Source organism: Arabidopsis lyrata (assembly GCF_000004255.2).
Source record: "Arabidopsis lyrata subsp. lyrata unplaced genomic scaffold ARALYscaffold_1, whole genome shotgun sequence".
NCBI lineage: Eukaryota > Viridiplantae > Streptophyta > Magnoliopsida > Brassicales > Brassicaceae > Arabidopsis > Arabidopsis lyrata.
Genome location: NW_003302555.1, coordinates 100,323 through 223,721, shown reverse-complemented (window position 1 = coordinate 223,721; position 123,399 = coordinate 100,323). Strand labels below are relative to the sequence as shown.

Sequence of the window (123,399 nt, the reverse complement as noted above, 5' to 3'; positions counted from 1 at the left end):
TCCAACAGCACCACAAGTGAAGGTCTTTCCTGCTTTCCATGTCTTTGTTCTTTAAGCTACATTTCAGAAATTAATGTATCCTTTGTTAAATATCAGGCTAAGGAAAACCTGCCTGAGCAGCGTGGTCAAGCAGCCAAGGTAACTCTAAATTCTCTACCTTGTAGAATTATAGGAAATGTAATGCTTTGATTCCCACTACCAAATCTCTTATAGGTTTTTACTAACTTGAAGATGCCTGAGCCAAGAGTTCAGGTTCCAGCAGCACCCCAAGTGAGAGTCTCTTACTTTTCATGTCTTATGCTCTTTAAGCTGCAAATTTCAGCAATTAATGTGACTTTTTGTTAAACAATAGGCTAAGGAAACATTGCCTGAGCAGCGCGGTACAGCAGCCAAGGTAACTCTAACTCTATTGCAGGGAATATCTCCGCTCTTCATTTTGCTTACAAAGATCAGCTTTCACTAACACATGTGTAAAATCAAATGCAGAGCAATTCCCTTTGTAATACTACACTGAGAACTAAACAACCGCAGCTTCCAAGAAAGTAGGTCAAACATTGGTTTGGTACTTCTACCCTTTTTTTTATATACCACAGATAGATTATATAAATGTTTATCTTTCATTGACAGTCCAAATAACGCATCAGCCAGAGCTGTAAAACCATATTTATCCCCAAAGATACAAGTGGGATGTTGGAAGACGGTGAAGCCAGAAAAAAGCAATTTCAAGAAAAGAGCAACAAGAAAGCCAGTGAAATCCGAAAGCACTCGTACGCAGGTGACTGGGTTGGATTTTAGCACTGGTCAGCTATAATAAGAACAAATGTTTTAACTTCCTCAAAATCTAAGCAATGTGCAACTCAATTCATGCAGTTTGAGCAATGTAGTGTTGTGATAGACTCCGATGAAGAAGATATTGATGGAGGTTTTTCATGCCTGATCAACGAGAACACCAAAGGTATGTAACTTTCTAAACTCGAAACAGTGGACAACTCAAAATTCCATCTTGTGGTAGATTGAAGTAATAAGATGTTCATATCTTAGATTACAAAGCTGTGTATTGTTACTTCAGGAGCTAACTTCGAATGGGACGCAGAGAAGGAAACTGAAAGGATTCTGAGGACAGCGAGGAGGACAAAGAGGAAGTTCGGTAACCCCATAATTATTAACTGAAAATTGAGGTAACTTAGAAGTAAGAGCGTAGCCTCCTCTGTTTTACATTTCTATATCTAAAGCATGTTTAAGATTATTTTAAATTGGGATAGATTTTCAAAGTTGTGACTCTATAGTTTTATTGAATTGGGATAGATTTTCACAGTAATTGAGAAAAAATCCAACAAAAAGTTATAAGAACCACTTAGGGTTTTTTTTGTACTCTAGTTCTAATGTAAATCAAAGAGGTGTACATTCAAATTTGGATGTTACTTTACATTTTATTATTCTTAATACAAAGAAACAAATCTTACCATAGTTGTTCAATTAACTACCAAAAGCTTTGAGTTATCTTGATATTTTTATATTGAATTTGAATAGATTACTTTCTTTTTGGAGTTTGAATAGATTACTTAATGAATTAAACTGGTACTAAATCATTAAATATTTTCAACCATAAATGATAAATGCAAGAACCAATAATACGTTATTTTTGGAAGATGTTAAATAACAGTAGATTGTATTTAGATTTGTTCTATAAACAAAAACGATGATACAATGACCAATCAATCCGTTGGTAAAAAGATTCACCAGTCAGTCAGAAATAATATTTTCCTCTCTTTCTTAGTGAAGAGTCTCACCGTCGAAAACTTTTGGCTTTTAAATCTTTTGTTGTTTGTTTGTAAGAAATCCGAGATTGTAAAGTATACGCGTATTGTATATCAGAACTCGTTGGTCAGTTGGTATATCTGAAATGTCGATCGAAAACCATGTCGAAGAAAAGCTTCGCTCAAATAGACAAGAGAGAGATCAGTTAGGCTGGATATCTGTTTTTTTCAGAAGGAAGAAGAGATCACCACAAGAAGTTGATAATGAACATAACTCATCTAAAGATTCTCGTTTGATGGGAAGAAACAAAGCCAAGAATTTGCATTTGTTTCTCTCTGAGATCATGAGAAAACTGAAACATGCAATCAGAAAGGAGAAACCGCGGTACGACAGGAGATTGTTAGGGAAGGAAAAAAGCTTTCAGAAGTATTCGTCAACTAAAGATCATTTCTTTCTCGAGCGCATGACTTCAATATCTCAAAAGAGATTTAACCAAGGACACTATGGGTCTAAGATGTTAAAGAATGGAGATTATGATCCAAACATGGCAACGAGCAAACAGGTTCAAAGAAATCAAGAAAGGACTTTATGGCTTCCCGAGTATTCGTCTCCTTTTAGCAGCCCGGGAAGAATATGGAAACAGAATTCAAAAACCGTGCTTTCGAGATCTTCTTCAGACGATTTCATGAAGTCTGAAACAATTGCAGGTAGTTTATCTTTTCTCTCAATTGAGAGTTAAAAGTTGTTATTGACTATCCAATGATTCTTTGAGACTCTGCAGATGATTCAATAACTATGAAAGAGGTAGGAACTGCTTCATCAAGTGAAGGTAGTAGTAGCCCTCTTGTATCCAAAAACAACCAGATTGTTGATGAGATGTCAAAAGTTGCAGCTTATGGTGCAGAGAATGAAGGTGAAATCTTGGAAGAGGCAAGTTCACTTATGATTTCTATGCAAATTTTTACATGAAAAACAAAAAAACAGAGAATAACTATAAACTTATTTGGTTGCTTTTGTTTCTTCTAACAGACACTGTCTCTTCCCTCTGTGGGCTCACCATCTCACTGTATATCCAAAACTGAGGAATATGACTTAGTTCTTGAACCACTATTCATTGAATATGAGATAAGTCCAGCAAGAGGTATGAAAAGAAAGGTCCAATTATACTTACTGGAGTTAGATTTTAGAACTCTTAAATTATGAATTAACATTGACTCATCGTTAACACTACTCAGGTGAAGCAAAGATACAACCTTTGAGTAACCAATTGCAAGAAAAGAATCGTCCTATGGATGACAAAGAATCAGTGTTTAAGTACGTAAAAGCGGTGTTGGATGCAATAGACTCAAACTGGGAAGAGCTGTATCTGAAAACAGAATTCTCTGACCAGCTTCTATATCCGGCATTGATCAGCAACATACCATTCTATCCAAATCAGCTTTGTGTTGAACATGAGCTCCTCTTCGACTGCATCAATGAAGTTCTCTTCGAATTCTGCAGGTTTCCTCAATGGGTTTCCTTTATTGAAACCAGAACCCAAGTCTTGTCGTTTAGTGTTGAAAGCATTGTTCCCGAGGTTCAAGAAAAGGTTTACCGTCATCTCTTGCCAATGCAACTCCGTCGATCGTTGGAACAAAGAGTTAGAGAAGACATGGCTAAACACAGGAGCTGGATAGACATTAGATGTGAACTTGAGTGCATTGGCTTTGAGACTAGCGAATTGATTCTGAATGAACTATTGGAACAACTCATGGTTGAGCTTGACTTATGAAGAGAATACATCACAAATGGTGAAATTGCATTAAGATATGTAAACTGTAAAGTAACAGAGATTTTAGAGGTTAAATGTTATTATTATCCAAAATACCCCAAGTCTTGGAGGTTAAATTAAAATGTTAACTTTAAAATGGGTATTTTGGGAATTTCATCTAACCCATATTGATTTCCTTTTTTGTGTTTAGTAATTTCCATTCTTAAAGCAAACCAAACTCAGACGTGTTTATAAATATAGCAGTAACCCCAGAGACCATCTATTCGATCGCAATTTCCTCTCTTTCCCATCAACTGCAAACGATCTTTGATTTTTTTTTTTCTCTTTCTCTTGTAATTCTTTTTTACTCAGATTACTCGTGATCTTTAATCCACTCTTCAAATCAAGTAATCTAATTGAGTGTGTATGTTCGATTTCTGAAGCAAAACAACAAAATCGATTTTCGTTTTTCGGGGAGGTTATGATCAGAAAGGTAAAGTGAAGACTCGCCGACAAAGACTCTCTGATTTCAAAAGGTAGTTTTCTTTCCTTATATGTTTCATTTTTGAATTGATGTTTGAATTACTTCCAGAAGATTCCTAATCCAATTCTTCTTCTCCTTATGTAGATTTGCCATCATCTCTCCTCCGGCTTTTCGTCGTGGTTGTTGCTGCTCTGTTTTGTGTCGTAACCATTAGAGAGACGATCACAGTTTCTCATTCACCGCCATGTCATCGAAGCTCTTTCAGCCCAACAAAGCCCAACAAGAATAAAGAAGTCCAGCCCATGACGATAATCGTCTCACATTCCAACTTATCGGCAAGGTCAATTTCTATCCCATGTTTTTGTTTTTTTAACACTTGTTTTATTTTTTTATTTTTTTATAAGTGTTAAATTTTTAATTTTGTGTAAACTAATTGGATACAACATCCAAACCCCTAAGAGGTGTTCTAGGTTCAATATGGTTTACACATAATTAAATTTTTTAACACTTATTTTTTTTTTTAATGTTTTTTTTTCTTTTTTTTTTATAAGTGTTAAAGTTTTTAATTTTGTGTAAACTAATTGGATACATCATCCAAACCCCTAAGAGGTGTTCTAGGTTCAATATGGTTTACACATAATTAAATTTTTTAACACTTATTTTTTTTTAAATGTTTTTTTTTTCTTTTTTTTATAAGTGTTAAATTTTTAATTTTGTGTAAACCAATTGGATACATCATCCAAACCCCTAAGAGGTGTTCTAGGTTCAATATGGTTTACACATAATTAAATTTTTTAACACTTATTTTTTTTTAAATGTTTTATTTTTCTTTTTTTTTTATAAGTGTTAAAGTTTTTAATTTTGTGTAAATTAATTGGATACAACATCCAAACCCCTAAGAGGTGTTCTAGGTTCAATATGGTTTACATAATTAAATTTTTTAACACTTATTTTTTTTTAAATGTTTTTTTTTTCTTTTTTTTTTATAAGTGTTAAAGTTTTTAATTTTGTGTAAACTAATTGGATACAACATCCAAACCCCTAAGAGGTGTTCTAGGTTCAATATGGTTTACACATAATTAAATTTTTTAACACTTATTTTTTTTTTAAATGTTTTTTTTTTCTTTTTTTTATAAGTGTTAAATTTTTAATTTTGTGTAAACCAATTGGATACATCATCCAAACCCCTAAGAGGTGTTCTAGGTTCAATATGGTTTACACATAATTAAATTTTTTAACACTTATTTTTTTTTTAAATGTTTTTTTTTTCTTTTTTTTATAAGTGTTAAATTTTTAATTTTGTGTAAACTAATTGGATACAACATCCAAACCTCTAAGAGGTGTTCTAGGTTCAATATGGTTTACACATAATTAAATTTTTTAACACTTATTTTTTTTTTAAATGTTTTTTTTTCTTTTTTTTATAAGTGTTAAAGTTTTTAATTTTGTGTAAACCAATTGGATACATCATCCAAATCCCTAAGAGGTGTTCTAGGTTCAATATGGTTTACACATAATTAAATTTTTAACAATTATTTTTTTTTAATGTTTTGTTTTTTTTTTGTTTTTTTGTAAGTGTTAAATTTTTAATATTTGTGTAAACTAATTAGACACAACATCCAAACCCCTAAGAGGTGTTATAGGTTTAATATGTTTTACACATAATTAAATTTTTAACACTTTTTTTTTAAATGTTTTGTTTTTCTTTTTTTTTGAAAGTGTTAAAAGTTTTAATTTTGTGTAAACCATATTAGACACAACATCCAAACCCCTAAGAGGTGTTCTAGGTTTAATATGATTTACACATAATTAAATTTTTAACACTTATTTTTTAAAAAATGTTTTGTTTTTTTTTTGTTTTTTTTATAAGTGTTAAATTTTTTTAATTTTGTGTAAACTAATTAGACCCAACATCCAAATCCCTAAGAGGTATTCTAGGTTTAATATGGTTTACACATAATTAAATTTTTAACACTTGTTTTTTTTTGTTATTTTATAAGTATTAAATTTTTTAATTTTTTATAAACTAATTGGATACAACATCCAAACCTCTAAGAAGTGTTTTAGGTTCAATATGGTTTACACATAATTAAATTTTTAAGACTTGTTTTTGTTTTTTAAATGTTTTTTTTTTTTTATATAAGCGTTAAATTTTTAAATTATGTGTAAACTAGTTGGACATGGTTTACACATAATTAAATTTTTAACACTTGTTTTTTTAATGTTTTTTTTTTTTTTTAAAGTATTAAAAATTTTAAGTTTGTGTAAACTAATTGGATACAACATCCAAATCTTTAGTTTTAAGTTCGATTTTTTTACACTAATAAGGAATTTTTCAAATAACCACTCTATAGAAGGTGACAGGGATGACATCGGAGACTCAATTGAATAAGCCAGAAACAGGTTGTATCGCGTCCGTTGTTGTAGGCGGGTCAGATCCCAAGAGAGGACATCATTCACCTGATTGGATATGATCATCATTGTAGCCCGCATGTGCTGTCTGTTTTAGTCAAAGGCAAAAGATTTATTCAGCTATTAATGATCCAACTATTAACGTATCGTTTGCTTAAGATAATCCGGTTTATTATCTTTGTAAATTGGTTAAGTAAACATTAAATCTAATAAAACCAATGGCTATGGATAATTAGATGAGAACTATTATTTTAGGGAGATTTTAGGAGATATAAGGTTAAAACAATCGATTCAGAGAGATATAGATCGAGAAGTATCGTTTCAGAGACATCTGGACCGGGGTTATAGTTTGGGCTCTATCTGGTATGATGTGATAGTTTTCGTAGGGAAATAGACCGTTTTTCCGCAAAAAGTTTATGTATAGTTTTGTTTGTGGAAATTTTAATCTCTCAATTCCAGGGATCGATAAACCGGATTTGGTATGTACAACACAGCGAAGTGGAAGAGAGACATCGCAGGAGGTCAACAGAGGTGTGTGTTTGGTCGCCATAGGCAGTAATGGAGACAGGACCAGAGTAGCCAAGTTTTTTGAATGCCGCTTCTAAACTCGGACGGACCCGACGAGCATCAAATCCCTCGGGTATCGGACACTCAACCATGTCCCACCACACCGCTATTTTAGCAGCCTTCGCCGCTTCCTCCCCCCCACCACCGCATCCTCTCAACCTAAACATATCCTAATGGGCCTAAATGATTTTCCTAATAAAAAAAATATAAAAATTTAGTCATATTTATAAATTATCGTTAACCAAAAAACAATTATTTTCCCACAATTTAGTCATATTAAGGCGATTACTGTACAAGCCGTTAAAGAAAATTCAAATAACAGCGTTTTTTGCTGTGCGGAGAAAGCGGTATTATAGTGCGGTACGGTTCAACTGCGGTACGTGCGGAAGAAAAGTATTTGTGGGACAAGTGCGGTTTGTACAAAATAAGCAGTGCGGAATAATGTTTGATTGGTGAAAAAAGTAATTGCGGTACATAATAAAATGTTTGAATGGTAAAAAAGCAAAAAACGATATGTATTACTGATTATAGATAAAAATGTTATAAATAAATATATTAATAATTATAAATTAGTTTTTTTTTTTTGTGAAAATGAAGAAACATTTTGATAGATTTATGAATCTTAAATATTCTAATTAATCTAAAATAAAAAGTTACTTTTGATATAATTATTGCTAAATCTTTTAAAAGTATCAATTATTGAAAAGCACAATAAAATAAAATAAAAAACTGTTGTGGCTAATATAATAAATAATAGTAAACTAATATTATGGAGACAAAATTATGAAAAAATATTTCACAATTACACTCATGCCCATGGTTGAAAATGTGATTATAGAACAAATTACAAAAATATTACCTGAAATTTGTGGAGAGAAAAGATAAGGTCAAAAAGACAAAAAAAAAAAAAAAAAGAGAGAAGGAGAGGTGTTACGATGGAGTGAAAGAATGTTTAGACATGTATAACAACACATATATTGTTGTTTAAAATATTTAAAAAATAAAAAATAAAATTATATGGATGTGCGGATTTGGATGGACCACAACATAAAAGAGGTATCCCAAATTGAAAAGCGGTCCATGTGTTTTTACTTTTTTCTGAAAAACGCAATATGTTTTTTTTTTTGTTTTAAAAAAACGCAAATATATAACAGTAAATGCTGATTGGTAAATAAGGTGCGGTTTTCGAAAACAAATATTGAAAAACGCGATCTCAATGCTGCCATTCACAACCTAAGAAATAAGGATCAGCACCGACATAGTCCTCCTCCTAATGTAGAAAACCAAAAGGTCCCACATCGACAGTAGCATGAATCAGCTGTTAGTATATATGTTCTATAAAATAATCAGTACCTCGGCGATAAATATTCACTTAAAGATTATTGGGCCTTTGATTAATGTCAGGCCCGAGATCGTTAATACCGAAACATTTTTCGGTTAAGTTTAATCTTTTTATTTTGTTTGCTTTTTTTTTCAACTCTTTTTTTTTTTGTTTTGTTTAGATTTTGTCTTTTAAAAAGTTTTTATAAATACAATACTAAATTAACATAAAGTTGTGAAAACTAACCAGATTTTGGATCCCATCATTTAACCGTGATCGTTAGCGATTCCACAAATTCAACATGCTTTTCACATTTTAATGTAAATTTAGTATTTATTTGAACTCTTGTTTTCAAAAAATTTCAACTCTTTTTTTTTAAAAAACAACTTTTTGTTTTGATTTTTTTAACTTAAAAAATACTAAATTAACATAAGTTGTGAAAACTAACCGAATTTTAGATCCGGTCATTTAACCGTGATCGTTAGCGATTCCACAAATTCAACATGATTTTCACATTTTAATGTAAATTTAGTATTTATTTGAACTTCTTTTTTCAAAAGTTTTCAACTCTTTTTTTTAAAAAAAAACTTTTGTTTTGATTTTTTTCTTTATTTTTTTTTAAGTTTTAAAAAATACTAAATTAACATTAAGTTGTGAAAACCGGATTTTGGATCCCATCATTTAACCGTGATCGTTAGCGATTCCACAAATTTAACATGCTTTTCACATTTTAATGCAAATTTAGTATTTATTTGAACTTTTTTTTTTCAAAAGTTTTCAACTCTTTTTTTAAAAAAAAACTTTTTGCTTTGATTTTTTTTTTATTTTTTAAGTTTTTTAAAATATTAAATTAACATTATTGGAAGGATTTGGTGGAGTTTCCATATTTTATTTTGAGAGATTTGAGTAATTTTTAAGGATATTTGGGTTGATTTGTTAGTTTTTTAATTTTTTAAAAAGAAAATAATTGGTAATTTGGTGAGATTTATTGGAGTGATTTATTAACAAAAAAAAAAAAGAAGAAGCCAACGATTTGAAACCCCCCAAGACTTCGTATCTTGTTAGCAAAACCCTCACAAATTATATAACATCATAAGTTGAAACTCGGATGAGAGTGGAGTAAAATCAGAAGTTGGTTGCTAGCTCAGTTTTCTGAATAATTGATGGAACGGTGCAACTGCAATTGGTATCACAAAAGTAAAGAGAAATCACTAGTTTGTATATTTCTTCACATGTTCGGCTATGTCTTGTTACTAATGGAGATCATTCACTTTGGATCAAGGATACAAATAATGTAATATGTCGTATTAAATTAGAGGATTGTGCTTAAAATTCATAAACAATTACTTGTGTTTTTTTTCTTTCTAGTTTCTTATTTTTACTATTGCAGGTACAAACTACAGAGGAAGATAAGCTTCAGTTTTAACCAAACTTATGGTTCTCTCTCTACCTACAGAAACATTGATCTTTGATTTCAAGGTAAATGAGATAATAAGACTAAGGCAATTGATACGATGAAACGTGGAGATTAGAGAGTAGTATTAAGGTTTCGACATGGCTGATCTCTATTGCTTATATATGGTTAACTTCGTGACAGTGTGTGTGTGGATTAAGAAATGATCATCTTAAAAGTGTCTATAACTACGAGATGAACACTTTTAAATGAATACGAGATAGACACTTTTAAAGTGTCTATAACTACGAGATGAAGTTTTTCCTTTGAAAGCCTTGATCCGCAATCTGTATACAACCCACACATTCCTCAACATGAAACCAAAATTTCAGTTAATTTCAAATGAATGGAAATAAGAAAACGAGTATAAAGAAGCTTACCAACGTGAATCTATAGACGAACCACCAAGCACAAAGGTCAAAACCGATAAAATCTTCTCAGAAACTAAACCAATATAATAGTGATGAGACTCAGCCATATTTTTCCTTCGTGGACTAGGTACATGACTCATGTACGGACTCGTTGGTGCACTCATGACTAAAATCTTGATATGACGAATTCTCCGTAACTCTCCTCGAGTCACGGGCAAAGCTATTGACGCTAATTAACACATACATAAAAACATTTGAATTGGGATCAAAATCTCCAAACCCTAATTGATAACGAAATTATTAGCCATGTGTTTTTTTAATCAAATACCACCTCTAGAGGTGGTATTTGTTTTCTTCTTATTTTTGAACTAAAAAGGTAGCTAAAGTCTCTCCAAATCAGTTTTTAGTATTTTCTTAAAAAAAATTTGTAAAGTTTGAATAACAGTGGATTTGATATGATTTTTATAAATTCTTAATTGAATAACAAGAGATTTAGAATTATTTGGAATGATTTTACATAAATTTCAGTTTCAATAACATAGAATTTGGGAAGAGATTGTAAAATGACTAATTGAATAACAGCTGATTTTAACAAAAAGCCAAAATTTTCTAAAATCATTGTTTCAATACACCCCCCTTAATGTAAATTTAGCATTTATTTTTACTTTTTTTTTTCAAAAGTTTTCAACTCTTTTAAAAAAAAAACTTTTTGTTTTGATTTTTTTCTTCATTTTTAAGTTTTTAAAAATACTATATTAACATTACGTTGTGAAAACTAACCGGATTTTGGATCCCGTCATTTAACCGTGATCGTTAGCGATTCCACAAATCCAACATGCTTTTCACATCTTAATGTAAATTTAGCATTTATTATACGTTAGATGCCCTGTTCTAAAAATCCCCGCCTAGCCCCGATTACTCCCCGCTTAATCGCTAGGCCCACCCTATCCGCCTCGATTAATGACTAATCCCCTAAAAAATCAGTAACCCGATTATTCTCCGCCTAATCCGATTACTTCCCGCCTAATCTTATATACCCCGATTACTTTTTAGATTGAAAGTATAAAATTTTTTTTATTTTTGTTATTCAATTATTTGAACGGAGAGTTTGTGATGTTTTACAATAACTTGTGTTCAAATTTTAATAAAAATCATAAATTTGTAATAAAAATCATAAATTTTTACAATATTGGATTAATATATTTTAAAAATATTAAAATAACCCTAAAACTAATCCCCGATTAATCCCCGATTTTAATCCGATTTTCCGATTAATCGCTAGGCCTATACCGAGCGCCCGACTAGCGCCTAGCAATTTTTCAAACAAGGGTTAGATGCATAATACATATCATCAGTGGAATGCTTTGTCAAAATGTTCAGCTATTGCAAACTTATCCAAGGGACAAGACAGAGGCAACTCATCAGTGGCAATCCAGGTACCGCAAGCCCTTAATTTTTTGGGAGGCCTAAAAAATGTTATAGTAAATATTTTATGTTTAAAAAATGTTACACAACCTTTAATTACATCATTTCTTAAAATTTTTAAATATTAGTACCATAAATATTCTTTCTTTTTAACACGTGACAGAAATCAAATCGAATCGAGTCCACGTTAAACCGGAACTGGTAGCTGAGAATTAATATCACATATTTCTCACATCTTCTTCTTCTACACCAACCAACCATTTCACAGAATCCGTCCGCCATGAACACCGATTCAGGTAAGCCTATAACGTTGAAATTGAGGAATTATGTAGTGAGACTTTCGGCGAATTCCATGTTGTTGTTGTTGCTCTGTTTTTGTAGTTGTCGAGTTCCTTGGAAACGTCCCTTTACTCCAGAAATTACCGAGCTCTTCTCTGAAGAAAATTGCTCAAGTTGTTGTGCTGAAACGTTACGGTCGGTCCATTCTCAATTTCGGTTTTATTCTTCTCTTTGAATTCCCGCGATGGAGCTCTTTTTATTGGATTTTGAGAACCCTATTTCGCTGTGTTCTCTATTATTGAAGGGAAAGGGGATTATGTGGTTCGTGAAGAGCAAACTTGGGATGGATGTTATTTTATTTTGCAAGGAGAGGTTTTGTTTCTCTACTTTCCCCTTTTTGAGACTAGGTTTATCTATTATCGCCATCAAGCTTTACTTTGATTCTTGTTTTGCAGGCTCAGGTTTCCGGACCAGACGAAGAAGATAACCGCTCCGAATTCCTCTTGAAACAGTATGATTACTTCGGCCTTGGTGAGATGAATGATTTCTGTTAATGTTTTCGCTCAACCTTTGGTTTGGTCATATACTCAGCTTCCATCTCTTTTCTTCCTACAGGTTTATCTGGGAACGTTCATTCTGCAGACATTGTTGCTATGTCCCAGGTTCTTCCTGACTTTTTCGTATATCGCTTCAGTGTTTTTGAGCTGGAGATATATATTCGAACGACAAGAGTGTAAAGTTTCTTCCGCCACTTGTCATTGCAGCTTACATGTTTGGTGTTGCCCCGTGATCATTGTCATTTGCTTGAGACAAATTCAATCTGGCAATCGGATACGTCAGTTGACAAATGCTCTTTAGTGGAACGCATATTGCAACTCGATCCTTTAGAAGTACGGATATTCCACTGCTCTTCTTCTCAGTTTTTGTGCTTTCTGTTTAAACTATCCTTTTATACAATTCCCTAGAATCAACTTATTCTAAGCATTGTTGTTGTCAGCATTTCTACAGATCTATAATAGTTTCTTTGTATTACATCTAGGTTTATCACATTTTTTCGTACTGCTGGGAAATGAATTGCGGTGGATCTCTTATTCTGTGTGCTTCTTTCTTGTAGTTGAATATCTTCAGGGGGATCACACTACCTGATGCTCCCATATTTGGAAAGGTTTTTGGAGGACAATTTGTCGGACAGGTATGGCATTTTCTCTAGGAAGGTTACATTATGTCTCTATAAATCTTGCTGATCTGATTCATGTGCATATATATAGCTTGTTAACAGTGATAACCGTAACCACTACTAAGTCACTTTTACCAACATTTTACAGGCACTTGCTGCGGCATCAAAAACTGTTGATTTTCTGAAGATAGTCCACAGTTTACACTCCTATTTTCTTCTTGTTGGAGATATTGATAGTATGAACATAATCTCACTGTGCTCTTGCCAGCCACCAAAAAATGCTTTTCTCCCCTATTGAAACCCAGCCTGCTGTTAGATTCATCTAAGTATATAGTTTGTTACTCCTGCAGTCCCCATTATTTATCAAGTTCACCGCATACGTGATGGGAACAACTTTGCCACCCGAAGAGTAGATGCAGTACAGAAAGGAAATATCATATTCATCTTGTTGGCATCATTTCAGGTTTCCCATTTTATTCCTTACAAGATAGCTTATGAATCTCTACGTCCATCTGCCACCAATAGAGAATAGCCTTTCACAAAACTGGGGAAATTGTTTTTTTTTTTTTAATTTCTTCCTCGTTAATTTCATAGAAAGAACAACAAGGATTTGATCACCAGGAGTCAACCATGCCCTCTGTACCAGATCCTAATACGGTAAATCATTTCTCCAGATTTAATGGTTCCAATAAATTGTAAGTGTTTTCCATTTCACCATTATCTGCTGCAGCTTCTATCACTGGAGGAGTTGCGTGAACGCCGTATAACTGATCCTCATTTACCGAGGTAAGTGGTAGTGTTTTCCAAAGTATAAAAACTTATTTCAAAAGCTCAAGTTGGACCAATCTTTTAATTGTTTCTTTCTTTCAGGAGTTATCGAAACAAAGTTGCAACTAGAAACTTTGTTCCATGGCCTATAGAGATTCGATTTTGTGAGCCCAGCAATTCAACAAATCAGACAAAGTCTCCTCCGAGGTTAACAACTCGCTTAAATAAATCGTTTATATCATAGAGTACTCTTGAGTGTATATCTATATACTCATACATTCCACCAGGAGGGCGAGTAGACCTGATAAACTGTATGGCTCATGTGATTACACATGAAAATCATTACTTACCTCACTAAGTATTTCTTTTTAAAAAAAATTATCCTTACAATGCCTTCTTGCAGATTGAACTATTGGTTTAGAGCAAAGGGAAGGCTTTCTGATGACCAAGCTTTGCACCGGTAAGTAACCCCATCTATGTCAATAAAGGTAACCACCTAAAATTGATATTATTCATTTGGTAACAACCCTTTAATTTTTAAAAGCGATAATGATTGGAGACAAGTGAATAATGGTGTTTTAGTATCTCAAGTTGATGGATTTGAGACTCTTAAAAGGCCAAACGTTCTTAATAGCATTGAAAAACTGTTGGTGTACTGTTAATTCTGTAATTCGATTTATCATTCTTAGCAAACTAATCATTTTGCAAGCTATGTTGATATGCAGATGTGTCGTTGCATTTGCCTCGGATTTAATATTTTGTGGTGTCGGTTTGAACCCTCACCGCAGAAAAGGGCTGAGATCCGCTGCACTTAGCCTGGACCATGCGTAGGTTTTTTATTTTCTCTTGGTGACGTATGAGTTTTGTGTGTTTGGGTTACTTTTTAAATTACATTGAGAGGTTATTCCAGCAAGGATCTTTCCAGATAAGTAACTATTACTGCTCACTTTTCCTCATTTGGTTTGCAGGATGTGGTTTCACCGACCTCTAAGAGCCGATGACTGGTTGCTCTATGTGGTAGTTTCTTCTATCCTTGTTTCTTATGAACATTTCAGAGCTGTTTGTTAATGAAATACATCAAATGTTTGTTTAGAATAGATGAAAATTAAATTAAATTGCCTTTTAGAAAACTTTCCCATAGAAACTTTATTGTTAAGTAAGAAAAGGTTGTCACCATTGACAGGGATTGAATATGGTTTTTCTTTAGATAACCAACGGGAAGACTAACCACAATACTAGAATGACTTAAACTTGTTTATGAGCAAAATGATTTTGGTATAGAATTGTTTATAAACTTGTTTGCTGGTAGAGCTTCACCCACTTGCAATACCAAAAATGCTGCTTGCAGATTGTGAGTCCAAGTGCGCATGAGACCCGTGGTTTTGTGACTGGTGAAATGTTCAACAGAAAAGGAGAGGTACTCTCTCTAATCTTTTGCGTCCTTTAAACATGAACCCGGATTATACATATTTGGACATGATAGATGATAAAAGTTAGCAAGATAATAAAAAGAATTCCTTGTGTTTTTGTGTTTGAAAATGAGAAACAGCTGGTTGTATCATTAACGCAAGAGGCCCTATTAAGAGAGGCTAGACCTCCAAAACCGTCCGTCACGTCGAAGCTCTGAATGGCTGTCACCCTCTCCGTAAGTTAATAAGAAGTTACATTATTACGAGTACAAGGCGACGAATAAAAAAGATCAAAAACCAATCTGGTTGGTACTAAATAAAAGATTTTAGTAGACAAACTCATTATGTCAATGAATCACGCTGTATGTACATTGTTTGATTCCGGCCTTGTCACCTCTATCCAAAAATTCTCTCTGTTATTTTTTTTTCTAATATTTCACACAAAAACAGCTTTTGCTCGATTCGTGGGCCAGAACATTATGGGCCTAAGTATCAAAATAGTTTGGATCTATTTCGTACAACCCATTTGGATCCGCGGGAATATCTTTGATGGAACCGGTCAGTCACCTGCTTATCCGGCCGGTTTATATTTGTGAGTCTCCTCGCTTTTGTTCGTCTTGAAAAACCCTGGGTCTACTGTACACCTTTATCTGTTGGAGAAAATTTGGGTATCTCTGAGCACAAATTCTAGAGAGTCTCATGGCTTTCGCGGACAGAAATTCCTTGGATTCTGAAGAAGATCTGGAGAAACTGGAGTCAGAGGTGGAGCATATGTCGCGCAAGGTTTCCGAGTACAGGAAAAGCCTACCGAGTCATCTGAGCAACACTGTGATTTCTTCTCATAGATCCAATTTTCCCAACATCAGTTCCGGGTCTGATTCTTTGCTCTTCCGCACAACTACCACTGGTTCGTCATATATATATATATATATATATATATATATATATATATATATATATATATATATATATATATATATATATATATATATATATATATATTTAGTTAGATACCTTGTCGTTTGGTTTCAGCTGGAATTTTAGTCTCTTTTTTAAGATGTTGCAATAGGTTCTGCATTATTAGTGTGTTTAGCAGCAGACTTGCCTTTTGATTCTGATGTCATATTTTGCATTTACTTCTTTTTGAAGATGGAAGGTTAGTCTCATGCCATGCGTGTAGAATATTGTGATATTAGCTTACTATACCTTCTGGATGAGTAGTGGGATTATGTTCATGACTTACTACGCTTAATTCTGAGGTGATGATACATATCTTTTTCATTAAATAAAATGAGGGTCTGCTTTTAACAAAAAAATAATGATATATAGTCTGGTCATAAATCATGTATTTGTGGCTAAGAATCTACAAGCTTGAGACTATGTGATGATGATAGGTTTAGCTAAGCAGAGAGAAAATGATTGTTTTGTTTACAGCTACCACGAGATAAGTGGACACATAAGGTTCTTAAGAGACTGACACTATGATAAGGTTTCATAGCATTGTAATATACTCAAGTCTCCACTCTCATCAACTCATCAACTATTTTGTTCCTTGCAGACTGGGAAGAACTTGTACTCTCAAGAGATGGAGCACGTCTAGGAGGAATAGAGCAAGAGTCTCGAGATAACTTTATTCAGCTCAAAGAAAGAGTGTACGAGAACATTGCCACAGTGCCTCTAGTTGTAGAGAGAATGCGAGAGGGTAAAGAGAGAATCGACAAATCCAATTCTTTCAATGGAACTACTACTATACACCCGGCTTTCACAAGACGAAAAGCTAACTAACCAATCAGTTTCTAGTTCTCCATATTGGCTTTACCACTCAAACAAAGCTAATGCATTATGCATAGAAGATATGGCTAGTATTTCTTTATACTATATTAGTATCAACCAACATCCCTCGCATTTAGAATCTATATGTAAGAAGTTGCATAATTGTCAAGAACACCCAAATTCAAGCTTAAGAAACTTTTTTTTTTTTTTTTTTTAAAGCTCAACAACAACTTTCCAATTGATATAAGCTTTTTTTAGAACCATAATAAAACCAATTGATGTAAGCTGTTTTTTTGCAAAACCTAAAAATATGATAAACACCGTCGAAAATGGTGGAGGCTACTAGAGATAAACCTTATCACCGTTTAATAGTGGGATTTTGAAATGATATGAACCTTTTGCAAAAAGACAAAAAAATTATAAACGGAGGAACTAGGAAGTGGGACCAGAGATCCACCGACCGGAAACGAAGAATCCATAGTAAGATAGACCCCAGGGGTTCGGTCGTATCGGACCGGTCGGATTTGGATTCTAACGGCAAGTGAGTGGACCCCCGGAAACGACAGACGTAAGCAGTGACAACATCAAACTCATCGCCACGTCAGCAACTGAGTTCTCCTTGCGAAACGTGTCCCGGCAGCGTCATCCACCCACGTGTGTTCTAGAAGCTCTCTCTATTATCCCCTGCATCTCGACACGTGTCCTCTCCCTCTCCTTATATATTTGACTTTTCTCTCTTTCTTTCCAAGTTTCAAAAACGCCAAGTTTCAGAGGTAGATACTTCAAGATTAGGATAGGATCAGGATCATCCCAACAACCTCCTAATCTCCCCCATTCTTAGTAATAATAATAGCAATAAAAAAAAAAAAAGAGAGGGTAAATTAGTTATGTCAGAATTATTACAGTTGCCTCCAGGATTCCGATTCCACCCTACCGATGAAGAGCTTGTCATGCACTATCTCTGCCGCAAATGTGCTTCTCAGTCCATCGCTGTTCCTATCATCGCTGAGATCGATCTCTACAAGTACGATCCATGGGAGCTTCCTGGTAATTTACTAACTCTCTCTAATCTTTCTCGGATTCTAAATCTGAGATTTTCTGCTAACTCAAATCAATTCTCGTGTAAATCACAGGTTTAGCCTTGTATGGTGACAAGGAATGGTACTTCTTCTCTCCCAGAGACAGAAAATATCCCAACGGTTCGCGTCCTAACCGGTCTGCTGGTTCTGGTTACTGGAAAGCTACCGGAGCTGATAAACCGATCGGACTTCCTAAACCGGTCGGAATTAAGAAAGCTCTTGTTTTCTACGCCGGAAAAGCTCCAAAAGGAGAGAAAACCAATTGGATCATGCACGAGTACCGTCTCGCCGACGTTGACCGGTCGGTTCGCAAGAAGAAGAATAGTCTCAGGGTATGGAATCAGAGATCTAATTCACATCTTTGTTTCAATCTTTTGTTTGTTTGGATAATTGATCCGACGGTGTTGATTTTCCCCAGCTGGACGATTGGGTTCTTTGCCGGATTTACAACAAAAAAGGAGCTACCGAGAGGCGTGGACCACCGCCTCCGGCTGTTTACAGCGATGAAATCATGGAGGAGAAGCCGAAGGTGACGGAGATGGTTATGCCTCCGCCGCAGCAACAGGCGGCGGCGACGGCGACGGCGACGGCGAGCGAGTTCGTGTATTTCGACACGTCGGATTCGGTGCCGAAGCTGCATACGACGGATTCGAGCTGCTCGGAGCAGGTGGTGTCCCCGGAGTTCACGAGCGAGGTTCAGAGCGAGCCCAAGTGGAAGGATTGGTCGGCTGTAAGTAATGACAATAACACCCTTGATTTTGGGTTTAATTACATTGATGCCACCGTGGATAACGCGTTTGGAGGAGGGAGTAGTAATCAGATGTTTCCGCTACAGGATATGTTCATGTACATGCAGAAGCCTTACTAGGGGGGGGGGGGGGATTCCTTTCCTGCCGCCGAAACGCAACGCAAAACGCTCGTTTTTGCGTTTATGGCAACACGAGACCGTTTTATATGGTCAATGAGTGTGCCGACTCGGCCATTAGATTTGGAGACAGTGTTCGTCTTTTTTATAGACCTTCCGATTTCAGATAATCTCTCTAATCGGATGGTGGTCGTTGGATGTATCAGTGTATTACTGTGTTAGGTAGAAAAAACTCCACTTGTGCTTTGTGATTACCCTTTAACGGGCATAAAAGTCAAAAGCGAATATTTATTTCTGCCGCAATCAATTTAATAATATTTTCTGTCTACTTAAGTCGACGAGATTTTGTTGATCAATATATTTATTAAGCGTACGGATGGTATGTAGCATAACAAATCCAGCTTTCATAAGAACAAAAAAGCTATAATTGGTTTTGGTTTAACGAAAGATAATATAATCTACAGTTGATCTGACTTACAATAGTTGTGAACATATCTAACAAGTCTAGAAGAGTAATGGATACAAGTTTTATAGCCAGAGAAAAACGAGATGCTGAAAGATGAAGTATGATGTTGAGCTACATGTGACTTCACTTGTCGGATTTCTTTGATGGAAAGATGAGCTCTTTCACGGAATCCTGCGCTGAAAGTATCCTCTGTCTGATCTGCATATGCAAAATGTCATATACAAGTAAGACTCAAAGAGTCAATTGGCTACATCATAATAACCCCACGAACCATAAGCAATAGATTTGCTGTTTAAGAGAAAATGAGCATTCAGTACTTTCAACATAGAGATAGTAACAACAGACTAAACACTGAGCAAAAAAAAACAAAGTAGTCAGTAGTCACTACTCCAGGCAAACGCAAGAAAGCTGTATTGAATACAATATTTGATGATCAAACTCTTACGATTAACAAAAGAAAGTGTTTAACTCACAAACTCAATAGCCTTTATTACTTTAAGAAAATCTCTCAAAACTTAAACTCTCTCACAAATTAGGTCATGACTCAACCTCTCTATTTATACAAGTCTCTCAAATCCTAATCTCTCTAGGATTACACATATATTAGATAACTCCTAATATATTTGACTTTATCTTCTCTAAACCATAACTCGGTTTAGTTGCTTCCGGTTCAAGTAATCTTCAAGCTTAACCAACATTCTCCCTCTTAAGCTTGAATCCATCTTGTACCATATCTTTAACTCCAATGAGACTCCTCATTTCCTTGAACTTGATCCTACCAAGTGCCTTGGTTAATATGTCCGCCTTTTGCTCGTCTCCCGGAACATGTACAACTTCAATTAGCCCATTCTCAACGCATTCTCTTATGAAGTGATAACGTCTATGAATATGCTTGCTTCTACCATGGAAAACAGGGTTCTTTGTGAGTGCGATCGCTGATTGATTGTCAATAAGTATAGTAACCTTCTCACAAGATGATCCGGTGATTTCACTTAGTAGATCTTGAAGCCAAATGGCTTGTTTCGCAGCTTCTGTTCCGGCCATGAATTCTGCCTCGCATGATGACATTGCTACAACTTCTTGTTTCTGTGAGCACCACGATATTGGACTCTTCCCAAAGTAGAACACATGTCCCATAGTGCTTCTTCCGTCATCTGGATCAATGTTGTGGCTACTATCACTGTAACCTATTAGCTTCGATACCTCCTTAGTCCGGTTAAACACTAAGCCAAGAGTTGTTGTCCCCTTTAAATACCTCAAGCATTGTTTCAATGCTACTCCGTGTGACTCCTTTGGACTTTGCATATACCGGCTTAGCACACCTACACAATAAGACAAGTCTGGTCTTGTGTGTAGCAAGTAACGAAGACATCCTATATTCTTCCTATAGGTTGTAGCATCAATGTCTTTCTCTTCCAAAGCCTTAGACAACTTCAAGCCTGCTTCCATTGGTGTATGAACCGGGTTGCATTCTGCCATTCCTGCTTCTTCTAGTATCTTCAATGCATAGCGTTTTTGATTTAGAGTTATTCCTTCTCCAAGTTGACAAACTTCAATCCCAAGGTAGTAGGTCAGTTTGCCAAGGTCACTCATCTCAAATTTTGACGCCATTTCTTTCTTAAACTCCTCAATGAACTTCACAATTGTTCCCGATACAAAAAGATCATCAACATAAACTGCAACAAGAAGAGTATGTTGATCTACCTGTTTCCTATAAACCGATGGTTCTTTGGTGCATTTCTTGAATTGAAGCTCATTAAGGACTCGGTTTAACTTCTCATTCCATGCTCTTGGCGCCTGCCTTAGCCCATACAAAGCCTTATTAAGTCTGTAAATCTTGTCCTCTTGTCCTTTTACTACAAAGCCTTCTGGTTGCATGACATATACTATTTCTTTCAACTCCCCATGAAGGAATGCAGTTTTGACATCAAGGTGGTGGATCTCCCATCCACTTGATGCTGCGAGGCTTATGAGAAGACGAATTGTTTCAATTCGTGCTACCGGAGCAAACACATCCTCAAAGTCAATTCCATGTCTTTGTACGTATCCCTTTGCAACGAGCCTGGCCTTGTGTTTGCTTATGCTACCATCAGAATTCCTTTTGAGCTTGAAGACCCACTTTAAGCCTATCGGTTTTGCTTCTTGTGGTGGTGTCACAAGATCCCAAGTGTGATTCTTTTCTATTGAGTGATCTCATCTTACACGCATCCATCCACTCTTTCACTCCTTGCATCAGAAAGCTCCATGGTTCCTCAATCAAACATATTAACAATCGTTCTCCTTCTTCTTCACTTAGCAGTACATATTCTTGGAGATACTTAGGTCTTGTGACTATTCTCCCCGATTTAGTCACCACTCTTCCCGTAGCAGTTTGAGCTGTTTGCTCATTAGTATCAATGTTTTCATCTTCCTCCGATGATTCTCCATTGTTCTCTTCACCCGCAGACACGATTTCCTCTGTTCCGGTGACGACATTATCTCCAACTTCTCCTCGTTGCTCTGTTTCTTCACTGTGCTCTGTTTCGAAGATACCATGATTTCCAAAAACTCCAAACTCAATTCTGAGATTTCCGACAGCATCATTCTCTGTAGTAACTTTATTCCAGTTCCAGCCTGTTGTTTCATCAAAAACAACATCACGACTTACCACCGCCCTTCTATTTCTCGGGTCATACAAGCGATATGCCTTTGAACCAGGCTCCGTGCCTAGGTGAACTAAAACACGAGACCTGTCGTCTAACTTCTTCAAGTGTGGCATCTCTGTTTTAGCATATCCAATGCACCCGAAGACTCTAAGGTGATTAACATTTGGAACTTTTCCTCGTAACATCTCATATGGAGTTTTGTCCTTAAGTGACCTTGTAGCTATACGGTTTAAGAGATATGTTGAGTGCCTCACTGCTTCTCCCCAAAGCCAGTTTGGAACTTTCATGTGCTTTAAAATGCTTCGAGTCATTTCCATAAGAGTCCTGTTGCGTCTTTCAACAACTCCGTTTTGTTGGGGAGTGTATGGAGCTGTAAGATGCCTTCTTATTCCTGATTCTAGACAAAAATCATTAAACTCTTTGGACACAAACTCACCTCCTCTGTCAGTCCTAAAGGTTTGAACCTTTTCCCCTGTTTCTTGTTCAACTATGGACTTGAATTTCTTGAATTTTCCAAAAGTCTCACTCTTCTCTTTCAGCAACACAGTCCACATATATCTAGAATAGTCATCAATGAGCACGAAAACAAATTTATTTCCAGCCGCAGTGTTTGGTGTAATCGGTCCGCAGAGATCTCCGTGGATCAACTCAAGTGCTTTGGTAGCTCGGTACATTGTAGCTTGTGGAAATACTTGTCTTGTTTGCTTTCCAAGCAAACATGAGCCGCAAATTTTCTTCTCAAAGTCAACGTGTGAAATCCCAGTTACAAGTTCTCTCCTTACCATTGTTTTCATTGTTTCAAGATTGATATGCCCTAGCCTTGCATGCCATCTCTCAGAATCTATTTGAGTTCTTGAATGGAGACACATTGTATCTTTGATCCCCATATCCACTTTATAAAGACGATTTCTTGATATTACTGCCTTGACAAGTAACTTCCCCTCGCTATCGTGCATTGTTAGCTTTTCCCCTTTCAATCTCACATCACAACCAGATTCGGTGGCCTGTCCTAGGCTGATAATGTTACTCTTTAGTCCAGGAATGAAGTAAACATCAACCATCTTTCTTAGCTCACCGTTTCTGTCTATGAATTCTATGGATCCTTTCCCCTTAATATCTATCCGGGAGTCATCGCCGAACCTAACTTTCCCGGTGATGGTTGAATCTAAGCTTGTGAAATATCGCCTATCTCCGGTCATATGGTTACTAGCGCCGTTGTCAAGGTACCATACATTCTCTCCCCCTGAATTTGTTTCGTATTTGTTTGGTACAATTTTTCCTTCGTTTAAATACACTACCTCGTGTATCATGAGTTCATCTGCCTCTGTTGTGCTCTTGTTGTCTTGCTCTTGAACTTCTTGAAGCTTTAGAAGACGATCCGGACAACTGCTTGCAAAGTGACCAGTTTTGTCACACCGGTAGCAAACAACACTTGAAGTGTCTCTTCCTCCGCCAAAACGTCCTCTGCCTCTTCCTCTATAGAAGCGTCCTCCACGACCTCTGCCTCTATACTCACCATTAGATTCTTTGTTGTATTGAGATTCCGTGTTTGAATACATCAGCTTGCTTTGATCCTCTTGATCTTCTTCTTCATCACACACACGGTCTTCATAGGTTTTCAATCGGCCTACGATGTCTTCAAAACTTGTGGTTTTGAGATCCAAAACTTGTTCAAGTGCAGCAACAATATGAATATACTTCTTCCTAGGGAGACTTTTAAGGAACTTCTTGACAAGTTTAGGTCCTTCAATCTCTTCTCCTAAAGCCGACGATTTCGAAGCGATTTCTGATAACTTGTCGGCGAAGTCATCGATTTTCTCCGTGTCCTTCATCTTCAAACGATCGAAATCAGCCATCAACGTTTGTAACCTTGCTTCCTTAACCCTCTCAGCACCTACATGTCTCGTTCTTATCGCATCCCATACCTTCTTTGCAGTGTTATTTTCTCCTATCTGCAAGGTAAGAGTCTCGGGAATAGATTGAAACATTAAAGCCATGGCCATCACGTTTTTCTCTTCATCGTTTGATGGTGTTTCAATCACTTCCCAGACCTTGTGTACCCTGAGTAGAAGTTTCATTCTCATTGCCCAAACGGTGTAGTTGGTCATGTTAAGCATGGGGCACTTTATCGTCGACGAGCCTCCTCCTTCACTTATCTTGGCCACCTCCGCTTGTGCTCTTTCCGTGATCTCTCCCATGATCGCAAAGAGCTCTGATACCAAATATTGAATACAATATTTGATGATCAAACTCTTACGATTAACAAAAGAAAGTGTTTAACTCACAAACTCAATAGCCTTTATTAGTTTAAGAAAATCTCTCAAAACTTAAACTCTCTCACAAATTAGGTCATGACTCAACCTCTCTATTTATACAAGTCTCTCAAATCCTAATCTCTCTAGGATTACACATATATTAGATAACTCCTAATATATTTGACTTTATCTTCTCTAAACCATAACTCGGTTTAGTTGCTTCCGGTTCAAGTAATCTTCAAGCTTAACCAACAAGCTGAGCATAGAGATCAGGAACATTCATATCTCATTCAAAGTTTTCTAAGATCAAAATTCAATCCTAGCAAGTAACAACAACTAATCAAGGGATCTAACCAATATCAATTGAAACCAAGTGGATTGTAGCAAATATCGGTCATCTGACTACAAGCGATGATGATCGAGAAGCTTTGATTAAAAAAAAAGAAAAAAGAGAGAGGAAGAAATCGGAACTCACAGGATCGAGAGCGTTGGGCTCGGGACCGTAATCAGCGGTTAAGAGGAAGTAGGATACAACAGCAGTGGCCACCACACTCGTTACCCTCACCACCTTTTCTATTTGGGGATTCATCGCTCTCTCTTGCTGTTCCCAGAAAGAACAATTCCGGTGTTATACGTCTTTTTTTTTTAATTGGTAAAAACGACACACATTCCGATTTCCTGCCGTTTTTCATCCACTTCAAATATGGGCCTAGAAAGGCCCAAACATCTCATAAAGTCTTCACGGCGTCGTTTTGAGATCCTACTCGCTGCGCTGTTGATTTATGGTATGGAGATCTCTTTCGGCGGTTGAAAAACCTTTGAAAAATTGAAAATGGAGAAATCGACCTCGCCGGCGACTCAAGTCACCGAACCTCCTCCTACTTCATCTCTTCCAGCACAAGCTCCTCCGCTTCCTACATCTGCAGATCAGAGATCAGCTGAGTTACCTTCGCCAGCTCAGATGACTGCGCCTCCGTCGACAGTTACCACAGATCCGTCGTCCAGGGGAAGAAAGCGAGCGCTGGAAGCGAATCTTCAGATCGAGAGCTCCAACTACTACAAGATGCGTCTCCTTGTCAAAGATCTTCGCCCTCACGTTCTCGAGGTTGGCCCAAAATTGTGATGGAAACTCTATTGTCTGGGAAAGTAAACATAACAACTTGGATTTGTGCTGTTACAGGTTTTACGAACTCCAGATTTCAGCAACTCCAAGGCAGCTATCGAGATTCAAGAGAGTGAGAGCTCTGACACTCATTTCTTTTCTTATCTCAATTTTCACTTATCTCAACAAACTCTCAAAAGTCCCAACTTGTTTGATATCCCTTGGAATTATGCTGTCTGCAGAGATGAAGCTTATGCTTCAACTGTACCAAGAGATGATCGGAGAATCTCCCAAACGTGAGAAAACAGCTAAGAGCGAGTCTTTATCCAACGGAAAGGCCATTCATCAAACACCTCAGAGTACTACTACTAGTGTATTGAGATCATCTGAAACAAGCTATGTGAATTCTGATGGAGATGGCGACAAGGTGGTTGGAGGGTCTGCATTTGGCTGGAACTTCATAACCTCTGGAGGGCCAGGCACTGAACCTGTTTATTCTGGAATGTCAAAGGAAGAATACAGAAGCTCTCACCCAATTATCCAAGTGGAGGCAGCGGTTGAGTTGCACGACACATTCTAAGCTTTGTTAGTGGCGTTTGTATAATATTCACTTTGGTGTCCGTACATCCCCAATTGCCTTATTATATGTGTATCAACTGAAACCATGGATTAGCTTCTACTGATGAAGCCTTAATTTGTACACAATGCTTAACATCTAAACCTTCTTTTGCATCCAATGAGACAACACATTACCTTTGGATTGTTACACATAATATAACCAAAGCTTCTTCATCTTTTGCCAAAACCCAAAAAAAAATAAGTCTTTAGTTCTGTGTGGAAGCTGAAATCTTTCTGGCTTCAAGGATGGATCCTTCGGTAAGTGCGGTTTGAGATTCCTTCTCCATTCCCAGGACAGAAAGAGCAGCAGACTGGAGATACAGTGCAACATACCAAACAGGAGAAATGCCTTGAGCCTTCATTGCATCATCTAAAGCTTCTTTCGCCATGTTACTCATTAGGTAACTCAGACTTCGCCTCACAAAGACTGTTGCAGAGATCATTCCCAAATCAAGAAACTGGGACATTTTTTATAGACAGGGCATCGTCAACTAAAGGAGGAAGGTCTTGTTACCGATTCAATTGCGAAAGAAAGACAGACCTGCGTGTAAAAGTCAATGGCTTCACTAAAGTCTTTTCGTCTAAATGCAATATCGCCATTTTTCTTCGAGTTTATAGCTTCTTGCATCTGCTCCGTCCACAGAAACGAAAGCTGCGTTTAAACATGTCACGTAAAACCATGAAGAGGCCTTATGGGATGGGAAACTTTAAAGTGGTTTAACAGCTGATCTAACCGTAAAAACTGACGACTTACATCTTCATCGTCTTTGTAACCAATTTTTTCCAAGATCTCAACCATAGCGGTCAGGTCTTTTCTCGAGCAAGACTCAGCAAAAGGAGATGGAGGTGACGCAAAAGTACCAGTTTGAGGCAGACCCATTAGAACATGAGACAGAACCTCTGTGTCTTTCTGGAGAGATATCAGCGCAGTGACCAAAGATTTTATGTTTGGTCGCTCACGAGCTTCATACTGAAGACAACGAGATGCCAGGCGTACTAATTCCCTACCATCACTGTCTGAAAATTGTCCCTCCAAGCAGGAATCGGTTATACTCTGAAGATTTCTGTCTTGAATCAAATCAAGGGCCTAAACACACAGCAAAAGGCTGAAATAAGCAGTAAAGAGAATTCAAGAAACGATTAATGTAGCTACCAAGACACTTACTTACATGGCTAGGAGGAATATGCTTTCCGGTGAGAAGATCAAGCAGAAGGGTGCCAAAACTGTAAATCACACTCTCTGCTGTGATTCTCCCTGTATCAACACAACACACACTTAAGTCTCAAGTCGCACAAATTGTTGGAAATAATATGACTTATGAGAAGGGTGCAAATCAATTTCACCAGTTCGTAGACACTCAGGTGGGGTAAAAGCAAGATTTGTGCTATAACTTTTCCCATCCCGACTATTCTTCATCAACCCAAATGTTGAAAGTTTTGGATTGCATTCCTTATAAAGATCCATACACGCATCAGTGGAGGAATATCACATAAAACAAAACATGGTTTCTCAGAGAAGAGTTAAGTTTAAGTAATTACCTCGTCAAATAAAACTCTGTAAGCATTGAGGTCATGATATAGCGTGCGTCCATTGTTACTACAGTATTCAAGAGCTTCCGAAATGTATAAGACAACCCTTAGTCGCATCGCCCATTTCATTGGCTGTGTTTCCCCTGGTAGATAAAAAAGTGGTATGCAAATACTAAGACAAAATCTTAAAAGAGCATCAAAAGACAATTGATCAGAGGCATTTTCTGTTTACAGTGGAAAAGGTGTTTGGCTAGTGTCTCATTAGGCATAAACTCAGCCACAAGTAACCTCTCGCCGCCTTCACAGCAATAACCGAGTAAACTGGCAATTCTTTTGCTGCGTAGCTGACCAACCGATCTTGCTTCTTCCTGGAAACAGGCATATCCAAAGTTAAAGAGATATGAGAACTGTCAATTAGATGAACTGAAAGATGCATGTCATACCAGGAATTGGCGTGGATCAGGCCAGGCAGTTCCAGAAAAGCGCTTGATAGCAATCTTCATATGATTCTCCAGTTTCCCTTGATAGACAACATTTGGAGCTGTTTTTCCATGTTCAGACACAATATTCTCCAAAGCAAAACCAGAGGTGGCGATCTTAAGCTGTTCTAGTGTGTATCCACGAAAAGACAGTACACCAGTTACCTCACCATTCTCTTTGTTTTCTGTAATATTGTACAAAAGGGATTACGGGATCAGCCAAAAGAGGGCTTGTCGTTCTAGCAAGAGAGAAAAACAGAGACGTCACCAACATCTGGAGCTTCAAGAGCAGCAGTCTTGTGTGATGAATGCCAACAACATGTACCAATCTTTGAGCTTTGACCTCCCATGGATTCTTTCAATTATAAGGCAACTGAGGTAATGTCTGGAAACAAGGAGAAATTTCTCAATCTTATTACATACAGAGAGATATCAATCAGAGATCAAAACTGAAAATGACAGGATCTGGTACAGAAACAGGTCGTACCTTGTCAACTCACTACCATTCTGGTGAGCCAACTCGGCTAGTGACAGTGAGACCAGCACTAATTTGGTTCAGATGAAAGAAAGAAGCGAAACACAACTGAACTAAAAGCAGAAACCTTTTTTTTATCTCGATACACACTTGCTGGTTTTCGTATCGATGGGATCCTTACTTCTTGCATTAGCGAGTAGCTACGGTTCTAAATCCACGAAGTTCCATGTATAACATTCTCGATTTAATAAGAGGTAATAAAAAAAACACTCGAGAAGAAAAGGATACGTTGAAGTAACCAAAGCAGACCGGGAAGTGTCGATAGACAAATAGTATACCGACAAGTCTATAAATAATTAATTATTATGGTTGGAGAAGGCCACAAAGAAATCTAAGCCGCCACAAATTTTCTCAATTAAATTCAGTTCATTGATTGATCACGTACAAAAACATTGGGGGTTTAAATTAAATGTAAGCAAGTGGGTCTGTCTTTTCGTGGGATAAGCCCATGGGCTTCCCTCATTGACCAACATAACTTTTTTTCTTTCTTTTTTTGTCCTCGATAAACCAAAATAATATAAAACGTTTTAGATGATTTTATTAGTAGCTTATTTTGGCCAAATCCATTATTTGATAATATGATAATCAATGTCCGTAATTTCTCATAATGCCGTTTAAGAAAAATGACGAAATTGAAAGGCTAATTATTGTTTTTCGGTTTTTCCTACTAAATTCTAATTAAATCCGCACCCATACAATAAATTAGCAAAGTCAACGACCAATTGTGAGGAAAGAAAAAGTCAAAAATAATAATAAAAAGAAAGAAAACATGCACATCATGAAACCTCAACTCCCCAATGATGTCCGGAACAAACTTCACCACATGTGCTTGCATACACACATAGATACATGTGTATTATGCGAATGCGTGAATATTATATAGACTCCCTCTAATATATCTAATGAAGTAAATATGGCAACAACGTGACAGCATCAAAGTCTTCTTGGTTTTAAGACGTGACCAGCCTAACGATCCAACCAAACCTACTTGTCTATTCTTCTTCCCACCCTCTAAAACCCCCTACCTTCTCTACTTCCAGATCATCAAGCCCCAATTTCAAGCAGAGAACAATGGTATGTTCCTACCTTTCATTTTATCAATCTGGTATTGCAATTCATATAATGTATTGTGATCATATAATCAAACTGACTATGCATGTGTTTGATTGTGCAGGCTAATTCAGCGTCTGGGATGCACGTTAGCGATGACTGCAAGCTCAAGTTCTTGGAGTTGAAAGCAAAGAGGAACTATAGGTTCATTGTGTTCAAAATTGATGAGAAGGCTCAGCAAGTTATGATTGACAAGCTTGGGAATCCAGAAGAAACTTACGACGATTTCACCAGATCTATTCCCGAGGATGAGTGCCGATATGCTGTCTATGACTTTGATTTCACCACTCCTGAGAACTGCCAGAAGAGCAAAATCTTTTTCATCGCATGGTACAACTCCTTTCCCTTGTATTTTTAATGATTTGAAAAAGTAGATGTTATAATTGAGACATCGACTTGCTTCAGGTCACCTGATACATCAAGAGTGAGAAGTAAGATGTTGTATGCAAGCTCAAAGGACAGGTTCAAGAGGGAATTGGATGGGATTCAAGTTGAATTGCAAGCAACAGATCCTAGCGAGATGAGCCTCGACATCATCAAGGGACGAGTCAATCTCTGAATGGGACTTACCGCATCTTAATTCGTTTCAGTCAAAATTCATATTTTCTGCTTTCGTTTTCTTGGGTATTTTTCGTTTCACTTCTTTGCTATTTGTATTTTCTGTGATTCAAGGTAATATCAAGCAACTTGTGTTGACGCTAATGAACTAATGATGCAAAGAAAATAGGCTAAAACAGAGAGTAAATAGAATGACATACCCCACGTCTAATTTATCAGAAAATCCTCGTAATTCAAGGGTTTTCTTAGCCAATTGTTGAATGGATACTTTCCTTTAAAAATCCTTGACATCAAAGAATATTCCGTAGCTTTGTTCTGCATACAATTAAAACAAAAAAAACGTTAATCATCTCAGAATTAACCAGAGAACAATATCACAATCTTGCAGCATACATGTCAAAAACTCACTATTAGATTCATACACTTTAGCATGTTAGTTGTGCCAGTGGGAGTATGTTAACCCAAAATGAAGCAGCATAAAAGAATCAGCATCACACGCACCTTCAGTTCTCGGTACGATTTTTTTGACTTGGAAGATTCCCTTTCGTGTCCATGAGTTTCTTTCAAGAATAGCTCCAGTAACCGCTGTCTAGGAAAAGATATGACTACGATATCAACTACAAGTAAGTAAGGTCATGCTTGGATAGCAAGGCTCATCTCCTTACTTGCATATAGATGATTGAGTAGACGGATACAGAGCTCCTTTAGCTGATGTGCCTTGCTTTCTACCTGTTGTTCCAAGAATAACTTCGTGTAAGCCAGAATAGTTCCAACACAAGGAATACCTAAGAGACAACAAATAAATCACCACCTTGTCAGAAACAAAGAAAGGACACATATGTCATGTGATGAAGAGTTACGAGCATTGAAAACTAACCCGCATGTTAAGGTAGCTTGAGCAGTTTCTGAATGCTGAAATTCTGATGGTATTACTGGAGCTACAAAAAACAGTGGCTGGAAAGGAATTAGCACGATATATACAAGTAACTACTACAATTTACATGATACATTTGGTATAAAGCAGCTAATAAACCTTGTTCAACCGGAAGGAAGTCAGAAGGTCATCCGATAGTGGGAGGATCCTCTCATACAAAGATCTTCGCAAGTGATCAGCTAAAGAAAAATTGCCAGGAATGTGCAGAGATTGTCCAACGGTGATGGTAGAGATATAAACAGGCTGGAGGACTTGGCAAAGCAATGCCCCTGAAGTAAGAACACGCAAAGAGAGATAAATTCCCATACGCAAATCTTAAATAACACAACAAATTCTGTGTCAAAAATTCAGGTATAGAAACCTTGAACTCCAAGAACATTCCATCGAGCTATCTTATCTGAACAGCTAACAGAGAGTGTCGTTTCACCACGACCAGGCTTTCTTTGCACCATATCTGCTACTTGTGAGCCATTACCTGAAATGGAGACATCCAAAGTAAATTGATACCAACATCAGTCTAATCTGCTATCCTTCATATGGTAGATAACAGGAAGAGAACATTCTTGCAACAAACAATCAGGCAGGAGACTTCAATACCTGTGTGGCTATTACTACCTATCTGTGGAACATCAGAATGCCGAGACGAGCCAATGTCAGAAGCTTGAACTAAAAATGAGTCGTCTACTTGTGTTGATGGAATCTTTTTCAGGGCATAGAAGGGTGAACTAGTAGAAGCATAACCACCTACATATGACAAACATGTCAATGACAGTATTAAAGATATTTTTGAAGCCAAAAAAAGAGAGAAGAAAAACGAATTAAAGGTAAATTACATGGCAATTGAGAAATGTACATATGCAAGTGGCAGCCAGATTTGAGCTTATATTTCACTTCTCCAGGACAGCTTGAATCTGCTGACTCTAGTACTGAGCTTGTTTCGCAATCAAGTCTCTGACGCTTGGCTTCACTACTCTTATCTGAAGTCAATTGCATCCCCTGAATCTCGGAATAGAAGAACCTGATGAGAGCTCTTCTGGCGACAACTTCGGCATGAGAATCGTTAACAATGTCCCCGCGGGGACTCAGCAGCGACCGACTAACGCACTTGGTCCCCGTCCCTAACGCTATCACTTTCAAGTCTGCACACAAACCCTAATTAGCTCAAAAATCGGAAACCAAAAAATAAAGCAAAAGAATGAGAAGAGAGAGAGAGACCTTGGGAAGGAGAAGAGACAAGGAAAGCGGAGAGGACGGTGACTTCACGTCCCTGAGGTTTTCCCTTTTTCGGGAGAGACATGTAAGCCGAAACAACCTTCTCTGATACCCTCTCTCCCCAATCCTCCTCCATTGCTACGATTCCCGCAAACAACAAGTCCATTGATTGATTCTACACAAAAAAAAAACCTTAAAGCAGATTCAAGGAGAAGAACAGGGACCCGCCTGAAAATAGTTATAACTTTAGGGGCCGTTTTAGTAAATTTACTAATAAAGTAATCAAATCCGATGGGATAAGCATAAACTTTATAACTCACTCTCATCACTGCACTCGTTTCCTTCACGTCTCTCTCCCAAATTCAAAATTCCTCAGCGTAACGAATCTGTGATCGCCGTCGTCATAATTCAAAGCAATCCGTGATCCATTGCATGATCGTGATTTTGGGATTTCTACTCTCATGGCGAACCCAGACGTTAAAGAGATTCTCTGCGATTGTGTTATAAACTTGGTAAGAATTTTCATTTTGTTTTTCCGCTTTTATTCAATCCATTCTTGGATATGATGTGATTGATTTACAGAGAGAGAATCCGAAGAGGCGAAGGGAGACGGTTTACGTCGGATGTGGTGCTGGATTCGGCGGCGATAGGCCACTGGCCGCTCTCAAACTGCTTCAGAGTGTCGAAGACCTTAATTATCTTGTCCTTGAGTGCTTAGCCGAACGCACTTTGGCTGATCGCTGGCTTTCTATGGCATCTGGCGGTGTCGGCTACGATCCTCGTGGTATGTTTCAGGACTTTGGAGGTTTGATTTATGTTGAAAATGGTCATCGAGTTGCTAGGAATGGTTTTTAGGGATGTTTTATAATTTCACATTCAGCCATTTTTTTCTTGATTTTGTTCAGTTTCAGAGTGGATGCATTTGTTACTACCTGTGGCTCTGGACAAAGGCACTTGTATAATCACTAACATGGGTGCAAGTAAGTGCTTACAATCTATAACGGATGCCTTTTTTTTCTCTCTCTGTTTTTCTTTTTATCTGAATTATCGTGTTTTTTTTTCCTTGTAGTTGATCCCTCTGGGGCTCAGAAGAAAGTTCTCGAGGTAGCCAGTAAATTAGGTCTCACAATTTCCGTGGCTGTGGCTCATGAGGTGCACTTTGAAACAGGTAATGGAAGCTACTTTCATCCCTGGGAGGTATTGTTAGTGTTCTGGGTATTCAACACTGTTTGAAGCCATAATAAGTGTGAATCATTAACCCTTGTCTTTGAATCTTATTAAGGCTCGGGTTCATCTTTTGGCGGTCAATATTGCTCCGCAGGGGTATGATTCTGGTTTTCGAACTTCTGATCATATGTCTCAATGTGATATTATTAGCTATTGACAATAATTTTGATTGACTAGAAGATATGTAAAACATAGTTATGTGTAATGTGAAGGACTCTAGGTTATATGTTAGGAAGTACGAATTTGCCATGGCTTTCCTCCTTGTGATATTTGTCGTTGTCCTGAACTTTTATTCTCCTTGTTGAAGGGTACTAGCACTTATCTTGGTGCAGCTCCTATTGTTGAGTGCCTGGAGAAGTACCAACCAGACGTGATAATTACTTCAAGAGTGGCTGATGCCGCCTTATTTTTAGCACCAATGGTGAGGACTTCTTACCTGTCCAGTCATCTAATATCTGACAGTCGATCCAGTTTTTTTGTTGGACCAGATAGCCTCTCAGATTGAATGTCAGCTCAGTTTTGGAATCATAGTTACTCATTGTTTCATTTCCCTTTGGCTTGAATTCGATTCAAGAGACTTTCCTGTTTCGTGATTTAATCTGATCATTTTCTTGTTGTGTCATTAGGTCTATGAACTAGGTTGGAATTGGAATGACTTGGAGCTGCTAGCTCAGGGAACTCTTGCTGGCCACCTTCTAGAGTGCGGTTGTCAGCTCACTGGTGGATACTTCATGCATCCAGGTGCGTTTTACGCTTACTGGCTCAGGGAAGAAATAATGGACTGTTGTTTTTTCATTATCAGTATGGTCATTTCGTTCTTCAATGTTCTTTAGGTGACCAGTATAGAGACATGGCTTTCCCTCTTCTCCAGGGTTTGTCACTTCCTTATGCAGAAATTGGCTATGACGGTAAAGTATGTGTATCAAAGGCTGAAGGTAGTGGTGGAATTTTAAATACCAGTACTTGCGCCGAGCAACTTCTGTATGAAATTGCTGATCCTAGTGCCTACATTACACCTGATGTGGTAAGTTAGCGGTACAAAATCTAGAAGAAATAGCTGTAACAACAACGGAAATAGTTTATTTCTAAACCTTCTTTGCAGGTAATTGATATTCGAGGCGTTTCTTTCCTTCCCCTGTCAGACTGCAAAGTACAATGCAGTGGAGCAAAACCATCTGCTAACACTTCCGTGCCTGAGAAACTCTTGCGGTTAATTCCAAAGGTTGTTTATCCATAGAAAATGCTGGTGACATTTGATTGATACTAAAGAGCAACCTAGGTTCTATAATACGTACTTTCCTTGCAGGAATGTGGTTGGAAAGGTTGGGGAGAGATATCTTATGGAGGACATGGTTCTATTCAACGTGCTAAAGCTTCAGAGTTTCTGGTGTGCCTATGATTAATATTTCTATGATGTAGTAGCATTTTTTGGCCCTATCTTCGTTTGAAATGACTTATGGTGCCTTGAATTGGAGTTTCATTTCTTCTCAAACTTGTGTACGTATTTTACTTGTGTTTCTTCTTTCTTTCTTTCAGGTTCGATCTTGGATGGAAGAAACCATTCCTGGTGTTAACCACTGTATTCTTTCTTATGTGGTTGGGCTTGATAGCTTGAAGGCAACAAGCAACGGCACTGAATCTTGGCAGTCATGTGGAGATATTAGATTACGTATGGATGGTCTTTTCAAACTGAAGGAACATGCGGTCCAGTTAACGAAAGAGTTTACTGCTCTATACACAAATGGGCCAGCTGGTGGTGGTGGAATTAGGTAATTTCTTCACGTTGATGTTCGCTCCATATATCAATCCAATGCTAATTGTAGCATTACAGTAGTACCAAATCCTGTTGATTTGAGAATCTTATGACTAGGGACGTGCAGCACTTGATTGTCGACAAGTTCGAGAATGTTACTGTCTTGATATCTGATTGTGCTGACTGATTATCTTTTAGCTTGGCCATCTCAATGTATTGAAAGTAGTTATTTGTTAGAAGAGAGCATATGAGATTCGGGATGGTCTTTTTGGTTTGACAAAACTGCTTGTAATTATATGCAGTACCGGACACAAGATGGAAATTTTTCTTGAAAAGCTTTTGGTATGTCATCTCCATTATAAAAATTTAACTAATATAGCCTTGGATAAATCAATTTTACGGCTTCTGATGTTATATGTCTGGTTATCCAGGTTAGCCGTGAATCTGTAATGTGGAAAACTGGACTTCAGCACACCAACACTTCAGAGTCAGAGACCCCTGAACATCATTCTCCAGTTGCTCGAGAGAAAATCGGAAAGGTTAGTCAGAAAGTACTTACTAAACTAATTGTGATGACTGATAGATCATGGAAATAAACATGACCTGAATTCAAATTCCTTGGTCAATCAGTCTAGTTTGTTTGAACAGCAATTCTTTGATGAAGAGACACAGAAAAAGAATTTTAAGGCTCACATGTGGAAAGCTAAAAATGTGAAAGAACTCTAACATTTGCATTTGTATTAACACCATGGTATTACTTCCATTTGTAGATCCCTAAGGAAAGTCAAGATAACCTTACAATGAGAGGCTATCAATCTGGATTTCATCACTCTCCTGCTCCATCTGGCCAAAAGATCCCACTCTACTCTGTTGCTCATAGCCGGGCTGGTGATAAAGGAAACGACATAAACTTCTCAATAATCCCACATTATTCCCCAGATATTGAGCGTCTGAAACTCATAATCACTCCTCAATGGGTAAAGCATGTGATGTCAGTTCTGTTATCAACCTCTTCGTTTCTGGAAATTGATGCAAAACCAGTCGATGAAAATGTGTCAGTAGAGATATATGATGTTGAAGGCATTCATGCTATGAATGTTGTCGTAAGGAACATATTAGATGGTGGAGTCAACTGTTCCAGGAGGATCGATCGACACGGAAAGACAATCTCAGATCTCATCCTGTGTCAACAAGTTGTGTTGTAAGACTACTTTAACTTTGCATATCAGATTTTTCTATTCAAATATATTGTATGGTAATATGTTAATAAAAAGGGTGACTTGAACTACACTATAATTCTAAAAGATAATGGAAAAAGAATCGACTTAGTGGTGCTTCACTTTCTTCTATTCATTAAAATTGCTTTAATTTACAACTGGGTAACTTGATAGATACGCATACAGATAAGTATTAAAAGCATAGTTTTGATTAAGAAAGAATAATAGTATATATGTGAAATGTTGAGTTAATATTATATATTTGTAATGTTAGGTTGTTATATTCCTTTGCAGGATCTGACTGACATGGGTTGCACCACCTCAGAGACAGTTGGCTTAAAGTAACAATCCCTTATTGGGTTGAAATTGTCAGAAACCACAACCCTTCTTTTGCTCAAGTCCAATCACTTTGCCACCCAATTTTATCTCATTGATTTTGCAAAAAAGATCAAAGAGAGAGAGAGAGAGAGAGAGAAAAAAAAAAAAAGAAAGAAAAACTTCCTCCGTTACAACCTCACAACTCATATAAAAGAGGACAGAAATTTCGCAGGTTCCTCCTTTGTCTGAGGTAAAGGTTTCCTTCTTTAACTAATTCCTCAGATGACATCTTAATTGTTGGAAAAAAAGTTAAAAAAATCTGTTTCATACAGGATCTTGGAGAAGGAAGGAAACAACAGAAAAAAAAAAAAAAAAAAAAAAGACCCAACAAAAAAAATGTCTTTCACAGGAACTCTCGACAAATGCAACGTTTGTGATAAGACAGTCTATGTGGTGGACATGTTGTCCATTGAAGGAATGCCTTACCACAAGTCTTGCTTCAGGTGCACCCATTGCAAAGGAACCCTTGTGGTATGTTGCATTACTCATTTTCTTGTTAGATTTCGTGTTTAGATCTTCTATGATCATATTATATCAACAATATCTATGTGTTGATGGCAGATGAGCAACTATTCCTCCATGGACGGAGTTTTGTACTGCAAGACGCATTTTGAGCAGCTCTTCAAGGAATCTGGCAATTTCAGCAAAAACTTTCAACCAGGTTCATACTATAAATCTCTAACATCGAGTCTATCTATCTTTCTTCATTCTAATCATCATGATCGTAACAAGTTTCTTTCTTTTCTCAGGAAAAACTGAGAAGCCGGAGCTGGTAGGTTCATCATAACATGTCCTTCTATATGATTAGCGTGTCAATCTTTGGTTTTCATTCTTGTATGATTGACTAATAGGATCTGTGTATTGATTTAAACATTACAGACTAAGACTCCCAGCAAGATATCTTCCATCTTCTGTGGAACACAAGACAAGTGTGCCGCTTGCGAAAAAACTGTTTACCCTCTTGAAAAGGTTAGTATACGCATTTGCAAATGTTCTCTTGGCCTAAAATACCAATGAACTAGTCTTGTAGAGAAATTAATTTGCTCTATTCTATGAGTCGGGCATATCAGTTTTGTTTTTTTTCAATTTCCTTAAGAATTTTTTCGGTTTGGATAAATTCTTTACTAAGATAAAATGGAAATAAAATTTTGATTTTGGTTTGGTTTAGTTTACTTTTGGTTCGATTTTAGAACGTTATGTTGGTTTGGTCCAAGAAAATGTGGAATCAATCAGTTAAATATGAAATTTTGGCCTGATTCTAATACGATATGATTCGGTTATTTGGTAACAGATACAAATGGAAGGAGAATGCTTCCACAAGACATGTTTCCGATGCGCTCACGGTGGGTGTACGCTCACTCACTCCTCCTACGCCTCCCTGGATAGCGTTCTCTATTGCCGGCATCACTTTAACCAACTCTTCCTGGAGAAAGGAAACTACGCTCACGTCCTCCAAGCTGCCAACCACCGTCGCACAGCCTCAGGCAACACTCTTACACCGGAACCTACCGAAGACATCGCCGTCGAGGCCAAGGAAGAGAATGGCGTCTCACAGTCTTGAATATCTCTTACCTGAGTGTTTTTGAGTGAATGATTGAATGAATGTTGTTGCCGGGGAAAGATTTGATTTCATTTGTAATGAGTTGTTTCCATATGAAGACATGAATAATTTTGTTTTGATTCGTTCGTTATACATTATTATTACACACGAAAGCAGGCAAGAATTGATGTTTTGTCAATGTGTGATTATGTGATATGCTTGCTGATGGTGATGATATTCTTCGCATTCTAGTGTTATTTTGTACTCGTGAATTTTTAGAATTTCATAGACTCGTTGGTTTCCCATGAGAAACAATATCTGTTCGGTTAAAAAAAGAGGAAACTTGTATACCGGATCAAACCAACGGGTTGGTTATTGGGTGATGTGAATCATTCATTATTTGAGAGGGTGTTTTCGTAAAATTATCGAAAAACGGCCTTAGCAATGATGTCTGGTTGGCGAGAAACTCAAAAAAGAGGAGGAGAAAGAGAAAGTTTTTGACAGGGAAATTTTGAAGAGACGAGCCAAAAATATCTGTTTGAAACGGAATTGAAGACGAGAGCCACTCCCCACTGTTTCCACCTTTCTTTCCATGATTGGTTAGTCTCTCTATCTGTCCGTCCGTGCTTGGTCGTTCCAAGTCTGAATGTGTGGAATTTCGATATTCCTCCACAGGTGTTGTATATAAGGTTCGAGGAGCAAAGTAAGGCTACTTTTTTTTTTTAATCTGATTTTGACATGGATTTTGCGTCTACTTTTCAACGGCCGACTCTATTTCATGGTGGAGCCGGTGCGAGTTACTGCTTTCCAAATCGATTTATAAGTCCCAAAGGAATCAACATTACGTTTGGGGATTCTAAAGTGCACTCGTGTTTTCGATTGAATTTGAATGCGTGTTTCTCTGGAAGGTTTTATACTGGTCATTTGCATTCTACAAAATCTATACTTGGCAATGGCCGCCAAGCCAAAAGAATCCCTTTTGCCGATACTAGTAATGATCGAATCAGGGAATCTTCCGGAAGTAGTGATGAAAGTGATGCTACAGATTTGAAAGAAGAAAAAGATGTTAGAGTCGAAAACGAAACTGATAGTTTGGAGGAACTCAAGGAGTTACTTCAAAAGGCAATTAAAGAGTTGGAAGTTGCTAGACTCAATAGTACCATGTTTGAGGAAAAGGCTCAGAGAATCTCAGAAAGAGCCATAGCACTCAAGGATGACGCTGCTACTGCTTGGCATGACGTAAACAAAACCCTTGATGTCATTCGAGATACTGTTGATGAGGAATCTCTTGCTAAAGAAGCTGTTCAAAAGGCTACTATGGCGTTATCTCTTGCTGAAGCTAGGCTCCAGGTTATAGTGGAATCACTTGAAGCTGGTGCAGGGAATGATATTCCACATGTGTCTGAAGAGACTGAGAAAACAGATGATGTGAAAGATAAAGAAGAAGCTCTTTTAGCTGCCAAGGATGATATTAAAGAATGTCAATTCAATTTAGAAAATTGTGAGTCCCAACTAAGTTGTTTGCAGAGCAAAAAAGACGAGCTGCAGAAGGAACTGGACAAGTTGAATGAGTTCGCTGAGACAATACAGATCAGTGCGTTGAAAGCCGAGGAGGATGTCGCCAATATTATGAAATTGGCTGAACAAGCTGTAGCATTTGAGCTTGAGGCTACTCAACGTGTTAATGATGCAGAGATTGCTTTGCAGAGAGCAGAGAAGTTTCTCTCCATTTCTCAGACCCCAGAGGAAACTCAGGGCCAACTCTCGGACGAAGAAACTCACGACGAGGATGAGGTGGTACTTTCAGGTAACGTTGAAGATGTTAGCCATCAGGTTGAAAAAGAATCACCTATTGGTGGAGATCTATCAGTGGTACAGAACACATCTGATCTAGTACCTGATTTAGTTGGTCAGAAGATTCAAAAGCTAACTCAGCCTTATGAGTCAAGTGATAATGAGAATGGAAAGCCAAGTGTAGAGTCTTCTAAAGTGGTTGAAGCAGATTCTGAAAAGCCAAAGATTAATGTTCAGACGAAAAAACAGGAAACACAGAAAGATCTGCCAAAGGAGGGTTCCTCTCTTAATTCTCCCAAGGCATCGTTTAATAAATCCTCCCGTTTCTTTTCTGCATCTTTCTTCTCTTCCAATCCAGATGGGACCGCGACAGTCTTTGCTAGTCTGGTTGGTTCTGTCAAACAGCAATGGCCCAAGCTAGTACTTGGGTTTGCTCTTCTTGGAGCAGGGTCAGTTTGAAAAAATTTACTCTTCTTTTCGTCGAGTTTTGAATGTTCATTTTAGTACATAAAGTTTTTTCTTTTTGTTGATACGAGCTTCTTATTCGTTCCAGACTGACATTATACTCCAATGGAGTAGGGGGGAACAACCAGCTGCTTCAACAACCAGATGTTACCAGCACTAGTACAGAAGATATCTCTTCCAGTACAAAGCCATTGATCCGGCAAGTGCAGAAACTTCCCAAGAGATTTAAGAAACTACTTGAGATGCTCCCTCACCAGGAGGTATGAACAATTGTTCTTGTTCTTTTACATAAGTGCAAATTGTATGGAATGTACTTTGCAGGCTGAAACTTTCTGCAATTATTAGGTCAATGAGGAAGAAGCTTCCCTTTTTGATTTTTTGTGGTTACTGCTAGCAAGCGTTATATTTGTGCCTCTATTTCAGAAAATTCCTGGAGGTAAGTAGGATTCTTTTTTTTTTTCTTCTTTTGTTAATTCTATCCATTGCATTACTATTTGTTTCCCCTTTCCGTCAAAGTCCTACGATTTCCATGTTCTCATCAGTCAAAAACATTTTCAGTTCTGGTCTCGCAATCATGTTGCATAGAGATTTATGTGCCATCTTGATGGCTTCATCTGCTGCAATGTATAGGCAGTCCTGTTCTTGGGTATTTGGCAGCTGGAATTCTGATTGGTCCTTATGGTCTTTCGATAATCCGTAATGTGCACGGAACCAGGGCCATCGCAGAATTTGGAGTTGTTTTCTTGCTTTTCAACATCGGCCTTGAGGTATTATTTGATATATGTGTATGCTATCCTTTTGCTTTTGAACTGTGTTTGGTAGAATAGCCAATAGTTTGTTTATTTATTTGACAGCTATCTGTTGAAAGACTGAGTTCCATGAAGAAATATGTTTTTGGATTAGGCTCCGCTCAGGTGATTTGAAGATCCGCGTATCTCATTCCACATCATTTATCAACTACAATGCCTACATGCTTGATGTTTCTTTTTCCAACTACTCTAATCTATACTTCTTTTGATGTAATCTAGGTTCTGGTCACAGCAGCAGTAGTTGGATTGATTGCCCATTATGTTGCTGGTCAGGCTGGTCCAGCAGCAATAGTGATTGGAAATGGCCTGGCTCTGTCCTCCACTGCTGTTGTCCTTCAGGTAGCATTTTTGGTTGTATTCAAAAAGGGATCATAATGAAAGGAATTTTGTAGCATCCCCTTCATTTGTTTTTTTTTTTTTATGCAATTACGCTACCAATTGGTTGAACAAAGATAATGCACTTGGTTTTCAGGTTCTACAAGAACGAGGTGAGAGTACATCTAGACATGGAAGGGCTTCATTTTCCGTCTTGCTTTTCCAGGTCGGTTCAGATCTGAGTTAATTCTGTACTACAACTATGCTGGGCATTTCTCATTAGTTTGTTATTTTTCTTCACAGGATCTAGCTGTAGTTGTTTTACTGATTCTCATCCCACTTATTTCACCTAATTCATCGAAAGGAGGGGTAAGCTCATCTCTAGGGTTCCTTCTTTTTCTTGAGTATGGCTTGCTTTTCTGTTGGATGCCATGTGTTGGCAATTGTCTAAGTAAGAGGTTTGATAATGTCTTTGCTCTCTTAAGAAGAAACGTTGGGGTCATATGTTGCTAATACTGGTTGAAATCGCTGGTATGCCAGATATTTCTATATACTCAAGGAAGTCTAGGAAGTATCAGTGGTCGCAAAATGCTAAGTTACTAACTGCTCTTTTCAGATTGGATTCCAAGCCATTGCTGAAGCTCTTGGGCTTGCTGCAGTCAAAGCAGCAGTGGCTATTACTGCCATAATTGCTGGTGGCCGTCTTGTGAGTCTCAGATACTTTAACTTTTGAATCTAGATATCAAAATAAGTTAATTATTACCAAAGTTGTTTAGGTGAAATGTTTTAGATTTGCTACAAAAGGAAGAGGCACGTTTCCATGAACTAATCATGAAAGTTTACTGTGCTATCACTGCTACTTCCGGTACTCAATATATATGTTTCAATGGAGTTATAATCTAAGGCATTTACACTCTTGTGGCATACAGCTTCTTCGACCAATCTACAAGCAAATTGCAGAAAATCGAAACGCCGAGATATTCTCTGCCAACACGCTTCTCGTTATTCTTGGGACTAGTTTACTGACAGCTAGGGTATGGCCTTGACCTTGTTGGTATTTGGCCATTTTACCCTGTTGGCATTTGAGTAGTTTACTGACATGCCAGTATTTCCAGTCCGCTAATTTTTCCATTTCTATAAACCAGGCTGGACTTTCCATGGCATTAGGAGCGTTTTTGGCTGGTCTACTCCTTGCAGAGACAGAATTTTCGTTGCAAGTAGAATCAGATATTGCTCCATATCGTGGTCTTCTGCTGGGACTCTTCTTCATGACAGTAATATACGAGTTTCCTAATAACTTTATCCATAGTTTTATCATTTCTCAAAGAAAAATCAGGAATTATATAGATGGTAAAGGGAAACTTTTACTTGTGTTCTAGTAATATCCTGACATTGTTGTCAACTGTAGGCATAAAACTAACAAAAAGAGTTTCATTGATTTCAGGTTGGCATGTCAATTGATCCGAAATTACTTCTCTCCAACTTCCCTGTCATAGTGGGAACTTTGGGACTCTTGATTGTGGGAAAGACTATGTTAGTCGTGATTATGGGAAAAGTGTTTGGCATTTCAATTATATCTGCAATTCGAGTCGGTCTACTATTGGCCCCAGGCGGAGAATTTGCATTTGTTGCTTTCGGAGAAGCTGTTAATCAGGTTTGTTATCAACATTGCTTTTTTTTTTTTGCTTTTTTCCAATGAGGTGTATAATCAGCAATGTTCTTTCAATAGACATTATATATATTTGTGTCAACTGTTTGTTTTTTCCTAAAGGCCTAGTCTATGTTTCTTCCAGGGTATAATGTCTCCTCAGTTATCTTCGTTGCTATTTCTTGTCGTGGGAATCTCAATGGCTATCACACCCTGGTTAGCTGCTGGTGGCCAGTTAATTGCATCTCGATTTGAGTTGCATGATGTTCGAAGTTTATTGCCTGTTGAGAGTGAGGTAGGAATCTTGATGATTCGTTTATAGAGTATAACTCTGTTAGGCTCTCACACATTCTCTAGTTGAGGAAAATGTGACAAGGCCCACTGATGAGTATTTTTTTTTGTCTGAATGTATTTGCAGACGGATGATTTACAGGATCACATAATTATTTGCGGATTTGGTCGAGTTGGTCAGGTTTATACATTATCTGAACTTCTTCAGTTTATGCTCTTATATGAGAACACCTCTCTGTAGATAGTCTGCTTCACATGATAGCTCGAAGTTTCTAACCTCGTGACCATTTTCTGTTTGTTACTTGTAGATAATTGCTCAGCTTCTCTCGGAAAGACTTATCCCATTTGTTGCCCTCGATGTCAGCAGGTAACATTACATTGCTTATTATTTGCCTCTATTGTTGAAGAATCTGTGTAAAGTGGGTTTCAAATATTTTGTTCTCATATCGAACCGAAAATGTGGGGACTATCAGTAACTTCCACACACATTGATATTACATTTCAACCTGTTTGATTTATATAATGTCTGTTCTCATATAAGTCTTGTTTCAAGACTGTTTGTATTGCGCCAGCCAAGTTTCCATACCGCTTTCTCGCATTCCATGCTTCCCTGAAAACCTCATATTTTATTTACAGTGATAGAGTGACTATTGGGCGTTCTTTGGATCTTCCTGTTTATTTCGGAGACGCTGGTAGTAGAGAGGTAGGTGGTACACACAAAATCAGAAAGATACGCACGAGACAATTTACAGATTACACCAGCATTTTAATATTACTTCACTTGTGCAAACAAACAGGTTCTCCACAAAATTGGAGCTGAGAGAGCATGTGCTGCTGTGGTTGCCTTAGACGCACCAGGAGCAAACTACAGATGTGTCTGGGCTTTGAGCAAGTATTACCCCAATGTCAAAACTTTTGTCCGTGCACACGATGTTGTTCATGGTCTTAATCTAGAAAAAGCTGGTGCTACTGCGGTAATGTTCACAAACCCGTCACTCTCCTCTAGACAATAGACACGCTTTATCAATCGTACACTAATAATATCTCGATCACAAAAAAAATTAGGTTGTCCCGGAGACTCTGGAGCCTAGTCTACAGTTGGCAGCTGCTGTTCTTGCTCAGGTAAAACATAATGATTCCTTATTAGTGGAAGTAGTAATCCTACATACAGTGTATGATCCTTTTTAATGTTGAAACATCTCAGGCAAAATTACCGACATCGGAAATTGCAAACACGATTAACGAGTTCAGAACCCGTCACTTGTCTGAACTGACCGAGGTTTGTTTAGTTGTCAATATACAATCTATATTTATCAGATCTGGTTTGGTCTTATTGATTTGTATTGGGATATGGTGTAATGCTAATGGCAGCTATGTGAAGCAAGCGGAAGCTCTCTAGGCTATGGGTACTCGAGAACGAGTAAGCCTAAACCTCAACCGTCAGATGCATCTGGCGATAACCAGATAATCGAAGGAGGCACAGTCGCAATCTGAGACATTCTGGTGAGAAAAAGAAGAGTATTTCGCCTTCTTGTGGCGGCCATTTTTTGCTGGTAGTTTCTTTCATGGAAAATGGTATGTCCATTTAAACCACCATCACCAACTTGGGTTGCAGAGTATGGTGAAGTGATGGATCCATCATCCATCAGATGATGTGTAGTGTAACTATATATTCATCATGTTCAGTACATATCTCTCATTTAAGTCTTTGATCTCAGAACAAGTAGATTTGAACAAATCATAGCAATTCTCGGCGGCAGTAATAACAATTGAAACTACCTCCCGTTCTTGTACTACAGATGAGAACACCTTGCTGTTTGTGGTAAAAGACTGAATGGGCCTTGTTTTGACTTCGACTGAATGGGCCTCGATGTTGATAGTAAATTACTAACAATTGCCACCGCAAGCATTACCAAATTTGTCACTCATCTACTTTTTTCTTGGCGATCCTCTGATTTCGTCATGCGTCGTACGGTGGGATTATGTTGTTCAAATGTTCAATCTTGTCAGAGATCAATTTGCGCTTCCGATTTGCCAATTGAGCTCTCTCTGGTGCAAGATTGATCTCTTCGACAATGTAAGCTTTTTCTCATTCTCGTTTTGACCTAATAAACAATCATTTGTTTTGATCATATAGTAATTGGTTTGTGTGAATCATATAGTAGGTTGATTTGAACATGATAGCATTCCTCATACATTGTGAACAACACCTTGCCACAGTGAACCAAAGGGCTACTAGTTCTAAGAGCTGAGGAGACCAGTAAGTAAGTAGGATTAAGCAAGTGTCCCTCTCTCTTCTTATTGTTAAAGTGTCTCTACTAAATATCAATAAACTCCTTTCACTTATTTATTTTGTTTTGACAATAATGATCCCTTCTCCTTTGATTGAGATGCTTTGGAAATATTGGTTTTATCAAAATATTAAAAATGTGGCGGTGTCTTCCATTCCATGTGCACACTTGTTTATCCCCTTTTATTTTATTTTGAGTTGAAAGTTAGATGAAGATGATACAAGATAAATATAGAAGAAAAATACAAGAGAAACGTCCTTGTCAATGTGAACTGAAATCCTTTTTTTTTAGTTAACAGCACAAGGCTTGACTTTTCTCTGTCATTTCATCAAATCCAATGGCAAACACAAGGTTCATGCTTCCTCTCTCTCTCTCTCTCTCTCTATCTAACCTCGGCTTAAAATCTCTATTCAGATTTTGATTCTTCCTTTTCTCTTTTTCTGTTTGTCTCCAGAGTTGCAGTTGTTACTGGTTCCAACAAAGGGATCGGGTTTGAGACTTGCAGGCAACTAGCTAGAAATGGGATAACTGTGATTCTAACTGCCAGGGATGAGAACAAGGGTCTTGCTGCTGTCCAAAAGCTCAAGACTGAGAATGGTTTTTCTGATCAAGCCATCTCCTTTCACCCTCTTGATGTCTCCGACCCAGACACCATCGCTTCTCTTGCTGCTTTTCTTAAGACCCGCTTCGGGAAACTCGATATTCTGGCAAGTTTCTTTATTCTTGTCCTATATCATCCAATCTAGATCTACTAATCTTGGCTCTAATCAGTTTCACTGTTATTAGGTAGTTGCACACTCCTTTCCCAAGATTATATTTCTTAACTAAGATCTGATCCTTTTTATTTCAGCAAACTTCTTGTTTGTTGCGATTAGGATACATGTTAACTAACAAGGATCTAACTCTGCCATTATCTGAAAAATAGCAATTCTGTCTACTCTGTTCTGATTTCTTGTTTGGTATGTCTTCAGGTTAATAATGCCGGAGTTGGAGGGGCCAATGTTAATGTCGATGTTCTCAAAGCTCAGATTGCTGAGGTACACTTTCCTACTTTCTAAACTTGTCTTATGTTTGAAATATATATTTGAGAAACTGCACAAGCTTGAGAGGTAGTCTTACATATATAAATGATTACTAGTACAGGCTGGTGCACCAACCGATATTTCCAAGATAATGAGCGATACATATGAGATTGTCGAGGAGTGTATTAAAACAAACTACTATGGCGTAAAACGAATGTGCGAGGCCATGATTCCTCTCCTTCAATCTTCTGATTCCCCAAGAATCGTCAGCATCGCTTCAACCATGGGAAAGTTAGAGGTACGATCTTGATTTCTTCTAGTCAATAAACTTTTAGGTAGGGATGTTATAACGGGCCGGTTCTGTAGATGGCCGATTCAGATCGTGACATATTAGTTTTTAGCCTGGTCATATGCAGGCCAAAATAGAGCTGCTATGAAATTGGCCCTTGCCTGGTTAATCCTCGGATTTTGGTGTTGGATAAAAGGATGAATCTTGTTTTGTGTGTTTAACTGCAGAATGTTTCAAATGAATGGGCAAAAGGAGTGCTGAGTGATGCTGAGAACCTAACAGAAGAGAAAATAGATGAAGTGATCAATGAGTACCTCAAGGATTACAAAGAAGGTGCATTACAAGTCAAAGGTTGGCCAACAGTAATGTCCGGATACATACTATCAAAAGCTGCAGTGATTGCATTGACACGAGTATTGGCCAAGCGAAACAAATCGTTCATCATCAACAGTGTTTGTCCTGGTTTCGTAAACACAGAAATCAATTTCAACACTGGGATATTGAGCATTGAAGAAGGTGCAGCGAGTCCAGTGAATCTGGCTTTGGTCCCTAATGGAGACCCATCTGGCCTTTTCTTTGATCGCGCCAATGTCTCCAGCTTTTGACTTTTCGATCTTGTGTGTTCTGTTCTGTCTTGGTTTGTATATTTTATTATCTCGTCAATTTAGCAGAAAATAAAGTGAACCCGAAAGAAATATCAAACAAACATATATCAAACTTGCTTATGTTATAAGTTTTTCAAATATTTAAATGGTTTTGTTTTCTTTCTCAAAATAATGTATTTTTCCTCTTGACTAGTACAGTAGTAGTAAGTCCGCCTTCCTTTTCCTATCTCTAAAATAACCAGCGTTGGCCCTAGCCGTCAAAGAGTCTTTCTCCGATGGCCGGTGATGGATGGCTTCCACAGCATCGTCGCCGGTCCCTCTCTCCATAGTTGCTTTTCTTTGGTCTTGTGTTTACGTAGCTGCGTCGTCTTTCTTCTTTCCCCCTTTCGATCGGCGGTGGTGGCTCCATTTAGTGTGGTGGCTAATACGGTGGCGTGGCGTCGGATCTTTGGAGTTAACTTGCAGATCTATGGTGTTCTTCGATGGATCTGCTCTCCTGTGGCTCAGTCAAGGTTTGTTGCTGCTAGGATGCTTTCTTCCGTTTTTGGGGGTAGAGTTTTAGATTCTCCGTTTTGGTTGGTATGTCTCTGATCTGTTTTCATCGGCTCTGTTCTCGTTGGATTGGGAGTTGGTAATGGTATTTTGCGTGCTCCGGCTACATCTGTGGCAACGGCCTCCGTCATTTATCTTCAGGTTGTGTTTCTGCCTCGGTTAATTGCTCTGTTGGTTGGACGCGTGTGTCTTCTAGGTTTGGTTGTGTCTTAATTTGGTTGAGGAGTGAAGCCTTAGATTTAAGATTAGGGTATCGTCGTCTTATATCCTCATAGTTTGCGGAATGTGTCTTGGATTTTGCTGGTGGTTTGTCTCTGCTTTGCCTTTCCATGGTGTCTCTGGGCTGAGTTTTCATTCGGTTGCCTCATCTTACAAATCGCGGATGGTTCAGTTCACCCACTTGTTTGGGTTTCCTCCGGTTTTGTTAGAAGGTTGGTTTGGTCGTCTCCGTTTCGCGATTCAGCAGGATCCTCTCAGCTTAGTTAGTCGTGTGATCTTGGACTGAAAGAGTTGAGCAAGTACGTCTATCTTCCTTCGTTAAATTCTCTGTCAGGTTTCTCGATTCGATTTCTGTATCTCGCCATGTTCGTCGTTCTCATGTTTGGGCTTTTTTGAGACTAAGCTATTAGCGGTTCCACCTATTTCCGTAGATTGTAATTTCTCTCGTTTGGGCTTAAGTTTCCCTCTTTTGGGCTTTGTTTATGTTTGTCCGCCTCTTTTGGCCTTAAGTTTCTGGGGGTTTCTATGTACCCGCCGGCCTTGTCTCCGAAAGGATTTCGTTCCTTGTCGGCTTTGTATAACTCAATCGCATTCTATCTATGAAATCCTTTATTCGAAAAAAAAAAAAAAAAAAGTACAGTAGTAGTAGTAATATGAAGCTCATGATCGGATACTAGTTCAGTAGCTACTCTGCATGTGGCGTTTTTGTGACGCAAAATTGCTATTGGGCTGCTAGAAGGCCCATTAAGTGAGGAGATTATATAAATGCCCTAAGTCTCGGGAAAAAAATAAGTGTAGCCGTACTTTGTAATTTCCTATAATGAAGCCGGAAAATACTAAGAGAAACACCGCACCAAGACGGCGGACCAATGACGATGGGTGTTCTCCGTTCAATCTCAGGTCTCTCAAGCAAGCGATCGAGGCCATAGATGCTGCCAAGGATAATTCAATCAATCTATCGTCGTTGTCTGTGGCGTTATCGGCCGCGAGTCGTGAGATGAAGCAAAGGGAGAAATCTCAGCGTAGGCGAGAAACGAGGAAGAGGAGGAAGAAGAATAAGAAGCTAGTGATCGGAGCAAAGCCGGAAACGGACGCAGAATTGCGACGATGGTTTTCAAACTTCGACAAATCGTTCAAACTATCATTGCCGATCAGAAAGCTCAACAATCATCATAAAACCTCCAAGGAAGCGCAGATTTGTGAATTGAATACAGATTTCTCGATGAATCACTGCTCTGAATCCTTTAGACATTAGGCACAATGCTTAATTCTTTTTAGTTTATATTCATTTTTTCTTTTCCTATTTTATCAGATTGTATCTGTCTTATTCAATGAAATGTTGGAGATGATGCATCTACATGAATGCATGCGTTACGCGATCATTAATAATAATGAGAATACCCTTTTTTATATTTGTTTACGATCATAGTATATAGGTCATAATATTATTATTTATAAGAATCACATGGCTTCCGAGACACCGTGGGGGTTCTTCATCTACTAGCTAGAGAGCTTCTCCAGCCATTTTTTGCACTCTCCAGCAATGTTTATCATTATCCTATACCATAAAATCTAACACAAACCATAAAAAGTATCAAGCAAGACAAATTTAACACCAAGTAATATATTAAAACAGGCACAAACTATGGAACATCTGGACAATGAAACTAGTTCGTCTTTCCTTCTTTCCCTTTTCTCAGACCGTCTTGGACTTGGGATGTGACGGCAATAACTGCACAAACGAGAGATTGATGGCTTCATTCATTGGTTTGATCCCACGATTAACTGTTTTCTTGAAATGAGACCCGGAAAATACCTGATAACAAGAGATAAGTGAGGAGGCGAATCCGAAAGCGCCTGTGACTCGGGGTGTGACTTTCTTTGGAGCCAATTGAAGCAATCCGAATGCAACAACTACATCCATCCCTGCTTTGATCAGAGCCAATGACCTCTCGTTTGATTTCTCTAGTTTTGCACGGTATTGCTCATTCTGCATAATGTTGTATCAAAGTCAGCAATATTTCTTCTTCAGTCCATAGAGAAAGAGAATCAATAGTTTACAACTTGAGGAAGCTTACCTGGTGTTTATCCTTGTTCCCTATCTCTTTTTCTAACTTCTTAATTGATGCTGACAGCCTCCCAAGCTCTCCAACCTAAACATCTCGAAAAATTACTAGCCAGTACACAATGTGGTATTGCATTTGAACCAGAAATAAGAGACGATTTGATGGCAGTAAACAAACCTCAACCAAGGATGTGCAGACCGAAGAACCCATCCAACAGAAAAGGGATATACGCCCAAGAAGCTCAGCACGTTCTTTATCCTATAGCAGCAGATTCAAAACAGAAACAGAGAAACCTCAGTTTAACCTGAAGAAAATAAGTCTCTTTGATAATGCAAACTTCTCCTCACCTTGTAAATCCCAGTCCTGCCAAGCCACACAATTTGATCAAGGAACAGGAACGTTGACAGCAACGCGTTTTTAGACTGCCAAAATCAGAAGATGAATCATAAGATCAATCAATTGTTGGAAAAGAAACAAGCTCCAAAAGCAAGGAGCAACAACAGTACCTTTCCGAGCAGAACAAGCGGAAGTGGAGTCCCTTTGGGAACAGGGCTAATGAGAGCATGAAGATCATTCACAAACTGCACCACAAGAAGAACACCATTTAGAGCTTATTCCTACATTAAAAAAAGTATATATCCTCTTCCAACAGGTAAAACTTACAGATGTCAATCTCAAAATCATTTAACCAGATCTACAATGAAACCACTAAGCATAAATGCATGTGTTATTCTCGAAGAGTCTGAATTACATAACTGAGGTTAGGTATAACCATGGATCTATACATCTAGTTACATTTATCAACTCCCACAATAGAAAGTTAAAAACAAGTACTTTCCCCCTTAAGTCACCAACTAAAACATGTGTTAGCTAGCTCATACCCTTAAGACTGGTTTCAGGTAAAAGTGTGATCTCAAGTTTGATAAAAAGATGAAAGAAACCAACCTTAAAGAGACGGAAAACTTTCCTAGCCAAGCTGGTGGACTTGTCGACATTTTGAGCAGTGCCAGGTTGGCCATCACTCAAGAACTTGGAACCATATTGAATAGCTCGGCAAATCTTGTCCCTCGCCTCCGCTTTATTCAAATACAAAACTACCAGACCAAGCTCAGCTCTCGTGGTCTCAAGGGTACTCATTGTTAAGCTCATGAAAAACCTTTAACACCAAATTTGGTTTCCATAAGTCAAAGCAAAGAAAACAAGAATGGATCGAACAAAGAAACCTGATTGATTAATCAATTCACAACAAAATCTCATCTTAGTGGAGCAAAGATTGGTACTTTTGTAATAAGATTTTCAGACAAAACCAAAAGTCTAAGAAGAAGCCCTAAAATTTCTACCCAAAGTGATAATCAGCCTTACAAACACACAGATTCATAAGACTTACAAAAGAGGAGGCAATTCGACCTTTACGAATATTCTCGTACGAGCACGGAGACGAAAAACAGAGTAAGAAAGACAGTCTTCTCCGATAAGAGGAGCAATTAAGGACATAACACAGTAATCTCCTTGTGCCAAATGAAGCCGCCAGACCTACGCACCGTGATCTATTTCTGACCGTTGATCACGTTGACCCAAAAAAAAAAAAAAGTAATTAGTGTGAAATAATTATCTAGTGGCAAAAATGTTCTATTAAGCACATCGATTACGATTTTGTCTCCTAGATGACGATTATTAAATTTTGATAAATAAAATCACATCCCGTTCTGCATTACGTACGTGCGGGATTTCATATTTTAAGAAAATTGTTGTAGTAAATTGTAATTCAATTTAGACTATTTTGTTGTTTTTGTGAAATATATTGTACTGTATATATTATAATGTACACATAAAAAGTGTATTTTGTTTATGATACAATATATAAAGTTGTGATTAATAAGATAAAGTTTGGAGTCTGAAACTGAAGAGTCGATATTTTGTTTTTGTGTTTGTGTTTGTGCACATTACAATAGTGTATATATTATAATTATAGTATTTTATGTGAAATTATTTGTTTGGTGTTTTTAAAAATTTTGATACACAAATTTATTTTCTGTCTGAGTTGTTACAAATTTAGAATAGAATGTGTAGTTACACAAATATTTTACGTTTTATTTGAAATATTTTGTAAGTTGTTTAAAAGAAAAAAACTAAAACTGGTTTTGGTGCACAAAAATAATTTGAACATTTGCAGAGGTAAGATGTGTAATTGTTAAAATATAAATGTTTAATTTTGAAGAAATTGAAAATTTAAAATATGTACAATAACTATGATAATGCAACATTATTGTTTTTAAAGATTTAATATAAAATTCAGAAAACCTCTAAATCAATATGTTAATTAACTGGCCCAAAGCCATTTTTGCGAATAACCTTTTAGTGGGCTGTTTGTAATATTAATTTAGGCCCAAAGTTGAATAATTCTGAAGCCTTTTAGTATTTTTATCTGTTTTCTTTTTTCTAAATTTAATTATTTGTTCAGATCACAATCGTTGTCTTTAGTTCCACAAAAAAGACAACCCACCGAATAAAATTAGGAACATCGATCGATTTCGATTGCGAGATTCTCATATTATCCAGTTATTGGGTCTGCTTTTCTACTGTTTGTTTTGCAATTTGCGAATTTTATGAAGAGGTAAGCTTATTATTGAATTAGATTTATACTTTTACAGTTTTTATATATGTCGATTAAATTTCAATCTTTGGACTTTTCTGTTTTCATAGATTTCTTCTTCAAGAATTATCAAGAAGTCGGATCTTATATGGGTAATTATTCTCAATTGACTATCCAAATTTGGTTTTCACAGAATTTTTAATACGAATACGAATTTGACTTCGAGTAGTTTTAAATCGTTAGATAGAGAAGGAAGATGAACATTTAATATTGTTTGGAATCATTCCATCTCTTTCCGATTCATGGCTCTTTTACGTTAAGTTTTATAGATTGGCTTTAGCAATTTTAGCAATTTTAGCGTTATTCAGATATCCCATGATTTGGATTCGCTTTGTTCTCCTTTTTCCTAAAGAATGAGGTTTATAACTCTGTGCAGTGCTACTTGTAGTTGTTGCTCCTGTAATATGAAGTTGTTCGACTAATATGAACTATGAAGTGTCTGTTTTCCTGTAATGTTAAGCTAGATAGAGAAGGAAGTTGAACAGATAATGTCGGAGTGCACTGGGCTATTTTTAGTTTCAAACCAATAAATTTAGTATAATTTGTATAAACTGTTACCTGAGAAGAGTTTTAATTTATTTAGGTTCTATATAGATTTCAGTTAACTACAGATATAATGATACAAAATATGAGGCTAGACAAAGAAAAACAAACTGAAACGATCATTACAAAGTATGTGATGTTTGTTTAAATGTAAGCATGTTATAAACAAATGTAAATGTATTCAGGTAAAGGATCATTTGCAAGTAACATAAGACTATGGAGGATGCACTCAGATTTTGTCAATGTAGCTATTCATAAATATAAATGTAGAAGGGCGAGATCACAATTCTTACACTTTCGTTTATTACATTTGCAGATTTACCTAGAACCCTAACAGATTTCAAGTCTTCTCGGTTAGTGAGATCACATCATATCTTCTCGAATGTAAAAGGTTAGTGAGATCACATCATTTCTTCTCTTCCAAATGGTTTCAGTATCCACAACTCTTATCTGAAAACACAAATAGAAGGAAAGAGAGTTATAGTAGAACAAATTCATATATATACGTAAACCTTACAGAACCAAAATAAATTGTTACCTTTTACATCAACTCTGTCTTGAAAAGTAGAGTAGATTCAAGATTTCGAGCCATTGTTAAACATGAAAGACGATAGAGCTAGAGTTTCGTAAAAGTTTGAAAAAGATGTGAGTGGAAGAAAACTATGAGTAGACTTGAATATTTCGTTCAAGGGCAATTTTAAGTTGGATTCTCCATTTACGCTAAGAAAAGTTAGTGTGTATCTTCAATGACATTTTACATTCTATATTTATATTAATCAAAGTCGGCTAATAATGCTTTAGGGTTTCTTGAATCATATCAAAGTAAATAATTTCGAATAAGGATTGTTAAGGTATATGCTTGATTTGTTAATATTTGAATTTATAGATTTTGTTAAGTTTGGTAAGAACTGATAACTGAATTGGTATTTTAAGAGATTTGTTCTTATTTACTAATCGGAATATATGGGATTTTTTTGTTATAGAAATATTTTAAGTGATTAGATCTAATTTGGTTATGTCATTAATTTCAGCAGATCTCAATCGCATATATTCCGCTTTTTTGGTTATAGAAACATCTTTTACATTCGAGAGCATCAGAAAGGCCTTGACCCGCGAAGCCCAATAAGATGAGATGCGCGATTATTACGGAGCCAAATCCCATAGTCTCAAGATCCGCGTGTTTTACCGAAGAAGCATTGATATAGATCCGACCCATGACCCAAGATCCGCTTTTAAGTGACAGCAAATTAGCCATTTTGCCCTTCAACGAAATTTTTAAATTATTCTTAGAATGAAAAAATTATAATGGCAATTTTTGTAATTTTTTACCTTTCATAAGGTTATTTATTATCGAATGTTTTCCAATTAATAGTATAGATAAATGTACTCCACATAAATTCTCAATTTTTATAAATATGTGGGAATAAAACTAGTTGACTACTGAAACTAAGACCTGCAACTATTCAAATTCATGGGCCTGTATTTAATATAAAGCCCATATTTATCAGCTTCAGAGAAACAGCCCAAAGGACCGACCTTTTTAATAGTAAAGTTTAACTAACGGTTAATAAACTTACATCAGACAATATTACACCTTTTATCTTTTTTCAATGTCGCATCGTTTTTTTACCGGTGAAAGAAGCTTCTCAGCTTTCCTCTTTCAAGCTTCTCGAGAAGCTTATCGGCGCCGATTACTTCCATCTCCGACAGCTTCTTCAGATACCCTATTGCTCCGTACGACACCATCATTTTCTTACTCTTCTCGCTTCCCGACAACCCCAACAGCCCCGCCACTGCGTACTTCTTCGCCGTGTTTCCAGGGTTCGAATCCAATAACATCACCAGATTCGTCACGCTCTTCCCGTCTTTCTTCAGTTCCCGTCTAATCCTTCCTTCCGTCACCAATCCGGCGATCGCCTGAGCCGCCGCTTCTCTACACCCGTTTGACTTCGATTCCAGAAGTTTCACCATCTCCGGAATGCACCCGGATTCTCCCACTAGCCTCTTTGTCTCCGGCGAGCAAGTGAAACGGCAAATCGCCGATGCTGCTGCTTGTTGCGCGCCTAAAGATCCTGACTTGAGCACGTGTGTCAGTCGTGGAAGCAAATTGAGAGCCACCCATATCTCTGGATTCACCGACGGGATTAGATTTCTCAGTGCCGTTACGGCCGGTTCTTGCGGCAATGGACCGTCCAGATAAGCCAAGAGACTCGGAACTCCGCCTTCTGAAACAATGGCTTCGCGTAGACCCTCGCTCGCTGCAGTGAGATTCTGCAAACACTCGGCCATGTGTTCTCTTGATCCTAACAATATCCCATGGTTTAGAAGATCGATCGAGACTCTAACCATTCCTTCTTCCGCAAGCAATTGTCTGAGCTCTGAAACTGCTGACATGTTCTTCAGAGCAGCTGCAGACGCAGCTTGTGACACAGAATCCCCTGTTTTACAGAGATCGATAAGAGGTGTGATGCCGCCGTGTCCTGCGATTTCCCGTGCGTTTTCCTCTGTCATGGACAGTCTCTGTATCGCAATTGCAGCTTTTTCTTTGGTTTCAAGACTTCCTGATTCGATTAGCCTCACTAGCGGAGGCAATACACCTTCCGAGATAAGCCATTCGTCGCAGTGTCCTGATTCCGCTAATACACTGATCAGATTCACCGCTTTCTCTCTGATTCTTGTCGAAGTTGCTGTTAGCAGCTGAACTAAAGCTGCAACGTTGGCTCGTCCGATCAAAGGCATAACCATCTTCTCATCCTCTTGCATTGCACCAAGGAGGCTTTCGAGAGCATTGTGTTTTGATTCCAAGTGACCGATCTGTAGCCTTGCTAGAAGTTCTTTTAAACTGGAAATTTTGGGTGTTTCTGATGAACTTGAAATGTAAAGAGGTAATGTAGCTTCACCAAGAACGCCGGTCTTGATCAAAACCATACAGTCTCTTAGATTCAAATCCAGTTTTCCGGATAAAGCATCGAGATTGCTCTGCATACGCAGCTTCCCTTCATACTTTTCAGTTGAACACAACTCTGCAAGCTCTATAACTTCACTAAGAGTCTTAGCCACAGATTGCAACTGTTCGTTGCAGAGCTTGTTCTTGGAGAAACAAGGGTGGCTTGAGAGGTCAGATAAACAAGCTGGTATCTGTTCGATCTTTGAGATTATCGTCTTCCATCGTCCTGCAAAATTCTTAACTGTTTTTGCCTTGCTGAGGACGGATGGTATTAGCGAATGGACGCGCGATAGCCATTCTTCTGCTGATTGTTTATCCATGATCATCTGGTTAACTTGCTGCTCTTCTGCCATGGCTCCAAACTTTCCCATGGTTACCAATTCTGCCATTGTTCCCATTGGACAAAAAGAAAAAAGAAAATTCACAGCTTCTTACGCTATTTGAACATTCATTCTCTCTTCTCGATCTGTGTTTGATAAATCCTAATGAAACCTGAAGAGAAAAACCAAAACTTTACAACCTTATATACATGTCTGAGCCATGAGTTTCCAAGTGTATAGGGAACAAAATATAGAACTTTACCAGATAACTGCAATTGAAGATGAAGAGAAAAATCAAAACTTTGAGTTCTTGAATGTTCAGTGAGAAACATAAAGAAAAGCCAAAACCTTACCTTGTCGCCTTGTTCCTTTAACTTCACTTGAAGAAAAAAGATCCAAAATTCTCCCCAGTTCTCTATGTTCCTCACTGATAATTTCAGATCACAAATTCTGATTAACTGTACTTGTAGATTAATAAAGATCAAAACTTTATGGAACACAATATAGTGAGTAGAAGACAAAAGAAAATATTAAGTTAAGATGAAAACAACATCTAACAGATACACACAAGCCATTGCTTAAGAAAAGAAGGAAGTTTCCCCACGACATATCATTTCGAGTGGTTTCTAGATGCATATTCATTAAATGCTTCACCCTAACATATCATAAGCATAACACATTAAACTCATTCACAGCCACGAGATATACTCACTCTCCATGAACCATCATTGTCAATGCAAAAAAAAACTTTTAAAAACTCGTAAAGATTAGTTTCGTGATTGGAGAAAGTTTTCTTAAAAAAGGGGAAGCACAAGCTGTAATTTTCTGATCAGAATGATTCAGTGTGTTGATACTTGATAGTAACAGAAAGGAAAAATCTGGCTGAGGATTAAAGTTAACTTGCAGACTTTTCTTTGAAGAGAAGTCAATGGGAAGTCTCTGTCTCTCTATTTGTAAGGAAATTAGATACTGAGTGATCTTCTATAATATTGAAATTAGCCCAAAATTTACAAGTAATCTTTAAGGATGATCTAAAGGGAGATTTTTTACCTTCAATTTAGTAGTTGACTTGACTGTTGCATCCAGCCAAAACTTGATCTGTGAAATGTAGAGAGATTCAGTAAGTATACACGTGTAGAGGTTAAGCAAGATTTCACAGAATTGATGCAGTATGATCTTTAGGTGAGTCACTGAGATAATAAACACACACACAAAATAAACTTGTGATTATGAATCTGATTCAAAACAGAAGACCAGAAATGAGATATAGGGGAAAGTGTTGATCATCTTCTGAATTTAGACAAAAGAATCACAGAAAACAGAAGAAAAATCACTCAATTGTCTCTATCGACGATAAAGCAATTATAAGTATGAGATCACAACTTTAGCTTTATTTTTCTAGTGAATACAAACATCAACCGTAAAGAACCAATCTTTAAGATTCAGAATCTTAAAATACGTTTCATCTATTGTTTACGAAAATCAAAAAGACAAAAAAAAAAAATTGAACTTTTTAAGTTTTTTTTTTTTCTTTCTTTATGCCCAGAAAGCAGAAAAAACAAGCTGAGGGATGAGAAGTAGACTGCAGAATTAATCAAGAAATTTGAACTTTTTCTTCTCTCTATGATTTGAATCAAAGGGAAGTAGAAAATTTACAGTGAGAAACATACAATCTGGTAAAGCAATGATGGCAGATGACATTACAAACGTTAAGACAATTTGGAAGGAATAGTCCCAAAGATACTCACTTACCCAGAAACCAACCAATTTTGAATACTTTGCAAAAATACAAAGACAAGCTGCTGACTTCTCTTCCTCAAACACTCCAAACGATTATTAAAAATAAAATAAAACCTGCCCCTCTCTCTTCTTCTTCTTCTTCTTTTTTTATTTATTTATTTTCTAAGTATTTGAAAAGATTCAAATCTCAACACGATTTAGAGAGAGAAAGAGAATAAGAGAGATAAAAAGGGACATAGGAGGACAGAGGACAAAACTAAAGACAACTTCGATCAAATCCCGATTCTAAAAAAATCCGTATTTCTGTATTTAGATGATTTGCTTTCTCGAAACAGTTGACAAAATAAATTATAGAAACCAAATAAAAATACAACAGTGTCTGGTCGATCTGTCACTGAGATTCTCCTCCCAAGAAAAGAAAAGAAACCCTACGAGTAAAAAAGAGTTTCTTCCTCTCCGACGGCTGCGATTCATCTTACCACATTCGATCTCGACCGTTAGATCTCGTTCTGTTTCATAACGTTACACTCATTTCCTGACGTGTCTTGTTCTAGAACCGTTCGATCTGGTTTAAACCCTGAAACTCACAAGATTTCTTTCTACCCCCATTACGTGGCTTACTGTGCCACGTGTTGGGCAGAATTTGAATCTAAAAGAATACTTTATTTACAATAATATGCTTTTACTTTATTTTTATTACAAAACTGCCAGACATAGAGAGCATGTGTGAGTCGCGTGAGCTATCTATGCCTATGGCCCACTTATTTACGTCCATTCGAAACTAATTAAGAAATTCATTAATTGTTTCTTTTTTTCTGGAATAAGAAAAAAACTCTTACCTAATTACTGAGTTTTTTTCAAGAGTTGCAAACTTTGGCTGGCATACAAATACAAATTTGACAATTAAATGATTTGAAAATGTTGCTTCACATGACAATGATTCATTATTCTCGTCGTATTTGACCACATAATTTTAAATTAATTGTTAACAACCATTATATTATAATGGTATTCTTTGAGGGGATCCATGAATTGAATATCCTTCAATTGGTGTTATCGGACAAATAATAATTTGAATTTAATTTGGCCATGTGATGTCTTATTTACACTACTCATCATTATTTTAAGATGAGACACTAAATGTAAAAATCTACTCCTACTTCCTCTCTCACACAAACACAAAACATTTTAAGGACAAAAAAACACACACACACAAAGGACACTTTATTCATTCTAAAGATAACGTCTAGGGAAGAAAAAAAAAAGTGTACATGCAATGTAAATGATTAGATAAAGCCATAAATATATTCATAATTCATTCATAAGCTTTCGACCTTATGAGTTATCATGAAACATAAATAAAATCAATTATAATCAAACATAAGCAAATAACTACAAAAAAAAAAAAAGCATTGATCATTAGAATATAGTAGATTTGATGACACTTATCGATCGATATAGTCAAATATTTTCATAAAATTTTTTGAGGCTTCAAGGTACTCCGGGTGGACAACCTTACGGCGAATCTGAAAGATTTCTACCCATGTAACTTTTAATTGACCAAGACAAGATTGTTCCAATAAACAGCTTCGGATAAAAGGTTGTTGGGTGCGCAATGGGTTGTTGATTAACCTCTTGTGCATGTAGAGTACGTTCATTGATATTAGGAGGATCACCATCAGACAACACTATTGAAGTCTGAGCAACTATGGACGGGAAAAGATCTTTCTATTGCTCCTACCATGAAATAGAAAAAAGATAGGTTAGTGTGTGATTAGAGATAAGTTTTGGGATCGCTATATAGTAATCATGAAAATTTGAATATTCTATCAATAAATAATATATCACCGAATCAAACATATTCTCAAATATGAGAACAAAGTCAAACTTCCCTAGTTCTAACTTTAAAACCCAAAAAAAAAACAGTTGAAGAACTTAGACAAATGAGAGAGTGAGTCATACATAATTGAAGGAAAGACATTCTTCGTGCGGGAAGAATTTAAGAGGAGACTCTTTCGAGCCTCAAATTCTTACAAAGGTAAAAGTTAATTAAAGGTAATTGTAAATTGTATTTCCCAAATAATAGTATAGGATATACTAGTAACAATTATGAACTTTTTAGTTGTCAACAAATCATAATCATGAATTTGTACATTAGGTTTTAAGATGACAAAAATGGGTTTGTGCGTCTTCGAATTGCAAAACAAAATGAAGACCCTCTTTAGTTTCATTAAAATAAGACCCAATAGTTACCAACTTCGAGTAGTCTTATTGAAGCCCAATTAATAAATTAAAGGCCCAAACTAAAAGCAGTATTTTACATAATAATACACATCGTCAGTCTCTTCCTCGGACAACCAAACCCGGAGCTCCTCGACCTCGCTGTGATTGTAATAAGTAACACAAAATACCTGGAGAAATAGATTATACTACATAGAAAGAGAAAGAGAGAGTGTGTAAGAACATGGCAAGTGTAGAGCAAGTAGCTGAGCTGATATCATCGCTGGAGCAAGCAACTTTAATGGCGCAGCAAATGGGAACCACCGTGGACCAGAACCAGTTACTCCAAATCTCCTCTCTCCGCATAGCCCACCAACGCCTCTCTGCCTTCCTAGCCTCCATCCCATCGGCGGAAGGGGAGAAATCTTTCTCCTCCGTCGAGCCGATGCAATTAGGAGAAGAAGAGAAGGGAGAGGCTGAAGAGGAGAGATATTCGGCGATGGAGAAGGTGGAGGAGAAGATGAGAGAGTGCTTCATTAGAAACAAGAGACTCAAGCGGCCACTGTCTCCGTCGTCGACGGAAGAGAGGAGTGGCCGTGATTATGGGTTTGATTCCGACCCACATGCCACCAAGTTGAGAGCTTTGGATCTTATCTACCAGTTTCATGGATGATTGTAACAAATTGTGATTGTAAAGACTATCGTTTTGGGATTACAAAATCAACAATTTAGCTTACAAAGATTCTCTCATAGACAGAAATTTCTACAAGACCAAACAAGATTGGGACTGTATCCTACTTACTTCCTGATTCCTGATCCCTGATTGTCTGGATTTTGGCCACATTCGTCTTTCAGCAGCTTCAATGGCGTGTCTTCCTCAGCTTGTTGCCGTCATTTTCCTGTTTTCAAATGGCTTCGTATAATTCCAAAGCCGACAAAACATGGATACTGATGGTTGTCCTTCTCGTTGGTCTTATTCGCTGGCGATTACGTTATGCAACTTGACAAAGTCATCCAAGGTAAGCTCTTCAGGCCTTGACTGCAGCAAGGTAGTAGAACAAAAAGATATGACTGAAGGTTACGAGAATCGATTCTCTAACAAGCCAGTTTCAAGATATGAATTTCCTCTTATGAGCTTGTAATGATTGATATGATCTTAGAACGAGCTACCCAAGACCTCATATAAGTCATCAGAGAGATTACTCACAGTGACTGGAAGACCAGCAACTCCGAGAGCTTTTTCGATCTCAGGAGATGATGATATGTGCTGGAGGGACTTTCTCAACATTTTTCTCTTCCCGTTGAATGCAGAATTCACCTGTTTTGGAATTCGATTCAGATGTTTTGTTGTTAAAAATCTACGAAATAGTCTGAAGCAAGTTTTAGCTACCAAAGAGAAGAAATTTTTGGTGGACGAAACATCAGGATAGTCACTCGGATGCTTCAGCTTGAATGTTACAACAGCAGCATCAACCTGTAAGGAGCACAAAAAGGAAAAGAAGTCATATTTCTGTAATGGTATCAAAATTTAGTTATGATGAAAGTTTGGAGAATAGAATCAAAACCTTGGGCTGAGGGAAGAAGTTTTCCCTAGGAACTCTGAAATTGTATTCCGGTTCTTAAAACAAGGAAGTTACACAGTTTCTCAGCAAAACTACATTGACGAATTGCAACACATTTAAAGTCAATAATGGATGGAACAAGTACCTGAATAGAAGTTGATCAAAATGTTGATGGGGCGGTATTCAGATGTTCGCAGTGCTGGTTCAACCAATCGCAATGCTGCCTCGTCCTAAGATTAGCGGAAAAAAACTTGTCACAGTGAATATATAGCATTTGGAATGATCCTCTAAAAACAAATAATGGTTTACCTGGAGCAAGAGAACAACTTTTGAGAAGATATCACCCATAGGAAGTAGAAGCTTCACAACATCAGTACTTATATTGAAAGGTAAGTTAGAAACAACCTGCATCATTAGCATACAATTGCATTGTGTAAATAATAACCTGTGGTTGGTGGTGCAGAGTTAGTAATAAAATGTACCAAAAGAGAAACTAGAGTGACCTTTGCAAGAGAAGAATCTGGATGTGATAACCTTCTGCTCTCTAAAATGGAGAGCATGTGAGAACGGATGTGACACTTGACAAAATCCTCTTGCAAAACCTAGAGAAGAACCCATTTTGATGTAAAAAAAAAAAAGAAGAATGATCTGTTTTTCCTTGAACTTGATAGGTAGGTACCTTGAACTTGTCAGAACCCGCAAATCGTTCACTCACCAAATCAACCATATGAGGATCCTAAAGATGAAGTTTCAAAATCAGAATCAGCCACATTTGCTATACAAAATAAAGGATGCATTTCTTTCTTGAATTGATAGCAAACCTTTTCGATGGCAAGAACTGTGGCACCTAAATTGATAAGGACATTGGTTAAAGAACCAGTCCCAGGACCAATCTCTAATACAAAATCTCCTTCTTTCACATCAGCCGCAGAGGCTAGCTGGTCGTTGATATCCGAATTCAACATGTAATGCTGTGCCAGAATTCAAACCATTCTACTTAATGGTGTGAGGATTTAAGTTAATAAAATATGTACGTATGTGTCTACGAGTGGATTGTGAGAACCTGGCCGAGGGATTTTCTGGGAAAGCGACCACGAGAATTGAGTGATTTGAGAGTTGAGTGGTAATCATCTGGGCTGCTCTTGCCGCATGACACCTTCGTCCTCCGCCTTGAGAACGCGGCAGAGATTTCCCCCAACAGAACCTTTGACGGCCAATTCTCTCCGCTTATCCATGACGACGGCGATAGAGAGTTGCAGTTGATGATGGTTGATGTTATTACCGCATTCATAATTTCCGATAAGACCAAACTCCTTCTTCTGCTCTCTCTAATTGAATCAGTTTTGTTTTTGTAAGAATAAGAGTAACGTTATCAATTGTATCTATATACATAATACCAGAAAGGTGCTGTGGTGTAGTGGTTATCACGTTTGCCTTACACGCAAAAGGTCTCCAGTTCGATCCTGGGCAGCACCATCCTTTTTGAAATCTTTTAATTAAAAAATGCAAAGTTTCCTTTTTATATACAGACCAAAAAATTGGGTTTACTCTCAAGTCAGAATCAAGAATGTTCTATCCAAACAAGAGACGACGCCTTACAGACTTTGAAAGGTTACTACTACTAGTAGAAGTTGCCTGTCTCTTCTTTTCCGCAGAAGCTCTTGAACTCCCGCCAGTCTCTATACTTTGACCTGGTGCTGCTTTCGCTGAACGGTAGAAATCGGTAATGCTTCTTTGTACACCCATTGTTGTTGGTCTTGGTGTTGCTGTTTCTTCAGAAACATTCTTCTTTTTCGACTCTCTCAGTTTCTAAGAGTTAAACAAACAAAAACTGTCAAGGACTCGAGGCAAAGGGAAGAAAAGGCAACTCATAGAGATAGCGAGAGAGCGAATTTATTACCTTCTCATGTAGAAAATGCTCTGTTTCATCAGGGAAAGCAGACTCAACAAGTCCTATGCATTCATCAGTTAGCAAGAAGCAGTCACCATTATCATTTTGCACCTGAGGTTCATTTAAACCATCTAACGGATCAACAGACTCTTCTTCTTCCACCAGTTCTTCTTCCAATACAACAATTGATTCTTCTGGCTCGCTTTGACTGTGACTATAACCACTTATAGATATGGGTTTTCTCCACCTTATCACAAAAGACTGATTCCCATATCTAGTTTTTATGCACTTGATTGAATGAAATTCGTATTGATCACATAACAAAGCGTTTCCTGTGCTGTTTCTTGCCTTTTCTCTTAGATAAATGGTCGACAACATCGGAAGCAACATTTTTCTAACATAAGATGGGTCCCAGTGCAGTTTGAAAACCATGAGATCCACTAGCATTCCAGTATCAGGAGTTCCCCAAGACATTGACGAGCCATCTTCTGCTTCAGAGATGCATAAACATTAGGATTCAGAACAATGATCATGTAATAGGGACATGAAGTCATAAATTCAGTTTCTACCTGCCGTCAAACCATCGGATAGATAGAGTTCAATAATCTTTCTGTTGGGAAATTCTGGCGCTAGAGCAATCTTATCACAGACTTTGATCCACCAATCATGGTTTTCTTCTGTTCCTTTAACTCTCGATCCTTGGAACAAAAGGAGCATTCACATCTAAACCCTAATGGTTTCTTAATACAACCACTATCACAACCACAATGCTCACAAGAGGACTTAAAATGAGTTCTCTTGCTGCCCAGGTGTCCACAACGGGAACAGTGAGGAGATCTTTTTTTCATCTCTGAGCGGAATTCTTCACCATCATCCACAGATTTGATTCCACCAGGAACTGTAGGTTTCAACCCTTTTCCAATGTCCTGTAGTCTGCACAAAAATATCTCAATACATTCAAGAAAATGACCAGTCACCAAAAAGCAAAAACAAAAAGTTTATGGATTATAACCTTTCAAGTATCTCGTCTTCAGAAAACTCACGAACAATGCGGAGTGCTTTATCCACACCAATCCCAAGAACACCGCCTGAATCATAGTCGTTTCCAACCAATAGAGAAATAGCTATCAAGTGTTTCCGCTTCAGACCAAGGCCAGACTCAATATCTGACATATGGTAGCATTCAAAAGGCTCCTGCACACAATGAAATTAAGACGATAAAGAGACCATAAGTGAGTCGGGATAAGGCTCCTGCATTACAAATGAAGACTTACTCTTGAATTAGGCTTGATATCTTTGATCACGCACTTAGCACCAAATAGGAAAGCATCACTATCAGGAGTAATGCAAGCATCCACATAACCTTCGCTGTTTAACTGTGCACAGAGAGCTTCAGCCTCACCATTTGCTTTCAGCACCGGAATACTGAGCAATTCGAGTAGCTCCTAGAGAACCAAAAATTCATAATTAAACAATGTGAAACAAAACAAGTATCAAGGTTTCAAGGGAAAGGCATCTTACCACACATTCCTTAACCCATTCACAAAACAGCTTATTTCTCTCAACGGAGACGCCATCTTTAATCACAGGCAGATTACAAGTATCAATTCCAGAAGACCGGAAAAACCTGGAGATTCTCGCCTGAGATTTCAAAGGTGATGGTGTTCCATCAACCACAAAAACTGGATACGCTCCAAACTGCAAAACCCTAACCCGCATTATAATCATCTCGACTATTTTTCAAACAAGCGAAAACCTAAAATTCAAAAAACCCGTAATTCACAGAAAAAAGAGGAACTTCTTTAGCCAACCCAAAAAGGATTAAGGAGACGAAATTGGGAAATTCAGTAGAGAAGAAGAGCGCAGCAATTGAAATAAAAAAGGAACCTTTGAGAAGAGGTTGATAGTACGGAAGAAAGTGAGCCTGAGGTGAGGTTTAAGGACAAAACCCTTAACAGCGGTTTCATGCTGAACGATCCAGAAGGAGAGATCAACAGCGACGCGTTTGTTTCTGAGATAATCAAACCCTCGTTGTTGAGCATAAGGCCTCAGCAAATCCCAGAAATTGCCTCCCACACCCATTCAATCAATTGCCGTAATTGACAAGCGGAGCGGAGGATCACTAACCGAATCGCCTAAACCCACAAGGCGAATTAAAAAAGGAAGCCGACGGAGAGAATGAATTTCTGACCGTTATGGGAGTGTTGTTGGACTCGCTTGTGTTGTACCTACCTATTTATGGCATCCTTACATCACCCGCCACGATTATGGGCCTAACAACTAGCCCGGATGATGTATATGTATAGCCTATTATTAAGTCTATTAAGGAAAACAAAAATAACATAAAACTAATTAAAAATTCGCCCACCGTGGGGCTCGAACCCACGACCACAAGGTTAAGAGCCTTGCGCTCTACCAACTGAGCTAGACGGGCTTTATTGGTTAAGTCCAACACTAAATTAGATAACTATTGTATAGAATTGTTTTGTGGCAACCAGAAAAGCATTATCCAAAAATATGCAAGAATAGACCTTAATTAGTTAATTTACAATAAGATCTCGCTCGCTGAGAGTGAAACACAATAAACCAATTTTATATGGTGTGTTATCCTTTTAAAAAAGGTATTGAATTAAATGAGAAGATACGATGAATATATCTCTGAGGACATAAACAAAAAAAATGTAAGTCGTCGGCTTACGTGTTCCAACTTGGCTTGAAAGCCAATACACAAAGAGATTCTGAGGAAGTGTGAACAAGCAATGATTTGAATCATAGGAAATGTAGAAGAAAGCTTCGATATGATATGAGTAATATTAAGTCACGCCCCAATTATTGTTGCGTTTGTCCCCTCCCTCTTCATTTACATTCAATGTCCACCTACCCCTACCGGCGGTGGAAGCTGCCTGCATCCCCCGTCCTTCTTCTAAACTACTACCTGTTTTCTTTTTCTCTATTAAAACTGTAAAATTGTAAACTTCTTTTCTTTTTCAAAACATAATTCACATGTAAAGCTGACTTCGATTTCTCTACGTGTTCATATTCTGGTTGGCAAATATTTTTTATCATCCAAACTCTTCTAAAGTGATATTAATCACAGTTTGTATTTTTTTTGTTTTTATTGGTATATATAAATGAACCGACGTCTCCTAAAGCAACATTAAGTAACAGACGGACCCGCACAAGAACCTCACAACAGCGACAGTTACAAACATATCATATATTTCATTTTAACCTTTTCGTATATATTACTCTTTCTAGTCACATTTTCCTCAGCTCTCACAGCTCACAGTATTCACACGTCACATATCTATTTTATGTGTTATATACCCACATAGACGAGTCCTAAGAATCATAGGTAGATGCATCGCTTTCTTTTAATGCTCTTATATCCCTTTAGCGACAACCGTCCCATGATGTTCTTCAGATCATTCGTCGTTTTCTTCTTTCTCATCTTCTTCACATCAAATGTTTCGTCTCATAAACAAACCTACGTGATCCACACTGTTGCTACCAGCACAAAACACATCGTAACTTCACTTTTTAATTCACTCCGAACAGAGAATATTTACGACGATGGGTTTTCTCTCCCGGAGATTCACTATATTTACGAAAATGCCATGTCCGGTTTCTCCGCGACTCTCACCGACGACCAGCTTGAGACGGTGAAGAACACAAAAGGGTTTATCTCTGCTTATCCAGACGAGCTCTTATCTCTACACACGACGTATTCTCACGAGTTTCTTGGTCTCGAATACGGGATCGGACTTTGGAACGAGACGAGCCTATCTTCGGACGTCATCGTCGGCCTTGTGGACACAGGGATCTCTCCGGAGCACGTGAGCTTCCGAGACACTCACATGACCCCGGTCCCGTCTAGATGGAGAGGTTCGTGCGATGAAGGCACAAACTTCTCTTCTTCGTCGTGTAACAAGAAGATCATTGGAGCTAGCGCGTTTTACAAAGGCTACGAATCCATCGTTGGAAAAATCAATGAAACCACTGATTTCAGGTTAGACGGTTGAAATATTATTATATTAATGATCCCTCTGTTTTCAACTTCTCTTGATCTCCCCATTGTTTTTAGTCTCCAAATGTTAGTGGGAATAATGTGAAATGTTTTTTGGAACTTCTACCAACAACAAAATAAAAACTTCGTACTTTAATATCATGCAAATAGAACTCAATTAAACAAATAAAGTTTAGTTAAAAACGTTGTCTAGCTAGCTCCATAAGACCATGCACAGTGGAGCATCTTCACGGGTGTTAGTGGTAATAAAAAAACAAAAAATTATTTCTCTCTTCACATCCGGGTTTTTTTTTAATACTTACACCCCCAAACGAATGCCCCACTGCCCCACTGCCCTTGGTCTAACGTTGATTCGAACATAAAAGTACCTTCCTCTAAAAGAATTGATTAAAATGGACAAAATCAAAATGCTTTCGTAAAAATTCCGATGATGACACTAGATTTGTTTTGTAAAGATGGTTCTCACTAATAGTTTATTACTATTGGTTCCATAGGTCGGCTCGAGACGCACAAGGACACGGGACGCATACAGCCTCGACTGCTGCCGGAGGCATTGTCCCGAAAGCGAATTATTTCGGACAAGCTAAAGGTTTGGCTTCAGGGATGAGGTTTACTTCGAGGATCGCTGCTTACAAAGCTTGTTGGGCTCTGGGATGTGCCAACACTGACGTCATAGCAGCCATTGACCGAGCCATTTTAGACGGTGTGGATGTGATCTCTCTCTCGCTAGGTGGATCATCACGCCCGTTTTACGTGGATCCCGTCGCGATCGCCGGGTTCGGAGCAATGCAGAAGAACATATTCGTGTCTTGCTCTGCGGGTAATTCAGGACCAACTGCATCCACAGTGAGTAATGGAGCTCCGTGGTTGATGACTGTTGCTGCCAGCTATACGGACAGGACGTTTCCGGCCATAGTCCGGATCGGGAACCGTAAAAGCTTGGTCGGATCATCCTTGTATAAAGGGAAAAGCTTAAAGAATCTGTCTTTAGCGTTTAACAGAACAGCTGGAGAAGGAAGCGGAGCCGTGTTCTGTATCCGGGACTCGCTCAAGAGAGAACTCGTCGAGGGTAAAATCGTAATTTGCTTAAGAGGAGCCAGCGGCAGAACCGCGAAAGGGGAAGAGGTGAAACGGAGCGGAGGAGCTGCGATGCTTCTTGTGAGCACAGAGGCAGAAGGAGAAGAGCTTCTTGCTGATCCTCACGTTTTACCGGCGGTTTCAATTGGATTTTCCGACGGTAAAACCTTATTGACTTATCTCGCCAGCGCAGCCAACGCCACCGCCGCCGTTAGATTCAGAGGAACCACGTACGGTGCAACGGCCCCGATGGTAGCCGCGTTCTCATCCAGAGGACCTAGCGTCGCGGGACCTGAAGTTGCTAAACCGGACATTGCGGCTCCCGGTATGAACATCCTCGCCGGATGGTCGCCGTTCTCGAGCCCTAGCCTCCTCAGATCCGATCCAAGACGCGTCCAATTCAATATCATCTCGGGAACCTCCATGGCTTGTCCTCACATTAGCGGAATCGCCGCTCTAATCAAGTCCGTTCACGGAGACTGGTCACCGGCGATGATAAAATCGGCAATCATGACGACGGCAAGGATCACGGACAATAGGAACCGACCGATCGGAGATAGGGGCGCCGCGGGAGCGGAATCGGCGGCCACAGCGTTTGCGTTTGGAGCGGGACACGTGGATCCCACGCGAGCGGTAGATCCGGGGCTGGTATACGATACCTCCACCGTCGATTATCTCAACTACCTGTGCAGCTTGAATTACACGAGTCAGATAATACTTCTGTTCTCCGGCACTAACTACACGTGTCCTAGTAACGGCGTCGTTTTGAGTCCCGGCGATTTGAACTATCCTTCCTTCGCGGTCAACTTCGTTAATGGCGCGAATCTGAAAACGGTGAGATATAAGAGGACTGTGACGAACGTTGGGTCACCGGCGTGTGATTATATGGCTCACGTAGAGGAACCCAAAGGTGTGAAGGTGAGAGTGGAGCCGAAAGTTCTTAAGTTCCAGAAGGTGAGAGAGAGGTTGAGTTATACGGTGACGTTTGATGCAGAAGCTTCGAGAAATACATCTTCGTCTTCCTTTGGAGTTTTGGTTTGGATGTGCGACAAGTACAACGTCAGAAGCCCTATCTCCGTGACGTGGGAATAAATTTCGCTTTTTTTATTTATACCAAAGAAACTTTATTGTGAACATCTCTCTTATTTACTGTAATTGTTTTTATGAAAACATTTATTTTTTTTCTCTGTTAAAAGACAAGTCTATATGTCACAGAGACCCTTCAACTTGATATTAAAAGCTGATTTAGTCGACGATTTCTTGGTAGATAGATTCTATATGTAGTCTTGATTATTACAAATGAAAAACAAATCCAATGCATAACAATAAAACAACGCAAAAGATGATTCTGCTTGATCATCTTTCCTGTCCTATAAAGAGTTGTTGCTAGATGAGGAACTAGAGAGAAAAATATTCAGTTTTAATTTTCCACCTATAAATTGTTCAAAACATAAACAACAATCAACCCAAATGAAAACGCAGATCCACAAGACCCCCATGTAGAAAGCAAGTGAGTTCCGAGAATCTGGCGAGGAAAGAAACTTACCATTAAAGGGAAGAACATAGCCTTATCTTTTTACCCACTCTTGACCCGTTCGAGTTCTTCTTCAGCTGTTTTCAACTGCAAACGCAATGTGTGTACTTTCCGCTCCAGCTCCTCTACATTGCTTCTGCTAGTGGTAGGATGGTACGGCGTCAAGAACTTATGTGAAAACGCCTTTAAGGCTTCAACCCCTGTCACCTGTGATCCAAACATCCACAACAAGTGTAAATCTCAGGATGTAAATTATATAAGGCTTTGTTTTCTTTATCGTTTTGATTATGTTCCTTCTCTTCAATAATGAATGTCATGCGTTCTTACCTCTTCCGGAAGCAGAGGAAGTTTTGTGATATTGAAGTCATCGTATAGCATATAAAACTGATCAAGATACTTCTGTTGCATCCGCATCCTTGCTCTGAGCAACTTGGATTCCACATCTACAGGAGAGATAAGAGTCAATAATTCGTCATATTTGTTTTTAAAACAAGTTTGAAACGAGAAGATAGACACAACTGCAAATAAATAGGCACCTTCGTCATCGTACAGTACTTGGTTGATGATAATGTTATGCGTGTCGATCTCAAACTTGGCAAGTTCCTGAACAAGTCTCTCTGTTTCATAGAGAGACAAGAACTCGGGGATGCAGACACAGACGAACGTAGTCATATCCTGCGTAATGGATCCAAATGTGTCAATTTCTTATCTTAAAATGCAGAGATATGTATCAGAATTTTCACTAATGCAGATGAATGCTGTCAAACCTTATGCTACAGAACAATGTGATGCATCTAAAACTAAAATTCACGAACAGAGTTAAGAAAACAGTCAATGAGTACTGACTATAGCAAAGAACTTAAACACTCGAGCAAATGTTACCGGGTCTTTGAATTGCCGATTTACTTGCTCAATCACATCTTTCAATCCCTCAAGTCTTCCCAACAGAGCATCCTCTCCAAACTCATCCTCAATGCCAAACATACGGCTCATCTGCATTACCAACCAGTTCCATGGAAAATCAGCCAAAAAATAAACCAAAGAGCAATATCAATTGCCAAGCAAACTGAATTTCAAAAGCTTGTAGACATGCCTGAGTCATCAAGCCACCAAATCTACTCTTCAATGACATCAACTTGGAAAGTCCCTTTTCTAGTGTGGCTGGAAACTGTAACAGGCGGAGGGTATGTCCAGTTGGAGCTGTGTCAAACACAATAGTAGCATAATCCATTGTTTGCACCAACCTAAGGAAACATACACATGTCAAAATTTGACTGTGATAATACATTGATAAAAGCTGGATGATTATTAAAAGAACCAAAAGGCTATTTACTTCAACATCTCAGCAAAACTCATGGCCTCATCGATTCCAGGAATCGCATTAGCCAAATCAGAGAATAAACCATCCATCCCGTCTGCACCAGCCAGGTCATCAGTTTCAACGGTAGGATCCACCTCCTGAGAAAAGCAAACAAGATTCACTCACTATGAGGAGGGAAGGAGGAGTGTGAATCGTATTGAAAGAAGCATTTGATTATAGTAGTGTAATGTATACACATATACACAGACACACCTAAGAGCTAGAAGCTTAAAAGATTAGCCATAAACTCATCATCAAGCCTGTCTATTAGAGGCGATCCAGAACCACAATTTTTGAAATTGGCATTACCAGCAACTACAATGGCCAAAAATTAAATTTGATTTGGGGACATCAAATGTTCCTTACAATACCAAGAATACAAATTGGCCTCCAAGTTCGTATATCGAAATTCCAAACCTAATCCCCAAAATCAGAGTGGGCATATGATAAGAAAGGTACAAATCTGACTTCAACATCAAAATTGATCCATCAATCTGCGGTTTGAAATTGTGGATTCAGAGAACCCTAATTCCCAATGAGATCAAAATCCCGGAGCAAATTTCCTAAAAATGGAGCACGATCTAGAAGAAAATCGGAGAAAGCTTACCATGGCAAAGAGATTAGAGAAACCTTGAACCAAAGTGGGGGATTTAGTGAAGCGTTGCTGAAAGGCATCACTAAGATTGTGAGCAGGATCGGTGGAGATGATGAGAACGGAGGATCGAACACTGGCGAGACAAATTGCGAGAATTGAACTGCATGTCGTCTTCCCCACACCTCCTTTCCCTCCGACGAAAACCCATTTAAGAGACTCTTGGTCCAGAATGTTCTGCAGCGTGGCCTCCGGCAAATCCGCCGCCATTGCTATTGCTTCTTCCACTTGTGAGATGATATTTGGCGTACGGAAGAGTTTAACTGCGGCGAGAGACTTTTACGCCGCCCGGTTCAATTTTTCGGTTTTGGAATATCACACAGCAGTCTTGGTTTGATTTTTTGGTTATCGTTAAAATTGGTTTTTAATTCCGTTTATCCGGTTTGTTCAAGTTCATATAAGCCCAGTGTGGGTGGACACAAAAAAGCCCACATAGATGAAGCCGTTACGACATCGTTTTGGTGAGTTACGATTGAAAGAAAACCCCTCTACTCGTTGGGCCCGTCTCCGGCATATTGATCTTCGTCGGAGGATATGGCGGCGATTTCAGAAGAAGAAGAAGCCAAACTCGAAAGGTTCCTAGATTGGCTTCAGGTTAGATCCCTCTGTTTTCCGGGATTATGATTTGCTCTTTATCCCTCTGACATGTGTGTAATTTCATTCAGGTGAATGGAGCTGAATTAGGAGGCTGCAACATCAAATATTCTGACTCCCGAAAAGGATTTGGCATATTCGCTTCCACTGAAACTTCCGATGGTATATATTATCTCCACTCTTCACTGAAACTTATGATGATAGCTCATTTCTTCTGATTCAGCTTTGTAAAATTTCAGATGTTTTGCTTGTTGTTCCACTTGATCTGGCCATTACCCCTATGAGAGTTCTTCAGGACCCTCTCCTGGGCCCTGAGTGCCAGAAAATGTTCCAAGACGGACAAGTTGATGACCGCTTTCTCATCATTTTATTCCTCACTTTCGAGCGTCTTCGTATCAATTCTTCTTGGAAGCCGTAAGTTTTTTTTTATCTCTTAGCACAGATTTACGTAAGCTTAAGGGGATTCATCAGTCTTGAAATGATATGATAGGTATCTTGATATGCTTCCTACTCGATTTGGCAATCCTCTTTGGTTTTCTGATGATGACATCCTTGAGCTCAACGGGACTAACTTGTATCACGCAACCGAGTTACAGGTCAACAATGATCATTTTTTCCTCCTTATCATATCCTCCTAAAAGTAGCAACCACATTGATTAAACCAATCATTTGGAAGACGACCATCGTGTAATCATTTCATTCTCGTTTGATGTACTGCCTTTTCAGAAGAAGAATTTGCTGTCGCTTTACCATGACAAGGTGGAGGTCCTGGTGAAAAACCTTCTTATTTTGGATGGCGATTCCCAAAGGTTGACATTTTTACACTACTTTAGACCAAATTATTGTTCATTGATGTCCAGCCAATCATATTTTGTTTTCTCTCTTCGTGCAGCAAGGTCTCCTTTGAACACTTCCTCTGGTATGTTTGGTAGTGGTGTTATTCCTTGTTAGTAGAACCAGACTTTTGTGTGTTGTAAAGGGCTGCTGAGTAATCTTGAGACTTTTTTCCATTCTCCCAGGGCAAACTCTGTATTCTGGAGTCGCGCCTTGAATATTCCTCTTCCACATTCTTTCGTGTTTCCACAAAGCCAGGATGATATCGGGGAATGCCCATCAACAAGTCATTCACCTGAAACGGCTCCAGTTAATTCTAATGAGGAAAAAGGCAAGTCATTAACGTTCGGTCTGCTGAATTCTGTGTGAAATGCCTTTTTTATTATTATTATTAGTCTGGCATGTAACTACAACTTCATGAGTTTCTTCATTTTCTGATGGGTAGAAATTCAGGCTCAACCTGGTGCTACATCTGTAGGATCCGGAGATACAATATGGGTTGAGGGGCTTGTTCCTGGCATTGACTTTTGCAACCATGGTATGCCAATTTTTGTTTCAAAAATTTAAATAGATCCTACTGTCAGTTTCACTCTGTTCCATAATGTTGATATGGTTAATGAGTGTATCCCAGTGTGATGTGATATGATGTACTATGGTTATGGCAGTATAGATTTGAAACCTATGGCGACTTGGGAAGTTGATGGGACCGGATCAGTGTCTAGGGTTCCTTTCTCCATGTACCTTCTCTCCGGTTGGCCAATATTTGTTTGTGTTACCTCTCAGCTTTCTACAGTTTTTCAATCAAACAATATGGAACATTTCTTTTTCTCTCTTCTTTTTGATCTGTATGTGGAAAACTAAGTGCTACAATTCTGTAAAGCAGTCGCTCAACGTCTGATCCCAAACAAGGAGATCTCGATCAGTTATGGTAACAAAGGAAATGAGGTAAGATGTTTTGCAGTTCCTGGCAGCTTCAATATTTTGTTTTGTTTGCTTAATATGTTGTACAACTATATAGATTTTCGAGTTGTGGACTTGTCTCTTGGTAAATTATCACATCTAGCCCTTTGTTTGAGTGATGTGCCTTCTTGCTGCATGCAGGAGCTTCTTTACCTGTATGGCTTTGTGATAGATAACAATCCAGATGATTATCTCATGGTAATTTTTACTTCCACTTTGAACAGTTCCCTACCTTTTCAACCAGCGATGTATTATAAGTCTTGAGGATGTTGACAAACATAACTTTCAAGATCAAGAAGATGCTCGTCAATTTTGTTCTCACATTTTTAGGAATAACAATGGATTTATCCAGGTACATTATCCTGTTGAGGCGATTCCGATTATCCCATTTTCTGATTCCAAGGGGCAGCTGCTTGAAGCTCAGGTTAGCAGTACAAGTGTTCACACTAATCTTACCCAAAGTTTTGATTATAGACCCTATAAGACAATGTAGCTCTTTAATACATTTTATTTCAATGTAATATGTAACTGTCGAACTCTGAAAAATCTCATTGCAGAATGCTCAACTCCGGTGTCTCTTACCAAAATCGGTCCTAAATCATGGGTTTTTCCCACAAACCACATCAACAATTAGAGAAAGTGATGAGAAAGAAACAGAGAGATCCTGTAATTTCAGTTGGTCTGGGCAGCGTAAGATGCCCTCATATATGAATAAACTAGTTTTCCGAGAAGATTTTATGACTGGCTTAAGGACCATTGCCATGCAAGAAGAAGAGATTAACAAGGTCTCAGCTATGCTTGAAGAGGTATGATCACCGTTTTTCTTTCTTCTGACATCATTTCAACTTAAACCCATATCCTACACAAAAGATCTCCATTTCTGAAAGACTGAAAAGTAGTGACTTGGGAAACGAAGGCGGAATCATAAATATCCACAGTTTGTCTTACACTGGATATTGAGACACAAGTATTGTTTTCCTGAAAGCTTGTAGAGTCAAGACCAGGCGAGCAACCTTCTGAAACTGAGGTCAGGATGGCGGTATGGGAAGCATGCGGGGATTCTGGAGCTTTGCAGTTACTTGTGGATCTCCTTAATGCAAAGTAAGCAGTTGAATTTGTTACCCGTGACATGAATTCTAAGGGCTAAACTAAGATGTTTGTCTGTGGGATGAGAAGAAAATTGCAGACCTCAATGCTTTTTGTCCTGACAGGATGATGAAGCTGGAAGAGAATTCTGGCACTGAAGAACAAGATGCTAGGCTCCTTGAGGAGGCGTGCGTCTTAGAGAGCCATGAAGAAGCGAGGTACAATGTCAAAAATCTGTGGACATGTTTAGATATTGATTAAAAATGTTAATAAAATATGTGTTGTGGTAGGGACTTGGATGGGAGAAGGATGAGCAGAAACAAGTGGTCAAGTGTAGTGTACCGTAGAGGACAGAAGCAGCTCACAAGACTGTTCTTGAAGGAGGCAGAGTATGCCCTTCACTTAGCTCTCTCCTCTGACTATTGACTATATAGCGGTGTTTTGTTGTAGATTCCCTTGTTTTAAACATAATATCTATTTCAAATGCTAAATAAGTAATTATGGTATAACAATTATTAGTGTGTGGCACCAAATTAACGGTCTATTGTATATATATATTTTCGTAATACCCAAATCTTTTATCTAAATCAATATAAATCTTTTCATCCAAATCAAATCTGTTGAATAATATCCAAAATCAATAGGATTTGCAAAGATTTGGTAATATATATGATAATGCTAAAGGTTTGTTTTTTCTGAATTACTAAGAGGTAATAAAAAAGGACTAAACTATTTTATTATGTAAAACACCTTATTATTATTATTGTAATCCGAATATGCATTGTAAAGAATCGGAAAAAAAAAAGAAAGGAAAAGAAACTCAAAGTAATGTAATCTGTTTTGCTAATAATATGGTATTGTCATGCCTTGGGCTTTAAGATCAAGGACGAATTTCTCATACTCCTCGTTGACCCGTCGATACTCGCTTAAGTATCGAATTGTTTCGTCTGAAAAAGACTTGGCGATTCGCTTCATACGTTTCTCGATTGACTTCCTTGCCTTGGTCTTTGTTCCGACATCATTAACTGCAACCTTGATGGAACTGAGATCAAAAACATTATTATCGGTTTCACCTTCCTTGGTCCGCTGTCCAGCACTGCCGCTATCGGTTTCACCTTCCTTGGTCCGCTGTCCAGCACTGCCGCTACTCTTTCTTTCCGGTTTCATATTTGATGAACTTACAACTCTTGATCGGTTGATCCTTTAGCAAAACAAAAACTTACAACTCTTGATGATGTGAAAACAAGGCTACAAGCATCTATATAGAAATATTGAGTCGGTTTGTGGTCTAAACGGGCCTTTTAAAAACAAATTTTTGTGAGGCCCAATTATTGAGTCGGGGCTCAATAATGTTGTGCACTTTGTTTTGTTTGATACTCACTTCTTGTTTTTCAAACTCTTTTTCCCCTTTTACCTATAATTCACTCAAAACTTTTAGTAGGAAATTAATTTGTGTTTGAAGTGCTTTGAATGTTAAGTGATGCCATCCGTCTTTCTGCAGCGGCTGCTCTCTTTTCCCTCTGTGCTGCCATTGCTCTCCTCACTTCCTCCTATCACAGCAAGATTTACACAAAAAGACAAAGCAAATGTTGACATGGCTTCTCCTTAAATATCAGACTGAGATCAGATTATACAAATTGGGGTTTCTGAAGCTAACCACTTTAGAGATTGGCTTCTCCTTCTCAGCCTGCGCAGCTTCGGCCTGCAAACACAAGGAGGGTTAGATAACAAGTTAACAAGTCTCTACTAATCCAAGTTTTGTTTGAAATATAGACACTGATTAAAAACGTTACTTGAGCCTTCTTTTCTCGGGCTTTGCGTAGTTTCTTCAACTCTTTTGCTCTTGCTTTCTGCTTGGCCTCTTTTTCTGCCTGAACAACAATCACAGTCACATATCACGTTAGTCAGATGATGGATTCAGACTCCTCCCATATGCAACCACATGTCTCCGAAAAATCATATACCAAATCATGCCAGGACAAATACATACGACACCCATTAATATAGTATTTGGCAGACATCGGACCCTAACACATGACCACACATATATCCATAAACTCCGGGATAGAGCTCAACCAAAAAACCCAGTGCGTAATTAAAGGACTAAGGAGTTCTGCACTAGTCCTATTTTGCCTCATGCGGAATCCTTAAACAAACTTCTAAATTCAACAAATAACAAACCAATGCAAAGTACCTGCTTGGCAGCTTGAGATTCCTCCATCTCTTTTGTGAGCGGGCTGGGTACTTTAGCATCATGCCAATTCCATTTTTCAAGGTTTGACGCCATGAACCGTCTGAAAGTGTTTCTTACTTCCTTCTCATTTGCTAGCATGTATGGGGTTCTGCCTCTTTCATCCTTAGCACAAGGGTCCATACCCTCCTCCAAGAACTCCAGAACTCTTTCACAATCACTAGATTTGGCAGCTTCATGTAAGGGAGTTGACGTACCAGTAACTCCATCCCCGAGATCCTCTTCTATACGATTTGGTTCCTCTAAGATTTTGTTGGGAGACGAAGTTTCATCGGGCTCTTCCTTTCTTGAGGTTTCGCCAGAATCCTCATTATGGGTCTGCACCACTTTATTAGCTTTGGTGTCTTCTGGTAAATTAACAAAAATCTCCTCAGTTACATGTGCAATCTGAGTCAACTGATTATATATACGCTGTGATTCCTTGAAGGTTGGCCGCCGGATCGTAAATGGAACGTTTCGTACAGCACAGTTTTGGCTGCTAAAGTACGGTTTGCCTCCATTGAAGAGTAATTGCCTACTGCTTGAGGGAGCATGGACAAAAACACAAGCAGCACCATCAAAATAAGGCTTCCAGCTAGCAAGTAGCTCTTGAATATCCTAACAATAGAGAGAGAAAATGATAAAATTTACACTTCAAGGCTATGTGTTACTTTTCATAGAGGTTAAGAAATATATAAACAAATTTTGTAATGTTTTCCTTCCTATGATCCTGATTCCGGTTGATAACCATCGTGAAGGCGGGCAATGTTTCCACCCGTTTAAGCAAACTTCCGAGTTCAGAATTGCCTTTACAAATGAGCAGAGCCGCATATATATTATTATATAAGGGGATTTCTATTCTTTCATTTTCTTTAGTTATTTTAAGCTCACTTAAAATCTGGGTCTTAGGAAAATCTTAAACTGAAAACCATGAAAGTAACAGGACAAGCTGGCCAAGAAAGTTGGCAGACAAATAACAGAAGCATCTCCTAAGTCCCTTTTTCACATCATATAATCAGTAACAAAAGGGGCTTAGAAATATTGTTGATAAAAAAATCAACGACCTTTTGTAATCTCCTTGTGAAAAGAGAAGGAAACAGTAGCAAAACATGTTCAGAGACAAACCTTTTTTAAAGCAAGTTCATTGTAGCGACGAAGTGAAGCTCCGGCAGAGTGTATACTCCTGCCGCTTCCATCTTTTGTGGACTGCTTTTTACCAGCCTTGGCTCTTACAACATATCTATACATGGGAAATGGAATTAGAGGACAGGAAGAGGCTAGGGAAGACCCATATTCACAAGACTCAGAGAAGCTAAATGCTGCAGATATCAATATTCTATATTGTTTTAGACCAAATGATATTAATCTTCATTTATCATAAGTAAAAACAGAATTGAGAGGAAATGTGAAGAGACGTAAGTACCTGTGGAATGTCTTATGAGCCACAACCGACTTTCCATTAAAGACAGTACCGGCAAAGTGGCCACCACTAGCAAGCAACACGACACACATTTTCCTATCATCTGTATTCTCTCGAATCAAATTTCTCAACCTCTCAGTCACTTCATTCTCGGCCAAGCTACCAGAACAATCGACAGAAACTCCTCTGTCATTGTCGAACGAAACAGTTTCGGCGTCGTCCATGATTAAGCTTTTCCATATAGAAACTTTGTCACCACTTTGAAGACGGAAAAATAGTTTCTTTTTATCGATAGCCTTTTGAGCATCAAAGTGGAAAGAGGGCCTACTAGTCTCAGCTTCGTCCTCTGATCCTGATATACTAGACACGTCATAGTCTTGGACCGACTCAGATGTCAACTCATCAACGTCTTCCTCTTTCAATATAGCCTTGCCAGCAACACTCAGCTTGATCTACAAATCAAAGCAACCAAATTAAATTACATAGAATTGCATTTCCAATCATATTGAAGAATATAAGTAGTCCGAAACTGAAAAGAAGAGAGAAATTTGTACGTTAAGGCGATGAATATCGGACTTGAAGTGGTAGCGTTGATCTTGAAGAGACAGGAACTCAATTTTACAAGTATTACAGGTCCATCTGTCCAAAATCACGCCGTCTTTGGAACTCTTATCCTCCGCCTCCTCTGGATCGAAAGTTTTGGGTGGTCCTAACCGGAAATATGCAGATTGAGTCTCACAAGGATACGACAGCCGACACGAGTCAAAGAAATCTGCCGTCAAGTCAAATATCGATCGAGGCTGTTTATATTCTGCGTTACCAGTCTCGGCGGCGCCGGTGGTCGCCATGAATCATGAATTGGATGGAGAGATGATATTGATTGATTTTTCTAACACCGATAGATAGTGGATTTGAAAGCTTTGGCCTTTGTGAGATAAAACGATTCCGTTTTGTTATTTTCTTTAAATGGATTAAAGCGGCCCATATAAGGCCCAATACTACAAGTCGGCGATGCCAAAAGCAGCATCTAGACGCGACTGCTAAAAATATCTCTGCGAGCAACAATGGTGAGTCGTTCGTTCTATTCAGTTTTTCTTAATTCTGGCGATATATGTATTTATAGTTTCCAGTTTCCTGGTATTGATTCTTGCAGTCGGTAACTTTGCACACGAATCTGGGTGATATCAAGTGCGAAATCTTCTGTGACGAGGTTCCCAAGAGTGCCGAGGTTAGTTCTTCACTCAGCTCATGTTTCTCGGTTTCAATTTGAGTTGTTTTCTTTGTATTGTTTACAAAATCAGTCAGCGTTGAGGCAATCAAATAATTCATTAGGTTTTCTAGTCGTGGATTGTTTTAATTAGCTATTGCCTGTGCTGGGTTCTCCTTCTCTGGAATTTTTTAATCGAAATTAGGGTTATATGAATGTCATGATAGGGGAAGTTCGTGTATAGGTAGGTTCATCATCTTCCAATGCGTGTTCATTGGATCGCTGAGCTATTTCTCTCTGACATTTTTGCAAGTTTCGATGAGTTCTACTTGAAGCACCTCGACCGCTAGCTTTGATCTTTCATATTGGTGCAGAACTTTTTGGCGTTATGTGCTAGCGGCTACTACGATGGTACTATCTTTCATAGAAATATCAAAGGGTTCATGATTCAAGGAGGAGACCCCAAGGGGACCGGGAAAGGAGGAACTAGCATCTGGGGCAAGAAATTCAATGATGAGATCCGAGAGTCCCTTAAGGTATCTCTATTCTCATCTCTGCGGATTTCCATCTACTTTCAGTTTATCCTTCAAACTTATGATTTTAAGGCATCTTAAATGTAATGCCACTGTGTCAAGGCCTGTTGGTGTCTAATCTCTTTTTCAGTGTCTTGATAATCCATGTTAGCATCCATGATTATAGAGTTCTTTTTAGCTCAGAACCATTATTAGACTTAGAAAACCTACTGATGTAAGGACTCCAACGTAGCTGAGTATACTATCCTGATATGTTCCTTCTGGCTGTAAGGTAAGTTATCTATGTGTTTTGGCAAAGTAGTCATATGCCTGCCATTACCCTACTCATAACCGCTAGTGCAAGCCCTCTTGCATTTAATTCCAGGGAAGTAGACACATGTGAGTCTGTTGTGAATGGCCATGTTTATCTCTAGTTGTTCTTGATCATTTACCTGTTTCCATTATCTTATGTAGCACAATGCAAGAGGGATGTTGTCAATGGCAAACAGTGGTCCAAACACCAACGGAAGCCAGTTCTTCATAACCTACGCAAAGCAACCACATCTCAATGGATTATACACCATCTTTGGCAAAGTCATTCATGGCTTTGAAGTTCTTGACATTATGGAAAAGGTAAACCAATCTTTTACTCTCTTTTTTCACCTCATCTTTCCATGTAGAGATTGAACTCTTATGTTTTTTTCCCTAAATCCGAGTGTTAAAGAAGCATGTTTCTGAGTTATTGGTGATATGAAGTGTGGAACAACATGATTTATTGATCTGAATTTGTTTTGACAAAACTCATCTAATGATATGATTGTGGCCTCTTTGCAGACTCAAACAGGAGCAGGAGATAGGCCGCTTGCTGAAATAAGGCTAAACCGTGTAACGATCCACGCCAATCCACTTGCTGGTTAAGTCAAATGTGGCAGAACCGAACCAAGCCCAATTGTTGTTCTTTTCATTTGTTTCACACTGAGAAACTCTGACTAAAACCACTGTTTCACCTAATTAAAAAAGTTTGTACTGGATGATTTACTAATTTCTGTCCTTTGAAAGGGGTTTTGTGTTATTTAAACAAAGTTTTTTTTCCCCAATACTTGACGCCGTATTACAGTCTCACCAACAAGATTTCAAATACACAAAAATCTATCGGCCGAGTGGAATCCACGTGGGCCGAGTGGAATCCACGTGGGCCGAGTGGAATCCACGTGGGCCATAAATTCAAACCAAATCTTGTAAATGGGCTAAGCCAAACCCGACCCGGATCCAATACAAACGGATCCCTTCCACTAAGCCGACCCGTTCGGCGCAATTAAAGCGGCCACTACCCCTGGCTAGTAGGGACCGAACCACTCAGCAGTCAGCACAAACCTGGATAGGGGTAAAAACGTAAAAACTGTAGTCCTTTTTGACAAAGTAGGACCCGTTGTAACCCAACGACTGTCTCTGTCTTCATTCAAATACTAACGCGTGTGGGCCCGCCAACCTCCTCCTCCTCCTCCATCACTGTTTTTGTTTAAACAAGAAAAAAAAAAAAAAAAAAACACAAAATGTTAAAACGAGTAAATAACCCCAAAAATCGACGAGACAAAATCGAGAAACAATAGATACCAGTCTCTTCTTCTTGTTCTTCTTCTTCTTCGTTTGAATTTGTTCTTCTGTTTGCACAAACCGCCGCCAGGAGCCTGCAGCATAGAGAAGACTATTAATTAGGAAATGGCAATGGCTTCTTCGAGAAATGGTGCGGTTAGAGGATCCATGAGACCAATCTCTGGAGCTAATTCTTCCAATCTCAGATCGTCTTCTTTCAAATCCAGGATTCCTTCCTCCGCGCCTGCTCCCCGTCGGAACTCCACCTCTGCTGCTCTCGGAGCCGCTGACAATGGAGGTCCGTTTTCATTTTACTTCCTTACTTACTGAGAGAGATGCGATTTCAGTTTTCACTCACTGTCGATTCCGTGAATTATCTAGTTTAGCTTTGTATTAGTTCCTGTTGTTGGGATGCTGATCCCTTGGCGTTTAATTGCTTTTTAGAGAGATGCGATTGTTCAGTTTTATGGATCATTAGATGAATTCTTCTCTACTCGATGACTATTTTTTTTTTTTTTTTTTTTTTTGTGATTGTTTCTACAGTTCCTGGGAGAGTTCGAGTGGCTGTAAGATTACGACCTCGAAATGCAGATGAGTCTGTCGCAGATGCTGATTTTGCTGATTGTGTTGAGTTGCAACCTGAGGTTTCTCTCCACTTCTCAATATACTAAACTGTGTCAGGGGTGTTTCAATCCTCTTTATCACTGATTGTTTCAATCCTCTCTCTCTGTGGGTGTTGTTAGCTCAAAAGGTTGAAACTCAGGAAAAACAATTGGGATACTGAGACCTACGAGTTTGATGAGGTGCTCACTGAAGCTGCTTCACAGAAGCGAGTCTACCAAGTGGTTGCCAAGCCTGTTGTTGAGGTCTCTTTGCCTCTCCTTCATCATTATCTTTCTCCCTTCACTATTCTCCTTGCTCCTTTTACACTGAATTACTTTCAATTTGTAGAGTGTTCTTGAGGGTTACAATGGAACTGTCATGGCTTATGGTCAGACGGGTACTGGCAAGACTTTTACCCTTGGAAGATTAGGAGATGAAGATACTGCTGCTCGTGGTATCATGGTTCGATCAATGGAAGATATCATTGGAGGCACTTCTCTAGACACTGATTCTATCTCTGTCTCATATTTACAGGTATTTTTCCTTGGGATACTATTGATTGATTCTTCAGTTACTACTTTGCATTCTTTAGTTTTTTTTTTATTCTTTTCTCCAGCTTTATATGGAGACCATTCAAGATCTCCTAGATCCAACTAATGACAATATCGCTATTGTCGAAGACCCCAGAACTGGAGATGTCTCCTTGCCAGGGGCCACCCATGTAGAGATCAGGAACCAGCAAAATTTCCTTGAGCTCCTTCAGCTTGGGGAAACACATAGAGTTGCAGCCAATACAAAATTGAATACTGAATCTTCTCGAAGTCATGCAATTCTCATGGTAATTCACCTCTGTTTAGCCTTCTCAACTTTCTCTACAACTTCATAGGCGTTAGAGAGAACCTTTATGTTCATCTCTATTGTTATTTTGAGCTGATGGATGATCAATAGTTCAGGTACATGTCAAGAGGTCGGTGGTGGAGAACGAGGATCCAGTCTCAAATGAAATGGAGAACTCATCTCACTTTGTCAGACCATCCAAGCCATTGGTTAGGAGAAGCAAGCTAGTTCTAGTAGATCTTGCTGGTTCTGAACGTGTTCACAAGTCGGGTATAAACCTCTGATAATCAAATGGGATAGCTTGTCAAAGCTCTTGTACAAATCAGATTTACTCATTTCTTCATTTTCCCTCCATGAGAGACACTCTAGGAAACGTATTTACTTATGGGAGTGCTCATTACCACCACCTTTCTTGCAATGCAGGCAGCGAAGGACACATGCTGGAGGAAGCTAAATCCATTAATCTCTCACTTAGTGCTCTAGGGAAATGCATAAATGCAATAGCTGAGAATAGCCCTCATGTTCCACTTCGTGATTCAAAACTTACTCGCTTGTTGAGAGATTCATTTGGTGGTTAGTTATCTTATTGCTCATAGGCTAAGTCCTGGTGTCTTGAATTCTGAATTCCTAATAAATGGACTTTTCTGTATTATCGTTCACTTATATATACAGTATGTTGTTTGCATTTCAGGCACAGCAAGAACATCCCTAATTGTGACCATTGGTCCCTCTCCACGTCATAGAGGAGAGACAACCAGTACTATATTATTTGGTCAAAGGGTGGGTTCTTACTACTTTAACCTAACCCCTAGTGTAGAAATCTATTGAGAAATTTCAAATCCATAAGTGTTTCTAAATGTTGGGCAGGCAATGAAGGTAGAGAATATGTTAAAGATAAAGGAAGAATTTGATTACAAGAGTTTATCCAAGAAACTTGAGGTCCAACTGGATAAGGTGATTGCTGAAAACGAAAGGCAGCTCAAAGCATTTGATGATGATGTGGAGAGAATAAATCGACAAGCACAAAATCGTATATCAGAAGTTGAAAAGAACTTTGCAGAGGCCTTGGAGGTTAGTTCATGCACTCCTTGGCATAACCTAAAAGAATATGAAGAAGAAAATAAAAAAAATGGTTTCAAATGTTTTGTTTCTGTGCCTTTTTTTAATCGGGTTATCTTGTTTCCTTATATTCTATTTACAGAAGGAGAAACTAAAGTGTCAAATGGAATATATGGAGTCAGTTAAAAAGCTTGAAGAAAAGCTGATATCGAACCAGCGGAACCATGAGAATGATAAACGTAACGGAGAGGTACTTGCCCACAGAACTCTGATTTTCTTTTCAGGTGATGGGAGAGTTACGAACCTTTAACCAGTAAATATTACTTTGCAGGTCAATGGAGTTGTTACAGCTAGTGAATTCACTAGGCTCAAAGAATCACTTGAGAATGAAATGAAATTAAGGAAGGCGGCTGAAGAAGAAGTCAGCAAAGTAAAAAGCCAGTCAACACTGAAGACAAGATCAGGGGTACCCATTGTTTAAATTCTCTATAGCTTTCTCTATCTCTCTCCCCTTGTCAATGATTTAACATCTTAGATAATATTTAACAAGCTCTCTGGCATTTTAGGAAGGCGAAGATGCTGGAATATCAAGACTACAGAAACTGCTGGAGGATGAGGCTCTTCAGAAAAAGAAACTTGAAGAAGAGGTCACCATATTACGAAGTCAACTTGTGCAGCTTACTTTTGAAGCTGATCAGGTACGAAGTGTACAAAATCAGAGTGTGTATATGTCTCTCGTTTACGAATTTAGCGTGTGTAAAGGTCTCTCCTCTAATTGCTGTAAAGCAGCTGTCTTTATACATCAGATGAAGGATTAGTCTCCATTGTTTGCCCTCTTTGAAAATGCTTTTAAACACTTGGGGAATAGTACAAGCACGTTTAGAGTTTCTTTAATCTAGCTATTGTGAATATGAGGCACATATTCACATATCCCTATTAATCTGCTTCTTGTGCTAAATAACAACTCTATCTTGGCAATAAATTTGGTCCAACCTTGAGTCTCTTGAATTTGTTATCTAACAGTTGAGTCTTATTCTTCCAGATGAGAAGATGCTTGGACAGAGGCGCCCCAGGGAATTCGTACTCTGGCACAGACTCATTACCATCACGACATTCCCATGCAAGAGAATCTGTGAACGGACAGAAGGCACCGTTTGCTACACTATGTGAGCAAGGTAATGTAAAGTTCTTCTAAAGTCTTTGAACCGGAGTGTATACAAATACTTCTGTGGTTCTTATAACTTTCTATCCTCTTTGAAACAGTGGGACTTCAAAAGATCTTGCAATTGCTTGAATCAGATGATGCAAACATAAGAATTCATGCTGTGAAAGTTGTGGCCAATCTTGCAGCTGAAGGTAACTATCTTATATGCATCATCTCTAAGGTTCAACTTTTTTTTTTGCTCTGGGTTTTCATGGTTTTCCCTACTTATATTTTTGGGTTTGATAAGCAGAGGCAAATCAAGAAAAGATTGTTGAAGCTGGAGGCCTGACATCGTTGCTAATGCTTCTCAGAAGCTACGAAGATGAAACTGTGCGAAGAGTTGCCGCTGGTGCGATCGCCAATCTCGCAATGAATGGTAAACTCTCACTGCTACTGATTAGTATTTAGTGGTTAGACAGACAGTGAAAGCAGAAACAGACTAATTATATGGCTTGTGGTGACTTGGTGGGGAGGTACATGCTCATGTGTTTAGTTTTTGTTTGTGGGGTAACAGAAGTGAGTCAACAACTGATAGTAGACCAAGGTGGAATCAGCTTGCTATCTCTAACAGCTGCAGATGCAGAAGATCCACAGACTTTACGCATGGTTGCTGGAGCTATTGCTAATCTCTGTGGCAACGGTAAATTAACATCCCTAACATTTTGTTTTGAACAAGAAACCGACCAATTTCTTAAATCTCTTTTTGTTGTTTGGTAGACAAACTGCAAGCAAGACTATGGTCGGATGGTGGAATAAAAGCGTTGTTAGGAATGGTTAGATGCGGACATCCGGATGTTCTTGCTCAGGTGGCTCGTGGAATTGCGAACTTTGCCAAGTGCGAGTCACGAGCAACCACTCAAGGTAAAAAAGCTGTTCCAGTATTCCTTCAAGGTCATTCAGCCTTTAGAGAGAGATTGTTTTTTTTTTTTGTTGGGGTTTAATGTGAAGAGTGTATGAAGGTGTGAAGAGTGGAAGATCACTACTAATAGAAGACGGAGCTCTTCCGTGGATTGTACAACATGCTAACGATGAAGCTGCGCCAATCAGGCGCCACATAGAGCTGGCTTTATGCCATTTGGCCCAGCATGGTTAGTTCAATCATTGTCTTTGTCTTCTTTTTGACTTCTTGTGGTTCATCATGTTCATTGATTGTTTGGTGGGGGCAGAGGTGAATGCAAAGGAGATGATAAGCGGAGGTGCATTGTGGGAGTTGGTGAGAATATCAAAGGAGTGTTCAAGAGAAGACATTCGAAGTTTGGCTCATCGTACTCTCTCTTCCAGTCCCGTTTTCCGTTCGGAGATCCGTCGTCTCGGCATCCAGTTTTGACTTGTTCTTAATGTTTGTATTATATAATTATCATCTCTCTCAACGAGATTCACACATCATCATCATCTGTATTCTTTCTATTTTATTCATTTTATAAATGTTGTACTAACTATTTCATTTCGCTTGGCTTTTCATTTACTTTTGATTGTAAAAACGCCTTACTAAAATCACCTTGTATGATTCATTCAACCTCTTGAAATAAAAGAAAATGAAAATTTGCTAAGACTTATTATGCAACAACGTGTCAAAAACATAGACTGTCTAATATTTTACAATTTACATATAAGAAAGGGAAAAAAATCCCTCGTGAACGCTAATCTCTTCCCATGGCTACCAAACAATGAAGCAAATGTAGTAATTTTGTGATAAAAACTCAAGAGAAGACCCAAACAGAGTTATGATGAAAATCGAGGGAGAAAATGAAGAAATCTTACAGAGAGATAGATATTAGCAGCAAGAGCGGAGGACAACAGGTCCCATTGATGTCTGAAGCATGTCACTAAGAGCTATTTGCACCTCCCCTGACCCATGTTCACAGCTTATCAACGTCGCTATCAACGGAAACAACTCCGGCAAGTTCTTCTTGAACAGTGACTCTCCCATGTTTCCCAGTGTCTGAATTGCAGCCACCACTAGCGGAGCCCGCGCTGTTAGCTCCTTCTTTTTTCCCGACCCCGAGGGCACCGCCCACCTAGACGACTGCTCCTTTGAACATGAAATATTTATGTAGAACTCTAATACCTCTCTGCAGAGGCTTATGAGGTGGGCTTCTATTTCAGCCTCGTTGTATCCCACAGGCTGATCTGAGATGAGGTTGTCTAAGAAGGTCATACATGTTTGGAAAGATTCGTTCTCCAGGCGCAGCAGAGGAGCTTCTTGGGATTCAGGGGACAACCCGAGCTCCTGGAGCTTGGAACGTAAGAGTAGATCAGCGTTGATTTTGTGAGCGTTGGATCCAATGCCGTGCATAGCGTCGAAGAGCATCAACATGTGATTGGCTGTGAGAGACATACGATACATGTCGTAGATATCTGTTACCGCCTGCAAATAAAGAGCAAGTACACAGACACACATATACTCATGAGATCGATTATGTGTGTATCTTCATCACCAAAGAGACTGAGACTTGACTGACCTGAATCACAAAGATCTGAATTGAAGCTTTTGATTTGGCATCTGCCACGACAGCTTGAAGCTGCCTGTTCGTTCTTCTCATTGCGTCGTTGGAATTATCATTTGTTTCGTCCTCATTGCTTACATCCTCCATCAATTCTTCACTGGTAACGTATGAGAAGTCAGGAGCTGTAGCATCTGCTGCTTCTTTGATACATGACACAACCTCGAGCCATTGTTCGTCAGAGAATTGATGACCGACATCTCTCATCAGACGGACAAGCGCAGCAATACCCGCACCAGCAAGACTTTGGTGAGGACGTTTTATCAAGCTTACGAATAACATCAGTACCTTCTTAAGGAGAGGTTTAACTGTCTTGTAGAAATTTACAAAGAGGTCTACAACTAGCTGTAGAGCCAACGAGCATGTCTCATAAAGCCAAGACTCTTGGTCGACTTCACCATTGTAACCTCTCTGATCTGTTGAATCATCCTCAGATGGGTCAACGTCCTGACGCACATAGTCGAATATCCGAAATAAAACAGACTCAAAAACCCGTTCCCATAACGAAAGACTGAAATGGTCACCATGGTTCCTCAGAGTATCAAACAGGACTTTCAATGCAACCTTCCTAATTTCTGCTCTTGGGTCGAAACTAAGTTCAGATAAACCTGCACGGGAAAGAAAGCCAAAAATGTCAAGGTGATGAGAATGTTGATTTAAGAAGTAAAATCCACAAGACAAGAGCGAAAAATGGCTTACCGGCTAACAGTGGAAACCAAGAATACAAATGTTCGTCACTTTCTAGAAACTTTCCACTGTCTTGTTTTCCACTTTTTCCACTCTGAGGAGATGATGGAGGGTTCCTCCTCTGTGATGAACCAACATAGCCTTCAGCAAGTTTTCTTGCGCAGTATTGAAGGAAAGCAATGGCTTGGAGACTAATATCTTTCTCAAATTTACAATTGGTGAACGCAACAAGGCAATTCACACAGTCTGTGAAGGTGGTTGTCTCTGTCTCCGTGATGTGTGGGAAGTAGTCTCGGATAATCTTCTCAACCATTTCAAAAGACAGGAACACAATATTTTTATGTGCATCATGTGCTGCTGTCGTGAAAATCTGCAAGAGCAAACAGATTTTAGCAACTATATCTGTCATCAAGAAATCAACGTAACTGTAAGTTTGATGGATCAAATACCATGAACATACTCTTCCATCCCGACTTAACATTGTCAACACGGGATAAAACCATCTGTGAGACACATCTTATAATCAATTCCCTGATCTCAACAGCACCACTTTTGCGCATGACAACAACAAAAGGTTTCATAAATTCATTTTGGAAGTTATAATTTGCCAACTCTTCCCGCTCTAAGAACTTCATAGAGAGCTGGCGCAAAGAATCCATAGCAAATATTGCAATGGAGAGGTTATCAGAACAGCCAATAGTCACAAAGAAATCGGAGAGCACATGCCAGATGCTCGACCAGACAAGTCTTATGCGGTTCATGTTATAGTGCCTGCAATTACAACAAACAGGGTATAAATAAGAGAGAGTTTGAGCAAAACACAACAGATATCATAAAGAAAAGATTGATCCTTACGCTATTTCCACAATCTTTGTTAGGCTGAAGACCCGTGGATCAGATGGAGATCGTAACTCATCCATGGAAACTTTGCAGAGGGCTTTAACAAAGTCAATTATGGCTTCACTATTCAATCTTTGACTACGAGTAAATATCCGACTCATGTCACCAACTTGTTCTAGCAAGTTCAGATTAGATATCAAGTTGTTCATCTGTTCAGATGTCACTGTATTAGAAGCCTTTCCAGCAACACCGGAACCATCGTAGGAACCCCTTATCACAGCAGATGCAGCATACTGGAGTTTTCCAGGTGCTCTTTCTTTAACTGCAGGTACGGAATTTGGCTTAGCCAGTGGAGAGTTTCCTGACTCGGTTTGAGGAAATGCAAAGAAAGTGGCATCAGGAGGCGCTCCTTCCCCCAAGAGATGAAGATGCTCAAACCGTGAAACACAAGTCAGTATATGCTCCCAAGCATCTTGTAGATAGTTACCTTCTTCCTCCGCCAGTTTTACTATTGCCTATCAGTGAACAGACAAAAACAATTAATCCATAGAAGACACTTCTTATCATCCATTGGTGTTTTCAACGTTAATCAGGTTTGAATGTGTGCAAGCTAACCCAACTCACTTCAACAAACAAAACAAAAGGAAGCAGCTAACTCAATTATCATTTCCTTGAACTGAGAAAAGTGCAAAAAGAAACATTAATTACTGTCCCAAGATTTTCAGATGCAAAATGTGAATGCTAGTCCAGCATAGGATAAAACTTAAAACTAAATTAGATTTCCCCTATCTCGTTTTGTACCCTGAATAGAAGGTAGGAAGTGGAGAAAAAAGATACAAACCTTTATGGCTTCAATGTTTTTTTGTTTGATATCAGCAGGAGAGTGGAGGGAAGTAAATTTTGCTAGTGAAGTCACAAAAGCATCTCTGTGTGTTTTTAAGGACATTACAGAAGTGACATGGATGGCATGGTGGAAACCCTCTAGACATAATGTTGTAATTACTTCATCATCACTCTGGTCAAGTGGAACACTGAAAGCTGCCAACATAGGAGCCCAACAAACCTCAACCATAAATCTGAGTATAACCACATCCGAGGCTGCATAATAAACTGACCTACAGTAGAAAACAAAAATCAGAAACCAAGAGATACACTTTTTCAGGTAGTTCCTAGTAAAAAAAATCATAGCTAAATTTTAAAATAAAAAATAAAATAGAAGTAACAATAAGAGGAGAAGCCAGCAGTGTTGACCTGACCAACTACTAACTCCCAAAGAGTGACTATCAGAACATATGTTGAATTATGCCCAAAAGAGAAAAGAATGGAAGCAGAATCAACATGTGTGAAGCAGACCACTGCACAAGAGTGTAAAACAAAAAGCAAAATAAAGGAAGCTTCTTACTCAGATTTGCGAGCTTTTTCTTTAAACCTCTCTTGCATATGCCTGATAAGATCATCACTGGTCTCCATGTACATATCATCACCACGCCTAGGAACAACAATATTCAAGATAGTATCTAAGCCAAGTAATCTACTTGAGTTTGTCGGCTGCTTCTGTTGCAGACCCAAACCATCGTCCTTCATCTTTATCTCATTTCTAGATATCCTTTCATATAATGCACGTAGATATTCCTCAGGCAAATCTTTCCCATCATCTATACCACGATTATTTCTAATAAAACCATCAGCTGTCATCTGCAAGTTGTAATTGACATATTAAGTAATGAGTTACCTTGTTTGACCAATCAAGATTGTACTAGGATATCCCTCAAGAGGGATTTCAATAAGCTTCTAAACGAAACAGCTCAAATATGTACCTTGCTCTTCACCATAGGGTTATGTGCATCTGTGTTGAGCAAAATGACTGAGTAAGCAAGGACATATGCCGTATCAGCGCTAGAAAAAGCCTTTGGGTTACATTTACAGTATCGCTCTGCAAATTTTTCCATGATACGATCGATTTTTTGGGCTTCTCCTGGCAGCCTAAAGCCTCGGAGAAAGGCTCGAATTGCCTCATCAAATTCCATGCCTTGAAATTCGAAAGAATCCACATATGCATGCATCACTTTCAGAGATAGGTCTTCTCTTTCACCCAGATAATCCCCTACCAAAGTCTTGTTCAACCCTGATGCATCTTTGAGAAAAGCTGCTATTTCCTCTGGCGAGTCCCCCACCTTGTTTGCCTTGATTAAAAATTCAATGCCTTTCTTAGGTTTCTGGTTGAAAATAGAAATACCTTCCTGCCATCAATAAATCCAAATCAGGGTTTAGCTGAAAGACTGAGACAAAAGTCAATGGGCGCCAAATCAAACTTTAGGTAAACTTTTACCTGAAGTTCAAGCTTGTAAGCTCGGCGCTGCTCTATTGCTAAGGCATCAGAAGTCCCACTGAACAATTCAGACTGAGATTCTGATCTTTCAAAACCACCATGGCCTCCATCCCCCTTACCATTTTCCACCGGATGACTTCCTTCTTCAAGATTTCTATCATCAATTTCTATGATTTTTGCCGAATAAGGATCTGGAAGACGCAACTGCTTATTCACCCAGTCTCCCATAGACCTTAAAACAGCAACTAAGCATTTCATGGCTTCAAGCTTCATAGATGCTTCCTGAGGTGGCAACAAGGTAGTAACTATACCAGGAGGCACTCCTTGAGCAGTCTTAAGGAGACCATTGACCATCCTAAAAACAAGGTCAAGAAAACAAACAGGGAAATAAATGTCACTTCAAATGGTTCGCACTAGTCATTGATCCCAGCTCTTGTACCACCAAATAAACAGATTCAGGGTGTAAAAATATTTGCCACTACAAATATGGTTTTCTAATCTAATGAAATAGATAAGCCACAACAACATATTAATTAATACCTCTCGAATATATTGGATGAGTTGACATCGCAATCATAGTTGATGAAGATATCTACCAAAATCTGTGAATCAAAGCAGAGCTTGTCCAGGAAACGAAGCACTATCATCTTCTGTTGAAAATCAGGTTGAGCAACATTCTCTAATACTCTTAGAACAATCATAGGGAAGAACACCCCAATCTCTGCCTTCAGCCCAGCACGAAATCTCGAAACCAAGCTAAGTAAAATCGAGCAGGAAAGCTGGAAAATGATCATAAGATTTGAAGCACTGTTCTTCAGTAAGGAGAGACAGAGATACTGCTTGATGGCGCCTAAGAACCTGTTCCATAATGAATTGATGCCAAATAATCAGAAGAAACAGCAATAGCTAGATAACATTCTGCCCAAAGCAACTATCAAGCAGATGAAGATAAATTAGCAAATGTCCAATGTTGAAAGCTTAGGAAAACAGAATGAAACTAGAGATAGGATAGCAAACTACCTAATATGAGTTATAATAACGCAAGAAGATAAGCAAAACAAACCTATCGCTGGTTCTAAAGACAGCACCGGCATTCTCTAGCAGAATCTTCAATAACTCGAGAGCCACAATCTTCCCTCTCATCAACTCTGGATCTTCTTTGGGAGGCGTCTTCATGGACAGCTTGCAAAGTGCCCTGAAAACCAAGAAGGCGTCTCTTCTCAACTTATTCCCAATCTGAACTTCAGAATCATCGTCTTTCTCCACTTCTCCATCGGCCAGCTCCCCTTTTCTTCCCTCGAGGGCCGACTTATACATACTGATCTCCCAGTACTTGGCATCCAACATATCCTTATCAGTAGAATCCAACAAATCTGTAGGATTGGCAGTCCCAGGCAATGAAGTCTCGAAGGCCCCGTCATGGCCGCCGAATGTGCCCTTGGCGTTAGCTGAATTGAAGACTCCGTCAATATCCTGCATAATCTTGGTAATGAAACCTTGAACAGACTGCGTCGTAGACGGGTCTGATTCGGATTTGTCCATGGGCTCCATCAGCTCGGCCACGACGATGGGCTGAATGGGGACAGTGGATGAATCTGCCTCCATTCTTCTGAACACGATAACAGACATCTGCACGAGCGAGGCTTTAGCAGTCGCCTGGTTAACCACGTTTCTGCTTCCCAAGTAGATACCATAACAAGTCCTGACGATCTGTAGCAAAGAATCTCCATGGATCCTCAGGGAAATTGAAGTGACCGCAGTTAAGAGCGTCTTCAGCACGAGCAACTCGAGTCCTTCGTCGTCTAGCTCGTGACATTTGCAGATGGTTTCGATGAGCTTGGAAAGGAGTAGCGCCTCAGGTCCGCCGGTGGGATCGGCCTCACCGCGAACATAGCCATGAGCAATAAGCTTCTGGATGCAATCAACGGCCGGATCGACAATTTTGAGAACGCCGGTGGAGGAGGCGTTAATGAGAGGGCTGAGGATGATCTCGGACTCGGCGAGAGAGTATTCGGCGGCTCCTCCGTCGTGAAGTGGTCCAGGAATGGAGGATCCAGAATCAGAGTCGGCAACGGGAGAGGAATTTTCGGGGGATCTGAGGCGTTCGATGACGGATTTGCACTCGTGAGCGAGCTTGGAGTGCTTACGCCAGGAGGCGTTCTTAATGACCTTGTCCAAAGCAGGGATAACAACTCGACCTAAGCGGGAATCGACTTCCGTAGAAGCCATTCCAGATTGGTACTGGTGACTTCAACGAATCACCAATTCAGATCTATAAGAGAAGAGTGAGTAAGTAGCCCAGAGACAAGGATAACAACAACAACGACGACTCCTCCTCTGCGATCCAACCAAAGCAATCTTCTTATCAGGGTTGGCGACTCAGTGAATTACATACATCTACGAAGAAGAAGAAGAAGAAGAGGAAGAAGAGGAAGAAGAGGAAGAAGAGGAAGAAGAAGAAATTTTTTGAGAAAACAAAAAGAAAGGTGAGCTTCAGTGAAGTAACCAATATAATAAAAATCCGAGAGAACCAGATTTGGATCGCCGGAAATGACTTAAATACCCTTGAACAGTGGCGGTATTGTCCCTGAATTCGAGGGCAGATTTGGTATTTTGACGTGAGGAAATCTGTATCTGTTGACCGTCCCGGTGGACTCCCGGTCATGAGCTTCTTCTACTTTTATCCAAAATAAAATGCTTTTGTTAATACTAGTGATATCGAAACACGTATGATTGATTAATTCCCAAAAAATACGTACATTTGTTTTGCAAGTAAAGAGAAAAACACTTTCAACAGTAGTTTTTGAATTTCATCATTCGTCATCGCTATGGAAGAATTACAAAGACATCAAAAATGAACAATAAAAAATAATGGCTGCTACTGCTACGGGCTGGGCAAAATATCCGTTATTCGATTCGATTTGAAAAATCCGGATATCCGTAACTTTTCAAAGCAAATCAAATATTAAAAATAGGTATTCGTGAAAAACGGAACAAATATCAAATACTATAATTCAAATTGGCAGATATCCGCTTCGCTCCGGAATATATATATATATATATATATATATATTACATATATAAATTATAATTTATTATTCTTGTAAGGGTTTTAGAATTTTTAATCTCCGAATTAATTGTTTTTAATAAATATATAGTATAGGAAAGAGAAATATATATATTTTTGGTAAAATATTACTATTTTTAATAAAATTTTACAATTTATGGATTAGATTTTTTTATTTAATTTTTTTGTTTAATTTTAAACAAATACTTAACGGATCGAATATCCGGCAAATAGTTTGGATTTTAACGGATATTCGAACAGCCGGATATTCGGTCACTAACGAAGCAAATACGAATCGGAAAACTTAGTATTCGGAAAAAACGAATCGAATAACAAATACCACCAAAAACCCGGATATCCGCTCCGTGCCCACCCCTAACTGCTAGTGTGCTCCATATACGTAGATTTTGCGGGATAATGGGCCAAAATTCTAACGGAGGCCCAACATTAATAAAGGCCCATAGTGAAGCAGCCATTTGTTTGTGGTCTCTAGTGTTGTTGTTGTTGTCTAATCCGGCAGACAGAACTCAGAAGTAGAGCAGAGCAGAGCAAAGAAAGCTAACAGAGAGTCATCTCTTCTTCTCCACCGCTCTAAATTCTAATCTATCCACCAGCTCTGTATATGAACTTTGCTTTGCTCATCTCTTTTATCTCCAGTTTCTCTGAGCTCTGCTTTTTGTAAGTAATCATCAGAGAAGCTCAATTCTGTACTTGTATGATCCTTAATTAGGCCTTTGAATATTCCTGACTTGTTTTCTAGAGATTCCGTTCATGTGAAATCATACGGCCGCCAAATTTAGGTTTTTTCTTTTAGTTCTGGTCTGGAGGTCTACAATGGGAATTTATAGCTGCAGCGCAGTGTTGAGCTTCGGCTTGAAATGTCCATTAGTTATTGCAAGGCATAGGCTTTACCATCGCATGTTTAGACGAATCCCATTACTTGTAGAATCCCGTCTAAATAGGCTCTGTAGTTGCAAATGTAGTGCCAGTTTGGCCATTGGCGAGGTTGTAGAGAAGGAAGATACAGAACAAATCCCTAGGTCTAATTGGGTTGACGTTGGTCTGGATCTGACAGAAGAACAGGATGAGGCAATCACTCGGATTCCTATTAAGATGTCAAAACGTTGTCAAGCCCTTATGCGGCAGATTATTTGCTTCTCCAGCGAAAAGGGAAGCTTTTGTGATTTGTTGGGTGCTTGGGTTAGGAGGATGAACCCCATTAGAGCTGACTGGCTTTCTATTCTTAAAGAGTTGAAGAATCTTGACTCTCCCTTTTATATCAAGGTACTTGCTTTCCTCCTTCCATGCTCGATTGATCTGAAGTGCCTTTTTGGTTTTGACAATTGTATCTAAATCATTCTAGTTTGCTATTCGAGTTTATCCATTCTAAGTTTAAATCATTCAATCTTGTTGCCTGCATCTCCTTAGGTGGCTGAATTTTCGCTGCTCGAAGATTCCTTTGAAGCGAATGCCCGTGATTATACCAAGATCATCCATTACTATGGGAAGCTAAACCAAGTGGAAGACGCTGAAAGAACTCTTCTTTCCATGAAAAATCGAGGCTTTCTCATTGATCAGGTGACCCTTACTGCAATAGTTCAGTTGTATAGCAAGGCAGGCTATCATAAATTGGCTGAAGAAACTTTCAACGAGATCAAATTGATTGGGGAGCCACTAGATAATCGATCATATGGTTCAATGATTATGGCCTACATTAGAGCTGGTGCCCCCGAGAAAGGAGAGGCTTTACTCCGAGAAATGGACTCCCAAGAGATATGTGCGGGAAGAGAGGTTTACAAGGCATTGTTGAGAGCTTACTCTATGGGTGGAGACGCGGAAGGAGCTAAGCGGGTCTTTGATGCCGTTCAAATTGCGGGGATTACTCCTGATGTAAAGCTATGTGGACTGCTCATAAACGCATACAGTGTCTCAGGTCAGAGTCAGAATGCGCGTTTGGCGTTTGAGAATATGAGAAAAGCGGGAATCAAAGCTACTGATAAGTGTGTGGCTCTTGTATTGGCTGCATATGAGAAGGAAGAAAAGCTAAACGAAGCATTAGGGTTCTTGGTTGAGCTTGAGAAAGACTCTATAATGGTAGGGAAAGAAGCTTCCGCTGTGTTGGCTCAGTGGTTTAAGAAGCTTGGTGTTGTTGAAGAAGTTGAATTACTTCTTAGGGAGTTTTCATCTAGCCAGTCTCAGCCCCTCTAAGATTGTGGGCTTCATCATCATGCTTGAAGCGCCTTGCTATTTCTATCATAGGAGGACCCTGCACCCTGCACTGCGTATTGTTTTGTCCGTCCACCAAAACAGCCACTGATTTTCTTATTTGCATTTTGTACGTATATATTACGCGTATATGTTCTGACTTTTGATGTATACACGTTCCATTGCCAAAAACAGTACTGATACGCTACTTAGGCCCAACTTCATTAAAACGAACCGAATCAAATTGCAATCGTAAGACTAGATTTATTCAAAAACTAATCTCAGAAAATTATGTGTTGTGTATAATCTTTTTATATATATATAGATGCCAGTTCTTGTATTTGTTGCAATTTGTGCAGTAAAATTTTCTGACTTGGATGGTCGTAACATGTATAAAAATACAAGCTGTATAAATTAGCTAGGAAATAAATGATCCCCAGGCAGCCTAGGATTTAAAACTATTTAGGTCTTTTGCCAAAGAAGAAAAAGGAAGAAAAATCTTCCTGCTACCAAACCTAACTCGAGGCTGGCTTGGTAGGCAAGGTAGGTATACTCTGTTCATCTCTGAAAAAGTTTTCTGGATCCACGGCTGTTTTGACTTTGACCAACCGATCAAAATTCTCTCCGAAATACTTTCTCCCGTAAACCTCAGCTTCTCTGTAACTTTTCGGGCCATGGCTGTTGATCCCGATATCAAGATCCCTGTAATTGAGATACGTGTGTCTTGGATTCTTGGTCACGAAAGGAGCCATGTAGCTGTAGAAGCTTCTCGTCCTTTCCATGAAACTGCTCTCCGCTTCAGTGCCCGGGTCTTTCCAGTTCATCGAATGCTGGACCTTGAAAAGCCTCTTCCTGTGTGGGAATGGAGTCGCCGTAGTAGCAACTTCGCTCATTTTCCCTCCATACGGATTGAACACTAGCCCTAGCTTCCCAGCCTCCATCAACTTCTTAAACAGGAAATCTAAACCGTCTTTGCTAATCTCTGTCTCCACGTAATCCGATTTTCTTTTCAAGAAAGACGCCGAATCCGGGTTTCGGTCCAGCAGGATCTCCGGTTTAATCTCCGTGGCGTTGTCGTTGTTGGCCCACCACATCACCGACTGTATCCACGTCATCTCCGTGCAATTCTCCGGCTTCAGACCAAGCTCCGGGAACTCTTTGGTCAGCAGAGACATGAGATCGCTCTGTTTTCCCAAGAACAGAGCAACCACCGACGCTCGAACAGTCTGAGTCGTGTTCCGGGTCACCGGCTGCAACATTAGCCTCATGAAGAGATCCGGGCTGGTCTTGGGAGCAACAAACTGCCATTTATGGACCATGTCAAGTGCGTTTTCCTCGAGGGTTTTCTCCACTCTGAAAACAGTCACCCTCGGAGGAACAGGCACGAGTTTGATTTTGAAAGATAAGATCACGCCGAAGCTCGCACCACCACCGCCTCCAATTGCCCAAAAGAAATCCTCTCCCATCGATTTACGATCGAGAATCCGTCCGTTCACGTCTACGATCTTGGCGTCCGTGACGTAATCAACGGAAAGCCCGTACTTTCTGATCATGTTGCCGTAGCCTCCGCCGCTAATGTGACCCCCGGCTCCGACGGTGGGACAAACTCCGGCGGGAAACCCGTGAGTGCCGTGAGTTTTGCTGTTGTGCCAAATGTTGTAATAAACCTCGCCGAGAGTAGCGCCGGCTCCAACCCAGGCAGAGCCTCCGTTGTCGGACATATCGACGGTGATGTTACGGAGATAGGACATGTCGAGGACGAAGAAAGGGCAGTTAGAGATGTAGGAAACGCCGTCGTAGTCATGGCCGCCGCTGCGAGTCTTGAGCTGGAAGTTGAGAGATTTGGTGCAGAGGACGGTGGCCTGGACGTGGCACTCAGAACGCGCCGCGATAACGAGCAGAGGTTTGGGAGACGTGGAAGTGTTGAAACGAGCGTTGCGGATGTAGGCGCGTAGGGTTGGGGTGAAGCTGGCACTGCTTTGAGGCAGAACGACGTCGCATAACTTCCCAGGAGGAGCGCCTGTGTGGTTGCTGAAACATTGGAGAAAGCTTTCGTAAGTAGATGCGTTGGGCGGAGCCGTGGCAAGAGAACAGGTAACAAGAGACGATAATATGAGAAAAACAAAACAAGAGAGCTTCATTTTTTTAACATGAAACTCTCTTGTTCCCTTCTTTTTTTTTTTTGTTTTATTTTCCCGTTGTGTTGAAACTCTCTTTAGTATTTATAGTAGTAGATCGATATATTCCTGAATTTCAGTAATAATTCCTATCCATAGTCATTCTTATTGATGGTTAAAGCGTGATGTACGGGGCTTCTTAAATCTCTTGCTTTGTGGTTCAGGGTCTTCATTCATATAATCATCCAAATTATCAATGTGATGTTATACCCAAATGCACTGGATGTCACCAAAGTATTCAGGAAAACACAGGGAACACTAATTCTAAATAGCAGATTAAATGTCAACAACGAAAGCCCAATGACCAAAACAATAAAATACATCGTTAGTTAAATGGAACTATCGTAGGCTTTAGCCTTATTTACCGAATCAACATGTCTTATACAATGGAATGGGCCATAGCATGCATAATGTATCAAAAAAAATTACGGAATTGTAATAAGTGGCAGTAATAGTTTTTCTATTTGCAAAGTAATTAACGAATTTAATTAATGTTCCTAAAAATCCTCTCTAATTAATTGAGCTATCATTTATGTAAGAAGGAAAATGACTAGTTTAATAGAGATATTAAGTAATTATATAACTTTTTGATTATTCTTGTCTCTCTGTCTCTTCTCCTAAACAAAAAATAAATTAATTATTGTTTATTAACAAATACATAGTACTTTGCTCAAAAAAACCCTAGCTAGTACAACTATTTTTGTTTATTTGTTATCAAATTCTCGAACGATTACAAGATTAAGGTTTAGGTCTTCACCGCCGTCACCTCTTCCGTCATTATGGCTGCCGCTGTCCCAAAACTCTTGCCGGTTTGTTGTCAAATTTTTTTGTTTTGTTTTGTGAATATGCGGAAAGGCAGAAGTTGAAGTCGGCCGGTTTTCTTCTTTTTGGGTTGAACGATGGTTTTTCTGTGGTAGATGTATTAAATTATTAAATAAACCAACATATATAGAGAGTTGACTGAATATTAGGGTTTAAGTATAGACGGAGGGGATTCAGTGAAGAAGGAAAAGATAGATTCATATATAGTTTGTATACTTGGCTTATTCGTATGTGAGATATTAGAATGGATGTTTGTTTTGTAGATGGAAGATACCCTCATAACAAGAAAAGACATGTGGAAACGCAGACTTGAATTTGTCATCAAGTGAGTGTCCTCTATTTAGCGCATCAGTTACTCCGATCCATCCCTTATTATATATATATATATATATATGCAGGTTAAGCAAGCACGCAATTCGTTTGAAATAATCTATATATGTCTCTTAATGGCAGGATGACCTCCGGAGTTGTCTACTCGATAATGATGCATTCTGTGATCATCACCGCATATGCGTTGCTGATTTTTCGAATTTTCTATATAAATGGGTTTGATCTCGACCAGCTTAACGATGTGAGTGCCCCCATCATGTTCTCTTACCTTCCGTGTGGCGTACTGGAAGTAGCTGCAATATTACTGAATATTACCTTCAGTAATATTCAAGGAAATCGATCGTGAAGTCAAGAACTCCATCACTGCAAGAAGACTCAAGAAGCGTTTCAGAACGCTTATGAGACATTGGTTGCACTGATTCTATATTTTCAAAAGCTATCTCTTTGCTTTCTTGTTTTATTTTTTTGCCAAGAAACCAACTCAAGGTTGAACTCCATGTAAAACCAAACATTTCATTTATATGATATTTGCCATTTAGCAAAAAAAAAAAAGGAGAAAAAAGGGGTCCGAGAAAAGGGAAAAAACCCTAAAAGCTTCTAAAAGACTAAACGATGAAGAATCAATGGCCACGGCCTAAATAAATCAGCGATGATCTATCGCCTAACGACACGACTCCTCCATCGATTCTACCTAAAAGTATCAATTCTAACGGATCTACACCTAGATTCTCTTTTGATTATTGTTAGAAGATTATGATTTACTATTGTTTCACTTTTATATAAACAAAAGGTTACTTATGACTAAAATATCTCTTCATGCGTTAATCCGTAGCACTGTGCATACACGAACCAGTTAAAAATTGCCCAAACAATCTGTCAATTATGTATACAGTTATTTTGATTCTGTAAAAAGATAATTAAAATAAAATCATACTAAACAGAAAAAAAAACAATTAAAATGAAAATAAACCCATGCTAGGTTCGGATGTATATTTCTCACCGTCTACATCATTCCACTAAATCCCGTCTTTCTTCTTTTTTTCCGTTGGGGCATCACTTCAAGTGATTCACTTGTGTTTTGGACATTTTTCTTCTTACCTGCCTTTATCATTCCTGCTTTTGGAAGATGACCTTAACCCAATCTTTGGTATCTATTTCGTTTTGTAATGATCTCTAGGAATTCTTTTTTGTATATATATCTCTGGTCAGGATGGATTCTTTATCCTAAAAAAGATATTTATTCCCAATTTCTTAGAAACTTAACTTTTTTAAAAAAAAAATATGGTGAAGTAAACGTTTTTAAAACTGAAATTCTATTATAACCTTAATTTGTTTTTCCTCTGTCCATTCGTACTTTTAGTACTGGTCATGTCGTAAATAAATAAAAATTTACTTTATACCATTTTCTCTCTTATAGGCTATAGCAAGCAATCTTCTGTAGATTTGTTCTTTTTCCAAAATTCCTTTATGAATTATGGGTTTGATTTGGTTACTGAATTTTTTTAAAATACTCTCTTTAATTTATCATATGATTATTTATCGTGCTGATTAATATTTTTTTTGGTTAGAAATTTGACTAATTTTATTTCCCGATTAAATGTATGTTTAGTTAATCTTGGTGAAATCGATTGGGGATTGTGATAACTAAATTTTTAATAAAATAAAAAATAAAAATTGGGAAATTTATGTTTGTGGCAAAGTTTTCTGGTGGTAACCATCATTAAGCGGGTTATAATGGGATGAACTTTCTAGCAATGGGAACCAAAACAGAGTTTCTTTGACCTTTGTATGATTTGTCTCTAAAGTTGGTTAAAGGTTTAGAGAAACTCACTAGCAACCATACGAAAATGGTTTAGCTGCTAAACCTGTATTGTTTTATTCTCCTCTGGGAATGTGTCATGGAGAGTTTTGCAACTGAAAAACCATTTAAATAAATATGGTGCAATCGTGCATAAATAAGAGTAGTTGTCCACTTACACATGAAACACCAACTCCAAGGATACATAGAATGAAATGATGAAAGAAAAATGAAGAACAAGAGGAATTGTGCACTTTCGTACAGATATAAATGATGATATGAATTATGGAAAACCGAGCAATCTCCTCCTACTACTCTCATGTTCAGAAAGAAGGAAGTTGTTGGTTAGGTCATTTGTACACAAGTAATCAGACTGGACGTAGCTGGAGACAAAGATATATCATCAGGCTATCAGATAAGAAGAAACTGTTTTGTTGTTTTCTACTATATGTTTTGGACCAGAGATGGAATCATCATCATCAGTTGGGAATCTTTTATATCATAATAATTAAGCCCTCCCCCTATTCACGGTCTTAGGACACAGACAATGTAACAATTGTTGATGTTTCAAAACATAAAGAAAGAGTGGAGAGTCAGTTTACCATCTATTTACCATCCTAGAGATAGAGATAGAACCAAAACATAATGAACTTTGGTAAGTAGATAATGACAAGCCCTAAAAAGTATGTCCTCCTCCTCCTTGGTGGAACTCTTTGAGAACATTGAGAATCTGAGCTTCCATTCTCCTGACACGAGCAAGCAATCGGTTGCAGGATCTGAGGTAACCCTTAACGTTGTCCTTTTGGCATTTATCAATGTAAACTTCCATATCCCTGAGAATCTCCATGAGCTCATCAACCACCTGAGAATACTCCATGACCCGACCGGGGTCTCTCTCCACAACCTCCTCCAACTCTCTCCTGGCAGTTTCTAACCACTCGGCGGATAAACGAATCCGGGCTTTCAAGGAGTCGTAGCTATCGGAGTCGAAAACGTCTAAGAGTTTGAAGACCGTACCTGGCTGGATTTTGTAAAAGTGAAGAGCTTGAACATAACGAGGCTTGCTCTCCAAAGGAAGCTCTTTGACAGCACCTTCTTCCAGCAAATCGAGGTGGAGATCAAGAGGGGCGGTGATGATAGGAGGGTATTGGTGGAGACGGAAGAAGAACCAGGCGGAAGCAGCGACGGCGATGGTGGGGATGATGAAGTGGCCGCCGCCGCCGACGAATAGAGGAGGGGGATGTTTGTGAGGAGGAGGGAGAGAAGATGATGGGTCAGAGGAGGGAGAAGTGATGGCGAAGAGGGAGATAGGGTTTTGAAGGTTGGAAGGCCTGTAACTGTTGTAATGGTGAAAGGGGATGCTGTTGTGGTTCATCTGGTAATACGCCTTCACTAGACTCCCCATTTCGATCTGATGATGATGAATTGATGAACCCTAATCTAAACCCCCAATTTCATTTTCGATTTCGCCAACCAACAGATTTCGGTCGTTTCTGATTAATGGGCTCATTATTTACGCCCAGTTATAATTTTAAAGCCCATTATTATCTGGTGGAACTGACTACTTTGGTTGAATATGACTCATTTAATTGTTGAAACTTGAGAAACATCAAACATGCATCTCTCTCTCGCTCTCTCTAATAATAACAAGGTCAAACCACATAGTAAAAAAATGGGGAAAAATGTCGTTAAAATCCCCGACTTATTCAAAACGTTGATTTAAATCCTCAACTCATGACGAAACGAAATAAATATCAAACTTGTGTTGACTTTCCAAATAAATATTAAACTTATGTTGATTTTTCAAATAAACACCAAACTTTCATTGACTTTCCAAATAACTATCAAACTTCTGTTGACCTGACCATATTAAGTACGACGTTAAGTGGGTTAATAAATCCTCAACTCATGACAAAACGAAATAAATATCAAACTTATGTTAACTTTCCAAATAAATATCAAACTTATGTTGATTTTCTAAATAAATATCAAACTTCTGTTGACCTGACCATATTAGGTACGACGTTAAGTGGGTTAATAGATCTCGTTAACGGAGGTAATTTTCTGTTAACATATATGTTAATTGATAACGACATTGTTTCATATAACAACAAAACGATGTCGTTTTGTCGTAACGATTGAAATAAAATCCCTAAAGTCAATCTTAGATCCCCAAATCGAACAAAATCCCTAACCCTAAATAGAGTATGATTTGAAACTCGGGATTTTATTGAACAGTTATGACAAAACAACGTCGTTTTATGTTTAGAAAGAATACTTGTTAGTGTTTTGATCAACAAACGAACTCTGTTTTAACAGAGTATGAAGAACAAAACCAAAATGAAAAATAGAGTATGAAGAAACTTGATCTTTATTGATAAGATAAAATGTATTACACACAATGATGTTATTGAGTTTGACTCGATCTACTTATACAACACGAAACAACGTGTACGTACTTGTGTTAATCGAAAAGACACAACTTTACGAACATACACAACTATACGTACGTACATTCGTGACTCTTACGTAAATAACTAATTAACTTATATGAATACGACTTTAGGTTATATGACTTAGATGAGATTTTGATTATAGTTCAACAATACTATCATTTTTAATTAGCGGGTCTGTTAACAGAAAATTAATCCCGTTAATAACATTGTCTGTTAACTCACTTAACGTCATGCCTAATATAACCAAGTCAATGAAAGTTTGGTGTTTATTTGGAAAGTCAACATAAGTTTAATATTTATTTGGAAAGTCAACATAAGTTTGATATTTATTTTGTTTCGTCGTGAGTTAAAGATTTAAATCAACGTTTTGAATAAGTTGGGGATTTTAATGACATTTTTCCCGAAAAAAATGCCTACAAGGTCAACATGTGCAGTCTGCACCGACCCAAATTAATATTAGTGTTTCTTTTTTTATTAATTCAAGTTTGATTATCTATACTCTTAATCTAACTTTTGTTTGTTTTCAAAAAAAAAAAAAAAAAAAAAAAAAAATCTAACTTTTGTTTTGAGATATCAACTTATTACGCTGAACCCATTATCATGTATCCCTACTAATTGGTATGCATCTATTATCACTAGTGTTTTGTAATTTGGTTAATTGTATAATCTCGATTTTAAAAATTTCTAAGAGAACTATATTAACATTTGCAAGTGTCTTTTGTCATTTCTTACATCACATGGGGCTTGGGCGGTTCCACGTTGTTTTTAGTATGTTTTCCTCATTTGTTTATTACACAGACTTCTTAGTGATTTTAGTAATAGTTTTGTTCGATTAAATAATAAAATAGTACTGTTATACTCATAATTTTTGGTTACTAAATAAAGATACGTTAAGAAAGAAATAAAAAAGGTAATGGAGCCATGGAGGTGTGGGGGCATGAATGATACAAAAGATGTTTGTTTAATTGCACGTATAGTATTATTCATTAATTTGTCTTGAAGCCTACTCTTTGCCCATGGGAATTTGAGCTTTCAAATTAAGTTAACTTTTTTTAGTTTTATACTAATTCCTTATTTCGTTGATGATGTTGTCTAATTAAAGTATTAAACATACACATAACTAGAAAATTAAACCTACTAGTTAATGCAAAATGCAAATGAATATCCCATCCTAACCAATAATATTATGACCCTCTTAATTAAAATGATTTATTACTTGATCCTGATCCACAAGTTAATACTAGTATAAAAGTATTTCCTAAAGAGAGAAAAGGACAATTAATACTATGAATGATAGAAAAACACCATGGAATTAAACATATGAGTAGAGAGAGCACTATCTCATTGAATTAAATTACAGGTAAAAAGAGAGTCAACTACTAATTAATGGTTAGATCTCTCTACTTGCACTTGATTTGTTAACAGCAGTTTACTCTCTTCTTAACCAATTTTGAATTTTGAAAATAAAGAAATTAGATTGGAGATTTTTTTTTTTTTTTTTTTAAGAAATAATTAGATTGTTGATGTACCCATAGAAACCGGGAGGCACAAAAAACGCCAACCAAAGAAAGAAAGAAAGAAAGAAAGAAAGAGAAGAAGCAAGTCCAAGAAACCAGAAGATTCTCCCGACGCCATTATCGTCCACCCTCCCAAGAGAATCCCTGCTCTTTCTTCCCAAGAGAAGGCTGAGATCTAGTAGTAATTGAATCTCTGGAAGATCAAATCTTTGAATGTCGCATCTCGACGACGACATTCCTTCAACTCCTGGGAAATTCAAGATGGATAAATCCCCCTACTTCCTCCACCGTACTCGGTGGCAGTCCTCCGTCGCCAAGCTTGCTTTTTGGTCCCTTGTCTTTTTCGGATTGCTCTTCATCTTCTTCTACCGATCTCCCATCTCCAATCCCGATTCTTCTCGCCGCTCTCTTCGCACCTACTCTTGGGGCGGTCCCCACTGGGAGAAACGCGTCAGATCCTCCGCTCGTGTCCGCACCCGCAACGGCGTCTCCGTTCTCGTCACCGGAGCCGCCGGTTTCGTCGGTACGCACGTCTCAGCCGCTCTTAAACGACGCGGCGACGGCGTTCTAGGGCTCGACAACTTCAACGATTACTACGACACGTCTCTCAAGAGATCTAGACAAGCCCTCCTCGAGCGAAGCGGAGTGTTCATCGTGGAAGGAGACATCAACGATTTGTCTCTCCTCAAGAAGCTCTTCGAGGTCGTGCCTTTCACTCACGTCATGCATCTGGCCGCTCAAGCTGGTGTCAGATACGCCATGGAGAATCCCAGCTCCTACGTTCACAGCAACATCGCTGGCTTCGTTAACCTCCTCGAAGTCTGTAAATCCGCTAATCCTCAGCCGGCGATCGTGTGGGCATCGTCAAGTTCGGTCTACGGATTAAACACCAAAGTCCCCTTCTCTGAGAAAGACAGAACAGATCAGCCTGCGAGTCTCTACGCTGCGACCAAGAAAGCTGGAGAAGAGATTGCCCACACTTACAATCACATCTACGGGCTCTCTCTTACCGGGTTGAGGTTTTTCACGGTGTACGGGCCGTGGGGGAGACCTGACATGGCTTACTTCTTCTTCACCAGAGATATCCTCAAAGGGAAAGCGATTTCAATCTTCCAAGGAGCCAACCACGGAACAGTGGCTAGGGATTTCACATACATCGATGACATAGTGAAAGGATGTTTGGGGGCTCTGGACACGGCGGAGAAGAGCACAGGGAGTGGCGGTAAGAAGCGGGGTGCGGCTCAGCTAAGGGTATTCAACCTGGGGAACACATCTCCGGTACCGGTAACGGAGCTTGTGAGTATATTGGAGAGATTGTTGAAAGTGAAAGCGAAGAGGAACATGATGAAGCTGCCGAGGAATGGTGATGTGGCCTTCACACATGCAAATATCAGTTGGGCAGAGAGAGAGTTTGGGTACAAACCAAGCACGGATTTGCAGACTGGTCTAAAGAAGTTTGTAAGATGGTATCTTGGTTACTACAAGCAGCAGGCGGGAAAGAAAGTTGCTGCCGCTTGATTGATTCTTGTCATTTACTATTATTATTAACGAAGAAGACACTTTCTTTCTTTCTTTCTTTCTTTCTTTAGAGTGTCCCATCCCATGGTTGGGTATAGTGAGTGGATTGATACATAAAGAAGAGACATGATTCATTCATTCATTCATTCGAGATTATATATTCTTTACATTTGTATCCTCCTGCCTGTTGTAATTTCGTCAGATCTCTCTGATATTTATATCCTCATAGGAAGTTCACATTTATCTCTGCTATAAAGTTGAATTAGCAAAGCACAATAAGTGTGATTGAACGAACGAGAAGGAATGCAAATTAAGTAGTAGTAAATAAGAAAAACTGCAGGCCTTGGTAAACAAACAGACCTAAAGGTAAGTAAGCTTGGTACATAGAAATAAAAAAATAATGCTGATTTGATTTGAATGCGGAGCTAGTAAAAGAAAGAAGGGCTAATTTAAGAAGGGGGAAAGGAAGGAAATCATCATCTATTAATAGTGTTGTTCCCAAATTGTAAGCGGAGCCATACAAACAATTTCTGACGATGAAAATGAAATCACTCCCCGTCTCCTCTTCTTCCGAAATTCGTACTCTGTTGGGTTACCAATGTCGTTCTCCGATTCAGAGTCATCCTCTCACGGAGGAGGAGATTACAAGTTCTTTCGTCAGATCAGCCGCGATCGTAATCTCCATCCCTCACTCCATCTTTCTGTGTCTTTGATATATATATATATACATTTGGTTGTTGTTTGGGAAAAAGGCTCAATAAAGGGGGGTTGGGGTTTCAGGATTGCTACACGAAATGCTTGGATCTACCAAAACCGGGGATTCTAAAGCTTGGAAGGTCCTCTCCCTCTTTTCATTTCTATGATTACATATATATTGATTTTGGATTTGAATACATTGATGAGCATATGCAGATACTAATAATGGATAGAGTTACGGTCAAAGTAATGTCTCAGTCTTGCAAGATGGCTGATATCACTGATCAAGGCATTTCCTGTATGTCCGTCATTTATCTTCCTCCTTTTTCATTCATTCATTCATTATTCAGTTTCCAATTATGTTCCTCTTGTGTTGATGAGCTCTCTCATGTCCTGTGGAATCATCAGTGGTGGAAGAACTTTTTAAGAGAAGGGAACCAATGCCTGGCATGGACGCTATCTACTTTATCCAACCTTCCAAAGAGAAGTACCAATATCCTCTTCTAGCTCCTTCCATGGACTATATATATATTATCAAGGAAGGAAGGACTCATGTCTCTCTCTCCTTTTATCTTAATTGCAGCATTGTCATGTTTCTATCCGACATGTCTGGCCGGGAACCCTTGTACAGGAAGTAACTACAACTTGCCTCTTCCCTTTTTTTCTCTATATCATCATCATCTTGATTTCTTTCTCTTTTTTCTTCAGGGCATTTATCTTTTTCAGTTCCACTATCCCCAAAGAATTGGTCAATCACATCAAAAGTGATTCTAGCGTTTTACCACGCATTGGTGCTTTACGCGAGGTTTTTCTCTTCTATGCTACCATCCCTTCCCTTATTACCTACTCTTTTTATCGTTTTTTGGTTCCTAAATTTTTTACTACTTTTTTATGCAGATGAACATGGAGTATTTCCCCATAGATAATCAGGTCGGTACTACTATTCTTTTACTCTTTCTGGAGCGCTTAAGCATCTTGAAGTTGGATTTTTAACAATTATCTTTTTCCTCGAATACCGAAAAAGACAATGCAAAGTAGGTCTTTCCCTGATGATCTTACCTCTTTCTCAGGGATTTCTAACTGATCATGAGCAAGCACTGGAAACGCTCTATGCTGACGATGCTGAGAATTCACGCCACTTTAATATTTGTTTGAATATGATGGCTACTAGAATTGCTACCGTTTTTGCTTCACTCAAGGTATATACCTTCTACACACATTCACCAAAGGGAGACTCACTACGTCTTCCTTTTATAGTCACAAGGAATTTAGGATTTGGTGCTGGCAAGCTGTTCTTTATAAGGACTCTCTCAGCCAAATTAATGATATACGGTCTTATAGGAAACTCAAGCTTTTCCCATATATCTCTCTTTTTTATGTGTGTTTAGGAACTACCCTTTGTTCGGTATCGAGCTGCTAAGTCCACTGCTTCGAGGGACTTGGTTCCATCAAAGCTTGCTGCTGCAATTTGGGACTGTATCTCAAAATATAAAGCCATTCCCAACTTCCCCCAGACCGAAACATGTGAGCTGCTCATTGTGGATAGATCAGTGGATCAGGTTTTAAGGCTCATCTACTACAATTACTCCTCAGGTCCATATTGATAGTTTATTTCTCTAAACGAGTGAGGTGTAACTGTAGATCGCTCCTATCATACATGAATGGACCTATGATGCTATGTGCCATGATTTGCTTGACATGGAGGGGAATAAACATGTCATTGAGGTAATTCTATTTTTCTTTCTTATCCTTGACTTTTTTCTGTTTCTCTCTTCCTAATCTTTCTACCATATGCTAGGTTCCCAGTAAAACTGGTGGGCCTCCGGAGAAAAAGGAGATAGTTCTTGAAGATCATGATCCAGTGTGGCTTGAGCTTCGACACACACATATAGCAGATGTATACCACAATTATAAACATCTTCTTTTCACTGAATAGCTCACCATGTTGATACCATCATTTTGGTTTATATATAGGCCAGCGAGCGTTTGCATGAGAAAATGACCAACTTTGCTTCAAAGAACAAAGCCGCACAAATGAGATCAAGGTCAGCGCTAAGAACTTATCTTTCTGTCTGAATAACCGATTTTCAGTGCTTAGAAAATGGAACAGTTGCCTAAATCTTGAAGAATATAAGTTTCTTGTTATCCTCGATATGGATGCGTGATCCCTCACAGACTTGTTTGATATGTTTAGTTAACACAGACTTGTTTGGCTAATGTGACGCAGGGACGGTAGCGAGTTGTCTACACGAGATCTACAGAAAATAGTTCAGGCTTTGCCGCAATATGGAGAACAAGTTGACAAACTCTCCACTCATGTAGAGGTTTGTCTCACCATTAAATTATCTCAAAATTTCAATATTAGATGTGGTTGCTGACAGTTTTTTTTTTTAAACTTTATAATCAAATTCAGCTAGCTGGAAAAATTAATAGAATAATCAGAGACACAGGACTTCGGGATCTAGGGCAGCTGGAACAAGATCTTGTTTTTGGAGATGCAGGTGCCAAGGACGTTATCAACTTTCTGAGGACAAATCAGGTGAATAAGTTTGAAACATGACAAAAAAACTTCATAGCCGCATTGCTTTAGTGTTTGAAATGACACAGCATATATTTAAAATACAGGACACAAACCCGGAAAACAAATTACGGCTATTGATGATTTATGCAACAGTGTACCCCGAGAAGTTTGAAGGTGACAAGGGTGTAAAGCTAATGCAGGTAGCTTTTGGTGTGATTGAGAACCCCTTGTAATGCATGGAACAGCTCGCTAAACAAATAATGCATTTACTTTATCAGCTTGCTAGATTATCACCTGTGGATATGAAGGTTATAAGCAACATGCAATTGATAGCTGGATCTCCAGAAAACAAGGCTAAGTCCGGTAGTTTCTCCCTCAAATTTGACGCTGGAAAGGTAACAGATTCAGTTTAGTTATGAAAAATCGACACTAGTTACCGAGAATAAGAAGAAGAATCTGACGATTATGTATACTCTTTTGGTGTAGACAAAACAAGCAAACAGGAAAGATCGATCTGGTGAAGAAGAAACATGGCAACTGTTCCGGTTTTATCCCATGATAGAGGTAGATGAACACCCGGCTTATAAGTTACATATCCACTATGTAATCATGAAGTGGCTGTGATAAATCTTTGCTATGTTGTTGTTGCAGGAGCTGCTTGAGAAACTCGTGAAAGGCGATCTATCTAAAAGCGACTATCTATGTATGAATCAATCAAGTCATAAGGAGGAGAGTGAACCAAGAACAGGGTCAGTAAGGAAGAGTTCTGCTCCTACAGCGGTTCCAGAGCGAAAAGCCACCCCTCATTCTATGAGATCAAGACGAACTGCAACTTGGGCGCGTCCTCAGTCTTCTGACGATGGATACTCCAGGCATTCTATTTTACATCATGATTTCTTATTTTTTGGTCCATTTTAGAGGAGCTTGGGTTTTTGCTAAGAGTAGTTCATATCTTTCTTCACACTCAGTGACTCAGTGTTGAAAAGTGCTTCTACGGACTTCAAGAAGCTGGGGCAGCGCATCTTTGTATTCATTATTGGTGGGGCAACTCGATCCGAGGTATACATTCAAACAAATCCGACCTTAAATGAATTGCTATATATGTTTCTTTTTATCAAATCTTGTGTCAACATTGGCATAACTTTTTGACAGCTCCGAGTTTGCCACAAGTTGACAAGCAGTTTGAGGAGAGAAGTGGTACTAGGCTCCACTAGTTTCGACGATCCCCCACAGTACATCACGGTAACACCACATATTCCTTTTAACAGTTGATGATTGGCTAAATATACCATGGAACCTCAAAGACTGACTGATTTATAAGGAATCTAAAAGATTCTTAATTCCAACTGTTTTAAATGTTTTCGCAGAAGCTGAAATTGCTGTCGGAAAAAGACATACAAGGGGCTCCTGCCCAGCCCTTCAAACCACAATACTGGTGAATTTGACACAGCTTGAGTCTCAAAAATGTATTTAGGAGAAGAAAAAATAAGGCTAATAATTTTGCAATTGAAAGAAGAGTGGATAAGTAAATCTTGTCCAGAGACAAGACTTGGGATCAGGTTAGTAGAAACGTTATGGTGAAGACTTTTTTTTTATTGTTCTTGTTTCTCCTTGATCCCAAACCCTCGCCTTTCGCTTATTTTTATTCTTCATATGGATCATTTTGGTTCATACTCTATATACTTTTGTGTCACAATTAAACTCTATATATAAGTCTCTACGTCGTCGACTTAATGGAAAAAATGAAGAGGCTAGCTTCTAATTTGTTTTACCTTTTGGCTATCTATATATTGATTCTTCTGCTGTTAGTTTATTTTTATGTTTCGAGTTATATAGCAATCGTTGAGTTGGGAAAAGATTTGTCATAGTTTAGTTCATTTTAAAGCATCAGTAAGGATACAACTTAACCCTCGAGAATTTTGGACAACGAAACGCAAAGATAAAATGTTGGAATGAGTGACTTTTAAGAATCAGCTAAAATAAAGCTTTCCAGAGACATAAGATTCTCGATGTAATTGGGAAAATGGTCATAGTGAAACATATCCTTGAAGCCCAGACTCTCACAGTCATAGTAAGACCACTTGTTGTACGTTAATTTCTTGGTAAGCCATTTGTCTTGTGCTGTTAGTTTTGAGATCATGAAAGAAAGCACAAATCGGATTCTCCTTACTTTTAGGCATATAAACAACTTCATGTGCATCAGTGACACCACTAAAATAGTGTGTGGAGGAGTGAATCATTTGATCGTCCGTGGAAGGATTAGTAAGAGGGCTTAAGTACCTCAATGACCATTCTTTGTTTTTGGCATCTTCGAGAACCCATAATCTGTTGCTGCTGCGAGAACAAATTTAAGCTAACTTTACTCGGTAGTTTATCAAACATGCGTCATAAAAACAAAAACAAAAAACATTCTACTTCAAAATTGCTCTACACTTTATCCCACACGATCTCACATTCTCCACTTCTCCTCCAATTACAACAATGGAACAACATTATTTCCTACAAAGAGACTCCACATCTCTTCCTTTTTATGATTCCGGTTTCTGCAACATCAATCGAGAAAAAAGAGTTAATTTAAGTAGCAAAAAACTGCAACCCTTGATCAAAAACCTGAAATTCTCGGTTTGCTTCATCCTTTATTCAAAACCGTGAAATTCAAAGTCTGGATCTACGAAGAATAAATCAAACGAAAAGAGGTTTATTAATTTCAAAATTATATATAATCATAACCAAATAAACTTTTAATCATTCATAAAACTTCAATTGAATAATGAAAAGTTTTTGTGAATAAACAATATTTTTAATGGAAAAAGTGGACTGCCAAGTCAATAAATTTGGGCACGGGTCAAATACTAGTAATACTATAACTAGATAACAACCCGCACGATGTGCGGGATGAAGTGATTCAAGTAAAATTATTATGATTAAAATTATTATCCGGGATCCAAGATCTATTTGTGTAAAACGAAACATTTTATAATTTGTTTTTGTTTTATTCAAATTTGGGACTATTTCATATAAGAATATGTTTTACCCGTGAAATATTTGAACCTTGAATAAAGCTTCAACGTGATAAAAAGTATTGACGAAATGTTACCATTTATGGCAATATGTCTTTCCGTATGTTTTAAAGATTTCGAGATTTTGTAGTATAAAAAGAAATTTTTTTTTTTTATAATAAGTATAAGAAATCCAAAATTTAGCAAAGATGAGATTTGATAGTTTCCAAGCTAAGATTTTGTAGTGTTCTAAATCTAAGATTCTTAGATTATGAATGGATTATTACGAAATGGTTATAATGTGGCCAGATTTTGGTTTATATACAAATGTGGTTATAATGTTTTTCTTCGAAAAGTTAGAACTCCTCCAAAAAATAGGATTTTAAGGAAAAAAATTATGAAAGATGTAAAGATTTTGTAGTTTTGAATTCGAGATTCTCGAACCAAATGTATATATTTTATTATTTAAATATAAACATAAATATAAATATAAATAAAAAGATTGTTTACCCATCCGCTAAAGAAAATTTATATAAATGTATATAAAGAAAAATATAAATATAAAAATATAGTAATATAAGATAAAGAAAAAGTGTATGTTTTTAATTATTAATGGAATATATGGATGTATCAGACTAATGATAAATTCTGTAAATAGTCTAATAAATCTTGGGTAATCTATACTATATAAAAGTCGAGGCCATAAGCTCCTTAGGCCGTCCACGTAAACTTTTAAACATCCAATCGCGGTTAGCCACCTCAATAAATAGCAGTTTTAGATTTTATTAATCTTCTATATTAAGATTTTTTAGAAAAGAAAAAAAGTCGCATATGAAAATAAGAGAAATATATGGAAATATGGAAAACTTTCTAGGTATAATATTTTATATGGAAATCTATAAAATAAATTAATTAATCAAAATGTAATGTTTTTTTTCAAAGTTTATTACATTTATAAACGAAAATAATGAAAATATGTACAAAATTCTAAATATAAATTTTAGTTAATCATATTAGTCTTCTTGTTAATTTATTTTTAAATTCTAACATCTATATTAATATATTAATAAAAAGAAAAAGAAAAACAATATATGGAAAGATGACAAATGTGAAGTATTGAAAAAATAACATATAGAAATAAGACAAATGTAAAGTATATTACCATCACATTAATTAACATTTTTGAGTTCTAATATTTTCTATACTAATATATTAATGAAAAGGAATAGAAAAAAAATATATAGAAATGTGACAAATATGAATTTTGAAACAACAACATAAAGAAATTAGACAAATGTAAATTATATCTTTCAATATTATCTTTGGCTATATTTGACCAAAACTTTTTTTTTTATAGCAAATGTTGATGCAATATATACTAAATTAAAAGTTCATATAAACTTTTTAGGGAGACTCACAAAAATGCCCCTTTTTCAATACCCCTTTTCAAAAATGCCCCCTTTGGATGTCCATTTTTAAAAATACCCCTTTTATGTACAAAATGACTAAATTACCCTTCTTTTAATAAAAGATATCATAAATATATAAGGAAATATAACAAAATTAGGTCCACAAAATACAAAATATTTTTGGCGGGAAAAGTGATCCCCCAATTTTTCCTGCCAAAACACTTGTAAAAATTTGTAAAACCTTTAAAATACCTTGTAAAATTTTCCCGTAAAATTTTTTCCCGCCAAAAAATTTTCCCGCCAAAAATTTTTTTTTGCGGGAAAAGTGATTCCGCAAATTTTTTGGCGTTAAATTTTTGGCGGGAAAATTTTTGGCGGGAAAAATTTACAAGGTATTTTAAAGGGTTTTTACAGGGTATTTATAAGGTTTTACAATGTATTTTAAAAGGTTTTACAACGTATTTATAAAGTATTTATAAGATATTTTAAGATTTTACAAGCTATTTTATAAGGTTTTACAAGTTATAAGGTTTTACAAGTTTTTTATAAGGTTTTACAAGTTATAAATACCTTATAAAACCTTATAAGTACCTTGTAAAACCTTTTAAAATACATTGTAAAACCTTACAAAACACTTGTAAATACTCCGTAAAACCTTTAAAATACCTTGTAAATTTTTCCCGCCAAAAAAATTGCGGAATCACTTTTCCCGCAAAAAAAATTTTTGGCGGGAAAATTTTTTGCGGGAAAATTTTACAAGGTATTTTAAAGGTTTTTACAAGTGTTTTGGCGGGAAAATTGCGGGATCACTTTTCCCGCCAAAAAATATTTTGTATTTTGTGGACCTAATTTTGTTTCAAATAAGGGTAAAATGGTCATTAAAAATTAAAAGAGGGCAAACTTAAAAATGGACTCTCAAAAGGGGCATTTTTGAAAAGGGGTATTGAAAAAGGGGCATTTTTAACAATTTCTCAACTTTTTATTAATATCTTTTAAGAAATGAAAATAAGAAGCTATAACCTTCTAAAGTTGTCCATGTGGAATATTAAACGACTAATTGTGATTAGTCATCTCACTAATTAACATTTTTTTCATCTCATTGATAAATATTTTTAAATTCTAATATTTTCTATATTAAATATTAATAGAAAGGAAAAGATAAAAAATTTATGGAAAGAAGAGAAATGTGAATTTTTTAAACAACAACATATAGAAGAAATAGGACAAATGTAAATTATAGATTTCAATATTATATTTGGTTATATTTTACCAAAATTCTTTTTTTTTTAATAAATTTTAATACAATATATTCCAAATTAAAAGTTCATATAAAAAGGATTAATATATATTTCTGGCCATAATATTTTTTCAAAAAAATAAGTTGATAATGACGTGTATATATCATCATAGAATTATTCTTTTTCTTATAGATGTCGTCGAATTAAAGAAAAACTTTATAAAGTTTTCACTGCCTCTTGATTCCGTATAAATACATTGATGAGGGTTTTCGTCAGCTCATATCCAGCTGCTACGTTTTAAAACTGTTCGGGTAGTTGGTGACGATATATCAAAATCACCGGCGAGCTTTCTTAAAAGAAAGTTAGTCGGTAGTTTGTAGAAACGTGCATATGTTATTAATTCATAATAAGAAGAATCACACAAAACTTTTAAGTAGAAGATGAAAAAAAAAAAAGAGATGACCTTTATTTTATTAGAGGAGAGAGATGGTTTGTTCATCCGCTATTTTAATTACATTTCCTAACAAAGATGAAGATCACATTTGTAACACCCCGGTTTCAGAAATATGGTGGTGCATGCGGAGAGGTTTAAGAGAATTGATTTGGCCACCTATTTCACCAAAGTCCACTTATCTTTTCAGTCAACGGTCCTGAGAGAACTCCACAGTTAAGGGTGCTTGAACTGGAGTAATTTCAGGATGGGTGACCTTCCGGGAAGTGATTGTCGGAACTGTGTGAGTGAGTACAAAACACAGGGAAAGATCATGTGGTGATTTGTAGGGTCGGTAAACAAGTCTTTAAAGTCTTCCGGACGTAGCGGACCGGCCGTCAGACAGGGGTGGGCCCATGGGCCCGAGAGAAGACGTGGGGCCCACTGGTAGGGACGGTCAGGGCGTTACAACATTTATGAAATCGGATCAAAAGTTGCGACTTTTGATGATTAATGATTTTAATGGTGATGATGACGTTTGTCTCAATTTTTAAGAGCGACTTAGACGCTGTGTTCGTGGGAAGACGGGGAGACTGTGGGAGAAAGAAATTTGGTTGGCGGTGGAACTGGCTGACCTTCTCTTCTTCTTTGATCTTGGCACTTAGATACTTGTATCTCAAGTAAACTATGACAAACCCATGAGCAGCTATACATGTCAATACTTTAAGAATCGTAACTACACATGTTGATGCTTTAAATCTCTTTTATTTAAATTTTCTCTCATACTCATAATTTGATATGGCTATCTCTGCTTTCTCTCTAATCATAAATTATAACCATGTTTTTATGCTTGAAAGTTAATTTATATACTATGATTTTATTTTTATTTTGACTCATCATCGATTGTTACTTTCTCCTTTTTTTTTGTGTGGCTCACTCTGGCATTACATCCACATCTAATGGATCACTTTGAATTTCCTCCTTCCCATATGCTATATTACGTAGAGATCAGCTTTTTTGTTATTGTTGTCATGTGAGATTAAGAGTAGTTTTTATTATTTTGGGGAGAGTAAAGCCGAAAGGATCTGACTGAGTTTTGTGAATGGTAGATGTGCTAATGGGAATAAGTGCCTGCAAAAAGACAAAAATAGTGATAGCTTTCGAAAAAATATTGTGAAGACAAAAATTCATATACATATTGAAAAAAATGTGAGAAAAATATGAGTTGCTTTTTTTTTTTTTTGTAAAAGGAAAAATATGAGTTGTTTAAGAAAAAGTATAAATAAGTTTATGAATATACTTTTATAAAGAAACTTATCTTTACAAGAGCTATACTACCTAATGCAGTGAGATAGACGAAAAACAATAGTGAATTTGCGTACCAAAATGAGAAATTTGTCGAAGTTAATCTCCATACAGCAATTTATTTCATGACATTCAATCAAAATGTCGTATGTGAAAAGAACTGGTTATCCAAAATAGCTAAAGAAAGAAATTAAACAAAAACACATTCCTTTGATAAATGTTGTAAAATCCTAAAAGTTGTATTAGAATTTTTTTAGTTGTGTATTTAAATTGAACTATCCGCTAATTTTAAATTCAAAAATTTAAACTATTAACAATAAGTAGATAAATAAAAACATATATTTCCATATTTTCAATAAATATTATTAGTAATACAAAATATTACTAAAAACAGACCCGCGCGTAGCGCGGGTTCAGAACCTAGTTTATACTATATAAAAGTCGAAGCTATAAGCTCCTTAGGACGTCCACGTGGGATTTTAAACGACCAATCGCGGTTAGCCATATCATTAATTAACGTTTTTGAAATTCTTATTATTTTCTATTTTTTTTAGATTTTTGTAAAATGGAAAAAGACAAGATAGAATATGGAAAAATCTCTAAATATAAACTTTTGTTACCAAAATACATAATATAGAAATAAATCAAAATATAAAGTTTATTTTTATTTTTATAAACTTATAAAATTTAATATACGAAATATTTAAAAATATGTAAACAATTCTAAATAATATTTTTGTTATCAAAATACATAAAAATAAAAATAAGAAAAAATATAAAGTTTTAAGTTTTAAAATGGAAAAAAAGATATATGGAAATAAGAGAATATGAAAAATCTCTAAATATAAACTTTTGTTACCAAAATACATAATATAGATATCAATCAAAATATAAAGTATATTTTTCTTTTTATAAGCTTATAAAATTTAATATACGAAATATTTGAAAATATGTAAATAAAATTGTAAACTTTTGAAAAACAATATATGGAAACAAAGAAAATATAAAATTTAATTATAATAATAATAATAATAATAATAATAATAATAATAATATTAGTCAGCACACTTCCCCCCCCTTCAAAGAAGCTTACCTGAGTTTAGTCTCGGGGGACTAATCCTCGTTACAACCTGTTTACACAAAAATACACTCCCTCTAAACCAAAATCACGTCAGTTTCTCTCAGAAGCGAGAAAGCGAGCAGCAAGCTGAAAAAAGGGGGTTCTCGCCCAGCCGCTTCTTTTGATTTGATTATTATTTGAAATCCTAGACTAAAGAAGAAGCTCCTGAATCCGCGCAGGGCAAAATCTGCAGCAGGAGAAGAAAGAGGTTGGTCGGATTCTTGCCACCAGTTAATCTACTATCTGAGCTTGACTCTTTGAAAGCCTTGAACTGTGAATCTTGTAGAGTAGAAGACTTATAGATTCAAATTCTCCAACATATAGATGTCCTTACAGAATGAAGATCTGGGCGAAGTCCGTTGGAATTAGCCTTGATAAAAGGTAGCTTTTTATTTGACCCTTTCCCTTTTTTTTTGAGAGCAAGCGCCTAAAGGAAGGAAAATAAGACAAAAAAAAAGAGGACGAAGCAAAGGCTCACTACGTTAGGTTCGAATTAGTTTAGAAAAAAAAAAAGATAATTGCAAAATAATGTAGTTAACTGAAATTAGAAAGAGTACATGTAAACATGAAAATTAAACTCACGTAGACACGTTTACATCTCTTTAATTAAAAGAATATTTTTAAAAACCAAAAAAGAAGAAGCAAATAAGTTAATATTAATTAGCATTAATTAATAGTTTTAGTTTGTAAAATATATTATTAAACAATAGAGGAAAATTTCCAAAAGTCGGAGAAAGTTAAAATTTAAACGAATAGGAAAAGATTAATAACGTAAAGGAAAACTTCTTCTTAAAAACCAAGGAAAATAAGAAAGTTTCTAAATTCTAAAGTAGTGGTTTATGTATAAATAACCATCTTATGGATCATTGATATTTGAAAGACCAAATATTTTATTTTTGAAAATTCAAACAGGGCTTATTAAGTTACTATGACACATATATATAGCTTCTATGCTTGCGAAATTAATCCAAAAAACTTGTGTAGACATTGCCATTTGGAGAATCTTTCAACCAGATTGGTTTGGTGTAAAAGGCATGACCGGTTCTCTGCATGCTTGTGTTGCTTAGCTTCAAGATACCATTGGATGTGACTGTGGCAATCCCTTGGATGGATATGTTAGTCAGTGGAGGATGGAAGCTATTGTAAGTGAATTCAAGGATTTGGGAAGAGGAATTATGGGATTGGGAAAGGAAGCTGAAGAACACGATAATGAGGAACTTGACGAACATGGCTCTGTGGTTTTTTTTTTTTTTTGGGCGTTGGTTTTTGATATTTAATTTATAAGAAGGGAACTCAACTAAATTTATGGTGTGGAAAAGTCTTAATTTGTTAACGTCAACGTAAAAGTCGTCAGTCATCAATTGTCATCATGGGTTTAGCCCGATTTAGAATCCATCCATGGTCGATGGGAGATGTCTCGGCCGGTGATAAAAATTAAATGAAAAATCAAATTAAAAAAAAGTATACAATCAAGAGGTATGTGATATGTGTAAGTCTATTTGATATATTTTGGTGAAAATTATATCATAACAGAAAAATAACACCTTATCACTTTTTGTCTCCTAAACAAAATATATTTGTTTGAAAACATATCAAAAATATTTTATTGTATAAGATAACTAGATCATGACCCGCACATACGTGCGGGTTTCATATTTTAAAATTTTTTTAACAAATTTTAATTAAATATAGATTATTTTATTGTTTTTAACTTTTTATGATATATATTTTAGTGTATTAGATCTGGATCCACATACGTGTAGAGATATTTTTATAGAAATTTTTATAGAGATTCAAAAATATAAAATATTTGTTGTGTTAGTGAACTTCGTAATAGTATAAATATTATAAGTTAGAGTAATGAACAAAATTCAGTTGCGTTAATGCATAATTATATTTTAAGATCCGGACTAATTTAGTTGCAAAAGTTAAGTGGTGTTACATTTTTAT

The 123,399-nt window shown here is 37.9% G+C and overlaps 33 protein-coding genes, 2 long non-coding RNA genes and 2 other non-coding genes across 63 annotated transcripts in view; 23 read left to right on the top strand and 14 right to left on the bottom strand.

The window, feature by feature from the left end:
- LOC9325420 (protein PAIR1) overlaps window positions 1–1,371 on the top strand; it is a 3,431-nt gene extending 2,060 nt beyond the window's left edge. For 2 of the 3 annotated variants that reach the window (XM_021014319.1, XM_021014320.1), the window contains exons 7-14: window positions 1–22; window positions 97–138; window positions 214–270; window positions 353–394; window positions 487–542; window positions 628–775; window positions 871–955; window positions 1,070–1,371. The exon at window positions 1–22 is cut by the window's left edge and continues 41 nt beyond it. In XM_021014319.1, coding sequence (XP_020869978.1) covers window positions 1–22; window positions 97–138; window positions 214–270; window positions 353–394; window positions 487–542; window positions 628–775; window positions 871–955; window positions 1,070–1,170 — 553 coding nt within the window. In that variant the 3' untranslated portion in view covers window positions 1,171–1,371. The remainder of the gene's footprint in view (window positions 23–96; window positions 139–213; window positions 271–352; window positions 395–486; window positions 543–627; window positions 776–870; window positions 956–1,069) is intronic. The other variant, XM_021014321.1, reaches the window with a different exon arrangement.
- Window positions 1,372–1,518: 147 nt separating this feature from the next.
- Window positions 1,519–6,734, top strand: LOC110225203. 2 transcript variants are annotated; one of them, XM_021014318.1, is made up of 6 exons: window positions 1,519–2,465; window positions 2,540–2,688; window positions 2,788–2,899; window positions 2,994–4,044; window positions 4,137–4,332; window positions 6,357–6,734. In XM_021014318.1, exons 1-4 carry the CDS (start codon window positions 1,904–1,906, stop codon window positions 3,527–3,529), a joined length of 1,359 nt encoding a protein of 452 aa, XP_020869977.1. In that variant the 5' UTR covers window positions 1,519–1,903; the 3' UTR covers window positions 3,530–4,044; window positions 4,137–4,332; window positions 6,357–6,734. The 2 variants fall into 2 exon arrangements, with proteins under 2 accessions (XP_020869977.1, XP_020869976.1); XM_021014317.1 differs by having other exon boundaries at window positions 6,347–6,734.
- A 4,992-nt stretch (window positions 6,735–11,726) lies between these two features.
- LOC9328110 (acyl-CoA thioesterase 2) lies at window positions 11,727–15,606 on the top strand. The gene is made up of 17 exons (XM_021014410.1): window positions 11,727–11,837; window positions 11,923–12,015; window positions 12,125–12,192; window positions 12,276–12,351; window positions 12,436–12,482; window positions 12,585–12,710; window positions 12,935–13,012; window positions 13,146–13,233; window positions 13,348–13,460; window positions 13,592–13,654; window positions 13,728–13,783; window positions 13,868–13,972; window positions 14,169–14,225; window positions 14,491–14,592; window positions 14,734–14,782; window positions 15,114–15,182; window positions 15,315–15,606. Exons 1-17 carry the CDS (start codon window positions 11,822–11,824, stop codon window positions 15,390–15,392), a joined length of 1,284 nt encoding a protein of 427 aa, XP_020870069.1. The 5' UTR covers window positions 11,727–11,821; the 3' UTR covers window positions 15,393–15,606.
- LOC110225229 lies at window positions 15,320–17,160 on the top strand. 4 transcript variants are annotated; one of them, XM_021014420.1, is made up of 5 exons: window positions 15,320–15,410; window positions 15,625–15,766; window positions 15,891–16,081; window positions 16,324–16,330; window positions 16,733–16,904. In XM_021014420.1, exons 2-5 carry the CDS (start codon window positions 15,654–15,656, stop codon window positions 16,800–16,802), a joined length of 381 nt encoding a protein of 126 aa, XP_020870079.1. In that variant the 5' UTR covers window positions 15,320–15,410; window positions 15,625–15,653; the 3' UTR covers window positions 16,803–16,904. The 4 variants fall into 4 exon arrangements, with proteins under 4 accessions (XP_020870079.1, XP_020870077.1, XP_020870076.1 ...); XM_021014418.1 differs by lacking the exon at window positions 16,324–16,330 and having other exon boundaries at window positions 15,625–15,732; window positions 15,887–16,081; window positions 16,733–17,160; XM_021014417.1 differs by lacking the exon at window positions 16,324–16,330 and having other exon boundaries at window positions 16,733–17,160.
- A 202-nt stretch (window positions 17,161–17,362) lies between these two features.
- LOC9325419 (NAC domain-containing protein 2) lies at window positions 17,363–19,219 on the top strand. The gene is made up of 3 exons (XM_002892001.2): window positions 17,363–17,994; window positions 18,081–18,358; window positions 18,445–19,219. The coding sequence occupies exons 1-3, from the start codon at window positions 17,835–17,837 to the stop codon at window positions 18,892–18,894; spliced, it is 888 nt and encodes a 295-aa protein (XP_002892047.1). The 5' UTR covers window positions 17,363–17,834; the 3' UTR covers window positions 18,895–19,219.
- An 81-nt stretch (window positions 19,220–19,300) lies between these two features.
- LOC9328109 lies at window positions 19,301–24,914 on the bottom strand. The gene is made up of 2 exons (XM_021014423.1): window positions 24,733–24,914; window positions 19,301–19,555 (listed from the first exon to the last, which is right to left on the bottom strand). The coding sequence occupies exons 1-2, from the start codon at window positions 24,844–24,846 to the stop codon at window positions 19,481–19,483; spliced, it is 189 nt and encodes a 62-aa protein (XP_020870082.1). The 5' UTR covers window positions 24,847–24,914; the 3' UTR covers window positions 19,301–19,480.
- On the top strand, window positions 24,889–26,121 carry LOC9328108. Its single transcript, XM_021014415.1, has 3 exons — window positions 24,889–25,362; window positions 25,438–25,492; window positions 25,602–26,121. The coding sequence occupies exons 1-3, from the start codon at window positions 25,090–25,092 to the stop codon at window positions 25,937–25,939; spliced, it is 666 nt and encodes a 221-aa protein (XP_020870074.1). The 5' UTR covers window positions 24,889–25,089; the 3' UTR covers window positions 25,940–26,121.
- On the bottom strand, window positions 26,006–29,065 carry LOC110225227 (probable serine/threonine-protein kinase BSK3). 3 transcript variants are annotated; one of them, XM_021014404.1, is made up of 10 exons: window positions 28,474–29,065; window positions 28,255–28,371; window positions 27,951–28,171; window positions 27,740–27,875; window positions 27,517–27,650; window positions 27,322–27,427; window positions 27,147–27,232; window positions 26,732–27,064; window positions 26,519–26,629; window positions 26,006–26,435 (listed from the first exon to the last, which is right to left on the bottom strand). In XM_021014404.1, the coding sequence occupies exons 2-10, from the start codon at window positions 28,334–28,336 to the stop codon at window positions 26,184–26,186; spliced, it is 1,461 nt and encodes a 486-aa protein (XP_020870063.1). In that variant the 5' UTR covers window positions 28,337–28,371; window positions 28,474–29,065; the 3' UTR covers window positions 26,006–26,183. The 3 variants fall into 3 exon arrangements, with proteins under 3 accessions (XP_020870063.1, XP_020870065.1, XP_020870064.1); XM_021014406.1 differs by having other exon boundaries at window positions 28,259–28,371; XM_021014405.1 differs by having other exon boundaries at window positions 26,313–26,404.
- A 185-nt stretch (window positions 29,066–29,250) lies between these two features.
- On the bottom strand, window positions 29,251–32,628 carry LOC9328107 (tRNA-specific adenosine deaminase 1). 4 transcript variants are annotated; one of them, XR_002329632.1, is made up of 11 exons: window positions 32,339–32,628; window positions 31,957–32,262; window positions 31,721–31,867; window positions 31,485–31,598; window positions 31,223–31,392; window positions 31,067–31,143; window positions 30,855–30,974; window positions 30,691–30,778; window positions 30,390–30,504; window positions 30,202–30,291; window positions 29,251–30,041 (listed from the first exon to the last, which is right to left on the bottom strand). XR_002329632.1 is itself a non-coding variant. In XM_002889307.2 (10 exons), the coding sequence occupies exons 1-9, from the start codon at window positions 32,499–32,501 to the stop codon at window positions 30,397–30,399; spliced, it is 1,293 nt and encodes a 430-aa protein (XP_002889353.2). In that variant the 5' UTR covers window positions 32,502–32,628; the 3' UTR covers window positions 29,251–30,041; window positions 30,390–30,396. The 4 variants fall into 4 exon arrangements, 3 of the variants coding, with proteins under 3 accessions (XP_002889353.2, XP_020870067.1, XP_020870068.1); XM_002889307.2 differs by lacking the exon at window positions 30,202–30,291; XM_021014408.1 differs by lacking the exons at window positions 29,251–30,041; window positions 30,202–30,291; window positions 30,390–30,504 and having other exon boundaries at window positions 30,691–30,774; window positions 32,339–32,591.
- On the top strand, window positions 29,264–30,333 carry LOC9325418 (actin-depolymerizing factor 10). Of its 2 annotated transcripts, XM_002891999.2 has the most exons (3): window positions 29,264–29,595; window positions 29,696–29,961; window positions 30,037–30,333. In XM_002891999.2, the coding sequence occupies exons 1-3, from the start codon at window positions 29,593–29,595 to the stop codon at window positions 30,188–30,190; spliced, it is 423 nt and encodes a 140-aa protein (XP_002892045.1). In that variant the 5' UTR covers window positions 29,264–29,592; the 3' UTR covers window positions 30,191–30,333. The 2 variants fall into 2 exon arrangements, with proteins under 2 accessions (XP_002892045.1, XP_020870080.1); XM_021014421.1 differs by having other exon boundaries at window positions 29,396–29,961.
- A 24-nt stretch (window positions 32,629–32,652) lies between the features above and the next one.
- Window positions 32,653–36,654, top strand: LOC9328106. Its single transcript, XM_021014403.1, has 14 exons — window positions 32,653–32,847; window positions 32,918–33,119; window positions 33,241–33,315; window positions 33,405–33,503; window positions 33,618–33,658; window positions 33,870–33,983; window positions 34,189–34,303; window positions 34,396–34,586; window positions 34,665–34,784; window positions 34,869–34,949; window positions 35,099–35,331; window positions 35,618–35,657; window positions 35,747–35,854; window positions 36,086–36,654. Exons 1-14 carry the CDS (start codon window positions 32,797–32,799, stop codon window positions 36,518–36,520), a joined length of 1,905 nt encoding a protein of 634 aa, XP_020870062.1. The 5' UTR covers window positions 32,653–32,796; the 3' UTR covers window positions 36,521–36,654.
- Window positions 36,655–36,828: 174 nt separating this feature from the next.
- Window positions 36,829–38,685, top strand: LOC9328105 (LIM domain-containing protein PLIM2b). Of its 2 annotated transcripts, XM_021014416.1 has the most exons (6): window positions 36,829–37,100; window positions 37,183–37,381; window positions 37,472–37,571; window positions 37,660–37,682; window positions 37,790–37,879; window positions 38,202–38,685. In XM_021014416.1, the coding sequence occupies exons 2-6, from the start codon at window positions 37,247–37,249 to the stop codon at window positions 38,469–38,471; spliced, it is 618 nt and encodes a 205-aa protein (XP_020870075.1). In that variant the 5' UTR covers window positions 36,829–37,100; window positions 37,183–37,246; the 3' UTR covers window positions 38,472–38,685. The 2 variants fall into 2 exon arrangements, with proteins under 2 accessions (XP_020870075.1, XP_002892043.1); XM_002891997.2 differs by lacking the exon at window positions 36,829–37,100 and having other exon boundaries at window positions 37,111–37,381.
- A 211-nt stretch (window positions 38,686–38,896) lies between these two features.
- LOC9328104 (K(+) efflux antiporter 1, chloroplastic) lies at window positions 38,897–45,566 on the top strand. Of its 2 annotated transcripts, XM_021014402.1 has the most exons (21): window positions 38,897–39,049; window positions 39,126–40,693; window positions 40,798–40,969; window positions 41,055–41,145; window positions 41,340–41,476; window positions 41,564–41,623; window positions 41,738–41,857; window positions 41,991–42,059; window positions 42,137–42,202; window positions 42,450–42,539; window positions 42,763–42,867; window positions 42,979–43,107; window positions 43,278–43,487; window positions 43,627–43,776; window positions 43,900–43,953; window positions 44,081–44,139; window positions 44,409–44,475; window positions 44,570–44,746; window positions 44,838–44,894; window positions 44,977–45,051; window positions 45,144–45,566. In XM_021014402.1, the coding sequence occupies exons 2-21, from the start codon at window positions 39,189–39,191 to the stop codon at window positions 45,264–45,266; spliced, it is 3,516 nt and encodes a 1,171-aa protein (XP_020870061.1). In that variant the 5' UTR covers window positions 38,897–39,049; window positions 39,126–39,188; the 3' UTR covers window positions 45,267–45,566. The 2 variants fall into 2 exon arrangements, with proteins under 2 accessions (XP_020870061.1, XP_002892042.1); XM_002891996.2 differs by having other exon boundaries at window positions 38,897–40,693.
- A 763-nt stretch (window positions 45,567–46,329) lies between these two features.
- Window positions 46,330–49,384, top strand: LOC9328103 ((+)-neomenthol dehydrogenase). Of its 2 annotated transcripts, XM_002891995.2 has the most exons (5): window positions 46,330–46,414; window positions 46,518–46,770; window positions 47,035–47,100; window positions 47,207–47,383; window positions 47,602–49,384. In XM_002891995.2, the coding sequence occupies exons 1-5, from the start codon at window positions 46,401–46,403 to the stop codon at window positions 47,977–47,979; spliced, it is 888 nt and encodes a 295-aa protein (XP_002892041.1). In that variant the 5' UTR covers window positions 46,330–46,400; the 3' UTR covers window positions 47,980–49,384. The 2 variants fall into 2 exon arrangements, with proteins under 2 accessions (XP_002892041.1, XP_020870070.1); XM_021014411.1 differs by lacking the exon at window positions 46,330–46,414 and having other exon boundaries at window positions 46,613–46,774.
- A 42-nt stretch (window positions 49,385–49,426) lies between these two features.
- LOC9325417 lies at window positions 49,427–50,158 on the top strand. The gene has a single exon (XM_021014422.1). It carries the CDS (start codon window positions 49,571–49,573, stop codon window positions 50,003–50,005), a length of 435 nt encoding a protein of 144 aa, XP_020870081.1. The 5' UTR covers window positions 49,427–49,570; the 3' UTR covers window positions 50,006–50,158.
- Window positions 50,159–50,263: 105 nt separating this feature from the next.
- Window positions 50,264–52,394, bottom strand: LOC9325416 (peroxisomal membrane protein 11C). 2 transcript variants are annotated; one of them, XM_021014413.1, is made up of 8 exons: window positions 52,224–52,394; window positions 51,762–51,972; window positions 51,323–51,397; window positions 51,164–51,238; window positions 50,994–51,074; window positions 50,829–50,903; window positions 50,567–50,740; window positions 50,264–50,482 (listed from the first exon to the last, which is right to left on the bottom strand). In XM_021014413.1, exons 2-8 carry the CDS (start codon window positions 51,963–51,965, stop codon window positions 50,447–50,449), a joined length of 720 nt encoding a protein of 239 aa, XP_020870072.1. In that variant the 5' UTR covers window positions 51,966–51,972; window positions 52,224–52,394; the 3' UTR covers window positions 50,264–50,446. The 2 variants fall into 2 exon arrangements, with proteins under 2 accessions (XP_020870072.1, XP_020870071.1); XM_021014412.1 differs by having other exon boundaries at window positions 52,204–52,374.
- An 873-nt stretch (window positions 52,395–53,267) lies between these two features.
- On the top strand, window positions 53,268–55,458 carry LOC110224925. 2 transcript variants are annotated; one of them, XR_002329382.1, is made up of 4 exons: window positions 53,268–53,430; window positions 53,520–53,561; window positions 54,329–54,403; window positions 55,044–55,458. It is a non-coding gene; the product is annotated as an uncharacterized LOC110224925 (long non-coding RNA). The 2 variants fall into 2 exon arrangements; XR_002329381.1 differs by having other exon boundaries at window positions 53,271–53,430; window positions 55,047–55,458.
- On the bottom strand, window positions 54,292–55,037 carry LOC110224926. The gene is made up of 2 exons (XR_002329383.1): window positions 54,551–55,037; window positions 54,292–54,462 (listed from the first exon to the last, which is right to left on the bottom strand). It is a non-coding gene; the product is annotated as an uncharacterized LOC110224926 (long non-coding RNA).
- Window positions 55,459–55,494: 36 nt separating the features above from the next.
- Window positions 55,495–59,412, bottom strand: LOC9328102 (protein CELLULOSE SYNTHASE INTERACTIVE 3). 5 transcript variants are annotated; one of them, XM_021012749.1, is made up of 5 exons: window positions 59,032–59,412; window positions 58,330–58,377; window positions 57,633–57,706; window positions 57,542–57,548; window positions 55,495–57,451 (listed from the first exon to the last, which is right to left on the bottom strand). In XM_021012749.1, the coding sequence occupies exon 5, from the start codon at window positions 57,355–57,357 to the stop codon at window positions 55,639–55,641; it is 1,719 nt and encodes a 572-aa protein (XP_020868408.1). In that variant the 5' UTR covers window positions 57,358–57,451; window positions 57,542–57,548; window positions 57,633–57,706; window positions 58,330–58,377; window positions 59,032–59,412; the 3' UTR covers window positions 55,495–55,638. The 5 variants fall into 5 exon arrangements, with proteins under 5 accessions (XP_020868408.1, XP_020868409.1, XP_020868406.1 ...); XM_021012750.1 differs by lacking the exon at window positions 57,542–57,548 and having other exon boundaries at window positions 55,495–57,305; window positions 57,395–57,451; window positions 59,032–59,411; XM_021012747.1 differs by lacking the exon at window positions 57,542–57,548 and having other exon boundaries at window positions 59,028–59,412.
- Window positions 59,413–61,111: 1,699 nt separating this feature from the next.
- LOC9325414 lies at window positions 61,112–61,975 on the top strand. The gene has a single exon (XM_002891993.2). It carries the CDS (start codon window positions 61,484–61,486, stop codon window positions 61,910–61,912), a length of 429 nt encoding a protein of 142 aa, XP_002892039.1. The 5' UTR covers window positions 61,112–61,483; the 3' UTR covers window positions 61,913–61,975.
- LOC9325413 (ribosomal RNA small subunit methyltransferase, chloroplastic) lies at window positions 61,923–64,151 on the bottom strand. Its single transcript, XM_021012313.1, has 10 exons — window positions 63,865–64,151; window positions 63,623–63,772; window positions 63,481–63,537; window positions 63,305–63,403; window positions 63,111–63,206; window positions 62,947–63,031; window positions 62,805–62,857; window positions 62,630–62,713; window positions 62,447–62,557; window positions 61,923–62,278 (listed from the first exon to the last, which is right to left on the bottom strand). Exons 1-10 carry the CDS (start codon window positions 64,090–64,092, stop codon window positions 62,213–62,215), a joined length of 1,029 nt encoding a protein of 342 aa, XP_020867972.1. The 5' UTR covers window positions 64,093–64,151; the 3' UTR covers window positions 61,923–62,212.
- A 53-nt stretch (window positions 64,152–64,204) lies between these two features.
- TRNAV-UAC lies at window positions 64,205–64,277 on the top strand. The gene has a single exon. It is a non-coding gene; the product is annotated as a tRNA-Val (tRNA).
- A 3-nt stretch (window positions 64,278–64,280) lies between these two features.
- Window positions 64,281–66,991, bottom strand: LOC9328101 (flap endonuclease GEN-like 1). The gene is given in 8 exon segments (XM_021012306.1): window positions 64,281–64,610; window positions 64,702–65,180; window positions 65,262–65,360; window positions 65,363–65,625; window positions 65,705–65,886; window positions 65,967–66,137; window positions 66,214–66,390; window positions 66,580–66,991. Coding segments are annotated over 8 exon segments (1,803 nt in total). The 5' UTR covers window positions 66,775–66,991; the 3' UTR covers window positions 64,281–64,373.
- A 62-nt stretch (window positions 66,992–67,053) lies between these two features.
- TRNAK-CUU lies at window positions 67,054–67,126 on the bottom strand. Its single transcript has one exon. It is a non-coding gene; the product is annotated as a tRNA-Lys (tRNA).
- A 771-nt stretch (window positions 67,127–67,897) lies between these two features.
- LOC9325412 (subtilisin-like protease SBT1.1) lies at window positions 67,898–71,008 on the top strand. The gene is made up of 2 exons (XM_002891992.2): window positions 67,898–68,701; window positions 69,214–71,008. The coding sequence occupies exons 1-2, from the start codon at window positions 68,052–68,054 to the stop codon at window positions 70,886–70,888; spliced, it is 2,325 nt and encodes a 774-aa protein (XP_002892038.1). The 5' UTR covers window positions 67,898–68,051; the 3' UTR covers window positions 70,889–71,008.
- Window positions 71,009–71,023: 15 nt separating this feature from the next.
- Window positions 71,024–73,657, bottom strand: LOC9328100 (ATPase GET3). Of its 2 annotated transcripts, XM_021012311.1 has the most exons (8): window positions 73,298–73,657; window positions 72,664–72,788; window positions 72,424–72,574; window positions 72,213–72,323; window positions 71,867–72,005; window positions 71,658–71,773; window positions 71,343–71,537; window positions 71,024–71,228 (listed from the first exon to the last, which is right to left on the bottom strand). In XM_021012311.1, the coding sequence occupies exons 1-7, from the start codon at window positions 73,550–73,552 to the stop codon at window positions 71,373–71,375; spliced, it is 1,062 nt and encodes a 353-aa protein (XP_020867970.1). In that variant the 5' UTR covers window positions 73,553–73,657; the 3' UTR covers window positions 71,024–71,228; window positions 71,343–71,372. The 2 variants fall into 2 exon arrangements, with proteins under 2 accessions (XP_020867970.1, XP_020867971.1); XM_021012312.1 differs by lacking the exon at window positions 72,664–72,788 and having other exon boundaries at window positions 71,041–71,537; window positions 73,298–73,365.
- A 162-nt stretch (window positions 73,658–73,819) lies between these two features.
- LOC9325411 lies at window positions 73,820–77,403 on the top strand. 4 transcript variants are annotated; one of them, XM_021012310.1, is made up of 16 exons: window positions 73,820–73,936; window positions 74,008–74,098; window positions 74,176–74,350; window positions 74,427–74,532; window positions 74,663–74,745; window positions 74,829–74,855; window positions 74,956–75,101; window positions 75,216–75,308; window positions 75,441–75,521; window positions 75,654–75,715; window positions 75,872–75,928; window positions 76,083–76,154; window positions 76,288–76,536; window positions 76,716–76,831; window positions 76,942–77,034; window positions 77,107–77,403. In XM_021012310.1, exons 1-16 carry the CDS (start codon window positions 73,877–73,879, stop codon window positions 77,240–77,242), a joined length of 1,647 nt encoding a protein of 548 aa, XP_020867969.1. In that variant the 5' UTR covers window positions 73,820–73,876; the 3' UTR covers window positions 77,243–77,403. The 4 variants fall into 4 exon arrangements, with proteins under 4 accessions (XP_020867969.1, XP_020867967.1, XP_020867968.1 ...); XM_021012308.1 differs by having other exon boundaries at window positions 75,633–75,715; XM_021012309.1 differs by having other exon boundaries at window positions 74,956–75,119.
- Window positions 77,404–78,018: 615 nt separating this feature from the next.
- On the bottom strand, window positions 78,019–81,405 carry LOC9328099 (ankyrin repeat and zinc finger domain-containing protein 1). The gene is made up of 7 exons (XM_002889299.2): window positions 81,021–81,405; window positions 80,470–80,918; window positions 80,172–80,286; window positions 79,011–79,664; window positions 78,610–78,687; window positions 78,474–78,518; window positions 78,019–78,366 (listed from the first exon to the last, which is right to left on the bottom strand). The coding sequence occupies exons 1-7, from the start codon at window positions 81,312–81,314 to the stop codon at window positions 78,262–78,264; spliced, it is 1,740 nt and encodes a 579-aa protein (XP_002889345.1). The 5' UTR covers window positions 81,315–81,405; the 3' UTR covers window positions 78,019–78,261.
- A 71-nt stretch (window positions 81,406–81,476) lies between these two features.
- LOC9328098 (peptidyl-prolyl cis-trans isomerase CYP18-1) lies at window positions 81,477–83,282 on the top strand. Its single transcript, XM_002891990.2, has 5 exons — window positions 81,477–81,533; window positions 81,620–81,694; window positions 82,048–82,209; window positions 82,660–82,818; window positions 83,020–83,282. The coding sequence occupies exons 1-5, from the start codon at window positions 81,531–81,533 to the stop codon at window positions 83,101–83,103; spliced, it is 483 nt and encodes a 160-aa protein (XP_002892036.1). The 5' UTR covers window positions 81,477–81,530; the 3' UTR covers window positions 83,104–83,282.
- Window positions 83,283–83,747: 465 nt separating this feature from the next.
- On the top strand, window positions 83,748–89,033 carry LOC9325409 (kinesin-like protein KIN-UB). Its single transcript, XM_021013761.1, has 19 exons — window positions 83,748–84,076; window positions 84,322–84,422; window positions 84,522–84,644; window positions 84,730–84,915; window positions 84,998–85,219; window positions 85,335–85,488; window positions 85,642–85,791; window positions 85,910–85,998; window positions 86,086–86,289; window positions 86,420–86,527; window positions 86,609–86,743; window positions 86,844–86,975; window positions 87,320–87,452; window positions 87,541–87,633; window positions 87,732–87,857; window positions 87,996–88,121; window positions 88,199–88,342; window positions 88,441–88,569; window positions 88,648–89,033. The coding sequence occupies exons 1-19, from the start codon at window positions 83,905–83,907 to the stop codon at window positions 88,806–88,808; spliced, it is 2,688 nt and encodes an 895-aa protein (XP_020869420.1). The 5' UTR covers window positions 83,748–83,904; the 3' UTR covers window positions 88,809–89,033.
- Window positions 89,016–96,296, bottom strand: LOC9328097 (brefeldin A-inhibited guanine nucleotide-exchange protein 3). The gene is made up of 11 exons (XM_002889298.2): window positions 94,905–96,296; window positions 94,382–94,699; window positions 93,842–94,196; window positions 93,330–93,752; window positions 92,915–93,207; window positions 92,354–92,627; window positions 91,528–92,027; window positions 91,122–91,443; window positions 90,685–91,042; window positions 89,944–90,593; window positions 89,016–89,849 (listed from the first exon to the last, which is right to left on the bottom strand). Exons 1-11 carry the CDS (start codon window positions 96,068–96,070, stop codon window positions 89,256–89,258), a joined length of 5,253 nt encoding a protein of 1,750 aa, XP_002889344.1. The 5' UTR covers window positions 96,071–96,296; the 3' UTR covers window positions 89,016–89,255.
- Window positions 96,297–97,415: 1,119 nt separating this feature from the next.
- Window positions 97,416–99,343, top strand: LOC9325408 (pentatricopeptide repeat-containing protein At1g01970). The gene is made up of 2 exons (XM_002891988.2): window positions 97,416–98,192; window positions 98,337–99,343. The coding sequence occupies exons 1-2, from the start codon at window positions 97,743–97,745 to the stop codon at window positions 99,114–99,116; spliced, it is 1,230 nt and encodes a 409-aa protein (XP_002892034.1). The 5' UTR covers window positions 97,416–97,742; the 3' UTR covers window positions 99,117–99,343.
- Window positions 99,344–99,394: 51 nt separating this feature from the next.
- On the bottom strand, window positions 99,395–101,312 carry LOC9325407 (berberine bridge enzyme-like 1). Its single transcript, XM_021013735.1, has one exon. The coding sequence runs from the start codon at window positions 101,252–101,254 to the stop codon at window positions 99,629–99,631; it is 1,626 nt and encodes a 541-aa protein (XP_020869394.1). The 5' UTR covers window positions 101,255–101,312; the 3' UTR covers window positions 99,395–99,628.
- A 663-nt stretch (window positions 101,313–101,975) lies between these two features.
- LOC110225261 lies at window positions 101,976–102,986 on the top strand. The gene is made up of 3 exons (XM_021014551.1): window positions 101,976–102,099; window positions 102,376–102,437; window positions 102,566–102,986. The coding sequence occupies exons 1-3, from the start codon at window positions 102,070–102,072 to the stop codon at window positions 102,786–102,788; spliced, it is 315 nt and encodes a 104-aa protein (XP_020870210.1). The 5' UTR covers window positions 101,976–102,069; the 3' UTR covers window positions 102,789–102,986.
- Window positions 102,987–104,707: 1,721 nt separating this feature from the next.
- LOC9328096 lies at window positions 104,708–105,815 on the bottom strand. The gene has a single exon (XM_021014851.1). It carries the CDS (start codon window positions 105,643–105,645, stop codon window positions 104,917–104,919), a length of 729 nt encoding a protein of 242 aa, XP_020870510.1. The 5' UTR covers window positions 105,646–105,815; the 3' UTR covers window positions 104,708–104,916.
- Window positions 105,816–108,236: 2,421 nt separating this feature from the next.
- Window positions 108,237–109,972, top strand: LOC9328095 (UDP-glucuronate 4-epimerase 2). Its single transcript, XM_002891987.2, has one exon. The coding sequence runs from the start codon at window positions 108,427–108,429 to the stop codon at window positions 109,729–109,731; it is 1,305 nt and encodes a 434-aa protein (XP_002892033.1). The 5' UTR covers window positions 108,237–108,426; the 3' UTR covers window positions 109,732–109,972.
- A 173-nt stretch (window positions 109,973–110,145) lies between these two features.
- On the top strand, window positions 110,146–114,719 carry LOC9325406 (protein transport Sec1a). Of its 2 annotated transcripts, none has more exons than XM_021012452.1 (21): window positions 110,146–110,405; window positions 110,512–110,567; window positions 110,644–110,725; window positions 110,809–110,914; window positions 111,011–111,061; window positions 111,136–111,232; window positions 111,325–111,357; window positions 111,498–111,626; window positions 111,816–111,986; window positions 112,069–112,152; window positions 112,226–112,324; window positions 112,402–112,472; window positions 112,655–112,751; window positions 112,841–112,966; window positions 113,053–113,148; window positions 113,227–113,343; window positions 113,435–113,512; window positions 113,600–113,820; window positions 113,917–114,007; window positions 114,101–114,190; window positions 114,316–114,719. In XM_021012452.1, exons 1-21 carry the CDS (start codon window positions 110,330–110,332, stop codon window positions 114,385–114,387), a joined length of 2,043 nt encoding a protein of 680 aa, XP_020868111.1. In that variant the 5' UTR covers window positions 110,146–110,329; the 3' UTR covers window positions 114,388–114,719. The 2 variants fall into 2 exon arrangements, with proteins under 2 accessions (XP_020868111.1, XP_020868112.1); XM_021012453.1 differs by having other exon boundaries at window positions 110,148–110,405; window positions 110,836–110,914.
- The last annotated feature ends 8,680 nt before the right edge of the window (window positions 114,720–123,399 follow it).

What these genes read in the sequence shown, in the direction of transcription:
- LOC110225203 (XM_021014318.1), top strand. Translation starts at nt 1,904, where the DNA reads ATGTCGATCGAAAACCATGTCGAAGAAAAGCTTCGCTCAAATAGACAA. An exon ending in GAAGTCTGAAACAATTGCAG is followed by an intron (nt 2,466 to 2,539) that starts GTAGTTTATCTT and finishes GAGACTCTGCAG; the next exon opens with ATGATTCAATAACTATGAAA. An exon ending in TGAGATAAGTCCAGCAAGAG is followed by an intron (nt 2,900 to 2,993) that starts GTATGAAAAGAA and finishes AACACTACTCAG; the next exon opens with GTGAAGCAAAGATACAACCT.
- LOC9328110 (XM_021014410.1), top strand. An exon ending in TGTTGTGCTGAAACGTTACG is followed by an intron (nt 12,016 to 12,124) that starts GTCGGTCCATTC and finishes CTATTATTGAAG; the next exon opens with GGAAAGGGGATTATGTGGTT. An exon ending in CAGACAAAGTCTCCTCCGAG is followed by an intron (nt 13,973 to 14,168) that starts GTTAACAACTCG and finishes GCCTTCTTGCAG; the next exon opens with ATTGAACTATTGGTTTAGAG.
- LOC110225229 (XM_021014417.1), top strand. Translation starts at nt 15,654, where the DNA reads ATGGGCCTAAGTATCAAAATAGTTTGGATCTATTTCGTACAACCCATT. An exon ending in TATCCGGCCGGTTTATATTT is followed by an intron (nt 15,767 to 15,890) that starts GTGAGTCTCCTC and finishes TTTCGCGGACAG; the next exon opens with AAATTCCTTGGATTCTGAAG. An exon ending in CTTCCGCACAACTACCACTG is followed by an intron (nt 16,082 to 16,732) that starts GTTCGTCATATA and finishes TGTTCCTTGCAG; the next exon opens with ACTGGGAAGAACTTGTACTC.
- LOC9325419 (XM_002892001.2), top strand. Translation starts at nt 17,835, where the DNA reads ATGTCAGAATTATTACAGTTGCCTCCAGGATTCCGATTCCACCCTACC. An exon ending in CGATCCATGGGAGCTTCCTG is followed by an intron (nt 17,995 to 18,080) that starts GTAATTTACTAA and finishes TGTAAATCACAG; the next exon opens with GTTTAGCCTTGTATGGTGAC. An exon ending in AGAAGAAGAATAGTCTCAGG is followed by an intron (nt 18,359 to 18,444) that starts GTATGGAATCAG and finishes GATTTTCCCCAG; the next exon opens with CTGGACGATTGGGTTCTTTG.
- LOC9328109 (XM_021014423.1), bottom strand. Translation starts at nt 24,846, where the DNA reads ATGAATCCCCAAATAGAAAAGGTGGTGAGGGTAACGAGTGTGGTGGCC. An exon ending in AGCCCAACGCTCTCGATCCT is followed by an intron (nt 19,556 to 24,732) that starts GTGAGTTCCGAT and finishes TTGCATATGCAG; the next exon opens with ATCAGACAGAGGATACTTTC.
- LOC9328108 (XM_021014415.1), top strand. Translation starts at nt 25,090, where the DNA reads ATGGAGAAATCGACCTCGCCGGCGACTCAAGTCACCGAACCTCCTCCT. An exon ending in TTCGCCCTCACGTTCTCGAG is followed by an intron (nt 25,363 to 25,437) that starts GTTGGCCCAAAA and finishes GTGCTGTTACAG; the next exon opens with GTTTTACGAACTCCAGATTT. An exon ending in AGCTATCGAGATTCAAGAGA is followed by an intron (nt 25,493 to 25,601) that starts GTGAGAGCTCTG and finishes TGCTGTCTGCAG; the next exon opens with AGATGAAGCTTATGCTTCAA.
- LOC110225227 (XM_021014404.1), bottom strand. Translation starts at nt 28,336, where the DNA reads ATGGGAGGTCAAAGCTCAAAGATTGGTACATGTTGTTGGCATTCATCA. An exon ending in ACAGAGTTTTATTTGACGAG is followed by an intron (nt 27,428 to 27,516) that starts GTAATTACTTAA and finishes GATCTTTATAAG; the next exon opens with GAATGCAATCCAAAACTTTC. An exon ending in AGCATATTCCTCCTAGCCAT is followed by an intron (nt 27,065 to 27,146) that starts GTAAGTAAGTGT and finishes CTGTGTGTTTAG; the next exon opens with GCCCTTGATTTGATTCAAGA.
- LOC9325418 (XM_021014421.1), top strand. Translation starts at nt 29,678, where the DNA reads ATGTGTTTGATTGTGCAGGCTAATTCAGCGTCTGGGATGCACGTTAGC. An exon ending in AAAATCTTTTTCATCGCATG is followed by an intron (nt 29,962 to 30,036) that starts GTACAACTCCTT and finishes GACTTGCTTCAG; the next exon opens with GTCACCTGATACATCAAGAG.
- LOC9328107 (XM_002889307.2), bottom strand. Translation starts at nt 32,501, where the DNA reads ATGGACTTGTTGTTTGCGGGAATCGTAGCAATGGAGGAGGATTGGGGA. An exon ending in TGTCTCTTCTCCTTCCCAAG is followed by an intron (nt 32,263 to 32,338) that starts GTCTCTCTCTCT and finishes GTTTGTGTGCAG; the next exon opens with ACTTGAAAGTGATAGCGTTA. An exon ending in GTACATTTCTCAATTGCCAT is followed by an intron (nt 31,868 to 31,956) that starts GTAATTTACCTT and finishes TGTCATATGTAG; the next exon opens with GTGGTTATGCTTCTACTAGT.
- LOC9328106 (XM_021014403.1), top strand. Translation starts at nt 32,797, where the DNA reads ATGGCGAACCCAGACGTTAAAGAGATTCTCTGCGATTGTGTTATAAAC. An exon ending in GCTGGTGGTGGTGGAATTAG is followed by an intron (nt 35,332 to 35,617) that starts GTAATTTCTTCA and finishes AATTATATGCAG; the next exon opens with TACCGGACACAAGATGGAAA. An exon ending in TTTTTCTTGAAAAGCTTTTG is followed by an intron (nt 35,658 to 35,746) that starts GTATGTCATCTC and finishes CTGGTTATCCAG; the next exon opens with GTTAGCCGTGAATCTGTAAT.
- LOC9328105 (XM_021014416.1), top strand. Translation starts at nt 37,247, where the DNA reads ATGTCTTTCACAGGAACTCTCGACAAATGCAACGTTTGTGATAAGACA. An exon ending in AAACTGAGAAGCCGGAGCTG is followed by an intron (nt 37,683 to 37,789) that starts GTAGGTTCATCA and finishes TAAACATTACAG; the next exon opens with ACTAAGACTCCCAGCAAGAT. An exon ending in CTGTTTACCCTCTTGAAAAG is followed by an intron (nt 37,880 to 38,201) that starts GTTAGTATACGC and finishes ATTTGGTAACAG; the next exon opens with ATACAAATGGAAGGAGAATG.
- LOC9328104 (XM_021014402.1), top strand. Translation starts at nt 39,189, where the DNA reads ATGGATTTTGCGTCTACTTTTCAACGGCCGACTCTATTTCATGGTGGA. An exon ending in TTGGATTAGGCTCCGCTCAG is followed by an intron (nt 41,624 to 41,737) that starts GTGATTTGAAGA and finishes GATGTAATCTAG; the next exon opens with GTTCTGGTCACAGCAGCAGT. An exon ending in CTAGTTTACTGACAGCTAGG is followed by an intron (nt 42,868 to 42,978) that starts GTATGGCCTTGA and finishes TCTATAAACCAG; the next exon opens with GCTGGACTTTCCATGGCATT.
- LOC9328103 (XM_002891995.2), top strand. An exon ending in TCAAAGCTCAGATTGCTGAG is followed by an intron (nt 47,101 to 47,206) that starts GTACACTTTCCT and finishes TTACTAGTACAG; the next exon opens with GCTGGTGCACCAACCGATAT. An exon ending in CAACCATGGGAAAGTTAGAG is followed by an intron (nt 47,384 to 47,601) that starts GTACGATCTTGA and finishes GTTTAACTGCAG; the next exon opens with AATGTTTCAAATGAATGGGC.
- LOC9325417 (XM_021014422.1), top strand. Translation starts at nt 49,571, where the DNA reads ATGAAGCCGGAAAATACTAAGAGAAACACCGCACCAAGACGGCGGACC.
- LOC9325416 (XM_021014412.1), bottom strand. Translation starts at nt 52,310, where the DNA reads ATGTCCTTAATTGCTCCTCTTATCGGAGAAGACTGTCTTTCTTACTCT. An exon ending in GCAGGACTGGGATTTACAAG is followed by an intron (nt 51,075 to 51,163) that starts GTGAGGAGAAGT and finishes CTGCTGCTATAG; the next exon opens with GATAAAGAACGTGCTGAGCT. An exon ending in CACTTATCTCTTGTTATCAG is followed by an intron (nt 50,483 to 50,566) that starts GTATTTTCCGGG and finishes TCGTTTGTGCAG; the next exon opens with TTATTGCCGTCACATCCCAA.
- LOC9328102 (XM_021012747.1), bottom strand. Translation starts at nt 57,357, where the DNA reads ATGGGAACAATGGCAGAATTGGTAACCATGGGAAAGTTTGGAGCCATG.
- LOC9325414 (XM_002891993.2), top strand. Translation starts at nt 61,484, where the DNA reads ATGGCAAGTGTAGAGCAAGTAGCTGAGCTGATATCATCGCTGGAGCAA.
- LOC9325413 (XM_021012313.1), bottom strand. Translation starts at nt 64,092, where the DNA reads ATGAATGCGGTAATAACATCAACCATCATCAACTGCAACTCTCTATCG. An exon ending in ACTTCTTCCCTCAGCCCAAG is followed by an intron (nt 62,714 to 62,804) that starts GTTTTGATTCTA and finishes TGCTCCTTACAG; the next exon opens with GTTGATGCTGCTGTTGTAAC. An exon ending in CCAAAAATTTCTTCTCTTTG is followed by an intron (nt 62,558 to 62,629) that starts GTAGCTAAAACT and finishes ATTCCAAAACAG; the next exon opens with GTGAATTCTGCATTCAACGG.
- LOC9325412 (XM_002891992.2), top strand. Translation starts at nt 68,052, where the DNA reads ATGCATCGCTTTCTTTTAATGCTCTTATATCCCTTTAGCGACAACCGT. An exon ending in AATGAAACCACTGATTTCAG is followed by an intron (nt 68,702 to 69,213) that starts GTTAGACGGTTG and finishes TTGGTTCCATAG; the next exon opens with GTCGGCTCGAGACGCACAAG.
- LOC9328100 (XM_021012311.1), bottom strand. Translation starts at nt 73,552, where the DNA reads ATGGCGGCGGATTTGCCGGAGGCCACGCTGCAGAACATTCTGGACCAA. An exon ending in ATCGGCAATTCAAAGACCCG is followed by an intron (nt 72,006 to 72,212) that starts GTAACATTTGCT and finishes TCCATTACGCAG; the next exon opens with GATATGACTACGTTCGTCTG. An exon ending in AGTACTGTACGATGACGAAG is followed by an intron (nt 71,774 to 71,866) that starts GTGCCTATTTAT and finishes TCTCTCCTGTAG; the next exon opens with ATGTGGAATCCAAGTTGCTC.
- LOC9325411 (XM_021012307.1), top strand. Translation starts at nt 73,877, where the DNA reads ATGGCGGCGATTTCAGAAGAAGAAGAAGCCAAACTCGAAAGGTTCCTA. An exon ending in TTGGATGGCGATTCCCAAAG is followed by an intron (nt 74,746 to 74,828) that starts GTTGACATTTTT and finishes CTCTTCGTGCAG; the next exon opens with CAAGGTCTCCTTTGAACACT. An exon ending in GAGAGCCATGAAGAAGCGAG is followed by an intron (nt 77,035 to 77,106) that starts GTACAATGTCAA and finishes GTGTTGTGGTAG; the next exon opens with GGACTTGGATGGGAGAAGGA.
- LOC9328099 (XM_002889299.2), bottom strand. Translation starts at nt 81,314, where the DNA reads ATGGCGACCACCGGCGCCGCCGAGACTGGTAACGCAGAATATAAACAG. An exon ending in CCGATATTCATCGCCTTAAC is followed by an intron (nt 80,919 to 81,020) that starts GTACAAATTTCT and finishes TTTGATTTGTAG; the next exon opens with ATCAAGCTGAGTGTTGCTGG. An exon ending in ATGAACTTGCTTTAAAAAAG is followed by an intron (nt 79,665 to 80,171) that starts GTTTGTCTCTGA and finishes CTCTATTGTTAG; the next exon opens with GATATTCAAGAGCTACTTGC.
- LOC9328098 (XM_002891990.2), top strand. An exon ending in AGATCCGAGAGTCCCTTAAG is followed by an intron (nt 82,210 to 82,659) that starts GTATCTCTATTC and finishes TATCTTATGTAG; the next exon opens with CACAATGCAAGAGGGATGTT. An exon ending in TTCTTGACATTATGGAAAAG is followed by an intron (nt 82,819 to 83,019) that starts GTAAACCAATCT and finishes GCCTCTTTGCAG; the next exon opens with ACTCAAACAGGAGCAGGAGA.
- LOC9325409 (XM_021013761.1), top strand. Translation starts at nt 83,905, where the DNA reads ATGGCAATGGCTTCTTCGAGAAATGGTGCGGTTAGAGGATCCATGAGA. An exon ending in CTATATTATTTGGTCAAAGG is followed by an intron (nt 85,999 to 86,085) that starts GTGGGTTCTTAC and finishes AATGTTGGGCAG; the next exon opens with GCAATGAAGGTAGAGAATAT. An exon ending in CGCCAATCTCGCAATGAATG is followed by an intron (nt 87,858 to 87,995) that starts GTAAACTCTCAC and finishes GTGGGGTAACAG; the next exon opens with AAGTGAGTCAACAACTGATA.
- LOC9328097 (XM_002889298.2), bottom strand. Translation starts at nt 96,070, where the DNA reads ATGGCTTCTACGGAAGTCGATTCCCGCTTAGGTCGAGTTGTTATCCCT. An exon ending in GATGGAAGAGTATGTTCATG is followed by an intron (nt 91,043 to 91,121) that starts GTATTTGATCCA and finishes TTGCTCTTGCAG; the next exon opens with ATTTTCACGACAGCAGCACA. An exon ending in TTCAGATCTTTGTGATTCAG is followed by an intron (nt 89,850 to 89,943) that starts GTCAGTCAAGTC and finishes CTTTATTTGCAG; the next exon opens with GCGGTAACAGATATCTACGA.
- LOC9325408 (XM_002891988.2), top strand. Translation starts at nt 97,743, where the DNA reads ATGGGAATTTATAGCTGCAGCGCAGTGTTGAGCTTCGGCTTGAAATGT. An exon ending in ACTCTCCCTTTTATATCAAG is followed by an intron (nt 98,193 to 98,336) that starts GTACTTGCTTTC and finishes GCATCTCCTTAG; the next exon opens with GTGGCTGAATTTTCGCTGCT.
- LOC9325407 (XM_021013735.1), bottom strand. Translation starts at nt 101,254, where the DNA reads ATGAAGCTCTCTTGTTTTGTTTTTCTCATATTATCGTCTCTTGTTACC.
- LOC110225261 (XM_021014551.1), top strand. Translation starts at nt 102,070, where the DNA reads ATGGCTGCCGCTGTCCCAAAACTCTTGCCG. An exon ending in CTGTCCCAAAACTCTTGCCG is followed by an intron (nt 102,100 to 102,375) that starts GTTTGTTGTCAA and finishes TTTGTTTTGTAG; the next exon opens with ATGGAAGATACCCTCATAAC. An exon ending in AGACTTGAATTTGTCATCAA is followed by an intron (nt 102,438 to 102,565) that starts GTGAGTGTCCTC and finishes TCTTAATGGCAG; the next exon opens with GATGACCTCCGGAGTTGTCT.
- LOC9328096 (XM_021014851.1), bottom strand. Translation starts at nt 105,645, where the DNA reads ATGGGGAGTCTAGTGAAGGCGTATTACCAGATGAACCACAACAGCATC.
- LOC9328095 (XM_002891987.2), top strand. Translation starts at nt 108,427, where the DNA reads ATGTCGCATCTCGACGACGACATTCCTTCAACTCCTGGGAAATTCAAG.
- LOC9325406 (XM_021012452.1), top strand. Translation starts at nt 110,330, where the DNA reads ATGTCGTTCTCCGATTCAGAGTCATCCTCTCACGGAGGAGGAGATTAC. An exon ending in GGAATAAACATGTCATTGAG is followed by an intron (nt 112,153 to 112,225) that starts GTAATTCTATTT and finishes ACCATATGCTAG; the next exon opens with GTTCCCAGTAAAACTGGTGG. An exon ending in AACTCTCCACTCATGTAGAG is followed by an intron (nt 112,752 to 112,840) that starts GTTTGTCTCACC and finishes AATCAAATTCAG; the next exon opens with CTAGCTGGAAAAATTAATAG.